Raw genomic sequence first — 109,471 nt, 5'->3', positions numbered from 1 at the left:
GTTACCTAGCAACAATAGAGCATACACCTCGCGCCAACATCTCCTCGTTAAAGCAATTTTAAAAGCCACGTGAATCATTTATGAGGGTTTAATCCGCCTTGTGACGTGACCAATCAGCGGTAGCCAATCACAGGACGGGACGAACGGGGCGTCATCGTCATCAAGTGCCTCGCTGTGTTGGTGTTCATCATGGCGCGACATTCTCTATCAATTCGGAGATTTTCTGGCTGCAACGGGTTTTGCCGTTGAGGCCAAGGTTTGATTTTTAGGATTGAGTATTTTCCCACCTTAGTTCATGTGTGTGTTTTATTGTGACTTAAATACATAGAGTGACATAATATATTACATTACAATTTATACCTCCGCCTCCCCCCGCCTCCCCCCGCCGGGCTGTCACGGTGGATTTCCTCCGGCCCGCCAAACAGCAGCTCGAGCCCTTCCTGCTGAAAAGGTAAAACCAACTCCCCGTCCTGAGGCAAACTTAACAGTTCATACCTTTATTAATAATAAAATGAAATACTCCGCAAACTTTACCAGAGATCAGCCGGATTCTCACAGATAGCCGCCGCCAAATTGAAGTAATTTAAAGGTAATGAGCACAAATATGGTTTTAGAATTCTAGTTATAACTATTCAATCAATCAATCAATCAACTCTTTATTACAGACTCACGGTCCAGATAGTACAAAATAAAATAAAAGAACAACAGTAAATACATAATAAAATACAAACAGGGTCACAGGCTGAGTACATAGACCTACAAAGGCTGCATGAACAAACAGCTGTAGCAATGTCTATTGTTCAGCTAGTGGTATCAATAAACATTATATTAAATTAAATTATATTATATATTTTTTAAATATGTATTTATAGTAATACATTAATAAATAAATAAATACTTATTTGGATCTATATAACCCTAAGCATTCATTTTAGATGATACGTGTGTTTACTGTAATATCAACGTTAAGTAAACAACTGCACACCGACGGCCTTGTGTTTACTTTCTGTTGTGATGTTGTTTGACAGAAGCGTTTTCTTTTCGCACGGTTTGACCTTTAACCCCAGCCATCAGACCGTCTGTGGGTGCGTGCGTGCGTGCGTGTGCGTGCGTGTTGTTGGTGTCATGGCGGCCTCTACCACACTCCTTTATGTCAATATGCCACAACAGGTTGGATCAGTGCGTTTGTTTTGTTGACCCCAGCAGACGAGGCGGGTGGAGAGGGCATCAAATATTGATTCCGGATGAAAACCACAGGAGCTCCCTTCCAAAGGAAAGTGTTACTTTCACGTCATATTTATTATTATTAGAATTATTTTTTTGGAAACAAGAGCCGGATTAAAATTTTTAAAACCTCCACAAAATTCCACTAGTGGCATATTTATTGATTCTGACCCTAAAGATTTATTATATAATCAAATGCAAACTCTTTAAAAAACTCTTTAAATTAAAAAACATCAGACGTGAGTTTTAAATGATCCGCTTCTATAACACAAAGTTTAGAACTTTTATGCGACAATGTTCTATAACACAAAGCCTCTGAGTTCTTGAGTTTTAAATGATCGGCTTCTATAATTCGCGGCCGGTTTTTCAGGCTTCCCACTGGCTTCCTTTTTTTCCCAGAAAGCTGTTGAAGCTCGAGATCGAACTGACCTAAAAGCTCTGACATCTCAAGGGGCGATCACACACTGAGCTGCCAAAACCACTGTGTGTGTGTGTGTGTGTGTGTGTGTGTGTGTGTGTGTGTGTGTGTGTGTGTGTGTGTGTGTGTGTGTGTGTGTGTGTGTGTGTGTGTGTGTGTGGCGCAGTCGTCCACAGAAGATGCACAACCTCAACCTAGATTCCAAAGGTAAACAGATGAACAACAAAGAAGCCATAGTAGAGGTAGAGATGACACAAAAGGAAGCAGGGAACAATGGGATGATGATGAAGAGGAGTCAGGAGCAACGAGGATGAAGCAGAAGAAGAAGCGAGAGAGGAGGTGAAGATGAGTGGAGTTGGTTTGGAGGTCACGGCCTCCCTCCTGTTGGTCTGATGGATCCACTTTGACAACCACAGACCACCAGGGACTGTCTGTGTGAGTGTGAGAGCGTGTGTGTGTGTGTGTGTCTGTGAGTGTGTGTGAGTGTTAAAGCTCAATCAAACACACACAGTCCCAGTATCCCTGGAGGTGTTTCCTCTATCGACCGTGGCTTTGTATGGACACTCTCACACACACACACACACACACACACACACACTCACACTCACACACGCTGTAAGTCACAGTAGTTGCTGAGGGAGTAGCTTTTGCTCTTGTGGCACTAACAGTTTTAGGACTGTACGTAGCAACCATAAGGTCGCTGGCACCTGAGGACCTGATTGAGGACCTGAGATCTGCTCCCACAGCCACGACCCCCCCGTGGCCCCCGGTGACCTCTCAGAGGCCCTTCCTGTCACCCAGTCAGAGCTGCCATGTTGCATGGGAAGAGGGGCGTGAACAAGGCGTCACGCTGTCGCGTTCATTTACACCCCGTTCATCACACACACACACACACACACACATACACACACACACACACACAGGTCCACTGCTCAGCTTCATGTCCACGCCGATTCAGTCAGGGGGTGTTTAGTAAATACATTTTAATTTTCAGTATTTGTCGGAGGTGTGAGGGATGATTGACAGCTGTAGGGCGGGACCTGTCATCACCTTCTAACAGGGAGTGAGTGTGAGTGTGTGTGTGTGTGTGTGTGTGTACAACTGTAACACTCATACAGATTATTAGGAGTTAATACATTCATTAATGAGCCTTTATTTAAATACATTTAGTCATTCTACAATCAAAATGTTTATTAAATGTTACATGACGTGAAGGCCCTGAGTATTGCTAAAGGTTACTAGTACTCCGCTAGTACCACATGTACAGCCTCTACTACTCCTATCTGCACTTCTAGTACTTTCTTCTGATGACGTGAACTTAAACAGAGCCGACACTAAGAGAACAATATCTACATTTTATAAACATACATAGGTCAAAAACTCTAAACTTAGTTATAAACCCTCTGTTTCAGACGAACCGGCGCCGCCCCCTGCTGGCCGGTTTGAGCGGTACACACCAGCGCAACTGATGACGTCACGCTGACCATCTGCTCACTGGTGAGACAAAAAATAGCATTCAACAAATTACTATTGATAAAATAAGGTATTAATAAAGTTGTAAAACCTAAAAACAATACAATTAAATAATATATATTCTATAAACCTTCTTAATCAAAAGAATATTGAAGGGAGAAAAGCTGATTAAATGTATAAATAAATCTGGAGATAAACAACCGCCCGCCTGCAATTAATCATCCAGACCTTCTAATTCCAGCTCTGTGGCTCCGTTTGTCTTCAATCTCTTGAAGCCCCCCCCCCACCCCCCGGTGAATCATTGACGAGTCGCCCCTCCTCCCTGCGCCTCTTTGTCGTGGCGCTCGTCAGCCTCGACAAAGAGGCCAGTTTCCACCTGGAGAGCAACGGGAGCAGCAGCTGGAGGTAAGAAAAGGACCTCCATCGTCCACAACTATCTGATCATGTGACTTTCTCCACAACGGAAGAATCCTAAAACCCCTTCACGTGGAGTTGTTGATGGTTTAAAAGATGCGATCAGGTGTTAAAGTGGCTCGTAAGCCTGATCTTTGGTGATGTTTTGTGGTTTCCAGAGAGCTTTATAAAGCCGTGATGGAGCTGCTCCTCCTCCTCCTCCCGCTGGCGCTGACGGAGGCGTCCTCCGGGCCTCACGGCAGCTGGTGCGAGCGTGGCTGCGACTGCCGAGGAGACCTGAAGTTCACCATCTGCTCTCGGGCGCTCCTCACCCGGCTGCCGGGCCGAGTCCCCCCCGACACCGAGCTCCTCGACCTCTCCGACAACCACATCTCCGTCGTCCCCCGGGGCTCCTTCTGCAGAACCCGCAAGCTCCGGTTCCTGCTGCTGCAGAACAACAACATCACGGCGGTGGAGGACGGCGGCTTCTCGCAGATGGAGTTCCTGCACAAGCTGGACCTGAGCTGGAACCGCATCTCGGCGCTGAGCGCGGGGTTCTCCGCCGGCCTGGACCTCCTGCGCGAGCTGCAGCTCGCCCACAACCGCCTGGCGGCCCTGGACAGCCGCAGCTTCCTGCACCTGGACGGCCTCCGGAGGTTGAACCTGAGCAGCAACGCCATCCGCACCATCGGGGCGAGGTCCTTCTCCGCCATGAGCGGCCTGCGGCAGCTCCACCTGCAGCGCAACCGTCTGAGGTCCCTGCGGAGCGGCATGTTCTCGGCGCTGCGCTCCCTGGAGGTCCTCGACCTCTCCGGCAACCAGATCGCCGTCACGGAGGCGGCCGTCTTCAAGCCGCTCGCCAGCCTGACGCTGCTCGACCTGGCCGGCAACCGGATGTCCGGCGTCCGCTTCAAGACGTTCCTCGGCATCCGCGCCCACAGCACCCACGTCCTGCTGGAGGGGAACCCGTGGACCTGCGACTGCGACCTGCACCGAGTCCTGCGGAAGCTGCGCGGCGTCCAGAGGCTCTTCCTGGACGACTACGGCAACCTGACCTGCCGGGAGCCGGCGCCGCTCGGGGACCACCGGCTGATGGACGTGGACGCGGAGCTGTGCCTCGCCGAGACGGTCACCGTGCTCGTCATCACCGTCACCGTGGTGATCACCCTGCTGGCCGCCATGCTGATGGGCGAGAGGAAGAGGAAGAAGAAGAAGAAGACGAAGCACTGGACGCAGCAGGGGGACGTGTCGGATGAGTCGGACTACTGAGTCATGTGACTTGTTACAGAAAGATTAAACGCCGCTTTGACTTCAACGCCTCGTTCCGTAAATCTAACCAAAACATCTGCTTAAAAGAGATTGTTTTCTGTCAGATTTCCCATCTGCTTCACACCAAGAAAGCTTCATTTTAAACGAGCTGTTGTGTAATGAAAACGTTATTAACAGATATATTTACACAAAGGCTTTATTTCCTCTTCTTTAAAGGAACGGATGTGTGTGTTTGGAAAACATTAAATGGTGTTTTGTGACATTTCATTGACTGAAACGTATTATTTAAGACAAATCTTTGCCCACATTTTCAACACGATACTTTAAAAAAAAGTGACCTGGAAGTCTGCAGCGCCCCTGCAGGTCAACAGGTACGTTGCTCTGATATCGACATGACGTGTGATTTATAGTTTAATAATATCTTTATATTTACATCCTGCACCTTGGTGAGTTCAGGCTTTTGTTGTTTGTATCCTACTGTTTTGATTTACATTGCACTGCCTCTTGTTCATTTTAAACTGAATGTTTTCTCTCTGTGATCGATGGAAGTTTTCCCTTCTCCCAAAATTATTAGGTGGAGTCGCTGTGCTTCCTCAAAGCTGCGGAATTCAGCACAGAAGGGACCAGATGTTGACTAAATAAAAGCAACACGTTTCTTGAAAGAAGTCTATTGACACGTGAAATCCAACAGAAAGTGCGCTTGGTCAACGTATTTATAAAATACCAATGAGTCACTGATACAGTACTGATGTTTGGGTTAAAACAACGTTAAACATTCTTCCATTAATTCCACATGACGTTGGGGTGAGTTTTACTTTGAAAGCGTCGGCCGGAAACCATGAATCCACCAGGGCGGACTTGACGTCCGGGCAGGTGGAGCTCCGGTGTGACGAGCTGTACACAATGCGAAGAGAGCCGAGCCGAGGAAACACTTTAATTTAAACAACACAAATTAAACTTCAGCGCAGTGCGGCGAATCAAACATCATCCGCCACGTCAAGGACGCGCTTTACGTCAAACAATGTCCGCCACAGAAGAGGCACCTTCAGCACAAAGTGCGCAATAGTTTAATGGGAGCGGTAACCTGAGCAGGTGAGAGCTTTGTGTCTCTGTCTTCTATTCAACGTTTATTGTCTTTATACATTTGTTTAGTTTTATTTAAGTGTCACGCGGCTAAACGACAGAACGCCGTCATTCGCAGTCGGTAACCGGTTTATTCCGTTCCTTCATAGTAGTGACGTAATGGCGGGTCATTTGCGTCACTTTATCCATTGAAATGCGGTAAACGTTGTTTGTTTTGCGGCTCATAAGAGCGAGCTTTGTGGAAGAGGAGAATCACTTCCGCAAAGGATCCTCAGTGACAGCCAGTGACGGGCGGACGGCTGTCAAACGGGGGCTCGCGGACCCGAAGCGGTCGCTAGTGGGTCCCTCACCTCCGCTTTGTGTAGAAGGTGAACAAAGGAGTTTTTTCTTCCTTTGGATAAAGGTTTCACGACTCTAAATGTGAGGTTTAACCAGTGGCTTTAACAATGCTACCTAATATGTTGTTATAATATATCATCTATACATATATGTCAACATGTGGACACATCCTTTACTCATTTGTACTTCTGCCCCAAACGGTCACCCTTCAATCTGCGGGGGTCAGTTTGTTGTCCCACTCGATGTCACCCGGCGGGCCGAGTGAATGCGCCCGCCGGACGCCGCTCTCACCCTCATTTCCATCTTATCTTCCAGATATGCCGGCCGACGACAAGGTGGCCATCCTGTCGGATGACGAGGATGAGCCGAAGAGGAAGTACGTGTTGTCGGAGCCGTCCGACGCGCAGCCGGCGGGCGCCGCCTCCTCCTCCGAGCCGCCGCCGGCGGCGGGGGGCGACCCCGTGGACTGCTGCGAGAGGATGTGCCTCCGCATCAACAGCCGCCTCCTCGTCTCCAAAGTCTTCTACTTCTTCTTCTACGCCGCCTACGGCTCGCTGCACCCCCTGCTCGCCGTGTACTACAAGCAGCTGGGCATGTCGGCCAGCCGCAGCGGGCTGCTGGTCGGCATCCGCTACTTCATCGAGTTCTGCAGCGCCCCCTTCTGGGGGGTGGTGGCCGACCGCTTCAAGAAGGGCAAGGCCGTCCTCCTCTTCTCCCTCCTGTGCTGGCTGTTCTTCAACTGCGGCATCTTCTTCGTGAAGCCGGCCCAGATGATGTGCGTGGAGAAAGGCGCCGACGGGGCGGCGGCCGTGACGACGTTGGGTCCGCCGCGCGATAACTTCACGCAGCTGAGCAACTCCACCGACCACGCCCGAAAACGCCGGGGCCTTCTGGACCTCCTCTGGCTCCCCGAGGTCCTGGACTCGCACGCAAGCGAGCACCACAGGCTCAAGCGCAGCGCAGACGCCAACGCCACCTCGCCGCCGGCTAACGGCACCCTCCCGGCACCGAGCACCGCCTCCCCCCCGCCAAACACCACCCTGGTCACCAGCACCACCTCCCCAGCCCCGACCGCGGCCAAGGAGTACCAGATCGTCTACAACAAGGACCAGGTGGAGAGCATCTTCCTGCTCATCCTGCTCGTCATCATCGTGGGCGAGTTCTTCAGCGCCCCCACCCTCACCATCGTGGACACCGTCACCCTGCAGAACCTCGGGAAGGCGCGCGACCGCTACGGCCTGCAGAGGATGTGGGGGTCGCTGGGCTGGGGCATGGCCATGCTGCTGGTGGGCATCTGGAGCGACCACACCTACTTCACGGTGGCGATCAGCGGCCTCGGCTGCCTGGTGCCCGACTTCCGCCTCCACAACTACCAGATCGCCTTCATCGCCTTCGGCGTGCTGATGGTGGTGGCGTTCGCCGTCGCCACGCAGTTTCACTTCGAAGACGGCGGCCGGCGCCGGCAGGAGCCCCCAGAGGCGGCGGCGGCGGAGGAGGACGCCGGCGCCGAGGGAGCGGCGCCCGAGTCCGCCCCCCCGGAGTTCCACTACGGCGACCTGCTGAAGCTGCTCTGCAGCGTGCGCTACAGCTCCGTGCTCTTCGTGGCCTGGTTCATGGGCTTCTGCTACGGCTTCGTCTTCACCTTCCTGTACTGGCACCTGGAGGACCTGCACGGCACCGCCACGCTGTTCGGCGTCTGCTCCGTCCTCAGCCACGCCTCCGAGCTCGCCACCTACTTCTCCAGCCACAAGTTCATCGAGCTGGTCGGACACGTCAGGTGAGGAGGTCACGCGGCGTTCGACAGAAATATCACACAGGAAGCTGTGGCTCGAGCTTTTAATCATCTGTAGAAAAAGAAAAGCTGATTCAACCTGTTTTCTAATTGTAGAATTACAAATAGTTAAATTAAAGTACGGTCTGTAAATCATCGCTGACTTCCTCCCCTTTTGTGACTTTATTAACTCGAAGCACTCGTTCAGTTCACCAGGACACCTTGTGCTTCGCAGCATTGAGACACAGCTGCCTTTGATGCCGGGGGGGGGGGCTGTTATATTTGTTCTGTACGTGTTGACAGAGTATTTCAGTACATTTCAATAGTAATAGAACCCACCCACCATCAGTCTTCATCCCTGAAAGCAACAGCAAATGAACTCCGTACTAAAGTGATTGAGCGGCGTGGTCTTATAGCACCTAGTTTACACTTTAAACATCTTCTCTTCATATCGTGTCGCTCGATGAGAGCTAGAAGACACAGAGAAGTGTAGTGGTTGGTCATGGAGGACGTGAAGGTGCTCCTCTCAAACACCAGACAGCTGGCGTCTGTTTGTCCTGCTGAAACTCGTTCTCTTGGAAAGTCTCGTTTAAAGCAAACAAAGGACAACGTCCTGATTCGGCTCTGATCTTATACATATTGACACGCCCCCCCCCCCCCCCCCCCCCCTCTCTCTCCCACCACAGGGTGCTGTACATCGGCCTGGCCTGCAACACGGCCCGCTACCTGTACATCTCCTACCTGAAGAACGCCTGGACCGTGCTGCCCTTGGAGGTCCTTCAAGGTAACGCCTGTGTTTGTCCAACGGAGCTCTTATCAGGACGCCTTGGTTATTAACAGACCTTCATCATAAGGTTCCTCTTAGCGCCGCTTCACCCCAAACGAGCTTCCAACCAGCCGCAACCTTTCTGTGAGGCTACACTTCCTCTAGAGGAGGTTACAGGGAACCATGGCGCCTCCGAAATGAAGTCTTACCTGGGAAGCATTTAGTCTATTTCAAGCAGTCTGTCTTATGAAGCAGTCTGTCTTATGAAGCAGTCTGTCTTATGAAGCAGTCTGTCTTATGAAGCAGTCTGTCCTGTGAAGCAGTCTGTCTTGTGAAGCAGTCTGTCCTGTGAAGCAGTCTGTCTTGTGAAGCAGTCTGTCTTATGAAGCAGTCTGTCTTATGAAGCAGTCTGTCTTATGAAGCAGTCTGTCTTATGAAGCAGTCTGTCTTATGAAGCAGTCTGTCCTGTGAAGCAGTCTGTCTTGTGAAGCAGTCTGTCTTATGAAGCAGTCTGTCTTATGAAGCAGTCTGTCCTGTGAAGCAGTCTGTCTTGTGAAGCAGTCTGTCTTATGAAGCAGTCTGTCTTATGAAGCAGTCTGTCCTGTGAAGCAGTCTGTCTTATGAAGCAGTCTGTCTTGTGAAGCAGTCTGTCTTATGAAGCAGTCTGTCTTATGAAGCAGTCTGTCCTGTGAAGCAGTCTGTCTTGTGAAGCAGTCTGTCTTATGAAGCAGTCTGTCTTATGAAGCAGTCTGTCTTATGAAGCAGTCTGTCTTGTGAAGCAGTCTGTCTTGTGAAGCAGTCTGTCTTGTGAAGCAGTCTGTCTTGTGAAGCAGTCTGTCTTATGAAGCAGTCTGTCTTGTGAAGCAGTCTGTCTTGTGAAGCAGTCTGTCTTGTGAAGCAGTCTGTCTTATGAAGCAGTCTGTCTTGTGAAGCAGTCTGTCCTGTGAAGCAGTCTGTCTTATGAAGCAGTCTGTCTTGTGAAGCAGTCTGTCTTGTGAAGCAGTCTGTCTTATGAAGCAGTCTGTCTTGTGAAGCAGTCTGTCTTATGAAGCAGTCTGTCTTATGAAGCAGTCTGTCTTATGAAGCAGTCTGTCTTGTGAAGCAGTCTGTCTTGTGAAGCAGTCTGTCTTATGAAGCAGTCTGTCCTGTGAAGCAGTCTGTCTTGTGAAGCAGTCTGTCCTGTGAAGCAGTCTTATGAAGCAGTCTTGTGAAGCTGAAGCTTGAAGGGAAGGTGAAAATGGAGATCATGTGTCTCTTGTGTGTTTTGGAGATTTCCTCCCTGAGAAAACACGGCGCCTCGCAGAGTAAACAAAGCACAGCAGCCCTTTAAGGAGGGGCGCTGGTCATGTGACTTTAGGCAGGAAGCTGGTAAAATAACAGCGACACCGCAGATCATCATTCATTATATTCTGAGCAGTAAATAAATAACTTTAGCTCAAATAATAACAGTCAAATGGAAGAAAGGGATTCACTTATTCATTATTGCTAATTAATGCTGAAGACGTGTTAATAATGTTAAACGATGCGGCATGTTGTCATCACAGCTTCACTGACCCTGACGAATAAAGTGTGATTTTCACCACTGACGTTTGAGCCAAAACCGACTCTCCGCTGTTCCCTCGGCGACGTGAAACCTGCAGTCGCTTCGCTTTAGTCTCCGACGCAGCTCTTCCCCCGGCTGTGTCCCCACGTCTGTCCCCTGTGTGTCCGTCCAGGTGTGACGCACGCCTCCGTGTGGGCCGCCTGCATCTCCTTCCTCAGCGCGGCGGTGCCTCCGGACCTCAGGACGTCGGCGCAGGGCATCCTGCAGGGCCTCCACCTGGGCCTGGGCCGGGGCTGTGGCGCCATGGTGGGGGGGGTGTTCGTCAACTACTTTGGTACGGACCCGCCAGCGGGGGGGGGGGGGGGGGGGGGTGCGCGTGTTGGAGGCTGTGCAGCAGAAATGCAGAACCTTTTGTCTCATTAGGCGCGGCGGCGGCGTTCAGAGGGATCGGCATGGCCTCCCTCGTCATCCTCCTGGTCTTCGCCCTCATCCAGTGCCTGACTGGAGAGGAAGAGGGGAAAGGTGGGTAGATGCTTCCACCTGGTACCTCCTCAGACGAAGCTGGTGTTTAAGGCTGGAGAATCGCTTGTGTTTTCCGTCAGAGGACCAGATGCTGGCGGAGAACATCCCGGTTGCCTCCAGCCCGGTTCCCATCGCCACCATCGACCTGGTGCAGAACCAGTCCGCCGCCGGTAGCCCCGCCCCCCTCCGCAGAGCCGCCGCGCTGCCCGTCAAGAAGACCAAGCACCAGCAGGAGCAGGAGGACCTGAACAAGCCGGCCTGGGTGCTCTCCGGCGCCCCCTGGGTCACCGTCGCCTTCGCCATCCTCCAGATCAGAGAGATGATGAACGACAAGAAGAAACAGGCCCCGGAGACGCGATCGCTGCAGGTGAGCCAGGTGGGATTCAGATTAGGAGAAGCACACGTAGGGGTCATGTGTTCCTCTGCTGATCGTCCTACTTTGAGCTGATTGATTTCATGTTTTAATCTTTTCATTGACTTGAACTTTCTGACCTCCCCCAACCCCCCCACACCCAACCCCTCCCCTCCCCGCCCCACACACATAAACACGCACTCTGAAGACAGGTGAGATGTTTTTGCGTACAAAGGTCAATGGAAAGCTACAGTGTGTGTGTGTGTGTGTGTGTGCGTGCGCACAGTGACTCATCAGCACGTGTGGACCTGTTAGCGAGCCTCTCCGCCCCCCCCCCCACCCCCTCCCTCACATCAATGACTCCCAGCCGGCCCCTCCCATCGCTGTTGTGTTTCTCTTGTTGCTAGGCGCCCAACGAGCAGCCGGAGGCCGCGGACGAGGTGGCGGACGGAAACCCGAGTGACGGCGCTGAAACGCCCACGGACTCCTAACGAGGACGTGAAACAAGCGCACCCAAACCGGCGTGGAGACTCATGACCAACAAAGAGAAGTGGAGGGGGGGGTGGGGGTCAGGGTGAGTGTGAGTGTGGGGGAGGAGGTGTGCGTTATGAGCCTTCGCCTCGCTTCCGAGGTGCGGGAATCAAACCCACACCTGTATCTGGTGTGTGAAGGAAAGTCCTTCAAAGTTATTTAATAACTTCATTTTCTTTAAGAAAGTGATGAAATGGAACCATATGGAGAGAAGTGCTTTATAAGGGAAATATTTAAAAAAAAAACTTGAATGCAGCTCCTTAAAACCTGCAGAAAGCTTTTGACTTTCTATAAACTGAATTATTTTATTTATTGTGCAGCTTTTTTTCCTCATTTCTCTTACAGAAAACCTTCTGTGGCCTTGTTGAAATGAATATTTTATGGGTCAATGTTTAATTTGCATCAGATTCATTCACTCTTAAATACTATAAATTATTATTAATGTGAGACGTCTTATTTCCTCGACACGCTGTAATTACTGTTTTTGTTTTCTACTTTCATGCCAAATATTAAACCGAATTGTGTGTTTATTGTTGGTCTCGAGGGAAAAGAGTCTGTTGTTTTCTTTCCTGCAGATTAAACAATTAAAGGGTGTTAATTCTCAGTGGAAAGCGTCATTTCTATGTGTGTGTTTTACTGTCCTTGTGAGGACACAAAGCGTGAGACCAAGTCAAGGAGCATTGCTCCCGTGTCCAGGGCCTGCTGGTGGAGGACCGGCCTCTGGGGGGCAGCAGAGGCTCGTGCGCGTTGGTCCACAACCAGCCTCAGAGTGTGTGTGGAGACCGTGGGGTCTCCACACACACTCTGAACATACATGAAAATTTCAGCCTTAAGCAACGGAGGTTTCACACCTCAAGAATCGAAGGACGGTGCAGAAGTCACAGTTTAAACGCTGAAACGAGGGGTAAATAGGAGCTTTAAGTGTGAGGTGGAACTGAGCCCCCCAGTGGACAGGTCAAGCAGGTCAAGGGTCAGCCCCCACCCCCACCCCCACCCTGAGGAGTTTGAGGTAATCCAAGGCTTCCAGTTGGGCCGTCTCCCGCGTGAAGAACCAGGTGATCCAGAAGTCTGAGCTTTAGCGTTATACAAAAACGTGGATTTATATTAAGAGATTTAAATAAATAGAAATAGAAGCAGCCATGGAATATAAACTGTAGTTTCCTGCGTTTTTTTAATTGTCGTTTATTCTTAGCGTCACACGTGACCTTCCTCTGACTGGAGTCCGTGACCTTCGGGGCCCCTCAGGGAACCGCCTCGGGGTCCCGGCTGCAGTTTGGATCTGAAGGAACCTCAAAGGTCTCCTTCGGGGTTCTTTCTCATTCCGCAGCGTGAAGGCATGCTAATGTGTTTTAAAACATCTTAAGCGTGTTACAAGCGTGTAACGCAGCATTCTGCTGGTGTAAATCACATTTGGAGACGACACGCATCATTGACACGGCAGGAAAATGAACATGTTTTCATCCACCGGTCACAATGGGAGGCGCCAAATTCTATTTGCCAGAATATTTCCAACCAGACAAACGTGATTTTAGAAAAACAATGGATGTAAGTTTGCTGGTGTTGTCATTGATCTGGTTTCATATCGGTAACCATCAACTGATTATTATTTATTCATTACCGGGAGTCTCTAATTACGCTGAAATCTCATCTTCCATCAACATCTGCTGCGGGGGGGGGCGGAGGATTGGTTCCTCATTCACCCGTTTGGGCTCATAACAACTAAACTACGTTTAGAGGTTCGTGCAAAGCTTTAGTGGTTTTAGGAGGAGGATACTGGTGCTGTGGAGTATTCTTGAATAGTGTAGTACTATTCTAGAGTAGTACCACAGTAATGTTGAGTTACCCCCCCCCTCCCCCCTGAGAGCTGGACTTTACATCCGTTTCTTCCTCTGTTTCCACACCTGCAGGGTTGACGGTTTAATTCCTTGTTTGCGTTTTGCTTTTTCTTCCCCCTGCAGAGCGAAAGCCGATATTTGATGTGGAACTCGGTGCTTTGAGGCCGTTTGGGTATTTCAGCGCGAGGAGGAGTCCTAAGTTGCAGAGGTTTTTTATTTTTCTTCTTCTAATTGAGTCAGGGACTTATGCTGGCAAGGTGGGCGTGTGAGTGTGGTGGGAAGGGTGGGGGGGGGGGGGGGGGGGGACTAATCCCAAGCTGCTGTTGTTTTTCATGCCTTCTGGCTCCAGATCAAAAACTTAACAGCAATAATCATGCAAAATGTGTGGCTTCACTTCAAAGCCTCAACTTTGCTCACACCCTTACAGCGCGCATTGTTTCATCATCTCCGGGGAGTTTTTTTTCAACACCCTACCCTCCCCCCCACCCTTACCCCCATTTGCAATGATGTCGGTGTCATCTGACCTTTGAAGGCGCTAAATGAACGCACTTGGCGTGCTGACGAGGCGTTGGGACGATGGAGGTCGAGGGCGTCGGAGGCCGGCTGCTTTCTCTCTGACTGCGTCTGAGGGGGCAGAGGAGTCACACGTCAGCAGCGTTTTCTGGGGTGGGGGGGGGGTTGCGTGGGCGGTGAGGGGTCGTGGCCAAAAAAAAAAAGAGAAGTAAAACGGGCGAATCCCCTCCAGGTTCCACCCACGGCCCGCCAGCAGGGAGCCGCCTTAAAGGGCCAGCAGCCCTGCGGTGACGACCTCTTCAGGCCGCCACAGTGTAACACTCTTTAATACCACTGTAGTAACACACTTTAATACCACTGTAGTAACACACTTTAATACCACTGTGGTACTCGTGTACTTTGTGTACTTGTACCCTGCTGTAGTACAACGTGGGGACGTGATGTGCAGCAGGGGCCCCCGACGCTGGGGAGTTTCACAGTGAACACTGCTCGTCTCTGTCTGCATGTCACATAACCTCCGCCCACACGCGCTACACCCACACACATCCTTGCCCAAAACGCCCACACCAGTGTAATCTGTGTGCAGAGACACACACACACACACACACACATCGCCCCTATACACACTGCCCGCCCACGCAGGCGCACACGTGTTCAGTCAGACATAAGCCGCTCATACCATCCCACACTTACTCAACAGACACCAAGTAAGACTCTGCAGAGGGAGCCCGAGCAAACACACACACACACACACACACACAATACCCACAAGATGGTAAACTCAGCAGAAGAGAAGCGAACCTCATAAACTCTGGGTGGTGGTGACAATGGGACTTCTTCTTGATGTTTTTGTTTTTGGCATGGCAGTGCCTGTAACCCCCCCCCGCCCCCCCCCCCATGAAAAGGGACACTCCATGACAAGCACCACCAGCGCCTGGAGACCGGAGCTGTTGTTCCCTTTCTTTCCTTCCCTCTGTCTCCAAAAGAGGAACTTGGATGAAAAGAGTGTTGAGGATGTGGGAAGGCGATGGGGGGGGGGGGGGGGGGGGGGGGCAGCGTGGGCGCTCTGACAGGGCGAGGGGCTGACAAGCCCAGGCGTGGGCGTGTCATTGAAATGTGTTTCTCCTCCGGGGGGGGGGGGGGGGGGGGGGGGAGAAGGAAGGAGAAGTTGCAGAGAGAGAAGAAAGCGAGAAGAAGAAATGGAAGGAGAGACGCAGAAATTAAAGGAACAGGCGTCTCCTGAAGAGTGAAATACGAAGAGGCTCTTTGCCAAATGAGATCCATCCACCGTGTGCAGGCTTCATGGAGGAAGGGGGGGGGGGGGGGGGAGACGCCTACTCTGTGGGAATGATTGACAGGACGACATGAAAGCGAGTGAGGGAGCTCGCACCTCTTCCTCTCGGCGCTTCTTCCTGTTGTCAGGATTAAATTGAAAGATGAAGTGGGCTTTTTTTTTCCTACATGTATTTTTGTTGTGATGAACTCAAAATCCCCCCCCCCCCCCAAATCTTCAAAGGCGGAAAACAATGTAGAAACTATTGGAAATATTGCATCCATCTTCTTTTAAAGTGTGGCTTCTCCTGGCTGTGTTAGCATGTGCTAATTAGCCCCTCATCAGCTGTGCAGGTAGCTTTGCATAGTGACTGGTCTCTAAAGAGGACCCGACCCAGTGGGGGAACTGGGAGAACTGGGAAACAGGCAGCCGGGGTGTCGACCTGCCTCGCAGTGTGGGTGGACATCCCATTTCCTGCCTTTAATTTCCTCTGGTTGGGTTCTAGTGAGATGTTGTGCGTGTGTGTGTGTGTGTGTGTGTGTGTGTGTGTGTGAAAGGTCATAAGAGAGAGAGAGCTGATATCCCCCCCCCCCCCCCCCGTGTCTTTCGGTGTTTGATTTGATCCCCGTCTGCTCGGAGGCGAACCCATGGGAACGCCTTCATATGTGCACAACACACACACACACACACACACACGCACGCACACAGGCAGACGTGGATTCAGAGGCTGCAGGTGGGCGGCTGGAATCTCACCTGCCTCCCTCCCTTCATTCTTGTGACATTGTCTCACGCCTTGTTCCCTTTCTTTTGGGTCCTACTGAATGCGATCAAAGATGTAAATGAAGTCGTTCTTCACGCATGAAAGTTCACCCTTTTCCCCCCCGAACGGAATGATACGTTAAATACGAGGCCACGGCCAGTTAGCTTAGCTTAGCACAAAGGCTGGAAACAGAGGGAAACGGCTAGCATGTCCAGCACGACTCTGTTTTCTTCAGAGGAAGAAGGAGTTGGGGTTTGGGGGGGCCATGCTCCAGTCTTTGTGCTAAGCTACGCGTTCTTTAGTCAATGAGTGTGTGTTTCCTAACATTTCAAATGCATAATGCTTTTATTTATGTTCTTCATTTGCTGCAATTATTTTTGTTTTGTTCATTTTCAATCTCACTGATGTGAATCCTCACATGTTAATACCACAAATACACACACACACACACACACACACACACACACACACACATACATACATATATATGTATGTATGTACACACACACATATATATATAGATATATATATATGTATATATGCACTAACTTCAATCTGCAGTTTTGCTTTGATATCCCCCCCCATACACGCAGTATAAATTCTAGTTTTCTCATCATTTGCAGCGCTGTGTGTAAATTGTTTTATTTTACTTTTGGGCTGCTGTGTTCGGGGGGGGGGGGGGGCTGAGGGTGTGTTAGAGGGTGGTGGGGGGGGGGTGTTATCGTCCCCAGGGTGTCACACTGGTGGCGTCTGGCCTAATTCCCCAAAATAGCTCGTTGATGGGGGATCCAGCAGATCCAGCCTCAAATTATGACAGAGTTTCAGTATTTTTACTCCTCCTGTTATGTTTTACACCTTTGCGTCATGGGCCCCGTGACCTCTGACCTTTCACCTCCTTCTTTGTGGATTTAATGATTCAGAAGGAATAGCTTAGGGTGAAATGTACTCTGATAAGCTGTGTCTTCAGTAACGGGCACTCAAAGAGGGATCGTGGTTCCTTTGAATGAGTAGTAGGAGTAGCAGTAATACTTATGTATAATAGTAGTATATGTGTCTTGCTACTTACAGACAGAGTACAGAGTTGTACCAGGGTTCACATCTGAAATGATCATTTGCATAAACCACTTGATTGACGCACTTTGCTCACACGGAATTCAATTAAAAACTACTCACATGTACTCTGGTAGAAAAGCTTTGAATACACCCACATTTTATTTTGAAACTGACACATATATATATGTGTGTGTTTGTAAAAATATAAGCTACACATCTGTGCATGTTTACATATGTATTATAGATTATATATGTTCATGAATAAACTTCATCGATGAAGGATTATCAGTGATATCCTCTCATATTCATTTAGTTCGAGAACACGAAGTGTGCAAACTGCTGCGTCTCTGTGGGTGTCGAACCTGCCTGTGTTTGGTATTCCGTGCAGAAAGCCTCCCACGCCCCGTGTGTCCGCCCACGCGCGGATTTGCGTCACGCAGGGAGCAGCGTGGGCGAGAGAGAGAGAGAGAGAGAGCGAGAGAGAGAGAGAGAGAGAGAGAGAGAGAGAGAGAGAGAGCGAGAGAGAGAGAGAGAGAGAGAGAGAGAGAGAGAGAGAGAGAGCGAGAGAGAGAGCGAGAGAGAGAGAGAGAGAGAGAGAGAGAGAGACTGTGGTAGCCGCGCGGAATATCCCACTTTATTATCTTTATTATTCACGAGAGTGAAGCTTGCTGTTGTTAAGACGTTGCAAAAACAGGAAGTTGTGACAAAATAAAAGCACGCCACGACATGTTATTTGATTTGAACATTTTGACAAAATTGATGTTCCGTAAAAAATGGCACAAATATTTAACTTAAGTATTATTATACTTACATACATATTGTACATACATTTTCCTCTGAAATGTGTATTAATTTGTGTTTTACTTTGGCTAAAATACACAAAAATTGTACTTACTCTTCTTATCTTTAGCAAGTTGTAAATCGGCTTATTTGATGAAACTGCATTTTCTTGTTTCTTGTGGGTTTTTGTCCTTATAGTTAAAATGCACTTATTGTAAGTCGCTCTGCGTCGGCTAAATGACATGTAATGCAATGTGATGTATTAAGAGTATAAAGAAACATTAACTATCAAACTAATTGTATAAAAAAACTGATAATGTTGTTACATATTGTGCTTTTACTCCACTGCATTCATCCAACACCTTAGTTTACGTTTCACATTCTCAGTTTGAGATGCATTTTGTATGGCATTTAATGTGTGGAACGACACATTGATCAAATGCTTCGATCTTTAATATTAGTTGTCTGTGGTTGAGTTTTTGCTACCTTTACTTAAAAAGAAAACCACAGTAAAAATAATGTTTTGCTTCTGTGGAATCGGCAGGAAACAAAATCTGAATATTATTGGCTTCATGTTTATCTAATATGTCATGTAAATACACTTTATCCAAGGACGTGCTCATCAGCGGTGCTTTTATTATTTTACAGCAGCCGGAAGTGTGTGTGCGTGTGTGTGTGTGTGTGTGTGTGTGTGTGTGACTGCGGCTTGACGGGGGTAAACAGTGCAAGGGAGTGGAGAGAGCCGCTGGGAGAGGACTCACACACACGCTCACACGCACTTGGAGGAGGAAGACGCACCAAAAGACGCACGAAGGTCAGCGGCGGGTTTTTTCTATTCTGCGCTTTTGTTTCTTGTCTTTTGGCTTTCGGCGGCAGGAGAAAGTTTCCAGAAGGAGAAAAAGAGGAGACGAGCGTCCCTCCGTTTGAGCACGCGCTCACAAGCACGCGCTCTCCGGCTGCTTTTTTTTTGGTCTTGGGAATCATTTTCTTGTTCCACTTTGTTCCCTTTTTTTTTTTTAGATCATCTGTGGTTTTACGCGCGGGCGCGCTGTCCTCGGGCATCGTCCTCTGCACACACTCCCAGGAGGCTCTGCGGGGACACCAGAAGAAGAACCGGACCGACCATCTCCAGGTGGGCACAATGACGCACGGCCGTGGTCCTTAATCCATCACTTGGTCGCTTATTACATTCATACCGTCTGAGGTGTCTGGTTCTTCAAATATTCAATTTGAGATCAAACACAGAACCAAACGAAGGTTTGAGTGACTAAAGATGGAAAGAGCTCGTTGCCAAATGGATTCTATAACCATTAGAGATGAGAAGATGATGAATGTATATTATAATATTAGGAGATGAAGTGTTGCCGCTGAGGATATTAAGGATTCATTTTAAAAGCTTTGTTGCTTTGGTCAGCTGCTCGGCTCCTTTACGTTGTATCTTTAACCCTCTGCCACCTCGGGGTAGAAATGGGATGTTAAGATGCATTTGAGGAGACGCACACTCAAACATACACACTCACACACACACACACACACCCATAAACACACCCGGGGAAAAGTCATGGTTAGAACATCATTTCTTGAGGAACTGTCTGGATCACAGTGAAATCCAATCATTCGTCACTTTCGATAAGCCGGTCGTCTGCAGGTCACCTGGAAAACTGCACACCACCCTGCGCGTGTGTAGGCGTGTGCGTGTGCGTGCCGTTGTGCCGGCACACGCCTCTCTGCTTCTCCAGGTGAAAAGCCAAACTCGCCTAACTGGCTTTGGTGAAGCAGGACTTCCACCAGGAGTCCACCATTCATGTCAGATCACACACAGACACACACACACACACACACACACGCACACAGTAAAGAGGCCCGGCTGTCAGATGTGTGTCCTTTGACGTTGAGGCGCCGCGCTGCTAAAGGAGCGTTTCATCACCTGCACACGTTCACACTGCAGCTAAATATAGTGATTCAATTCACACGCTCGCGCTTTATTGTGAAAAAACATCAGCAAACAACACCTCCCGGGACGAAAGACGACGCCTCTGATTCAAGACAGAAACTAACAAATGTATTCAGGTTGTGCGTTTTACGTTTGTGCTGATTAAATGAAAGGTGTCATTTCATGACAATAATCTCCATCTTTCACCTCAAAGCGCCGAGTGTCACCCAGAGAAACAGAACCCGGGTCACAGACAGAACGCTTCATCAGCTTTTGTTACTCTAGTTGTAATGTGTGAAACTAACCAGGAGTATTTAAGAAAACATTCCTCCTCAGTTACATGCTAATAAACAAGCTGTTGCACCAATAATACCAATAAAAAACAGTACTTTTACTTCAAGTACATTTTCCTTGCAGGGCTTTTACTTTCTATGAAGTATTTCTCGATACTTTTACAAAGTAAATCACTTATTCCACCTTTTTATTTAAGAATCTTAACCTTTGGTTCATTTTGCTCCCTTTGTTTCTTCTTCATCTCCCTCTTTGGGAGCTTTAATAAATGACCTTCTCGCCATATTCCAGGAGATAAGTCAAATCAGATTTTCCGTCGTTGAACTTCCTGCCGCTGGCGTGATGATGTTTCCCCTCATCTTTCCCTCGCTTGGTTGGTGCTGTAAGGATCCTCGGCAGGTGGTTCTGGTTCTGGTGTTCATCTGCAGAAAGATAAAGGGACATTGTGTGCGTTGTCGTGCCTCAGCCCCGTATTTTCCTTTTTTAGAGGCATTTTTCTGCGGCCCCTCGTTGACGGGGGTTAAAGGTCAGCCGCCCTGAGCTCTTCTCACAGTTGAGATGTGTGGAGTCAATGAAACCTCGCTGTGATTTGGTCTTACCTAGCGACTCCGGGCCTATTCTGGGCGAGGCGAGGCCCACCACCTACGCATCCTGCAGGGGCGGAGAGAGGCATGTGGTGCTCCCAGCGAGCCGAGGTCAGGTGACCGCCGCTCCTCTGTGGGTCGAGGAGAGGCTCAGATTTAATAAGAACTCTCTCACACGCAAGGGCAGGTTCTTCCTCTTCGTCTAATTGGACCTCTCGTCACGCGCCGCCATAACAACGCCAGTCCAAATATACGAAATGTGTTGATCTTCTCACCCTAACCCGCCCCCCTCTGCCCCTTCCCCTCCCACTCAGGCATGGCGGCGGTGTTGCCCAGGACGCTGGGTGAGCTGCAGCTCTACCGGATCCTGCAGCGGGCCAACCTGCTCTACTACTACGAGGCCTTCATCCAGCAGGGCGGCGACGACGTGCAGCAGCTGTGCGAGGCCGGCGAGGAGGAGTTCCTGGAGATCATGGCCCTCGTGGGCATGGCCAGCAAGCCGCTGCACGTGCGGCGCCTGCAGAAGGCGCTGCGGGACTGGGTCACCAACCCGGCCGTCTTCAACCAGCCGCTCACCTCGCTGCCCGTCTGCAGCATCCCCGTCTACAAGCTGCCCGAGGGCTCGCCCACGCTGCCCGGCGCGCAGGACCGGGCCAACAGCGCCGGCGCCAAGATGCCCAAGGCGGCCGGCGGCGCCGGCGCTTCCGACCCGGGGAAGCTGGAGGTGGCGCGGGACAAGGCGCCGGCCGGCTCGCCCCTGCAGGGCGGCAGCGAGGCTCGGTTCTGGTCGGGCCACAGCAACGACAGCGAGCACAGCCTGTCGCCGTCGGACCTGGGCTCGCCGTCCTCGCCGCGGGACACGCTGGAGGCCCTGGACGCCGCCGCCGTCCAGTCGGTCCTGGAGTGCGTGGACCGGATGGCGCCGGGGCTGCCCAGGGCGGAGCTGTCCGAGGTCCGGGAGCAGCTGAAGGGCAACAAGAAGCTGGCCAAGATGATCGGTCACATCTTCGAGATGGGCGAGGAGGAGCCGCGCAGGGAGGAGGAGATCCGCAAGTACAGCGCCATCTACGGCCGCTTCGACTCCAAGAGGAGGGACGGCAAACACCTGACGCTGCACGAGGTAGGAGCCCGCCTCCACCAGCGCACCATGTGGGCCGGGGGGGGGGGGGGGGGGGGGGGGGGTAGGGGTCACTGAGGTTCACGCTCGCGTCTGCCTGTCTGTGTGACGCGCAGCTGACGGTGAACGAGGCGGCGGCCCAGCTGTGCATGAGGGACACGGCGCTGCTCACGCGGCGGGACGAGCTCTTTGGACTCGCCCGGCAGATCTCCAGAGAGGTCACCTACAAATACACCTACCGCACCAGCAAGTGAGTCGCGCCCACACGATTCCACACCCATGACGTCATACCGGCAAGCTCCTACTCTGGAGGAACATTTGGGACGTTTTCTGTCTAAGAGGGGAAGACTTACTGTGTCTTTGTGAGCGCAGGTCCCGCTGTGGAGACAGAGACGAGGCCTCCCCCAAGAGGATCAAAACAGAGGTAAGGTCCTCGCTAGAATATTCTGTATCTTTTTATAGTTTCACAGCATCCGATGGAGGCTCTGAGCTGCTTGCTCTGACAAAGGTCTCCATGTTTAAAGAGCATATAAAGGAGGACAAAGCGCTCTCTCATCCCCTCTGAAAGCTCCTCTCAGTTCGCTCATGATGGGAAACATGTGGCGGCCGAGGAACTCCGGCGGGGACCCTATCGGAGACAAAAGAGCCGACACCTGCTCACAGAAACCACCGGAGCCTTTTCACACGAGAGTCTATAGTGTTTATTCATTCAGCTCTTACGCCAGACGCAAAAGGAGGAAGCAGATGTGGAAGAGACAAACTAACCGCCAGTGGGGGCTTCTCTCCCTCCAGGAGAACTTCTTTGACATCCAGGAGGCGCTGCAGGCCATCCACATGAGGCAGGAGATGCTGAGGGAGCAGCTGGCCTGCGCCAAGTCCAAAGGAGAAGAGTCGGTGGGGCGGAATCTGCAGGTAACCACATTGATTGGTGGATTGATTGTGTCCTGATGGGAGAAGGTAGCGTGGCCTCCACGTGAGGATGAAATGGGCTTCCAGAGCTTTATGATTCCGTGTGCCTCACGTCTGGTTCATCAGTCTGCAGCCACGCATTCCCCAGGAGAAGAAGAGATGTGGGAGAGCATCCCATAATAACCCGAGCAATACAATAAGACTATTTTGACTGCACATTTCTCGTCCTGTTGAAGCTCTGCTCGAGGTTCCCTTTATAGATGTGAGGATTAAATGGACGACTCCAGAGGTCTTTTATTTTGTAGTATTAGTCTAAACTACTAAAGAAACAAAGAACCTCTGAGCAACAGCTGGAGAGAAGAAACAAGCCAATGAAACTGGAGGCCTGGATTTAAACAGCAGCAGCTTCCTGTTTCACAATAAGAGCCCTTTCTTTCCGAGTTCTTCTCCAGACGCCACATTGCAAACCGCTCCTGTACATTCTGCTTCTTCTCCCGTGTCCATCAGATGCAGCTGGAGCGCCTGCTGGCCCGGCAGATGGAGATCCTGCAGGACGCCGCCGTGCAGGAGCGCCTGCAGGCTCTGGACTGGAGGATCCCTCCCGCCGCCCTCAAGTACCTCAACGAGGCCCAGAGCACCAACGGGGCCGCCGAGGCCGGCAGAGACCACCAGGGTAGGTCAATGATGTTTCCTTTATTACAGTTTTGAAGACATCATGCAAGATAAAAAAGATGTAATTTGAAAGTTAAGAGTCTTTAGAATGTATTCCGGATTGTGGAAGTGTCTCCAGTTTGAAGCAGACTAAACTGTGAAATGAGAATTAGTGAGAGATAATAATCCAATAAGGCTCTCCAAACATTTTCCACATCTGAATAAGAAGGTTACATCCTGCAGGATCTTCTCCTCCGGGCCTAATCTCCTCTTCATCCCTTTCCTCCCTCACACACTCCCGACAGCTCATTATACCGCTGCTCCCACAAATCCCACAATGCACCTGTAATTATCACGCCCACACCTGTTTACCTCCAGCCAGTTGCCTGCAGGGGGGTGTCTCCCTCCCCCTCTCTCTCTCTCTCTCTCTCTCTCTCTCTCTCTCGCCTCCCCCTCTTCTGCTCTGCTTTCTTCCTCTGGTCCATCCTCCCATTTGCTTCTGGTTATTTCTCATCTATTTCCCCATGGATGTGTCTTTCTTGAAGACGAGCGGCCGATCAACCTGCGCGTGGTGAGTCAGAGCATGCAGGAAGGAGACCTCCCATTGGGAAAGCAGCTAGCCAATGAGCTGAAGCGCCACCACCACCACCACAACAACAACAACAACAACAACAACAGCAGCAGCAGCGGCAGCAACACGGCAGACGACACCAAAACGGCAGCAACAGGTGGGAGATGCCCTCCTGTTGGCGGGGGGGGGGGGGGGGGTGAAGGTGTGAATGCCTTGCCCAAGGGTAGACAGTAAAATGCTCTTTGGTCTCTTTGTCTCCAGAAAACGGGACGTCGCAGCGAGCGGCCGGCAGCGCAGAGCGGAAGACCATCAAGTCAGAGCCGGAGGACTCCACATAGTGCCCCCCCCCCCCCCCCCCCCGCTCCTCCGCCCAGCGCCCCCGCCTGCCCCAGAACCGTTCTACTCACAGTGGACCGTATGCAGTTCCCAGCCCGTCTACAGATACTAAGCACAGACACAGTAGAGCCTTAACAACCAACGTTGCCTCATGAAGAGCATTTATTTTTCTTTTCTTTTGTCTTTTCGCCTCGAAGGCTCGTGCCAAAGCACCTGGGGGAGCAGCTTGTGGGCGGAGCCTCGGGTCCGCAGGTGACTCGTTCTGTCTTTACCTGCCCCGGCCAGGGTGCGCGCCGCCGCGCGTCCACGTAGCCAATCGGGGGGACTCCTGATGGGGGGGGGGGGGGGGGGTTTCTCACTTTTGTGTCTGGAGAGGAGGGACGGATCCTCCCTCCCGCGCGCTCCTTTTCTCGTGTGTGTTTATGGGAGGTAGTTCAAGGAGAGGATGCATGGGGGGGGGCTGATTGGGTCATTTCACATCTGCAAAGGGAGCATTTCAGGAACAGGTGCTTTCGGTTGGTAGAAATGAGCCAACCAGCTCTCTGCCGGGTCTGGGATCCTCTTCACGGGTGATTTTCTGACTGAATCCAGTGTAAATGACAGCCCTCCCAGTGTAAATAGTAGCGCTGGCCTAATCTCTCCTGCAGGGTTTCCCTTTGTCAAACGTAACTTTGCTGTAGATCGATGGTGTCGATAGTGTTTATGTGTCTTAGAGCAAAAACAAACAAAAACAAAAGAAAACTTAAATGTCATTGAAAGTGTCTGGTGTATAAAAACCTGCTTTACCTGATGATGAAGAAGATGATGATGATGATGATGTTGATTAGCCTTAGCTCTTACCAGTGTTTGATCCACCTGTGATGGTTCCACACGTGTTGTTGCTGTTTACAGGTGTTTGCATCAATGAAGTTGAAGTTCACTGTGTTTCTGTGTAAATACGTCTGTTTGGTCCAAGATGATGATCTGTAGACCACGGCAATATTTATGTAGGTAATAAGTCTATTTGCATATGGATCCATCACTCTGTCAGCTTGGGAAATGTTTGTGTGTCCGTATTTAAAAACATGGCGCTCACTCCACTTGTTTTGTTTTGTACGAGAACGACAAAAAGCAGCTGGTGCATTCTGGGAGATGAACCGTGGTACGAACAGCGCCGTCTCCTCACTGTTTGTTGTAACGTGATAGATTAGGCTTCACCTAGTTTTTAACCTGTTTTTTTAAACACTAATATATTTTATTTGTTATACAGCACATGAACATTAAACTTTTATTTTTTTTAACTCTATTGTGAGGTGCGTTCTGTTTTCAATGAGGCGACCTGCAGAAGCAGGCCTGTGTGTGTGTGTGTGTGTGTGTGTGTGTGTGCGTGTGTGTGTGTGTGTGTGTTGATGATGATGATTAGATTCCCCGCTTGGGTCCATTTGCATCCACGTCACTTCGACACATTGTGAAACCGGCTGATGAGTCACTCTGACGCAGGTCCTTTTCACATACTCCCCGTGATCCTCCCCACTCCCTCCATCCCTTCACACGCACGCACGCACACACACACACACACACACACACACACACACACACACACACATGCAGACAGATTTTCTCTGGAGAATGAGCCCCCCCATGCTGGTTGCCCCACACCCCCCTCCCAGCTCCTCCTCCGCCAGTGCAAGCCGCTGACGATGATGATGTTGCGTTGCCGCGGCAACGGCCGTGGGTGGGCGGCTCCACGGGCGGTGGGCGGAAGCCAGCCGCTAAGCAGCGTGGGAGGGCTCTCACCCCGTGAGGAGCAGGAAGCTGACTGCGGTCGAGGAGGCGTGGGGGGGGAGGCGATCGCCTCTCCTCCCTGCAGCCTCGTTAGGGATCGCCTCGTTTGTCTCCCTTCTCCTTCCTTACGGGGGGGGGGCTTTGAGATGCGATCACCGTCACCTTGCTGCACATCGCTGCATGTGTCTCTTTATGAAAAGTAAAAACCAACATCGCTACACCAACATATTTGACTTTATGGGATCAGGTTCTGCTGCAATAACGAGACATGCGAAACTGAATGAGTACCAGCGAAGGTAAGACACGTGACTCGTCTTGACACGCTTCTCCAGGCTCATAAGTGAAGCTCGTTCAATAACTGCAGAGAAAAAGAGCGTCCTGTAAAATAACCTACAAGACAAAGTTGGAGTTCCCCTTTACTGTTGAGGGTTAGGGTTTCTGCGTTTGGGTCTAACTTCAGGGCCGTGGAGGCCTTATTAGTCAGAAGGAATCTGTTGGTTTTATCTTTCTTTGAGCTCCAGGTGGGTGGAGTTTACTCAGATAAAGTAAGGAGCTAAAGAGAAGTAATATGAAGCAACTTTTTAGAGTGGTTTCCAGTGAGTAATATCTGTTGTAGGTCAGTGTTTTATATGTGGTGTCTCCACCCACAAATACCAAAACAAACACGAAGATGCCATGTGACTCAAGTCTTACACAGAAGAATACTTGCTCTACATTAAAGAACATTTCCCTGACAATGAAAGGGAAGATCGTGGATTTAACCTGACTATTGTTGGACCAGCAGATGGCGCTGTTACTTTATCATTAAGAATCAGACACCTGAGGACACAGTTCTTACAAACGGTCCGTCTCACAAACCCCGAACATCTGTGTCAGGCTCAGGGAGGATGTATGCTGACTTCACCTTATTTTGTGCTGACATTAAAACTCGCACACACACGATGTGTGACGGCAGCATCATCACGTGTTAACGACATGAAGCTGTGCGTGAGGTTTTCCATAAGAGGTTAATAATACAAGCTTATTCACCTTTCAGAGGACATTTAAAACACGTTCTTAAAAGTACTATTATTGCCTACAAATGTTATGTGCATCTGGCATCATTTCCATTTTTTTCCTTTTAATTGAATTAAAAAAAGATTACTTTGCTATTATGTTTCCCGTCTAATAGGGGATCACTTTGCTTTAAGGAGACATTCTAGAATCTAGAATGTCCCGTTTAAACTGTTACTAAGATTGAAAGTGTACTCAAAACATCATTAAAGTATGTTTACGTTCATATTTTCCATAGAAAATGGCCATCCTGATGGAGATGATGGGTCAACGTAGACGGATAATAATTGACAGCCCTTTCGGCCAATCAGGTGCGCGTGTGCGTTTTCGCGCTCCAATCAGACCTGCTGCTGCGCGAAAGGTGGGCTGAATTCCAGCGAGGAGCGTTTCCTGCCGTTAAGTCGCCGGGAGAAACCGTTAATCGGCCGCGGAAAGCCGACCGTCGTTGGAACGCTACGCCGCAAACTAGGTGTTATTTTTGCTTCCCTCGACTTCACCACATCCGGGAATCCCCCCCTCCGTTGAAATGTTAAGCCTTCGCTCAACGGTCGCGCTCAAGGAGCTATTTCACACCCAGCTGAGGCGGCCGCTGGCGGCGCGAGTCGGTATCCTAGCGACGCCAGCCACCGCCGCCTGCTCCTTCGCTGCCGGCGGCTCGGATGGGAGGTGGCCGGGCGGAGGGTTGGGGGCCCCGCGGAGCTTCGCCGGGGGGCTCGGCGCGAGGGGCTTCTGCTCCAAGGGGGACGGAACGACCGAAGCCGCCAAGGAGTCCTCCGCGGAGAAGTGAGTGACGTTGAGCCAGATGTTAGCCGCTAAGCTCCGCGGGTAGGCCGGACTTCGTGGAAAAATAACGCCAATTAACAGCCGCGTAATCTCCCTTAAACATCCCGTTAAGACACCGTTTTAATGGACCATGTCTATATTTACACACAGAAATCATGCCGCATTAAAAGATGTCTTCTAAAAACACCCGATAAGCAAATGTTGTGATTTGTCTCATGTGTCTTGCGTATTTAAAGCGAGGTCTATTTTGAATAGAAGATGCTTTCAATGGGGACTGCTCTTAGCTAGCTTCAATTACGCTCTGTTTCTACGAAGAGCTTAGCCACGGAGCTAACCCGAAGCTAGTTCCATCAACGGACACGCTGGCCCTTTAAGTGTGGATTATGATATTTTTAAAAAGCGACGTTTCGAACGTATGATCAATGTTTTCTGCACTAAAAGGGTCAGGCGAACAGCTGCGATGCAGCCAGCAGGGTTTGGGGACCTGCTTCCACCCAACGTTCCATCCCCTCATGTTTACTGTCGGTATGACAACAGCACACTAAATGTGTATCTCAGTTGAACTCAATGCACCGTGCAGACATATCAAATCTTAACTCAATGTCTAATGACGGTCAGGCCTCCCTGAGTCTATTATGGACGTGAGCTGGTCATCATTCGTTATTCGCTTCATAATGTCACACCTACGGCACCTGCTGTGATTCTCCTTTCATGATGCCATCAAGAAAACATATGATGTATTATATTTAATAAATGATATGAGATATAATAAGCTTGCATTGTGTGATCTGATGAGGCTGTAATCGAGTGTTTGTTCAACAGGAGTAATGACAGGAGTGCTCATAGTGAAGGTGAGGATGAGAGTCCTCGTGGTGATCGATGGGTCGCAGGTTCAAAGCTTTTAATGAAAACACCATAAAGTCACCAGCGCAGGCGGATGGAGCCTCCATGAATCATCCACTCAAACCCCACTGACATCAATTAAGACAACATTTAACAGCAGAGTGCTGCATCTACACCAAGCAATTATGCAATGCTTTTAATAATTTTGAATTAACACAATTGGGGAGGAATTGTGCAATAACAGCTGGTATTGTTTTGCTTGCTTTGCTTTTAAAATGAAGAAGCAAGAAGAACGAACCTATCAGTCAAAGCAGCTGATTTGGCCGCCACCACAGGGTAATAAAAGGCCTCGTTGCCCCTCTGCTTTGCATCCACGGATCATCAGCTTTATCTGTCGGCCATGTTTATGCCGTCACTTTGCCCAGCCGGTTCAGAACATCTTCTTTCTCAGCTTCAGTGACGTTCTGTTAGACTTGCACAGGACAGAAGCGTCAGATTCCACAAAGGTTGAAGAGTTATCTGATCAACAAATCTTAAGAGAAGTTAAACTACTAGAGCATTAAATAAATGTTAAACATTTGAAACTCTAAATAAACAACTGCTCCAGCATGCGTTATAACTATATGTATATTGAGACATCAAATAAGGAAATGTAACCCGAGAACAGCACTTCTCCCTCTACTGGGACGTTTGACTCATTTCCGACTGAAGAAGGGACCTGGGGTTAAAGTCTGTGCAGAACAGGAACAAGTGGGGTGCCGTGAGGCCCCGGGGCCCCCGGCTGCGTTCGCCGTGGTTAACAGCGTCCCGCGGCCGAGCTCCGGCTCACGTGGGGGGTTTGAAGGCGCCGTGATGCAGGCGGGCTTTATCTCTCCACGTAGCGGCCCGGATGCTGGCGTGCCGCCCGGCGCTGGTCGGGCCCCTCAGGAGCCGATGAGTCACACACACACACGCACACATTGATTTGTGCTGCGCCGCCTCCCCACGCCGGCCCCCCTGGTGCACGGGGTCACATGAACACACTGCAGGGAAATGATCTCTGTTTATTCATTAACTCTTGACTTCAATTCATTGCATTCATGCTGAATCCGTCCATTTTATTTTGTGCAAGTTTTAATACTGCTGTGTAATTTGTATAATTTAAGGCTGAAAAAAAAATCTGCCAAATATTTTCCTAATTAATTGTCTTTTAAACAGTGCAAAAATAGCGGCAAGAAAATCGACTTCTATAAGTCTCAGGTGACCTCTTCAAGTGTCCAGTTCTTTCCAACTCAATGTCCAAAAATCATTAAACTCTAAAAACGAAAGTACTGTTGTGTTTATGGATCACATGAGAAGCGTGTTGTTTCATTGAGTGCAGATCATTCTAGATTATTCATTGAGTGGAGACACATGCAGAAGGAGGATTAATGACACCATGCTGCCTGAGCCAGATGTTCCAGAGGTGGTGCTGCTGTCTCACAGCCTCCTTAAGGCAACACAAGTCCTAAAGCCTCTGACCTCCTGCTGTCTCTCTCTCCATAACCGAGTCTCTTCTTTCAAATTGGCTCAGAAACAGATTTCGTTGGACTGCTGAGGAGAAATAACTCAAAGCTCCCTGTTGGGAATGCATGATCCACGTGAGACTACGGGTGGTTTTTCAACGCATCTCTAATAATGTTTTAATAACATTGTGCTTCTCATTCATTAACTGCTGTTTTCTTGTTAATGTGCCAGTATTCATGTGATACTGTGAATATTTACGTTACATTCTATTTATTGTTACTACATCGATGCTTGTTGTAGTGGTCTGCTGTGATGTCATTTCCACTTTAACTAATTCAGTATTATTCCCTCTGCACACTCTCTCCCTCTTGTTGATCTGCTTGCTTTGCATTTGTAAGTATGTTTCTATTTTTTATTTTAGTTCTAGTGTTGTTTAAATGTCTTCCAGTAGAAGTAGAGGTTTCACCCTGACATAACTTCACTTCCTCCCAGCGGCTGCGCTTGAACCCCCCCCCCCCCCCCCAAACCCCTCTGCCTCACCTCACCTCAACCCCCCCCACACACACACTCTCTGATGTGCATTCCTTCCATCAGGCCCTTCAACCAGGTTCCTTTAGGTGGAGACAGCGGTGCTCTGTAATAATAATTCACGCTCGGGTTGGAAAGTCAGGAAGCCGATTGAATCACACATTCAGTAGAAGAGGAAAACAGGAAGTGACCTCCGCTCACTGAGGATTTCTGACTTTGAGTGGAACCCATTTAGATCTACGAGGTGGTTCCAGTGTTTCTCTGAATTATCCCGCAGCAGGAGGTCAGTTCACAACAACACGAATAAGGAAACCACCGTTTTAATAGCTCACCGCTATCGCACAAAGAGATCAAATTTATCTGAGGAATCCATCCATCAAGCTTTACCTTCAGACGCCCTCTCCTAGCACACAGGCCAGTGTCCCATGATGCATTGCAGTACAGAGCACCCAGAGCTTTGCACCAATCCACTTCTGTGTTGGTATGAATCCTAGCAGAGAGACTGCTGTGAGCCGCTACTAACTCCTCCCGACTCGCTGTGAGAATACCAGCCGGGAATAAGACTAGCTGCAAAGCTATTGTATGGTGCTAGCCATAGTATGGCTATGCTACTAGCTATAGTACTGGCTATTGTGCTAGCCATAGTATGGCTATGCTACTAGCTATGGTGCTAGCCATAGTACGGCTATGGTACTAGCTATAGTACTAGCTATGATGCTAGCCATAGTATGGCTATTGTACTGGCTATGGTGCTAGCCATAGTATGGCTATGGTGATAGCTATGGTACTGGCTATGGTGATAGCTATGGTACTGGCTATGGTGCTAGCCATAGTATGGCTATGGTATTACCTATGATGCTAGCTATGGTGCTAGCTATAGTACTAGCTATGATGCTAGCCATAGTATGGCTATTGTACTGGCTATGGTGCTAGCCATAGTATGGCTATGGTACTAGCTATAGTACTAGCTATGATGCTAGCCATAGTATGGCTATGGTGATAGCTATGGTACCGGCTATGGTGCCAGCCATAGTATGGCTATGGTATTAGCTATGATGCTAGCTATGGTGCTAGCCATAGTACTAGCTATGATGCTAGCCATAGTATGGCTATGGTACTGGCTATGGTGCTAGCCATAGTATGGCTATGGTACTAGCTATAGTACTAGCTATGATGCTAGCCATAGTATGGTTATGGTGCTAGTTATACTATATTTATGGCGCTAGCTGATGAAAGATCACCACATTGTGAAATGCGCCCGCTCAGATTTCTGAGGTTTGCTCCAACATGGCAGCACAGAGAGCTTTCTCCTCCCAGCTGTGAAGTCAGCACAATTCACACAATGTGCTTTGATAAGGCTGAGGTTTTCTGACACTGCCCCCCCCCCCCCCCCCTCCAGCCCCTCACACTGTAGACGGAGACTCACTCCGACACAACCTTCCCCAAATCAAACAACATGGAACAAGAAGCAGTGTTCTCCCTCCCGGCTGGTATTCTGACACCTACCCAATAATTAACAGTTTACTTTACAGTGGCCTTATGACAGCACATTAGTTTTGGAACAGTGTTTTCCACAGGTTATAATTCTGAACAAAAGTCAGTATTCCTCCTCCCTCTACGCCTCCGCCACAGGACACAGCTGTTCTCACTGTCCTGCCTGGTGTGTTTTTATTTCCCTCTCGTGCAGGAGAAGGAAGGCGGGCATCCTGCCCAGCCTGGAGGACCTGCTCTTCTACACCATCGCAGAGGGCCAGGAGAAGATCCCAGCACACAAATTCACCACGGTGAGTCCTCGCAGCGCAAAAGAGCTTCTGGAAGGTTGGAAGCCCCCTCAAGATAGTACTCAAAATGTCAAACCCGCCTCTTGTCTTTACTCGACAACGAGGGGCCTTTCCTTGAGGATTTATCTCCCTGAGCTTGTGTCCACGCTGCATAGATTCATTGATTTACTGTCGGACTGTGCAGGCTTTGAAGAGCACAGGGCTTCGCACAGGAGACCCCCGGCTGAAGGAATGCATGGAGATGCTGAAGATGACCGTGAAGACGACCTCTGACGGAGCGCTGGACCGACACCTCTTCAAAAAGTACATTGATGTCTTACTTTATTCTGAAATAGAGACACTTTACTTGCAGTGCGGATGTTGGGAAGCAGCTTTAACATGTGTGAAGGCCCATAAATCAAAGCTTATTTCATTGTGACTTGAGACATTTAGATAAGCTTTAGATTTGATCATTGCGGCTCTTAGCAAAGCGCTGCTTTGCGACATCCTGCTCCACCTTTATCACCACCATGAATGTTTCATCGTAAGAATATTTGATGGTGGCCTGAGCCCTCCGCTCGCCCCTCTCACAGAAAAGGGTCATTCATTATTGATCCCTCCTCGGGTTGCACGTCAGCGGCCTCGTGATGCTGGATTCATACAGCTATCAGGAGAAGAAAACTCCGGGAAACATTAGAATGTAGAACCAACACGAGCTGCAAACCCAACAAGGATGTGTGTGTGGATTAAAAAAGGTTCCGCTGCACCGCTGCCCTCCCCCCCCCCCCCCCCCCCCCCCCCCTACAAGAAACAGAACTGGCTGGCAGCTTGCGTGAGGGTTGGAGCATATGAGAGCTCACCACGGAGCTGAATCAGTCACCGGCTCCTGGCCGCCATCCATCACATGCGCTCCTCTCCGGGCTTATTTTTGGAAGAGGGAAGCACGTGAGCGGAGCGTGTGTTTTCTCTGCAGGGATCCCACGCTTCAGAGATTAGACGGGTCCGATGCAGCGAGCACAGCTCGTTATGTGTGTTTGCCGTCTGAGGCGCTGAGTCGCGCTCCGAAGGATCAGCACAATGCGGGGCGAGAAAGATGGGTGGCGTGAGGCTCCTGCTGTACACATATGTGAATCGATTCCCTCCCCATGTTGGTTATTAGAAGCTTTAAACTCGAAATAAAGGCGTCCCCCCCCCCCCTCCCAGGTTAACCCTTCCCCCCTCTCCGTCTCAGGTGTGTCCAGAGCAACATCGTTCTGCTCACGCAGGCCTTCAGGAAGAAGTTCGTCATCCCGGACTTCCAGTCCTTCTGCGGCCACATGGACGAGCTCTACGTCAACGCCAAAAGCATGTCGGGGGGGCAGGTGAGTGCGCGCTGCCGCCGCAAGCGGTTCGGGGCTGCTTGCGTCACCCTCACCGTGGACCCCGTGTGCCCCCCCCCCCCCCCCCCCCCGTGTGACCTAGGTGGCCGACTACATCCCCCAGCTGGCCCGCTTCAGCCCGGACCTGTGGGCCGTGTCGCTGTGCACCGTCGACGGGCAGAGGTAGGTGTCATCGGCCCCCCCCCCCCCCCAAGAGATGCCCCCATCATTAACCCTCCCTGCCCCCGCCTCCTCAGGCACACGGTGGGCGACACCAAGGTGCCCTTCTGTCTGCAGTCCTGCGTGAAGCCGCTGAAATACGCCATCGCCGTGCACGACCACGGCACCGAGTACGTGCACCGCTTCATCGGCAAAGAGCCCAGCGGGCTGCGCTTCAACAAGCTCTTCCTCAACGAGGAAGGTGAGGAGGCGTTAGAGACCCCATGTCTGTGTAACAAGAGACTCCAGAGAGAGGAAGCATGAACTGGACCTGGCCTCGTCGTTATCTAACAGGCCAGATTATAATCCAGCTGTTTATTTTTAGATGTTTTTGTTTTTTTAAGGTTGTGCCACTGCATAAGCAGATTAAAACCCAGAGGGGAGCATCGCTGCACTCGGTGTGCTTGTATTTCTTGTAATATTGAGAAGTGAACTATTTGATCATGTGGTTTTCTCTCCTATAGAAGCTGTTCCTGGATGTATTTTGTTTTAAAAGTGTTATTTCTGAGCGGATCTCTTGTCTCCTGCAGATAAACCACACAACCCCATGGTGAACGCTGGAGCCATCGTCTGCACCTCCCTCATCAAGGTCAGCCGACTTCACACAGTTTACCTCTTTCTGCAGTGACAAACGGTACCAATTATGTGGAGAAGTGTCTCTGGCGGATTAGCGGTGAGATTACTGCTCTAGTCACGCTGGGAGGGGATTTGATTGACAGCATTCAGATATTTTTCAACAATTTAACCAGAGGAACTGCTCTTGTGGTGGCTCATTCAAAAAAAAGACACAACGGTTCCCCCTGCTGGTTAAACATTAAAAGCAGTCTCATGTGGGAGTCTAAAGCATTTGCAATGTACCTTTTCCAGGCTCTTTGTGTGGCTTCATGTGTTGTTGTAGGTTTCATCTGTAGGATCTTTATGAGACAGGTCATTGACGTTGGTAATTTCACTTTTTTATGTCTTGTTCTCCCCTCTTCGGAGTGGATTTGCCTCGAAGCTTTTATCCCTCACGTGGCTGCTCATGAATGTTTGAATGTGGCTTTTATGCTTCTCAAACTGTTCATACGTCCGGATTACAAACCTCACACTACTACTTTTTGTAAAACCTGCAGCAATCTGACTATTATTTTATTACATGCGATTATAATAATAAAAGAATAGAGACGCGGACCACATCTGGCTCTTAATGTTTGCACTTCACCCACAGAAAGCTGTGCTTTGCCGTGTGAATCCACCTTGAGTGGACAAACACACCTGACCTCATCTCTTGGTCTTAATTCATCTGATATGACGTTTGATTACTACTCGGACATCATGTTAGTATTGTAAAATAACACTTTAACACTGTGATTCTGTTTCAGCAAGGGGCGAGCAACGCCGAGAAGTTTGATTATGTGAGTATTGATTTGTTTTTTTTTCTAGCTTGACTTCACCAGTAAACCAAATACAAACTATTCAGATTCGGGAGGACAGAGCTGGATGCTCAAATCCATGAAAACGTATTTATGATCTGCAGGTCATGAACTTCATGAACAAACTGGCGGGAAACGAGTACGTCGGCTTCAGCAACGCCACGTGAGTGCAGATGTTTTATTGATTATCAATGGATCCAAAGACCAGAGGGGTGCCTGAGGAGAGGAAACCGCTGAGTCAACACCGTGTCTCTTTGTCCCCCCCCCCATAGCTTCCAGTCGGAGCGAGAGTCTGGAGACAGAAACTTTGCCATCGGCTACTACCTGAAGGAGAAGAAGGTGAGGTCAAAGGTCACCCCTCTCACATTTTGATGTCATTTGGTTCTTTGTGGCGGTGATCTTTTCTCCAAACGTTGAGCGTGTTGCTTCTTCTTCAGTGCTTTCCAGAAGGGACGGACATGACCGCCATCCTGGACTTCTACTTCCAGGTACATGGAGCTAAATGAGTTTATCATCAAACAGTAATGATCAACTGACCACCACATCTTTCCCGGATCTCAATCCCGTGGTCTAGCTGTGCTCCATCGAGGTGACCTGCGAGAGCGCCAGCGTCATGGCGGCCACGCTGGCCAACGGCGGCTTCTGTCCAATCACAGGAGAGCGCGTGCTGAGCCCCGAGTCGGTGCGCGACACCCTGAGCCTCATGCACTCCTGCGGCATGTACGACTTCTCCGGGCAGTTTGCTTTCCACGTGAGTACCACAGCACCGCCCCCCCCCCCCCCCCGGGACAACAGGCGCCGTCGACTCACCTTCTTCTTCTTCTTCTTCTTCTTCTTGTTCAGGTCGGCCTGCCGGCTAAATCTGGGGTGGCCGGTGGGATCCTGCTGGTGGTCCCCAACGTGATGGGCATCATGTGCTGGTCTCCTCCGCTGGACAAGCTGGGCAACAGCGTCAGAGGCATCCAGTTCTGCACGGTGAGCTTCTCCTCATCTTCTAACATTAACTGATCCATTATCTCACTTCAAATGTATTGGAAGTCATGTCCATCATAACACTTTGTGTTCTGGTGTCTTGTTTCAGGACCTGGTTTCTCTCTGTAACTTCCACAACTACGACAACCTGAGACACTTTGCTAAGAAGCTGGATCCTCGTCGGGAGGGAGGGGACCAGCGGGTGAGTCCTCGGCATCTGTCTCTCCTCTTCTCTCATTGTTATCAGTCTGGAACATCTCTTTATGAAAGGTTCTTACCAAAGACAAAAGAATCCCTCTGACTCTCTGTGCTTCCTGTTCCCCTGCTGCTCTGCTGCGACGACCCACGGCTGCTTCCAGGTGAAGTCTGTGATCAATCTGCTGTTTGCTGCTTACACAGGAGACGTCTCGGCCCTGAGGAGGTAACACCCCCCCCCTTTGAGTGCTAAATGTTCCGCGTGACGTCGCTATCGTGCACGGTTCCCTGAGTCTGTGTTTCAACGCCGCTCTTCCAGGTTCGCCTTGTCCTCCATGGACATGGAGCAGAGGGACTACGACTCCAGGACGGCCCTGCACGTGGCAGCTGCTGAAGGTGAAGCGATGACATCATCGACGATGTGCGGGCTGATGTGATCAGTGTGTTTGTGCAGCTGACGTGTGTGTGTGTGTGTTTCAGGACATGGGGAGGTGGTTCGCTTCTTACTGGAGGCATGTAAAGTCAACCCAGTTCCCAAAGACCGGTATGAGATTGGAATCCTTTTCTGACATTTATACACTTGAATGAATTATTCCAAAGTTTCATGACATCACAAATAATCTGGTGGCCGAAGGCAGTCGACTCGTATGAGGCCGAGATCATAAACGGTTTGTTGATGTTTGTTGGATCGAAGAGACGAGAAAGTCTCAAAGAAAACGCTCAAATTTGCCAAACAACCCCCCCCCCCCCTCTGGCTGCAGGTGGGGCAACACGCCGATGGACGAGGCGGTGCACTTCGGCCACCACGACGTGGTGACCATCCTCCGCGACTACCACACTCAGTACAGCCCTCCGGAGAGCCCCGAGGACAAGCAGAGCGCAGAGAAGAACCTGGACGGGCTGCTGTGAGGAAGTTCTCCTCCACGACAGTCCACGTGCACCGGGAACACCCCCTCTAGAAATCCCCCCCCCCCCCCCCCCCCCTCCACCCTCCACGCGCATTAGAGCTCCTCTTCATATTACTAGATGGTGTATCGTGTATGTCCCTCCTGTTGTTTCCTTTCTCCTGTATTTGGCCACCAGTGGTGACCAGCCGCCACGCTGAATGCTGGGTAAATTCGGCCGTGGTTGGTAAGTTGATGCACTCCATTCTTTTCTATGTACGTTTTTCTTTTGTCGTTCTTATTCTGAAAAGCTGAAAACAGGAAGCAGCCTCTTGTTACTTCCTCGTCCCAACATGGTGGAATGTATCTTCCCCCGGACTTAATGTGTGACATTTATTTATCTGTTTAAGATAAACTGTACGTGTGTGTGTGTGTGTGTACATACGTGTGATATGTGTAAAGCTGTGGTTCTGTGAGAGACTGCGCTTTGTAGGTTTGACTGAAACTCTGGAAATATATATTTAAGCTGTTGAATATTGCGCCTGTGAAGCTCGACGTGAGCTGGGAGCTTTGGTTTCGCCATCTAAAAGCTGTCGTTGTTCATTTGATATTTATTTTTTGTCGCAAGGAGGGAAAGTCGCCCAAAGTCCAGGTTGTTGGTTGAATGAGTTTCTAATCATCACGTGTTGCACTGCCAGCGCTGACGGAAGCTTTAATTACTCTCAAGATTGTTTTTACATTTTATTGCTTCTACTCAACAAAAGAAAATATATTTAGCTTCCTAAATAAGTGGAGAAAAAAGTGCTGAAGAAAGTTTGTTTGATGCAGCCATAAAAAAACAGCATCTTGAGTCCTGTTGGGATTGAATATATGAATATATTAACACGTTATTACTGTAACTGTACTTTAAACTTTAGCTCTCTAAAAGACTCCTTCTCTCAGCAAAGCTCTCTGGGTAACAAGTTATACCTCATAAGTTTACGTGTAACTTTCCTTAAAACCCTTTCTTTGTTGGCTTCACGCTGCAAACCCCACTTGTGTTTGGAGTCATTTGTCCTCTGTTTTGATGGATCACATGAGTTCTGGTGGTTTGTATTAACACGTCGGGACCCGCTGGGAAGCTCTGAAACCCACACTGAGCCCGAGGAGCTTTAAAGCGCAGACGCATTGTCTTAAGAATCATGGGTCCCACTCGATTGTGCAGATGTTTGCCCTTTCCCAGAGGTTCTGAGTAGGGAGAAACAGAACCAGGATCAACGTGTCCCCGATATAAAGCTCCAAAATCTAAATGTAGTGCTTTCAAAAACCTCGGGTTGAGATCAGTTCATTCCGTTTGATTCAAGTTGTTGTTTAAAAATCTCAGTTTAAAAATGCATCTATTTCAAAGAAGCACAAAACAACCTAAAATTGCAATATCTTGTGAAATGAAGAGCAATACGGATGTATTGATTGTATAATAGAATGAGCTGATTCCGACCTGCAGGCCGGCGTTGACGTGAGTCCACTCAAGTATTCTGAATGTAACGTGTTGTTGTTCTGTTTCTTAATAAAAGTTAATAAAAATCAAAAAGGACTTCTGTACTCTTGACACAGAGCTGAGTGTTTCATACATGAAAAGCCTACAGTCGTTTGATAGGGTTTCTCCTGTGGAGGAGGGGCCTGCAAGATGAAGCCATTGGGAGGCTCTTCCATTGGTGGCTGCTCTGAAGTCGATCTGTTGCTATTGGAGGTGAGAGGTGAGCCTCGGGGGAGAAGAGAAGCTCCCTTTGAAAGAATGTGGTCAGGCACCAGAAGCACCTGATGGACGTGTGAGTGCAAACAGCAGCAATGCATGGGTTCATGTAATGGACGACCAGATAACAGCAGATCATCTAAGAATAGAAGAATCAAGGTGAACACTGGTGACATGAACATTCAAGTTTACATCAAATTCAACAGGAAAACGAGTAACAAAGTCCACCGTGTCCTTTCTCTGGGTCTGTGCACCGTTTGAAATCAACAATGAAACGCTACCCACAATGCAATGCAGCAACAACAGATTCGAATAAATAAAGAAACACCACTTCATCAATAGGATCCACTAATGCAGTGGTCCCCAAACTAAGGCCCGCAGGCCGAATAGGGCCCGCCTCCACATTTGGCCCGGCCCCCTGAACAATACCAGAGGGGCATTGTGCATTATTGGGCATTATTATTTATTTCATTTTTTTCTGTAAAGATCCCAGAGAAGATTATTTGGTTATTATTTATTTCATTAATTCAATTATTTATTTTCATGACTTTTTTTTTTCTGTGAAGCTCCTGGATTATTAATATTTGGATACATGTGGCTTTCTGGAAAACAATAAATGTTTACCTTTAGGCACCCACTGCAATCGTCAAGATTTCTGTGACCCCGGCCCCCTCCAGAGAAGGCAAAAGTCATGTGGCCCTCACAGGAACACGTTTGGGGAGCCCTGCACTAATGGAACTCCAAAACCAGAGCACATTTCTGAATTGGGTAGGTGTGAACAGCCTGGGGGGGGTGCGCTGGATGGACCGGATTTGGCCGCAAGTTTGACACATGTGAGTTAAACACTGGCACCCTTGAGTTTGACACATGTGGCGTCAGGTTTACACTTCCACGTGTTGGAGAACAGGCCGTCTCGTGGAGGATGCTGACGCTATAATGTTAAATGCAATGGAAAGCAAAGACGTTTTTTGAGTTACTTTTAAAACTGTATTTGCACTTTCTCTTTACTTTTAAATGCATATTTGCACTTACATTTTGTATTAGTATTCAATGGATTTATTATGATGATTATATTTGTATTTGTATTAACGTGTTACTCAAATAAGTCATTGGATGGAAATAAACGGCCACACGTTGCAGCCAAAAGGAAAACTTAAATAAATAGTCTGTGTAGGAGCCACGAAGGTGATTATTATATGTTCTGTCTAATATAAAATGATAGTGGATATGAGTTGAATGGTTTATATTTGGGACACTTGGGTTGTTATATTTTGTTGGGTTTGTTAATTGCATATCACCGTAATTGGGGGCGGTAACCTTTGGACTGATTATAATAGCAGGCACAGACGGAAGTAGCGAGGAGGGAAAGAGAGAGGGTGAGTGACGGGGACGCCGTATTTTTGTTGACCGCTATCTGCGCTTGTTGAGAGCCAGACCGCTTGCTGACCGCTTGTTGAACGCTATCGCTATCGCTATCGCTATCGCTATCGCTAACGCTTGTTGAACGCTATTGACATTGTTGCTTGCTGCTGCTGCGCCGCTGTTTGCTACGCTGCTACAGTTGTGATTTTTCTTTTACGTTGAGCACGTTATGCATATGTTGGACTAATACTTCAATAAACCTGTCAAAACGCATCATTGGATCGGAGCGGAATTTTTCTTTGGTACAGCGCGTCACAATCCGCTACACCCATCACTTAGCCTCTCAGCGACTGTTTATTTGAAGACAGGTCGCTACATTTTGTCAACAAAATCTACACGGCATTAGGAAGCAATTGCGGAGATAAAGGACGGCACTAACTTTCAATCCGGAGGAAGCACTCATGTGTGTTCATGTGCGTTAAGCTGTATATATTGGAAGGTATGCGGCGCATATGCTGTTGTTCGTCTATTGGGGACGTTATTGGATTGAACACCGTTTGAGTTGGTCGTACCGATTGCTGGCATTGATTGTGCGGATTCGGTGCTGTATATCTCCATACTGTCAGATGATGAATCTCCGCTTCATCTCTTTGGAAATTGCCGCTGCTATGCTAATGTGCGTGACGTTTCCGGATCTGTGGAAGTGTTTGGATGCACTGTAGCCGACCTCAATGCTACACTGAAACCCCGCTTTGGCTCTTTGAGATTGCTGTTGCTCTGCTATTGTACATGACGTGTTTGTACATGTTTGAATGTTGTAGTGGATGCACATTTATTGAGAAGTAACTGAAAAATAAAACGAGTCAAAAGGTTGGTTCTAGTTCTGAAATGGAGAAGGAGAAAAGGCAATCTAAGCCCACAGCAAAGGCTTTGGCAAACAAAATCGAAACGCTTCAAAATGAAAGGAGAAAGAGTGTGGATAAAATTAAAGGGTTCATACAACAAATGAAAACATTAATGAGAAATAAGGAAAATGTTTCACAAGTACAATCTCTGTTGGAAAGTTTAATTGATCGTTGTGGAAAGGCCACCAAGTCACATGACCTGCTGGTTCCTTTACTCCCTGAAGAGCAACAGAAGATTCAAAATGAATGGTTTTCGGACATCATGACCTATAACAACACATTTCAAAAACGTGTTGAGCAATGGTTGATTGAGCCAGATGAATTGCTTGAGTTACATGAGCAAATTGATTATGGTGAAATGAAGGAACAGGAGTTGCCTCCAAAACCTGATGAAACTCAGCAACTGGCTGCCTTGATTGTTGATGCAGACGAGCTGCAAGATTATGTAAAACCAAATGACAGTGTGTCAAATGTGGGAAGCAGAGTGTCCAAATCACAAAGTTCTGCCACAGGAAGAGAGTCTGTTGATTCCAGGATTTCTTCTGCACGTCTCAAAACAGAGGCTGATTTGGCAGCTTTAAGGACAAGACAAAAATTATTAAAAAATAAACATGAATTGGAAGAGGAGGAGGAGCGGCTACGTAAAAGGAAGGAACAACTTAAGTTGGATGAAGAAATTGCAGCAAACATGGCAAGACTGGATGTGCTAAAGTCTGGGAGCATCTTGAGTGAGAGAACCTCAATATCGAAGCGCTCTGATGGAATGAACTCCTATCTGGTAAGAGAACAAAAACTGATCCTCAATGCTAAAGCAACGCCATTTGTACCACAAAGGTCAGATGAAATCAACTATGCTTACCTGGATGCAAGAACAAGACCTAATGAGAGAAATCCATCTCAGGTAATTAATTCACATGGACCCAATCTACATGCAGTGAATCACAGTACTCTAGAAGGGATGCAAGATGGAAATGCTTTAAACACTGGTCCAAATGAAGATCAAAACAATATGTTGGACATTATGAGGAAACAAAATGAAATAACATCACTGTTGGTGCAACAGCAGTGCCTTTCATCTTTGCCTAAGAGGGAGATACCAATCTTTGATGGTGATCCATTAAAATATCATGCATTTGTGAAGGCTTTCGAGAACGGTGTTGAGAGGAACACTACAAATCACAGTGACAGACTGTATTTCTTGGAACAGCACACAAGGGGTCACCCCAGAGAACTGATCAGAAGTTGCCAGCATATGGAGCCGGAGAGAGGATATGCTAAAGCAAAAGCATTGTTAAAGAAGCAGTTTGGAAATGAGCAGAGAATTTCATACGCATACATGGAAAAGGCTCTTTCATGGCCGCCAATCAAGAATGAAGATGCAAAGGCTCTTTGCGATTATAGCCTTTTTCTCAGAGGTTGCTGTAACGTTATGGAAGAGGTGCAATATATGCATGAACTGGACATACCTGCTAACATGCTAACCATCATAAAAAAGTTGCCTTACAAATTTCGAGACAAATGGCGTTCTACAGCCTGTGAACTACAGGATAGACGCAGCCAGAGAGCCACATTCATTGACCTCACCATTTTCATAGAGAAACAAGTGCGGATTCTAACTGACCCAGTGTTTGGAAGCATACAGGACGCTCCATCACTGACAACTAATAGAGGAGTGAACAAGCTAAATTCACAAACTCGTTCTGGAATAAAGGGAACCAGCTTTGCCACCACTGTAGCTCCTGTGATAGCCAAGACTCAGCCAGAAACTAGCCGAAAGGAGTGTGTGGAGTTTGCGAGGAGCACATGCATCTGCTGTGGAAAAGGACATGCTTTGGATTTGTGTCCGCAGTTGGGGAAGAAGGCACACAAAGAGAAGATAGGCTTCTTAAGAGAGAAGGGTGTCTGTTTTGGCTGTTTGTGCGTTGGACACATGAGCAGAGTTTGCAGAAAGCGGATTTCCTGTGGAAGATGTGGTCTTAAACACCCAACTGTTCTTCACATTCCACAAAAAGACAAGGATCCGGACGAAGCTGAGAGAAAAGCAGAGGTGTCCGTCGACAGCGCCCTGATGTCAAGTGGGCTTACAGGGGCTGGTGATCACGATTGCAAACTTCCAATAGTTCCAGTGCAAGTTAAGTCCAAGAAGGGCAATACGATTGTCACCACCTATGCTTTCTTGGACCCAGGAAGTACGGCCGTGTTCTGCACAGAAGCACTAAGGGAAAAACTTAATGTTCCAGGAAAGAGGGTCCGTATTCTCTTACGGACGATGGGCCAAGAGAAAGTGGTGAGCAGTTACATTGTGCCAGGACTTGAAGTTGCCGGCTTGACTGGGGAGCATTTCTGTGAGCTGCCCAAGGCTTACACTCAAACACACCTGCCTGTTCACAAAAGAAACATACCAAAACAAAGTGACATCCAGAAATGGTCTTATTTGAAACCTGTTCACTTGCCTGAAATTAATGCTGGAATTGAGCTGTTGATTGGGACAAATGTCTCCAAAGCCTTGGAACCCTTGGAAGTGATTGGCAGTGTAGGAGATGGACCCTATGCAATCAGGACAATGCTGGGCTGGACAGTGAATGGGCCTCTGGATGAAGACTGTGGCAGTGAGCAGCCAGAGTTTACCGTGAACAGAGTGTCAGTTGTGACTTTAGATGAACAGCAGCAGTTTAAGACAGACTTCCCTGAGTGCAGCGTGGAGGAACAGCCTGCCATGTCGAGAGAGGCACAAAAGTTCATGGAGCTTATTACAAGTTCAGCAAAACCGGTCAAGGGCCATTATCAGATCAACCTGCCATTGAGGAATAAGGACGTTGGTATGCCAAAGAATAGAACGATCATTGAACAGCGTGCCTTATATCTGAAGAAGAGGCTTCAGAAGGATTCCTCATTTCATGCGGACTATAAAACCCGCATGGAAGATCTGCTCGTCAAAGGTTATGCAGAAAGCGTGCTTGAAGAGGATTTGGAACGTAATGGAAGGGTTTGGTACATCCCGCATCACAGGGTTTACCATCCTACGAAAAGGAAGATCAGGATTGGTTTTGACTATGATGCAGTGTCTTGCATGATCCACCACTCCAGCTCATGGATCCGTCTGAGAAAGTCTGTAGCCTGGATCTTGAGATTCAAAACTTTGCTCTTATCTTTCTGTCAGAAGAGGAAACCGTTGAATGTGGTTCTTGCAAACTCAGGATTGGAAGAAGAACAGCAACGACGCTCATCAGAGAGGGATATGGAAATATTCAAGAGGGTGATTCGCTCAGTGCGTAAAGTCCTCAACTCCACCTTGAATGTGCAAAATTTGGATGAAGAAGGACTTCACACAGTTCTCTCTGAGGCGGAAGCCATTATCAATGGTCGACCGATAACTAAAGCTTCCATGGATCCTAATGACCTGGAAGCGTTGACACCTAATCACCTGCTGCTTTTGAAGGCATTACCATCTTTACCACCAGGAGTCTTCCAGGAGGCAGACATGTATGCACGCAGGAGGTGGAAGCAGGTCCAGTACATGTCAGACTTGTTCTGGAAGAGATGGGTTAAGGAGTACTTACCTCAGTTGCAGGAGCGGCAGAGATGGTCAGGAGCGAAGCGAAACCTTGTTCCTGGGGATCTGGTGCTTGTAGTGGACAGTGCAGCACCTCGTAACTCCTGGGTTGTAGGACGAGTCCTACAAACCTTTCCGGACCGAAGGGGCTTTGTGCGTCAGGTGCGTGTCAAGACTAAGAGTAGCAGCCTGATCCGGCCTATAACCAAGGTATGCCTGCTGCAGGAGGCCGATCCTCGAGGTGAGGCAGATGACAAGGCCTAGACTTCTGAATAGACCTATGACTTTACTTTGACGTTTGACTAATAGTGACTGTGGTGAACACAGATCACAGGGCTATGTGCTGGCAACCTCTGGCCCTAAGGACTGACCTCTCACAAAATAAGGAAGACCGGAAGAAGAAAAAGAAGAATGAATGTAATGGAGCTATGTATTCTGTTTATTTTAATTATTTCATGACTCCTATTGTGTGTAATTATTAAATAGTAGTTTAATAATTAGGGGCTGGTGTGTAGGAGCCACGAAGGTGATTATTATATGTTCTGTCTAATATAAAATGATAGTGGATATGAGTTGAATGGTTTATATTTGGGACACTTGGGTTGTTATATTTTGTTGGGTTTGTTAATTGCATATCACCGTAATTGGGGGCGGTAACCTTTGGACTGATTATAATAGCAGGCACAGACGGAAGTAGCGAGGAGGGAAAGAGAGGGTGAGTGACGGGGACGCCGTATTTTTGTTGACCGCTATCTGCGCTTGTTGAGAGCCAGACCGCTTGCTGACCGCTTGTTGAACGCTATCGCTATCGCTATCGCTAACGCTTGTTGAACGCTATTGACATTGTTGCTTGCTGCTGCTGCGCCGCTGTTTGCTACGCTGCTACAGTTGTGATTTTTCTTTTACGTTGAGCACGTTATGCATATGTTGGACTAATACTTCAATAAACCTGTCAAAACGCATCATTGGATCGGAGCGGAATTTTTCTTTGGTACAGCGCGTCACAATCCGCTACACCCATCACTTAGCCTCTCAGCGACTGTTTATTTGAAGACAGGTCGCTACAGTCTGCTTGTCCCCCCCCCCCCCCCCTAGCTGTGACACTCTGCACACCGACACCGTCGACAGTTCCATCACCTGCAGCCGCTCAGCTGACCGGTAAGAAGTGACCCTTCTAACCAGCAGACCCCCCCCTTCAAACAGCATGGCGTCCTCTGCGTCGTACCTTTCTATGTGCCACCACCTCGTCATGTGACCAGGGAGGGTTTCATGAGCCTGTTCTCTGGTTCCTCCTCTCTGCATGGCTGGATCAGCTGTGAGCTCCTGAATCAGCCCCCCTTCGATGCTTGTCACCAACACATCGACACGGACGCCTACGTGGCCGCCTGCAACAACACTTTGTGCGTCTACCCGGCGGTGGACGGTCTCCACTGCCAGTTTCTGGAGGCCTACGCCGAGTCCTGCAGCCTGAAGGAGGTCCCACTGGGGGACTGGAGGACAACGGTCCAATGCCGTAAGATGCTCGTCCACCTTCTGCTACCTGCTGCTTGAAGGAGGTTTAGCTCATTTAGGATGCTCTGTTTTAGTGATGTGAAGCCTTTTGTGACTCGATAACCAGGTGTTGTTGTCTAATACACCTTTTATGGAACGTAGAAAGAATCGTCACTTGTTCATGTATCATCTCTGTCTGAGAAGTAACAGTCTTTCCAATAAATACTGTGGAATAAAAGTGGAGGTGAGGCGAGTACATGAAAGCAGATGAACAAAGGTACCTGAAAACTGTTCCAGGACCAGTGGAGTATTTGTGGAGACCACATCACAGGACTTGTTGACTTGAAGGATGTTTCTTCCTGTTTGGTCTGATCTGATCTCATGTGTCCATGTGTCTGTGTAGCTGCTGTCCCTCAGGTCTCCTGTCTGGACCAGTACTGCAGTGAGCACGAGTTCTGTGGAGATCGCCTCGGTGAAGCCAGCTGCTTCTGTCGGGCCTTGTTTGCCTCCAAGTTCAACCCGACCAACGCTTTAGGTACAGTCAGACTTCACACGCTGCAGCAAGTGCAGGGTTTCTCTTTTCTTCTTCTAGACTAGAACTGGACGTGTCTTTGACTCCGTGATAGATGAAACCAGCTCTTAATAGTCCAATGCCTCCAATGCTAACCCCTCCACACTGAGATGTTGGTACTTGATGCTTGTGCTGTTGGGCTTTCAGGCGAGCAGACAGTCTGCACGCAGAACTCTGCCACTGTGACTCTGGCTGAATGTCTGCTGCAGGACCGAGGCATCAACTCCTCCGTCCTCCACCTCAATGACCCCAACTGCAAAGGTCACTTGGACCCACAAACCCACATGGTGGAGTTCAGCTTCGACAGCAGTGACACCTGTGGGGGTGAGGTTTCGGTGGGTGCCCTCCTCTAGTTGCCTTCAACAGGTGTGTTGTTCCTATGAATGTGTGGCAGACTGTGTTCACACCACCAGCACACAAACAGGTGAACAAGTTACTCTCTCTGAAGTGAAGATGCCTCGTGTTCCCGTCTCAATCTAGATGAACAACAGCCAAATCCTCTACAAGAACACCATCATGACGAGGAACGGCTCTCAGAACGGCGTCATCACCCGGAAAGACCAAGTACAGATCGACTTCTCCTGCTTCTACACAAAGCCAGACGTCCAGAGCCTGTCCTTCAGGATCAAAGACAGGTGAGTGGAGAGCAGCTGAGCTCCACCTGCTTGTTGGCCTGCAGCCTGCTGTGGTTTGAGGAAGGTGTGTGTGTGTGTGTGTGTGTGTGTGTGTGCGCGCTCTGCAGCTCTGTGGTACTGCAGGTCGTATCCGGACCTTGGAACTACACCCTGACGATGGCCGCCTACACCGACGGAGGACTCCAGAACCTCGTGGAGTCGAGCAGCGAGCTCCAGCTGAACCAGAAGGTGTGGCTGCAGCTGAAGGCGGACGGGCTGGACGGCGACGCTGTTGCCATGGTGACCGACTCCTGCTGGGCCACCACCCAGCCGTCCACCGACAGCAGCCCGCGATACGACCTCGTCATCGCCGGGTGAGACAGAACTCTTTGTCTGCGGCTTCAAGGATCCGCAGCAGGTGAACTCACCTGATTTCCTGTTTCTGAGCAGATGCCCCAACAAAGCCGACCAGACGGTGACGGTGGAGGGAAACGGACTGGGAACCTCCAACGTCTTCTCTTTCAACGTGTTCCAGTTCTCTGGAGAAACATCTGCCATCTACCTGCACTGCAAAGTGGAGCTGTGCCCCAGAGAGGGAACAACCTGTGCTCCGGTAAGCAGGAGCAGAGAAGAGGCTGCTTTACCCATCAGTGATGATCCTGTGTGGTTCCTCTCCTGGTGAAGGAGCATCATCCCTCATGCATTAATATGTCAGCAGCTTTGTTACTGGAGCTGAGTTCTTTATCACGTTATAATGTAACCTGCTCAAAGTCTCTCCCTCCAGAACAAATGTCTACTTTAACAACATAAACAGCCAAAGGGGTTCTGTGGTGTGGACCTGCGTGGAGCCCACACGGGCTGCAGTCTAACCATGAACATGCTGCCTGTCTTACAGACCTGCCCTGCAAGCAGTAAAAGGAGGCGCAGGTCTTCCAGGTCCAACACTGCAGCCCTCATCACTATGGCCTGGAGTAATTAAAGACCGCTCCCTTCTGACCTTTGACCTGGTATGTTTGAAGTTCATTAGGATTGAATTAATGAATTACTGCATGAATGCCTCAGTAGTTTTAATACATATATAAAACGTGCAGGTGGCTACGGGTTCTTGTTGTACAGTGACTCTTATTTCAGACTCACAAACCACACAATCAAGGACTTTCTGATTTAAATGTTATTTCATCATCAACTAAAGTCCTCCACAGGCGAATAAATGATGTAAGTTACTGGTGGAGGAAGCTCCAGAGGAAAGGTCAGAGGGTTCATCCTCTCAGGAGCATGAATGTCATGTGACTCCATGATCTTTCATACTTGCCCTCCATCAGACACAAAGTAGAAGTCATGACTCATCAGTGATGTCTGCTTGTCTTCTCAGCTGATTCCTGACAGAAGCTCCATCAACCAGCCTCAAACCTCACGGCTCTTCAACAGATGTTTGAAGATGTTGCTGCTGTGAAACAACGCTGGCAGGTCTTCATTTGGTCACCTGGGACGATGCTTTCATTCATTCTTTATACATCCAATGATTCTTGCTAATTATTACGAGATTTAGAAAATTTAGAAAAGATGTAACATAATCTCTGGTGAAATAAATGATAGAAAAATAGAATGAAAAACCAATCAAAGAGGGTTTTAAGGGTCTGGTATTTTAATATATATTGAATCACTTCTTTAAACCTGAATGGTACCTGGTGGAAGCAGAAACAGAATCTTCTTCCGACTGAAGCTTTGTAGAACAAGTGCAAGCAAAACATGTCTGTGAATACTGAATATTAATTAGTAGATGGAATTCACACTGAATGAAGTTCAAACTGTTGTACTATTACTATGAGCAAAAGAAAACTAATATAAAAATATATAATAAAGGGAGTGGGAAAACCAACATGAGTGTCATTGATTTTTCAATATTTTGAAGCATCTAAATGCAGAGTCATCAATATAATTATTTCAATCGTAGCATTCTGTAACATCCAGATCATTAGAACTGTATAGATTAAACCACTCTGCCATTTTGTGAAGTTTACAAAAACCTTAAGTTTTACTTAGTTGATTTTAGACTGTTTAGACTGTTCTAAATAAAGGTTGTTTTGTTTTGTGTTTGTTAATTTATACATTAATATGAACGATATTTACAGCTTGGAGGACTTGAATATATAAGAAATCCAGTCCATAGAAGAAGTAGATGCTTTAGTCAACAATCTTTTATACAACTTTTATACAACAATCTTTAGCTGTAGACTGTAGAGTCTACAGCTAAAGATTGTTGTATAAAACCTTTAGAGAAGATGTCTCAGGATTATTGTCAGTTTGCAATTGTTTACTACTATTAAACCGAAAAACTCGGAAACGCTGCTCCTAAACATGTTCTATTAGATTACAACATGACGCTGCTCCTAAACATGTTCTATTAGATTACAACATGTATGATGAAGAAAGACGGGAATTCAAATCACGACTACGAGCCGCAAACACCAGCGAAGAAGAAGAAGGTCAGCGAACTAACCGGAACCCGGAAATGCTGCAAGTGGATTCAAAAAACATGAATAACTGCCTCAATGGACGTGTGGAGAACGGGTATAAATGAGGGAAACTCTACTGGAGGGAAACTACGGAACCGACTGGAGCTTGTTGTGAGTGTTGGGGTCAGTCAAAGGACGAATGGACACACAAACACAACCGAGCGCGCTCGCTGCTTCCGCCGCCGGTTAGCCTACAGCTAAGCTAACGACTGGGCACATTTCCGGTTATTGGTCAAACTATCCCGCAGTTTAATTAACCACAATTTATCATTTTAAACCGTCCACAGTTCTATCAGTAGTGTATGTCGTGTTTACATCGATAATGTCACAGTTATCTTCTGCTATTACCGGAGAAAGTCAACGCGACCCATTTATCCGGAAGTGAATAATAATCACAAACGCCTTAACTTCACCACGTGGTCTCTGCTGAGCTAAATTACGTCATTTCAGCTGTAAAAAGTATTGAGAGTAATATAATTTTTTACTGTATAATGAACTCGGTCCGGTCAGGTGTCGGGGGATTGTTAAACTGTTTCTACATACTATTCAATGACTTTATGATATTTATATGACATTGACTTTGTTGGTAGTTTTACCAACCTCTATACTATGCCATTTCTACTCCTTTTTTGGCTTACTATGACAATGGTATTTTTCACAACCCACTATACCATGACTCTTTTGTAAAATACATGTGTGTATATAAATGTAGAATATCTTGGAGTCACAACACAGTGTGTTAAAAAAAAAAAAAAAAAAAAAAAAAAAGTTTATTAATTCATGGAAAAGTATAGTGTATAAAAGAGAATGTGGAAAAAAAGACATTGTTTGGATTGATAATATCACTGAATATTTAATACACTTTTTCCTGTTCACAATGTCTTTTTGTTACTAAATGGACTACAACCTTGTACAATGACTAACACAGCAACACAAGCGTAACACAGAAACATCTGTGGAATTTTAATACTAACAAATCAGCCTCGGCTGCACAGATTGACCAATTGCGCTGATAAAGTACTTTAATGGCATCAGTTTCCATACAGTTGGTTAAACAATTAACACGCTCAGGTTGACCGAACATATTAAATCCATGTGCTTTTTAAAATAAGATTGAGAAAAACTCAATTTGGCTTTCAACAGAAAACGATAGTGAGCAGAACCACATCCCAAGGATCACATTTAATAACATTTATATATGTTATGTATATATGTACACAAATAAAGTAACCGGTCTGTCTAATCCCCCACTCGCACTGGATGTGCCTACGAGGGGACGGCTGCTTTTAACATTTGCTGAAAATGATTAACAGGGAGTAGCTGGATTACTTTCATTATGAAAACTTGAGAGATCTGTTGAAGTTTATTCTCAATTGACAGGCCGTATCTGATCCATCTGGTCTATTGTTGCTGTGCTGACCTGCATCCACGGATCGAAAGAAGAAAGCTGCACCAACCGTCTGAACCGGAGACACTCGCTCAGCTTTGGTCCTAAAAGTCTGCGCTCATCTGGGGGGGGGGGGGGAAGTAGACACACGACTCAACAGGGGAGCGGCTCCAACGTAGCTACGCGGCGAGCGTCAGATCGGCCATCCCATAATAACACGGGAACCACTCACCATCACCACGGCGTCGATGTCCCCGGGGCTGACGTCCCGACACAGGGCCTTGTAGTCGTCGGGGGACATCGGCATCATGTTGTCCTGCAGTTTGGACGGATGTCTGCACAGACGGGACGTGGGTATCGATCACTCAATCTTGTTTTCAACAACAGAAAGTCGCATTCCAGCTATTCGCCACGAGCGGCGCCTTACACTTCGGAGACGGATATGAGCACCGTCTTCATGTAGCTGCTCTTCTCCGGGCCGTTCTCCACGTCCATGGGCTCTGCAGCTGGGGGGGAGGGGAGGGGAGGGGGGGAGGGGGCAAACGCAGATTAAAACCTCAATGGTTGGCCTCATAGTATCAATGAGAGAATATACAGGTACATCATTGTCACAGTATTCTAAATAGGAAACGTGTTACTGAGAGTACTCACCCTCCGAGGGCTCGGGGCAGTACTTCCCGAAGGCCTTGTCCTTGGGCACGTCGGGGTAGAGGAAGCGCAGCGGGTTCTCCGGGATGTTCTCGGCGGCCATCACCTTGTAGGTGCGGATGATGTTGGGCAGCGAGACGGCCCCCAGCTCCTTCTTGGTGTACGGCTCCACTGAGTGGAAGAGCGGCTTGTCTGGGGGGGGGTTTCAACATGGGCTTTTGGATTGTTGGTTCAATAAAGAAAACTTGTTGAACTTTACAAACTTGTTTAAAGCCTCCAGACTCCTTTTGAGATCAGCAGTGATTGTAACATTCCGTTCCTCCTCTGTCTTCTAAACTTCACTATTCAATAAAGGTATTGTAATCTTTCAGATATTATTGTATAAAATCTATTAAAATGTGTTTTACCCTCTCAGACAATAATCAAGACATTTTGTCATATCATTAATTTTAGAGGGGGAAGCTGAAAGTGAAGCGACGGTTAAGAACATTGACCTCCGACCCCTCACCGTGCACGTCGTGCTCCACCCAGGTGAAGGTGATGGCCCCCTCCCGGCTGCTCTCGCTGAAGCGCAGCAGGAAGGTCCCGGGACACTTGCTGCTCAGCAGGGCCTTCTCCTGCCCCTTACTGAGGAAGCCCATGATGGAGCTGGGGAGAGGGGGAGGGGGGGCTTCACTACATCACCTCGATGGGAAGAAAGCGTTTGTCTTCATGAGAGGGGACCTGAAGTCACTCACCCGTCGTTCCAGAGGGAGAGCAGGTGTCTTTTGATCAGATCCAGGATCCCTTCGATCCACAACCAGAAGGGAAAAGTCTTCTCATTGGCGGTCTGCTGCTGGACCCAACAGGACATTGTGAGTATGTCCTTCACGTTGTTACCACAGGAGAGAGCGGCTGGACACCCCCCCTCCTACCCACTCCCCCCATTCTACCCACTCCCCCCATCTAGTGTGAATAATCCTTCATAATTCATCTCATCTCCAAAAGATGAGTCACCTTGCAGAACTTGTTCCAGGGGATCTGTCCGTCCGGGTTCCTCTGGGCTTTGGCTCCTGCAGAGACACACGTTAGAGCTTCATCTCACCCTCACTGTGTAATAGCCCCCCCCAGGTGGCTCCTACCTAGCAGCTTGTCGGCCAGCATGTGGAGCTGCTCCTGGTTGAGGCCTCGCTGGGTGACGGCGGAGAACTGCCAGCTGAGGACCTCGGACAGCTGGGACCACTTGGCCGTGGGGGGGTTGAGGAAGAACTTCAGGTTCTGAGGGAGGAGGGAACTTGTTCAGCAGCTATATGCCAAATGGAATGTAGCTCCCCCCCCCCCTCCCTGTGTGTGTGTGTGCTCGCCTTGGGCTCAGTGGTCAGCATGTTGTACCACAGGATGGAGGCCCAGCCGCTGGGCAGCTGACACACGTTGGAGATGACCACCACGGGCAGAGAGATGGCCTACGAGCACGCACAAACAAAGTGGGAGGTGAACCTCTACAAATCGACACAACAGACCCGGTGGGGGGGGGGGTCTCACCTCCAGCTTGATGTTGAGGCCCGACTGGTTGAGCTGCAGCTCGGACTCGAAGCTGAGCGAGTGGAGCTCCTCTGTGACAATCAGGGGGCCCTGAAGAGAGACACACAGTCATCTCCAGTTTGAAGTCATTCCTCCCCCCCCCCCCTTTTTTTACTCCTTTTTCATTTCTGATTTTGAGTCACAGAAAGTCCCACCTCGTTGGTTCTGTTGCCGGCGACTTTCTGCTCCTTCAGTTGCTGCGTGAAGGAGAACAAGGAGACGTCAGAGGGAAGCTGTACCCACACGTGTCTCGCTGTTTAAAGCGAGTCTCACCAGGTGTCTGAACTCGGCGGCCAGGCTCCCGTTGGACTCCTCCATGTTCATAACTTTGGTGTTTGTCCCCAAAATATTAAACTTCCTAAACCTGACGATAGAAACAACAGCAACAAATGAAATTCAAGTAGAAGATAGTTCACTGAAATACTGATGAGAGCACAAAGCATGTTTAAGCTCATCTTATTTACAAGGAGTCTGCAGCCAACATATAAACTGATAATTACCCTTTCTTCTCCGTCACGTCTCTGAGGATCAGAAGAAGATTCATTAATTAAACATGTTGAACATCTTTTAGATCAGGTGACATGAACTTCTGAACACAGCTTACTTGTCCAACAAGGCCTTGACTTTGAGCTGGTAGTTAAACTCCTGCATCTTCACCAGGAAGCTGAAAGGAAGGAGGTAGAGGAGGAGGAGGAGGAGGAGGAGGAGGAGGAGGAGAACAGACTTCAAAACAAGTTCTGAACATTTTATAAATATTCATTTTGATGCTCAGACCCACAGATCTGTTTCGTCCTTTCGATAAAATATTTGATTTCGAGGAGGAGAGGAAGAGGGAGGTGAAAGAGGAGGATGACGGAGAAGAAGAGGAGGGAGAAGAAGAATTTTCGGTTTGGATGATCTTCTTACCGGAGCTTCACAGTGAACTGGACGCCTGTCTTCAGCACCAGGGGCCTCTGGGGGTGGGTGGGCATGCAAGGCTGTCTCTCCACCACCAGAGAGCTGCACACGTTCAAGTCATTGATAATAAACTATTAGACACCGTTTATTGGTTGGTCCTCATTGATAATCAATTACTGGGGTGTGGGAGGCTCCTCACTTGCTGAGGAGGTTCTTGAGGAGTTCCAAGGCTCGGGCCTCCAGGTAAGCTTTCTTCTGTGGGATGGGGTCACTGTCATACGTGAACTTCTGCTCCAACTCCTGCAGCTTCTTCAGGTGCTGACGGACCTGCTGGAGACTCTCTGCTACTGACGTGAACCTGCAGGAGGAGGATAAGAAGAAGATAAGAGAGAAGGAAAGAAAGGAGTGAAATGAGTTACTGTTGTTTGTTATTGGAGGCTGAGGGACCACAGGAGGTTCTCACCAGTTCTGCAGCTGGTCCACACATGCGTTGGGAGGACCTCCGATGCAGGCGATCTGCTGCCGCTGCCTCCACTCCGGCAGCTCCTCTGAGATCAGGTCCGTCAGCAGCGCCTGGGCCACGTTGAGGAGGTCCGTGAGCTGCATCACCACGTCCTGAGAAGAGAGACCTCCTGCTACTTTAATGCGCCTCCTCCAGGCACTACAACTCATGGTCTATACAGAGACCCGGGTTCCTCCTCCAGGTACTATAACTCATGGTCTATACAGAGACCTAGTCCTCCAGGTACTATAACTCATGGTCTATACAGAGACCTAGTCCTCCAGGTACTATAACTCATGGTCTATACAGAGACCTAGTCCTCCAGGTACTATAACTCATGGTCTATACAGAGACCTAGTCCTCCAGGTACTATAACTCATGGTCTATACAGAGACCTAGTCCTCCAGGTACTATAACTCATGGTCTATACAGAGACCTAGTCCTCCAGGCACTATAACTCATGGTCTATACAGAGACCTAGTCCTCCAGGTACTATAACTCATGGTCTATACAGAGACCTAGTCCTCCAGGCACTATAACTCATGGTCTATACAGAGACCTAGTCCTCCAGGCACTATAACTCATGGTCTATACAGAGACCTAGTCCTCCAGGTACTATAACTCATGGTCTATACAGAGACCTAGTCCTCCAGGCACTATAACTCATGGTCTATACAGAGACCTAGTCCTCCAGGTACTATAACTCATGGTCTATACAGAGACCTAGTCCTCCAGGTACTATAACTCATGGTCTATACAGAGACCTAGTCCTCCAGGCACTATAACTCATGGTCTATACAGAGACCTAGTCCTCCAGGTACTGTAACTCATGGTCTATACAGAGACCTAGTCCTCCAGGTACTATAACTCATGGTCTATACAGAGACCTAGTCCTCCAGGTACTATAACTCATGGTCTATACAGAGACCTAGTCCTCCAGGTACTATAACTCATGGTCTATACAGAGACCTAGTCCTCCAGGTACTGTAACTCATGGTCTGCTCACCTGTCGCTTGGCCTTCAGCTCGAGGCACATCCTTCCGACCATGATCTTCTCCTCCTCCAGTTCCTTGGGCGTCATGCCGTTCACTTCGTTCTCTACGGGAACATCCACAAAACCTTTCTAAGTGGGAACTGTATTTTAGACAATCTTCTAAATAAGAAAAACAAACCAACTGATGGAGCAGGAAGAAGAATCCTATTTAAAAGGAGCTAGAAATAAAGTAAAGAGATGAAAATACTTAAACAGGATTATTGTAGGCGTCTGTGCTAATTAACGAAACATGAAGAAGCATCTTTTTTGACTCGTAAACAGGACAATATGAATGAATACAACAACACATCCAAGTTCCTCTTTGCTCTCACCTCTGCTCTTCAGGGTGTTGACTTTAAAGTCGTACTCATCTTGAAGTTCTTCCAGGTTCTTGATGTTCTGATCCGCCACCTGAAGAAGAAGAAGAAGAAACCTTTGAGCTGGAGCCTTGACGTGAACGTGTTTTGGCGTCATATCGCATATTGCTCCACGTCGTTTCTACCTGAGCTCGATCTTTCATCTCCTTTACTTTGTTATCCAGCTTCTGCTTCTCCACCACCATGGCCGACACCGTGCCTTGGGCCTCCTGCTGCAGGCCAGAAGAAGGTCAATCTGCATTTTACTTTGTGCTCAAACATAGAATTGACATCTCTAAATATTATACATGAATTTAAACATTCCCATAAGTCTAAGAAGATTTACCTCTGTGATCTTCACCTTCTCCAGGATCTTCTTCTCCTCCTTCAGGTTTCTGGAGATGATCATGGCCATGTGGACCGGATCCTCCTGGAACCGATCCTGCACAGACGTTTAGCTTTAAAGATCACAGCTAGCACACTTCCTAGGGCATGCGGGAGGGGGGGGGGGGGGGGTCTCACACCTGCAGGTTCCTCCTGATCTTGCGGATGTTGTGCTGCAGCAGGAAGTTGTTCTCCAGGGCGAAGCGGCTGTGTTGGTCGTCCAGCTGAACCAAGAGGTCGTGGAACCGGACGGTGGCCAGGGAGTCCTGAAAGGCCACCGTGTCCCTGAGGGGGGGGGGGGGGGGTTCAGGGTTGTTGTTATATTTTGTATCAATTAAGCTGCCACTAAGCTTACTTTCATTATTGATGAATGGGCCTGATGAATTGATGCGTTGTGTCAAAGCTGCATTGAAGCGGTGCTCGTCTTCTCACCAGTCGATGCTCTCGATCCACCTGCTCAGGTACTGCCGGATGTCCATCGGGAACGAGTCGTCGTACAGCTGGTCCACCTGCTCCAGGTACTTGGAGTCCAACTTCTGGAGCTGGAGCCACTGCGCCATCTTCCAATGGGAACACGCGCTCAAGTTTGTTCAGGTAACGACTATTCAATAACGCACCAATAGGCGGCAATCGTTCGGCCCCATTTGTCTCTGCAGACCCCCACGGTTACCATAGCAACATCATCCACTGCCTTGAGTTCTTCTAAACATTTTAGAGGGATGCAGTAGTCTGGTAAAATAACCCGTTTCACGCCCTCCCCCTCTCAGCGTGTCCCCGAGTCAAAGGTCAAGGAGAACAAAGTTAAAAGGTTTGAAGGTTTGAATCCAGCTGCACCAAACTAGTTGTTTCCTTGCAGAAGAAGTGAGAAGTGCTCACTACAGCTATTACTGTGTCATTACACCTTTTAGTTTTAAGATGCATTCGCTGTCTAGGAAAGTACGACAGCTACGATTTAATTGCGGGGAAATCAAATATCGTTGGATCAAACGTCCTTAACAATGTTTGTCGTTACTCGACGTTATTAGTATTACTTCCATCACCTGCTGGCAAAGGTGGGAGAAGAAGTCCATAGGTTTCGTATTCCCCGCTAGTTTCGACTTACTTACAGCATCAGTTCTGAAGAATCCCACCTTATCGATCGTCCCTGAACACATCAAACCGGACTCCGTCCAGAAAGTTTACGTTTTCACGGTTGCTTCTAAATTGCGGTGCATACCACACGTCATAGCACAACACGCCTTACGCAATCAAAGTGGTTATTTATCACCGGGGAACACGGCGCAACGTGTGATTCCCGCCCGGTGTCACGTTTTTCAGGTGAATACGTGACACCGCTTCGTGCGCGGTGACGAAGCCCCTGAGCCGATTTAAGTTGTTAAAACTCACCTTTTCTTCAGAGGAAACGTGGACTCTTATTTGACCAAAATCGAGCCACGAATGTGCGAAGCTGTTACTCTTTACGGAAACAGCGTCTGTCAATCATGGCGAACGCTTGGCGAAATGTTCCCGCCCCCTTGCAGATGTCAACCAATGAGAACGAGGAGAAACGGCTGTTCCGTCGGTTGGCAACCCCCCCTCCCCCCTTAACAACGTTGGTAAATAGTGTTATTAGCGTAGATTAAGTGCTGAAAGCACCTGATCAGGTAAAAACGATTGTTTATTTCTTTTACATAACGAGAGTGTGTAACCACAGAAAAAATAGTATTTGTATATTTAAAAGCCAAATAGTTCAGTTACCGCGGGAGAAACGCCAGTGGCCAGAAGAGCCTGCAGTGATCACATGATTTCAGAGAAAGGGAAAGTAACTTAGAAACTGAAACCTAAGTCATGACAACGTATTGCAAATAATATATTTTTTTAAATTCCCTATATGCACAAAAGTCAAGTTACAAAATAATAATGCAATTGGACAATCAACAATTATAAAAAATCTGTTTTTCGGGGGGAAATTGTGTTACCTTTCTACGACATTAAGACAATGAAAAGGTTTGAGTTCTTTTAAAATTGTGGGAAAAATATGAATATTTTTTTCAGAGGCACAAGAAAAATTAAACTAAATATTATTCAAAAATCTGAACAACAAATAAATCCAAGCCTTTTAGTTTGCTCACCAACACGTGATAAGATGTGTGTTATTCATGCAAATATATATTAGCAGTTATACTTCAATTGACAAGTTCTATGCAGATGTGGGCTTTCAAATAGTATTTGTAGTACATTAATGGTTACTTATATACACACAAAGCACTACGCGCGAGGGGAACTTGTCTCATTAGATGCATGTATAAAGCACACAGTTGTCATTAAGTTCTCACCAACTCAATCTGGAAACAATACACATTCAGGTCACGTGGTGGCAGAAATAAATACAATTTATGTATACTTATCTATGTGATGGTTATCTTTGAACGGGTTACGGCTGACGTAGAAGCTGATTTCACCATCATTTCATGATCCCAGTGAGATAAAACATCATCTTTGTGTTTAATGCGGTGTGTTCTTAACAACCGTTGATCATTTCCAATGCAGTCTATCCACATGAGCAGTATCATTAAGTGCAATATTCTGCTTGTTTCATTTTCTCAGGTGGATAGATTTGCATCTAAAGAAAATCACTTTCATAGAGAGAAGCCTGATGAAACTAAGAACTAATTTGTGTAGGAAAACCAACTAATGATCATGCAATTAGTTTGACATTCTGTTTGCTGCAGAACCACAAACGTGAAACTGTGTCCCTCGTGGACTTTCTGTTCCAACAGCAAAACAAAGACTGTTGGGTCAGAAAGCCCCGGGATGCACAACAACACCGAGGACATCTGCACAACCTCCCCCTGAGGACGCAGCTCCTGCACTCACAATGCAACCAGCAGATGGATCCAAAGCTTTGTAGAGTGTCTCAGGCTGTCTGAGGAGTGAGGGGCGATTCTAAGAAACAACCTCTGCATGAAAGCTCCTGCTGCACGGATGGAGAGTTGGGGTCATAGTTTGAGTTTGGAGCCACGCTAAGCTTCATTGTTGCTCCCCAAAGGCAACACAAAGACACAAGATTTTTGTATTAACCGGTACAGAGGGTTGAAAAATGGAAATGTCGACGCGACCTTTCGACCTCGAGGAGAGGATGCAACGAGCTGTGTTCGATTACATGAAGCACTCCCAGGCGTATTGATAAGACGCGCCTTGATTGACAGGTCTCTCGACCTTCTCTCGTGGGGTTCATCAACTCACTAAATCATCCAAAGAACAGTTCGCAGTGAGGAGTTTACTTTGGGACAGAGAAGGCCGAGTCAGGCGGTTCATGTTTTTCATAATAAAGGCGGAGGGGGAAGACGTCCTGCTGGGTTTGCTCTGGTCAAAGCTCACATCAGGACACGCTGTCACAGGAGACCGGAGGATCTCTGGGATCTCTTGGTGTTTGGTGTGATGCAATCCAAACGTTTGCTGTTGGATGAAAGCACAGATTTAAGGATCACTTGCCCGTGAGAATACTTTGGACCTCTCTTTCATAGATGGGACGTAACCGTGACGAAGCTTGGCCTTTTCGATAAAACCGATGGGGTCGAAGCGAGGCCCGCGGGGGCTCAGGAGCAGCCACAGTGGTCGACCACCATGGATGGGATCTTCCCGTAGATGATCTGCTCCTTGCGGTTGAAGTAGAGCATGTTGATGGGCGACATCTTGGTGGGCGTGCAGCAGGGCCCCACCGTGCCTCGCGGGCTGGCCTTGTTCACCAGGTGCGCGTGCGGGTACTGCTCCAGGTGCATGAACTCGCACTCCCCGGAGCAGTAGTTGGCCCGGTAGCGCTTGGGGGCGATGATCCAGTCCCAGCCGAACTCCTCGAAGTCCACGGTGAGCGGGTAGCGGCAGCAGCGGGTCTCCGCGGACTCCTCGTCGCAGTTGAGGCCGGCGTCCCGGCGGGACCTTTTGGGGGTGTCGAGGATCTTCACCTCGATGAAGGGTTGCTAGAAGGAAACAGAGAAGGTACCCAGAGGAGGCCACAGACCAAACAGCAGCCACTTCCTCCGCGGTCCCGCCCACTCACCAGCCCGTCCTCGCCGGGCCCGGCCGAGGTCACCGCCAGGTCGGTGCCGTCGGAGGCGTAGGCGCTGATCGCGATCCCGTACTCGGCCTCCGGTTGACGCAGCCAAACCTGCAGCAGGGACTTGATGTCCACGCTCTGCCAGGAGCCGGCGCCGACCTCCCGGGAGCGGACCCGGACCCGCGTGGCGTTCCCCTCCTCCCCCGCCTGGAGGCGGGAGATCTGCAGGAAGACGCCGGCGACCACGTCGGCCGCCCGCAGGTGAACCCACAGCTGAGCGCGCAGGATGTTTCGGGGCTGGATCCTGGGGCTGAGGCTGAAGAGGCAGCAGGAGGTCCGCTCGGCCTCGGGATTCGCTGGAAGAAATCATCACGATGTCACACGACCTTTTCTCCCTCCAACATCAAAACACAAAATCCACACACGCACAAGGAAGACCTAAACTTTGACTGAGGATAAATATTGATGCTCTTAGCATTAAACATCCACGTAGCGCCGCTTAACCCAAAGGGAACCTTTGGATCATAAACTCGTTGATTTCCTTTGCAGAAAGCCTCCCAAACTTTAACATTCAAAATCAAATGCCCTCCGTATTTCTGCATAAAAGCGTATTACATTTTTCTGTATTTAAACAGTTTTAAGCCTGAGCTCTGACGTCACGACAATGAAAAGAGGCGCAGAGCGAAGAAGGAGAAAGTTAAAAGCTTTCGGGGTGGCGCTCAGTTACGCTCGGTGGCCATGGTGATGATGGTCTCCGTCGTGGCGTGGTCCTCCTCCTCCTCCTCCTTTCCCCCCCCCCGTGGGTCGTACTGCTCCAGCAGCCGGGTGACAGGAGGCGCTTTGGGGAGCAGCTGGCGGATCACGTCCCGGCTGATGTTGGGCGCCTGCTCCAGCCGCAGGATGCTGAGGATCTGGGACTTGATGCCGTGGAGCCTCATCTGCTTGCTGTGCTCCCGGAGGTCGCAGGCCGAGCACTGCTCCCCGCTCTCCGCCGGCGCCTCGGGGGTCCGGCGCGTCTCCGCGGAGAGGTCCGCTGAGGAGAAGACCACCAGGCAGAGGAAGAGGAGCAGCATCCCGAAGAAGACGAGGTCGGTGCGGTGTCGCTGACTGATATGAGTGCGTCATCGGGCCTCGGGACGCTGTGATTGGCTGCTAAGAGGATCAGAAGGGAGATTTAAAGAGGTAGCAAGACGTCTATTTGAAACACTGATTAGGTTTAATTCATCTTCATCAGTTATTCTTTACATTCAAAGGTGCCACTTTTGTAACAGTAAAATATGTTATAACATTTTTAACAGTCTTATGCCAAAAGAGACATCATTGTCTGTATTGAAAAGCAGGATTCAATATTTTGTCTCTTATATACAAACATTGAAACAAATCATTCTCTTCTCCTGACTAGTTTTATTGAAATATTCACTTTTCAGATATTACTGGCACATATTCAACGTCTAATTTTTATCTTTTAAAAAAAGATTTAATCTTTTTACCCTTTACCTTTACCCGTGCTTCAGCTACTTCCTCCTGGAGGACGTGGTCTTTTATTGTGGAGGGCCCTACTTTCCTGCAGTGACGGAGGAGACCCAGCTGAGATGGGATGCACCGAGTCATGCTTCCGGCCTCTGGGCCGCTGGGACCGACAGGACGTGTCGTGATCCTCTCGGAGTTCATTCGTTCATTGTTTGTGTCGATGCTTGATGGTCCGATCTTCTCTCAGCGCTAACTTGAGTCCTTGTCTTGAGGCCTTTGGCATGTGTGATGTCATAGAAGGTCAAAGGTCAACACCCCCCTACAGGAGGAAGTGAATGTTGTATTCTAAGAAGTAGTGCGACCTTGTTCTCGTGTTAGGAAGACCCCCCCAAGGTCAACTGGCCTTCAGTGTGAGAAATGGGGTCCTCTCATTGGAAGAGATGCTTAACCAAAATATCACCTTTCATATTTACAATTATGACAGTTTTGTTTTCACTAAAACATCAGAATACATGTATTATACCTTTTATCACCTTAATTCCCTGTACCTCCCTCACCCACCTTTTGCACCTATCATACCTGTCGCACCCCCCCCCCCCTCCCTCCCGACCGGGTGAGGTCCTCTGCCTGTCATTCATCCCTTTCACACTTTGAAAACAGCGACCCGATTACGACTGTGAGAATATTTTATTTCAGAAGCGAGGGCCGGTTCCAGATGAAAGCTGTTCCACCTGCCGTAGGGTCTCCCAGGTGAGGCGCTGGCCGTAGGGTCTCCCAGGTGAGGCGCTGGCCGTAGGGTCTCCCAGGTGAGGCGCTGGCCGTAGGGTCTCCCAGGTGAGGCGATGCGTGTCTCCTTAGAAACACAACAAGGGAATCAGCTTCTACGTTTCATTCTCAGCTTGAAACCAACATCAGTTTCCTTCAGATACAATCAGACAGCTGTTTTTGTCTTGTGTTTATCTCACCTGTGTCTAACAGTGGCCGCCACGGCCACGCCCCTGACCATGACCGTGACCACGCCCCTGGCCGTGACCATGACCATGACCGTGCTCCTTCTTGTGACCACGATGTTTCCTGCGTCGCCCGCCGTGCCCGTCGTCGCTGCCGCTTCCACTTTCGCTGCTGCTGTCACGACGACGGGGGCTTTGTTTGCGGTTTCCATGGCAATCGGGGCTGCTGCGCCTCTGCCGGTCCCGACGGCTCTCCTCGCCACCATCTCTGTGGCGACCCCCTCCTTTGCAGTCTTTACCATCGTCGTCACGGCGACCCCCTCCGCGGCATTCTTTACCGTCATCTTCATGGCGGTCGTCGTCACGGCGACCCCCTCCGCGGCATTCTTTACCGTCATCTCCATGGCGGTCGTCGTCACGGCGACCCCCTTCGCGGCATTCTTTACCGTCATCTCCATGGCGGTCGTCGTCACGGCGACCCCCTTCACGGCATTCTTTACCGTCATCTCCATGGCGGTCGTCGTCACGGCGACCCCCACCGTGGCCGCTGTCGGACTTGCCTCCGGGGCCCCCGTGACACGCCTGGTCCTGCGGTTTGGGGCCCAGGTCGTAGCCAGAGGGGTGTGTGGCTGTGGGAGCACCAATAAGAATCAGGGAGTGAAGACACGTTTCCAGATGAACTTCTGGAGGAACATCAGCGTCTTACGTTTGTTGGGGTCGATGTTGCTGAACATGTTCCGTCGATGGCGTCGCGTCTCTTTGTTCTGAACAACGCAGATAAGCAGGAAACAGGGAGGCGCCCATTACATTGGAGTCAAACCAGTTTGACGGGAGCGTCCCAACCGACATCATGACAAACACGCACTTTATATTCTACAAACGTTCCATCTGCATCACATAATGTTTGGAAACTTTAACAAAACACTTGTTTGACCCTTTTTCCTCAGCGTGTCAGACTTCCCTCACGCGGGAAACAATCAATGAACCAATCTTAACAGTAATCAATGAATGCAAACATGTTAATGAATGAATGCAAACATGTTAATCAATGGAAACATGTTAATCAATGAATGGAAACATGTTAATCAATCGACTCTTGTTTGATTCTAAAGTTGGAGGTCTGGAGAGGAGCTGCGTACTCACATGAGAAGCTTCCCGGGCGAAGTGTCATGTGACCTGATGCTCGACGCTTAAAAAGCGGCTCGCCTCACACCTGCATTCCTGCGCCATGACGTCGCCGCTGGAGGCAGGCGAGAGGCCGCCGCCGTTTGATCGCCGGCCAAAACCAACCACAGCGATGAATGCAGGTGCTGCCTTAATCTGAGAGGATTAATTGATCCTCAGGATCGACTAGTTCTACATGAATCATGTTCAATGTGAATCTCAAGCATTTGCCCCGCAAAGCACTTTCTATTTTCTTCAGTATTTAAACTTTCTGCTACTTTGTATTGTATATACTTTTTAATTTATTTATTTCCTCCTCCTCTCTGCTCTTCCTGCTCCTCCTCCTCCTCCTGCTGCTGCTCCTCCTCCTCTTCGCCGTCACTAAATGACGGTGAACAAACCCTCCCAGATGCTCACTCCCGCCCCCTAGTGGACCGGTGGGATATTGCGACTCGGGCAACTTGAGACCTTTCCCGTTGTGCTCGTCCGTGCGTGTGTCCGTGCGTGCACTCCCCGTGCACGTGGTGCGCGTTTCCCCGGCGCTGAAGCCTCGTCGGGCTGCGGTCTGAAGGGACACGAGCTGCTTTTGAAGGCTTCGGAGGAGGAGAGACGTTCTCTGTTGTTCTGCTGAGGAGGAGGAGGAGGAGGAGATTGAGCACGCGCCCTCACCTGTGCCCACCAGGTGTGTTGTTTCAGAGCGCGAGACATCTTGAAAATCAATTAAAAACCGATCATATGTTCAGTTTTCCTCTTGGCGTCAGGTTGTTGGTGCTGCCTCGTGTTCATTCGCGATCAGCTTCATCGATCAGCCAAACGTCACGTGACTTTTGGTGTGACTTGCACCACTGGATCGTTTAGTTTGTTAGCACATTAATCCTTAAAAGCACAAAAATGCAAAAGCAAAATCCATTGTTGTTTTTTAATTCACAGTTGAACCAATCAATGTCTTGATCAATCAATAATGTTTGATATCACATATTTAAAATGCTGTGGTTGTACATTCTGACTATCACCGCACTGACTCGTCTCCATCTTCTCACCTCCATCTCCTCTGCGATGTGGCTACAGCCGCCTGGACGCCACCCCGTCACTTCCGCCGGAGGCATGAAGTGGTGGAGGAAGGTGGAGGCGTGGAGAAGCACGGAGCTGAAGAGGAGGAGGAGGAAGGAGGAGGAGGAGGAGGAAGAGGTGGTGGAGGAGATGCTGCTCCGAGGCAACGCCCCCTGGGGCTTCACCCTGAGGGGGGGCACGGAGCACAGGGAGCCTCTGGTCATCACCAAGGTGAGAAATATAAGAATCCATCCTTTCTGTCAATCAGCTGACCCACGGACCAGAGGGTTCTATGTCATTTCTCAATGGAACCTTCCACCGCACCGCCACCCGTCTCCGGTTGCAGGAGGAACACGATTGAATATTTAATAAGAGCTCTCGGGTAGCCGTCCTCCACGTGAGCGGCACGCTGCCCCCCCCCCCCCCCCCCCCCCCGGTGTGAGACGTCCAGCTCCAGAACGCCAGAAGACAACATCAACGAAACCAAAAGAATAGAGAAGGAAATCCATAGTTAACAAAAAGGTGGTGCTTTGCTGACGTGGTGGTGGTGGTGTCTTCAGGTGGAGCAGGGCAGCGTGGCGGCGGCCGTGCGCCTCCGGGCCGGCGACGAGGTGCTGAGCGTGAACGCCGTGGCGCTCAGCGGCTCCCGCCAGGAGGCCGTGGGCCTGGTGAGGAGCTCCCACAGGACGCTGAGCCTGGTGGTCCGAAGGTAAGGAACCACGGTGCAGTTCACCAGCCACAGGAGGGTCTCCTGGGGCCGTTTGGCGCCCCCTTGTGTCGGCGTGTGTGTCCTGTAGGGTGTGTGTTTTCTTTCTTCCTGGCGTCCCGTCACAATTATTCACTCCCTTAAAGCCGGAATCCAATTACGAGCTGCAAAGCCTCAACGTGGGCTCAGCGCTGCAGAGTGGGTCGGGTCACTGGGAGGGAGGGAGGGAGGGGGGGCTGGTGTGTTCCTACCCCCTCCCCCTCCGCTGAGGGAGCTCTGGGTGGGAGTGTGTGTGTGTGTGTGGGGGGGGGGGGGTCACGGAGTCCGCAGCAGGCCGGCCCTAAAGGGACGCCTCCAAAACCAGGGGGAGGGGGGGGGGCGGTCACTCCAAAGCCGCACAGCCCCCCCCCCCCCCCCTCCCCCTGCCGGCAGGAGCAGTGGTACGGCCCACGTTGCCTAGGTGAGGCGACTCTGCTTAGCGGCGGGAGGCCACATCAGCGCAGCCCGTCGAGTGGACGCTTCTTCTGCGTGCTCTTTAGAAGACGAAGGAGGAGGACCCCCCCCCCGCGCCCCCCCGCCGCCAGGTAACTCCTGCCGTCATCTGCCCCCACCCCATCATCAACAGGGTCCCACTGGTCTGGACGGCTGCGTCTCTCAGAGGAACCGGCCGATCTCTTCAGCACTTTGGGAGGAATGTTCTGGTTTAGTCTTTTTAGTATTTGCGTTCTTGTCAATCCATCATTTTAAATAAGGACACACGAGGGGACCCACATGTTCCACCTGTTGCAGCTCGTCCAGTCTTTGGGTGAAAGTGTTGTTTGTGTTGCCGTTAAGCCGCGCCGCCATGACGCTCGCACTTTCTATTGTGCGCCGGCGTTGGGAGCTCAGCGGGGGGGGGGGGGGGGGGCTGGTCCTCGCAGGCCGCTGCTTGCTTGTCATCCACAATATCTCACCGGGTAACCGCTTCTGTGCAGTACTTTTGTCATCTGAACTGTGTCAGACGGTGGGGGGGGGTCATGTGTCTCCATCTATCACAGATAAGTCAAAGTCACCTGGAGACAGACGCGTTGAATGTTTCGTGTCTGTAACACGAGCCGCGCTTTAAACAAAGGGCGTGTGGAGGAGTTCCTTCACGGTGGAGTCGTCTCCTGGTATCTGCCCCCCCCCCCCCCCCCCCCCTCCCCAGACGTTGGTATCTCTGTAAACACACACACACATTCCTGCCTGTGCGTCCTGACGAGGGAACACAAGCGGGTCAAGTTGTGTGTCGGGACACCCAATCGGTAGCAGAAGGTCTCAGAGAGACGCTGGAGACCAAAGGGACGTCTGCCGAGATGTCCTCACGTCTCCGATGGAAGGAGGCGACGTCGCGTTGTGACCCCCCCCCCTTCAGACCGTTGAGGGGTCTGATGTGAGGTCTCTGAGGTGAACTCCAGATAACAGCCGGCACGGTGACTCCTCCCCCTCGCCTCAAATCCCCCTTTATAATCCCAGAGGAGCTCTCCTCCTCCTCCTCACAAGGTGCAGTGTGTTCATACCGCAGGGAGGGAGGGGAGGGGGGGGGGCTGCTGAGATTCCTCAGACAGTCTGGTTTTAGACTGACTGGTGTCAGACTGGTGTCAGACCAGTTGACTCCTCCCTGAAGAGCTGTGTTAAGGAGCTGGAATGTTCCTGCAGGACAAACTTGTTTCAGGGTTTAAACGTCTGTTCACAAATCACTTAATCTGTAAGTTGATCCGAATGTTTGTGGATTTATTTTTCGTGTTGATCAACTACTTCCTGAGTACTTCCTGTACTGGTGAAGATACAGAATACATATATCTGGAGTCTCTCAGCTCACTGCTGGTGAGGACCGAGCTGATATGTACGTCCTGAAGAAGGAACCATTCTGTGTCTCCTTCTCCCGCTGCGAAAGCCCTTTCAAAATAAGAGGTCCCACCCAACCTGCCCAGAGAGAGGAGACCCTCAGCCTCCCTGCTCATTGCATGTCTTTAGACGCAGACTTCACCTCCTGCTCCCTCTCCTCTTTCTCCTCCCCTCACTCGCTGCCCCTCAGGGCCGACATGGTCGATGTCGCCTCAATGCCGTCGGAGACGGAGGTTCGTGTGGCGAGGAGCTTCCTCACCAAGATTTTGCGAAGCTCAATGAGGTACCGTGAGCCGTTGTGTCTGCTGGTAGCTTTCCGTGAGCCCGTCATCCTTCCTTCTGTGTTCTGTGGATTCATCATTTCTAATGAGTGTGTGTGCTTTTTTATTTAGTGATAATCGGCCTCCTCGTAGCTACTTGAAGTTACCAAGCTGCTCCGTTGTGTTGACCGTGTGTAAATGTCTCTCCTCTTTCGACACGCCGCTCAGGAAGAACCGCTTCAAAGAGTACGTTAGTGGTTCAGGATGATGGGGGGCGGGGGGGGGCTAAAAAGACCTCTGCAGCCAAAATGTCAGATACTTGGTCTTAGGCGCTCTGTTGCCTGTGTGCCTCGCAGGAAGAATGACCCCAACTCGCGCCCCCGCTCCTGGCACCACGCCTCCAAGCTGACGGAGGAGGAGTCCGAGGCCGCCGCGCGGGCCTGGCCCCCCAAGCATGAAGCCAGGTGCGACTCGGGGGGGGATTACGGTTGAGTTTCTCGACCTTTCGGCGTTTGAAGGATGTTGATCGTCACTTTTCTTTTTCGACCACACCAGGCCCAACGAGTCGTCCAGCCAAGGGGACCAGAGCTCCCAGTGTCCGCTGAGCTCAGGGACCAGCATGGAGAAGCTGGAGCGCCCCCCCCATCCCGCCCCCCTGCTGTGTGGACCAGGAGGCAAAAGAGACTCCGCCTTCAGCTGCTTCTCCATCGCCTCCAGCCCCCCGGGTCATGACCACCGAGCCTCTGATGGGAAGGGGACCAGCGCTGAAAACACCTCCTTCGAGGGCCCTCACGGGGAGGGGCCTCAGCGCCGGTGCCCCTGGGAGGCGGCGAGGGGCGAGGAGCAGTGCGCCCCTCAGCGCTCTTTGGCGGGGAGGCCCGGCGTGGGCCTGCAGTGGCAGGGACCAGAGAAGATGGAGTCCCAGTCTCCTCCCCCACAGCCCCCCCTGCGCACTGACAGCTTCGCCGGCACCAAGGTGTTCCCGTGCCCCGAGGGGCCGGGAAGCGGCCTCGAGTCTCGGGAGGGGAAGACCTCGGCGGCGAGGCGTAGCCTCAGCCGGCTGCCCACCAGGGACTTCCTCCACCCCAACGCCGCGGGCCGCAGACAGCTCCCCCCCGGCAGACCCTTCTCGCTGTCCAGCAACGACGTCCGACAGCCGCACCGCGGCCAGCCGGCCGCCCACCAGAGGCAGCGCAGTGACGAGGGCCCCCTCGGGAGGCCGACCGGGCCGCCGCTCGCCGCCGCCGCCAAGGTCCAGAGCGTTGGGAGCTACTATCGCAGCCTCCAGGACCTGCCCGGCAGCATCTTCAGCCGCAAACACGTCCGGCACGCCGCCGCGAGCTCCGCAGCCGACCCGGAGCAGGAGAACGGGAGGCGGGGCCGGTACCGCGGCCCGGCCAGCGAGCCTTCGGCCGGGCTGCAGGTCGGGCGCGGCGAGGAGACGAAACACGCCCCGCCTCGGCTCAAGGAGCGCGGCGATGAGGCGAGGGGCCGCGGCGCAGCGCGTCAAAGCACGGGACCCGCGGCCGGCCTTTCGGAGCACCCAGACCCGTGGGTGCCGCAGGAAGACCAGCGGATCTCCCTCCTGAAAACCCCGCTCCTCCACTCGCTGGCCCGGGAGAGCAGGGGCCCGGGCGGGGGGGGGGCGGCGAAGGCGGGCGCCGGAGACGGCGAGACCGCCGGCAGTTTCAAGTGCAACCGCCGCAGCGAGCGCTACGCCACCACCCTGCGCAACGAGATCCAGCGGAAGCGGGCTCAGCTGCAGAAGAGCCGCAGCGCCGCGACCCTGACCTGCGCCGAGGAGGAGGCGGAGGAGGAGGAGGAGGTGGAGGAGGCAGAGGAGTGGACCTCCACTTGGACGGCCATGTCTTCTGGCGTCTCCTCCTCCAACGCTTACAAGGACCACCTGAAGGAGGCGCAGGCCAGGGTCCTCCAGGCCACCTCCTTCCAGAGACGGGACCTCGGGCCCCTCGGGCCAGAGGCGGTTAAAAGCACCAACAGACGCTTCCGAGGACGTAAGCGCTTCCCGCTCGCCAAGAAGGTGCACTCCTTCTCGGAGCCGGACAAGATGGACAACGTGGGGGTGGAGGGAGAACCGCACGCCGGGACTTTCGGAGAGCGGAAGAAGTTCTTTGAGGCCAAACCGGGGTTTTCCAGGCCGGCGCTGAGGTCCGGTCAGGGACCAACCCCAAGGGCGGACCTCGGGGAGGTGGGCAGAGGTCCCGCGGCACGGCGCCGCAGCCCTGGACGCGAGCGGGCGTCGGAGCCGCCGAGGCTCGGGTCCTTCGCCGAGTACCAGGCAACGTGGAGCCGACAGAAGAAACCGGCAGAGGCCAAGGCGCAAGGGAGGTACCACTCAGCGGAGAACATCCTGGATGCAGAGGGTGAGGAGAAGGCCCCGTGCATCCACGAGAGGTCCCGGTCTTCTCCCTCCGCAGACTTCTACACACAGGTGAGTCTCATCGGTGGACCTGCTCACTCTGAGGCTTAGAGCATGAATGGCACTAGATCAAAAGCTGACTTGTGGAGCTTCTGAATGTTAAACAAATAAGTCCTTCACCTTCTTCTTGCAGAATAATGCTTCCTCTTGCAAAGACCCTCAGCAGAGCAGTCACAGGTGAGCTTACAAACAAAAAAAATGCAAGAAGGGATGTTAAAAAAGAGCTTTTATTGTCTACTGTAGATGTGTAGAACCTGCATCCGTCACACTGGATCTCTTCACCTTAACTTCCTGTAAACCACCCACGTTTAGTGATCTATGGAGGGTGGAGGCCGCTTTTTATCCGTCATGTTCATTATTATCATATTTATATTATTCTACAGCCTGAGGAACATGAGAATCCACCAGAACCTGCGTGTAAAGTTCTCCAGGTGTTCATAGGAGACACAAACAATCAGAAAAGGTCAACTTCCACTCTGATGCAGTTTGTCTTCACTTTGACCTCTAGAGGAAAAACGGAGAGCACGCCGCAGTCGGTCCCGGGCCTCCCAGACCACAGGCCCAAACCAGACGCTGCCCGCCCCCCCCACACCACAGCACAGGATCCACCCCCGCCTCCACAAACCCTCCTGCCTCCGCCCAGGCCCCATTTAAGCCCAGAAACCACATCCTCCGCCCAGGAATTCCTCGCTGGCGCCCGGGCCGAGCGGCACCACGCCGCCGGCCCGGCCCCCAGCGCGTCCCGGGGAGGTGGGGTGAATGAGGCAGAGGAGGAGGAGGAGGAGGAGGAGGAAGAGGAGGAGAAGCCGCTCTGCTCCTGCGCGGCCGCTCGGTCGCTCCCTGCGACGGACCGGGCGCCGTCTCCCTGCCCCCAGCTCGCCCCCCCGAGGCGGGACGACTCACCTGTCAGGTAAGCCGGGTCCTGAGAGCTGACCCGTGGAAGTAGAAGAAGAAGTTGGAGTGTGGAGGCTGCAGTTGAAGCTGCTGCTGTGACCTTTAATTAGAAGGGCTGATGTTTCCACACTGATCCTCGGTGTTTTTAGACATGGGTTCATTTTTGCTCTTGATTTTATTTGTGTATCACTTTGGGCTTTAAATTTGAAAATCTGTTTCCTGTCCAGGTCAGAAAACGATGTGAAGCTCCCCGCCGAGATGGAACCCGTCGGCGCGGTGGGGAAAGCCCCCCCCCCACAGGACCCGGCTCAGGCCTCAGCCACAGTCCAGGGGGCTCGTCGATCAGAGGAGGACGCCAAAAGAGAGGAGCTGGCCAGGGACATCATTAGAAAGGACAAGTCCCTGGTGGACATCCTGGACCAGAGTGGCAGGATGACCACCATGGACCTGATGGAAGGACTCTTTCCCACGGAGGAGCAGGTCCTGGAGGGGGCACACCTGCGGAGGAGGGCCTCCTCGGGCTCCAGACTGCCCACCTCACCCCCCAGGAGCAGGGACAGGTGGGACATTTAACAAATGCATTCTGGGAAGGATTCTTAAAGCTTTGACTGCTTCTCTGCAGGTTGGGAAACGTTTGGCATCAGAGGATTTTTAGTGGCTGATGTTTCTTTGAGTGAGAGATCTCCTGTTTAGTTACTATTTTAAATCAAAACCATCACAAATAAAAAGAAAATACGATTTGCATACATTGATACAGAGGAAAAAGGAATAAAAGTAATTTAGATAATGCACTATTAAATGTTTTCCACTCCTGCCTGTTTAACCTTCAGCGCTCTGCCCTCTGGTGGACAAATGTCTCATTACAGTTCTCTCCATAACGTAATAATATTTTCAATATAAGGAATAACAAAATTAATTGACAGTCAGATTGTAAAAATGTGTGTGTGTGTGTCAGCAGAGAAGAGGAGGACTTGTCTGCATCGGCCTCCCTGGTCCCCAGCTCCTCCTACTACAACACATCTGCTCCCAAAGCCGAGCTCCTCATCAAGATGAAGGACATGCAGGAGCAGCTGGAGGAGCAGGACTCCGAGGACGAGCCGGACGTCGACCTCGCCCGTAAAAAGGTGGAGGGTCAGCGCGACGGGAATCTCCTCCTGGGGGTCATTTGGACATAGCTTTAATGCTCTCGTGTCTCTTTTCGTCTCCAGCAGGAGCTGATCTCCAGCCTGGCCCGGAAGCTGGAGGTGCTGCGGGAGGCCCGGCGCAGCCTGCAGGAGGACGTGGAGGACAACGAGGCTCTGGGCCGGGAGGTGGAGGCCACCGTGCGGCGCCTCTGTCAGGCCAACCAGCTCGACAAGTTCTGCATGTTCGTGGGCGACCTGGACAAGGTGGTGAGCCTGCTGCTGTCGCTGTCGGGGCGGCTGGCCCGGGTGGAGAACGCTCTCAACGGCCTGGAGGACGAGGCGCCGCCGGAGGAGAAGGTAGCGGCCCGGTGGAGGCGTAGGAGTGAGCCCGAGCCGTCCAGACGTGTGGCGATTCATTTTCTGTCCCATCGTCCCCCCAGAGAACCCTGACGGAGAAGCGGAAGTTGCTGATGCAGCAGCACGAGGACGCCAAGGAACTGAAGGAGAACCTGGACCGCCGGGAGCGCCTGGTCTCCGGCGCCATGGAGGCCCGCCTGGAGGCGGCGAGCCTGGACGACTACCGGCACTTTGTGAAGATGAAGTCGGCCCTCATCATCGAGCAGCGCAAGCTGGAGGACAAGATCAAGCTGGGCGAGGAGCAGCTGAAGGGGCTGATGGAGAGCCTGCCGCCGGACACCAGGCCGCGGATCTGAGGCCTTCTCGTGAAACCCGTCGGTACTGAAAGCTGGAGAAGAGGCCTCATGGGCTTTTATTGACTGCGGAGGATGAAGAAGGATTCGGTATTTACTCTTTCATTCCGTCTCCAGGAGCTGAATATTAACCCTGCTTTTCGCTTCATCTGGTTTGCTCCATGTTTTACTGCGTCTACGCCCACATCTCCACAGGGAGGAGGAGTCAAGGTCAAACATCCTTCTGACCCTTCGTGTGAGACGCATCGCTGCTTCTGCATCGCATCAAAGAAACGAGTTGATTAACTTAGATCTTTAACTTAGACGGAGGACCTCATTGTGGAGCGACCTCTTTATTGCATGTTGCATAATAACTGGGTCACCTGGTGAGGACGGCATGTTTTCTGGATGGTCTTTGTCGCCTTGGTTTGACTCTTACTTATCTGTAGACGTGGCGTCTGATGGACTGACGTGGGCGTGTACCCCCCCCCCCCCCCCCCCATACACACACACACACACACACAGGTATGCAGTGCACACTTTCACCCACATAGCAATAAAGTGATTGAGCTGAGAGATCTTTGTGTTTTTCATTAAGTGCCCCAGGGTCCTTGTTCTCACACAGATTTGTTCTAGCTGTAAATGGTTGAGACCGAGCCACACGATCCCTTACTTATTTTAGGAAAGTCCGACTTTAATGAGTAGAAGAAGCTGAATATACAGAGAACAAAAAACGAATAGGACTTTTGCACATTTCTTCTTTCTTTTGCTCAACAGCCTGAGACTTAGTGAGCTGGTCCTTCTACGCCCTTGAGGACTTTAACTGCTCCTGTTTGGTGAAGGAGCACATGCCCCCCCCCCCCCCCCCACACACACACACACAGTTAAATCCCCTAACGAGACATAGTTATAGTCAATGATGTTCTGTGACTCAGTTTTATTTAATTTTTCAAATATATAGATATTTTTCTGTTTTTCCTGCCATTTCCAAATAAGTAGCTGTAAACCAAAGGCTATTTTAAACTGTCCAATGACGAGCCTGTGTACAATCACTAGTTGATTTGTAATCAGTGCCATAAAAAGAGGTGAAACAATCGTTCTGTCAATGATTGCACGGCGCCAGGAGGCTGCAGGTGGGTTCTTGGTTTCATTCTGCTTCTGGTCCGGCTGGGGGAAGACGCTCGAGAGGACATCAGCATCAGGTGCGTGACCTCGGGATCCGCTTCACTACGGTTTAATGTTCTCACAACATCTGTTAGACACAGAAAACGGGGTGAAACGGGAACTCATTTTGAAAAGTTGTAGCCGATGAAAAATCGGAGCGAGCGAACCGAGAGAAAATCAAACAGCAGACTGTGAAGAACAAACTGTTTAAACAGACCATAATAAGCCACTTTGTGTCCTTTCAGAAGGAGCGGCAGGTGACCCCGGTGACCCAGAGAGAGGCCGCTATGACCCGTGGGGAACGCGCCACCCGGCTTTGACGTCTGCTTGAGGAGGAGGAGGAGGAGGAAGAGTTCCCTGCTCACCTGCGGGTCTGCGGGGGCTATGACCCCCCTGGCTCACACCGCCGGCGCCCAGCTGGGCGCCCTGGCGATGAGCTGCGTGGGCTGGACGCTCGGCGCCGTGGCGATGGGCCTCGTCCAGTGGCGGGTCTGGCTGGTTTCTGGCAGCGAGGCCGTCCGGTCCGGGCGGGCCTGGGTGGGCCTGTGGCGCGCCTGCTTCGACAGCCACACCCAGGCGACCCCCGGCTCCGGGGTCATGCACTGCGCCTACATGGGCCTGACGGAGGCCTTCACGCCGCCCGAGGTGGCGGCGGGTCAGGTGCTCATGCTCCTGTCCCTGGTGACGGGGCTGGCGGGGAACGCCGGCGCCGTGTTCTCCGTGAGGAACCTTCACTTCGGGACGGAGAAGAGCGCCAGCGTGCGCGCGGCCTTCGCCGCCACCGGCGCCCTGTGCTTGTCGGCTGCAGCCATGGCGCTCGCGCCGCTCCTGTGGAACCTGAGCTCAGTGGTGACCAATCAGACCATCCGGTTCCCCCCAGAGTTCAAAATGCCCCCAGCTCCGGACTCTCAGCACGCGGGGAACGCCATCTGGGTCGGGATGGTGGCGGCGGTTCTCATGGGGGTCTCTGGGGTCACCTTCTGCGCGTACAGGACCCCGGTGGACAGGCGGGGGGGCGGGGCCAGAGACAACCTGGCGTTGGAGTCCCACCAACACCTGTGATGCTCATGGATCAGAGTAAATAAAGGTTGTTTGTGATCCAACGTGCTCTTTGATTCTTCTCGGAGGATCCACGTAGGACCAAATACCACCTCTGCGTTTAGGAATGAAAGGTCTGTAAATGTAAAAATATCCTTAAACTACTGAGAACCTCTACAAGAGGTTTGGTTTAATGAACTGAAACCGTTTCAATAAAAACAAGAGGGGAGAAAGAAAATAGCACCGGAATTTTCTTAAATATTTTATTCAAAAAAAAAAAAAAAAGCAACAAGCTCATCTCCAGAATTTCAAACCATCTGAATCAACGTTACTTTAATGATGCCGAGGCTCAAATAGCAGCCCCCCCCACAAAGGAAAAGACCTCTGAGAGATGAGATCTGAACCCGTCCTGAGCTACGTTCCCTTTAAGAAGTTTCCTGCCGAGAGACAAAGATTCTCCCCAAACCCAAAGCAAAAGCTTAAAAACAAGCAGTTCAACATGTCACTGTTTGTAGATAAAGGAAAAGGTGAGTTTATATGTAGGTATCGTTACAGAGTGAACCCCTTAAGATGTAAAGGACCACCCTGCACATCCATAGAGCATCATTCAAACACAGTGCTGAACACAACATGAACTTTAAAGCACAACTATCAATTAAAATCTCTAATTTTACCGCATCGGCCAATTATTTTCATCTTTCTTCAATTCCTCCTCTTTAAATTCTTTGCGTGGGGGGAGGAAGAGGAGTTCATTGATTATCCACGTCCTGGGTGACGGAAAAAGAGGCTTCCGAAAATCAAACATTGAAAGGAACAGAGCATCCAAACAGCTGTTGGCTCAGCAGACTCCGGCTTTCCTTCAGCGTCCTCAAACGTCCGTCTCCAGGCGCCGCGACCGATTTAAAGAGGACGGCTCGACTCTAGAAGACAAACGAGGACGTCTTGAAGCTTTTTGGTCCCCGGTGACACGTTGGGCTTCAGAGCAGTGAAATCATTCATCTCTTTCTGTCGTTGCATAATATCGCTGTGATATTGTAATCGTGATGAGATGACGTCATTTTCCTTTCTGGCCAAACTGTTCCTTTGATGCAGCTTGTTCCTCGGTGGCATTATTTGCGTTGAAGTGTAAAGGCCTGGGTGTAGCACGCACACGCACGCACACACACACGCGCTGAATGCTAACGAGAGTCGACAACATGAGCATCTTGCTGTCGTCCTCCTCGTAGTCACCTCAGCCCCGGAAGCCCTGATACGAGTCGCTTTTGATCCAGATGGTTTGAAACTGAACAAAAAACACGTACATACATACATACAAAAAAAAAAAAAAAAACAATGTAGAAATTCAGGAGGCTTAATCGTTCCAAAGTCCACCCGTCTGTTCTTGATAGACCTCGATGACGTCCTCGTCCTCCATCCCCAGCTAACGCAGCAGAGGAGACACACAAAGTCGGGAACACAACAACTGAATATCCAGTTCATCAACGTTTGTTTGTATTTCAACGCCTTTATATAACAATGGATTTGCTCACCTCTTTCGGAGTTTGGTTGTCTGCGATTCTCTGTCCCTCGAACAGAAACCGTAGCGTGCTGGCTGCAACGCCCTTTAAGAAAGGAAACAACAGCCATCTGAAGGTAAGCCTGCAAAATCCCTGACTCAGAATCCACTTCAAAGTCACTTGAAAAGACCAAAGACCTGTCGCTGGCTGTAAGACTCTTTCAGCTTCTTCAGATGCGTCGTCATTTTAACCTTAAAGTGGATTTCGCTGCTGTCCTGTGGGCAGAGAGAGAGATGATGGGAATCGGGGGGGGGGTGGAGCTCGTCTCACCCACTTACTGGGAATTATACAGCTCTCCTATAGTTTTAGACACTTTTAAAATAAGAACTAGTGCGGACATCCTACAGCTTTGTTTGAGGTGAACTGGGTACAATAAAAACCAGCAAAACCAGGCTAAAATAATCCAGAAAATAAAAACAAAGGTATTCTGTAGATGAGGCGGTAAACTGTCACAACACAATTTCAGTTGGAATTCAGAAAGTCCCAATTGAATTTGCTTTACTTAAAAGGAATTACATCACATAGAAACCATGAAATTGAAATGTTTCTCTGAATTTACTCTGGAAACCCAACTTTGATCTACAATGTATACGTGACGTTTAAAGTGACCTCTGTGTATATTAATATCCATTTTAAAGAATGATAGAAACATGAACCACTTCTGGTCAGTGATACATATTCCATATACATAAGTTATGATCAGTGAGCTCCATCCATACACACCTGACCAATCACTTTTAATTTGATGTACTCTCCATCCTTCTTGTCCCCCCCGTCTTGGCTGGACGGTTTTGTCTCCTGAAAAACAACCACAGATAAAGCTGAGCAGCAGAGAACCTGTGACCGCCACACAATACACAATAACCCCGTTATTCACACACGGGAACGTGCTGCCCTGAGAACGCTGGCACGTCGCAGCTCCCCTTTGGAAATAAGCTGCAAAGCTGAACAGTCGTTTAACTAGAGAACTCCGGGCCCGAAGCTACACGAGCTAACAGCTAGCATGGGATTTCAGAGGATACGAGGTAGCAGCCGCGCGGACACACAAACGTGTCTCTTTTTTCCAAATGTTGTGACGACTGTGAACAACAAAGACTCCCTCGAGTTGATTCTTACCGTATCCGACATGTTTCCCCTCACTTTGTGCTGTTAAAATGATTTACAGTGGGTGCAGCTGGCGCTAGCTTACAATCGCAGCGATAGCTCGATGTTGTTAAAAATTCTCAACATCCGCTGGATGTGACGTAGAGAATAATTTCCTTCAAAATAAGACACGGGAGTATGTTTTAACGTCACTTAAACTCAAATACAGCTTAAACCTGAACCCATGCATTTAACACCCAAGATAGATGTATGCGTAATAGAAATTGAAATGTTACAAAAAAAGAATTATAAAATAGATACACAGCTAATGTTTGTATTACGTGGCGTGCTAATATCTATGTGACCATAAGGATAATTATCGCCAATTGTTGACTCATGGCTCATAAAAAGCGCATTCAGGGTTAAATATCAGCAATCAGAAACATGTACTGGCAATGTATTGACCATTGGACAGTAAGACAATGAACAAGACAAATAACCTAATGCAGGAAAAATGACATGTTCAAAAAAGATGAAATTCTACATTAGCCGTGAGTTTATTAAAACACATAATCAAATAATTCATATCTGTATCATTCTATTTACAATTTCAGATATTGTTTTTATTCTCCTGTAACTCATTCTGAATTTTAATGTCAATTTAAAATGTTGACATATATCTCAACACCCAAAGAACATTCAAGTCAATTGTTTGAATTGAGCTGTGATGAGTAGTTGCTGCTGTATTTTAAAGCTTACGGATCTGATTGGCAAAAAATATAAAACCTTTTAAAATATATTTCTTTAACAGGTTTGGTTCCGGAAAACAGGTCTCTGACATCACAAGTTGTGTTTTTCTTGGGTTCTCTCAACGAGGTTGAGGTTTTTTTGAGGCTTTCAAGTGCACATACAAGTGCACATACACAACGCTTCCGGTTAGATCTTGTCAACATAAAAGACAAAATTTAAAACTTTAGGTATTCCCTTCATGAGATTTATGTGGTTTTATTTTGTAAGCAAAATATGTGTTTTTCCGGTAGCCGCTTGTTCACTACCTGTTAGCTTAACGGGACCGAAGGACAACCGCTAGCGAAGCTACCGTCAACCAGCGAGTAAAGTGCAAAACGAATGGAGGCTGCCGGCTAACGGTGTGTTCTTGTCAACACACTGACACGGGTCGTAAGCCGTCATCTTGTCGTTATTTGTGCCCGGAAGCAGCCAGCGGGCCGAATTGACAGCCGCTGGGCCTCTTCGCCGTGGCCCAGCAGGACTCGAGTGAAGTTGGGAGCGGACTGCCAAACTTCTGCTTCTCTAGCGGCTCTCCGCGGGGCCCGGGGCTCCTGTCACCGGCCCTGTGGATGAGGAAGTGAAGACGCGTCTTATTGACCACCAGGTAAGGGGAGGAATATGACGCTGTAGACGCCAGAACAGTCATTAGGTCGCTTAATTGCTGCTTTTTTCTTCTTCAGGAAAAGCCTTTAAATGCTGTGCGGCTAGTTAACTTTAGCATTAGCTTAGCTTGACAACTTCCCTGGCCCTGACAGCTAACGTTAGCTCTGCGAGTGTCTCTCGGCTAGCATTAGCCCCATTCGCTTCCATTAGCTAAATATGTTGTTGCTTATAGTGTGTGGACATATTTCAAGGACGCTTCCTCGTTCGGTAGGAACACTTTGGCGTACGGCCGGCTCTTTGGGCCGAATCGGCTCGCAACAGTTGTTACTCAAATGTAGCATGCTGGGCTAGTCGGGCAGCGCTAGCAAGTTGATTTAAAGCTAACGTTAATTATCTACCATAGAAGCCCATAACCGTCTTGTTGGTATTAACTTTGCTGGGACCGGGGATGTTAAGCTCTGTTCCACTGTGGTTTACAAACGACGGCATTCGTCAGGAAACGTTACGCGCATGGAGCTGTCACCAATCGGATGGAGTTTTCCCGACTTGCAAAGAAGCAAATCCAAATAACAAATAATCTGTCATCGGCAGGGGCCACCTTAACGGGGCGGGCCCCCTGGGGACTGATGCATCCTTTGCCTCAGTGGTAGCATCACCCCTTCACACTGATACCCCTGGGATACATCGGGACAAATAGTGAGGATTGAGCAGAGCAAATCTGTGCAATGTATGAATCGATAACCACCTTATAGAAATGACAATGTTGCCAGCTGTTTACTATATGTATATAACGGCAGATAAAGTGGTTCAAATGAACTCAACCAGTTCGTACATTATGCTTTAGTTGTACAATGATACCTCAATGGGGGCTATTCTGCATGAGTACTTTTGATCTAATGAACTGCTGTATAATGATCCATCGCTGATGTATATAAACCCATCTTTCAAACGAATATGTGCCTTTTAGGCACAGTATTGAACACCCATTGCACAGTTTCAGTCCCAATGAGCTCTTCCTACGTAAACAGCACTGAAACAATGTTTGACGATTGCGTTTGCATTTGGCCCAGCGCTGTGCCGGACATTCACAGTTTGCAGATCAGCTGATCGCTCAGTAGCTCCGGGCTCTCTTGTGGTGCAATCTGCTTCAAGATGCATGGTGTCGCTTTGCTGTTTCAGGAGAAAGGAATCCCTTTGATGGGAGAATCCTCTTTCCTGGCCTCCCGGGTCAATCGCCGTGCCATGATGATGGGTACGTATGTGTCTGTGTGTGTCTCAGAGAGTGTTCCTAGTTGGCTTGTCAGGCAACTTTGTATTTCATCAAACCTTCAACCTCGAGGAATGTGCTTCTCCTTTTACATCTTTGCATGTGACTTGTTTTAACCGCGGTTCTTGAAAGACAACTTGCAGTCTTTCAATGTTAAGAAATTGCAAGACTACTACAGAAATATGTTTTTTTTAAGGTGAGTTTACACTCCTGTTGCTCTACAGCAAGTCAAATCCACCCACAAATGGAAATATATAATATAAGTGCTTCTGTGTGTAGGGCTTTTTCTTGTTTTACTGAAGTGATTTTTTCCTCCTCTTTGTCTTCATACATGTTTGAGAGTATGATCTTTAAACTGAAATCTGGGCAACCGTGGCGCACGGAGTAGAGAGGGTTCGCCTGGTTGGTGGTTCGAACCCTGGCTGCTCCGTGTCCCACGTCAAAGTGTCCCTGAGCAAGACACCCAACCCCTAACTGCTCCCTGGGTGCCCTTACACTGCTCCCACTGTGTGGGATGGGTTAACATGCAATGAACGCCGTCAGCTAAATGACATGCAATGTCCACGTCCCTCAGATGAGCAGGAGGCGCTGAACTCGATCATGCAGGACTTGGCCGAACTGCACCGCTCTAGCCGTCCTTCCACGTTCCTGTCGGACCTCGGCAAACCCAAAGCCTCCTCGCCCAAGAACCAGGTAAAGTCTTAGTCAGGTGCTGGGCAAGAAGACCGCCGAAGAACATAAAGCGCCAGTAACCGCCTCTCTCAATACGAAACTGGCTACAAGTGGGAGAAAACGGGGCCAGTTAAGAAAACAGGGAGGCAATAAAATGTCTTTGCATGCGTCTGTGTCGTTTAATCCAATATGTCTTCCGACAGAACGATGTGAGGGTGAAGTTTGAGTTCAAAGGAGAGAAGAGGTGAGGCTGGGTCCACTTTCATCACTGTGATGCTGCAGATGCTGACCTGTGGCTCTGACCTCTGATCCTCCTTCTTCTTCTTCACTGTAGGATCTTGCAGTTCCCTCGACCCGTCAAGCTGGACGACCTGAAGGGGAAAGCTAAAGTGGCTTTCGGTCAGACGATGGACCTTCACTACACCAACAATGAGGTGTGAAGCCTTCTCGGGCATCCCGTAGACCTTTGACACACGTTTGAGCTGAAACGGGTTGGTGAGGCAGACGTTTTCTATCGAATGGTATTTAAAGGTAATTATGTCTCTTAGTTGGTGATTCCACTGACCACCCAGGACGACCTAGACAAGGCCGTGGAGCTGCTGGATCGCAGTGTTCACATGAAGAGCCTGAAGATCCTCCTGGTGCTTCAGATCTCCTCTCAGGTGAGCAGCTCCCACATGCGTCTCTCTCAAAGTACCCATGAATCAGTGTTTAGGTTTAGTCTCCTGACCCCCCTGTTTCTCCAGAACGTATGCTCCAACATGGACCTCCTGCCGTCCCACGAGGAGCTGGACAACACAGGATTCAGAGTTGCCGACAAGAAGACTATGCTGGCCTTGATAGGTGATTCATGCTCCCACTTAAGCTAAATGCTTTGAATCAGAAATCGCCTGCCATGAAATAACGCCATACATACCGACCCTGTGATGGACCTGCTGACTATCGCACACCAGTGCATCCATTAGGCATTAACCCTGTTTTCACCTCAGGCTCCCATTCAACGGACCGCAGCTCGCCTCCTCCGGGTTACATCCCCGACGCCCTGCAGCAGGTGGCGAGGAACGGCTCCTTCACCAGCATCAACAGCGAGGGGGAGTTCATCCCCGAGAGCATGGACCAGGTACCGTGACGCGTCCGCCTCATGTTCACGTTGTTGTTATTGTGCCACCTTCTTTACCCTGAGTTCCTTTCTCCTTCTTTCTTCAGATGCTGGACCCGCTGTCTATGAGCAGTCCAGAGAACTCTGCGTCTGGAAGTTGTCCCTCTCTAGACAGCCCACTGGACAGGTCAGACATCTTGCTATTCCCTGACCCGTGTTTTGTACACACATGGAGAGAAGACGTGTAAAAGTCAACTCGACTTGCATCCTTTTTGTGTTTTGTTCTCATTCTCTGCAGCGACTATCCCAAGTCCAGGATGCCCCGGGCTCAGAGCTACCCGGACAACCACCAGGAGTTTCCAGGTAAGTGATGGCGTACATTTGACTCCTAGATGACTCGTAGTCCTCCGGGCCGCTCATGAACCTCCCCTCCCCTCCCCCCCCCCCCCCTAGAGTACGACGTCCCGGTGTTTGAGAAGTCGGGGAAAGGCGGGACGTACCCTCGGCGGTACGGCGTTCCCTTCGGCCTCCAGGACTACAGCGACGGTGGGTTGTTTACGCTGCTGTTAAGAATGCGAAATGGTTGGTGTTCCTGTGCTCACCGTCCTCTGCTGGCAGGAAGGAAGACCTTCCCCCGCGCCCGGCGGACGCAGGTCCACGGCTTCCGCTCGCCGGTCAGCTTCAGCCCGACGGAGCAGTCGCCCAGCACCAGCAGCGGCAGCAGCGTCTTCACCCCCGACCTGGAGGAGGCCTCGGGGCCCGGCAGGAGGCCGCGCAGGGGCAGCGACATCGAGCCCAACCCCACGCTGTCCGTCATGGACATCAGCCCCCCCAGCCGCTGTGAGTATCAGTCGGAGGCCACGGGGACGCCTCGGCCCGTTCGTGGTCACCTGACGGTGTCCCCTGCGTTTTCAGCTCCTCGCGCCCCGACAAACTGGCGGCTGGGGAAGCTCCTGGGACAAGGCGCCTTTGGGCGCGTCTTCCTCTGCTACGACGCCGACACCGGGCGGGAGCTGGCGGTGAAACAGGTCCAGTTTGACCCCGAGAGTCCGGAGACCAGCAAGGTGAGAGACACAGGAGTGCTCGGGCTCCCACACGGAGAGCGCGCAACCTCAAAGGAAAGACTGAGGTGGGCTTCTTCCTCCGCTCCTTTTGTAGGAGGTGAGCGCCTTGGAGTGCGAGATCCAGCTCCTGAGGAACCTGTGCCACGAGCGGATCGTCCAGTACTACGGCTGCCTGCGGGACACCATGGAGCGCACGCTCTCCATCTTCATGGAATACATGCCCGGCGTGAGTCCACCCCCCCCCCCACCCCCCCCCCGCCACGGAGTCGCCCTGGAGTCCCCCCCCCCCACTCGCTGACGTGTGTCCGTCTGTGTCTCCAGGGCTCCATCAAGGACCAGCTGAAGTCGTACGGAGCGCTGACGGAAAACGTGACGCGGCGCTACACCCGGCAGATCCTGGAGGGCGTGTCCTACCTGCACAGCAACATGATTGTCCACAGAGACATCAAAGGTGAGGCCGGGGCCTTTGTTTGCCCATCCCACACAAAGGAAGGAGGAAGGAAGGGGGGGGCGGCGTCCGGGTGACTCTCTCTTTCCTCTGGGTTCAGGGGCCAACATCCTCCGGGACTCGGTGGGCAACGTGAAGCTGGGCGACTTCGGGGCCAGCCGCCGCCTGCAGACAATCTGCCTGTCGGGGACGGGCATCATGTCGGTGACCGGCACGCCCTACTGGATGAGTCCGGAGGTGATCAGTGGGGAGGGCTACGGCAGGAAGGCCGACATCTGGTGAGTCCCCCCCCACCCCCTTCCCCCCATAGGTCCTGGTGGTGGTGAGGAGCCTGGTTCCCGTCGTCCTCATGAGGCTGATCGGTGTCTCCTTCCCTCCTCATTCTCCCCTTCAGGAGCGTCGGCTGCACCGTCGTGGAGATGCTGACGCAGCGACCCCCGTGGGCGGAGTTTGAGGCCATGGCGGCCATCTTTAAGATCGCCACCCAGCCCACCAACCCCACGCTGCCGGTCCACGTGTCGGACCACAGCCGGGACTTCCTCAAGAGGATCTTTGTAGAGACCAAGCAGCGGCCTTCTGCCGACGAGCTACTGAGGCACATCTTCGTACATTAGCCCCTGGACCTTTGACCCCCCCCCACCCCAGACCATGTTGAAGCGGGGGGGGGGGGGGGGGGGACAACAAGCTCCTCATGTCTCTGTTTGTATGAGACTGCCATGGAGGACATTTATATTTTATTTTTCTCTGCAAGCTGCACCTTAATTTCTGAACCAAGGAGGGGGGGCCTCCTCCTCCTCCTCCTGAAGCAAAGCGACTCTTTTTTTATGTCTGTACGGTTTCTCCCTCGGTACGTTTAAAGTAGGACAGCATCAGTGTTGTGGACCTGCAGAGGGAGACGCCTGACCCGACCCCAGAATGTAGCCTCCTGCCAAAACCATCGGGGGGGGGGGACGGGACCTGGGCCCGCTGCTATCGATGAAACACTCCCTGAAAACAGATCCCACTCGCCTGCCCTCGTCCCACCTCCTCTTGCTCCGTGTCTCTCTGCTCTACTCCCCCCCCCCCCCCCCCTCTCCCAGATGAACTGCCTTTGCACCGTTCTCAGTTCATCCGTTTCTGCCTTTCCTCCACCCGTCTGCTGTGGCCTGCAACCAAAGGTCCCCCCACCCTTCTGCTAACAGAGAATGCACCAGCTGACGGCTCCTCAGACAGGGATTGGTGCTGCTCACTATCCCCGGAATCCCATTGGTCGAACCCTTGTCCTCAAAGGGCAAAGGGCACATGATGAGTGGAATATTTCATCTCAGATCACTTTTAAATCCAGTCATGACTGGACTGTTAAATTCATCAGTCAGTAATTCTGCAAAGAAAAGCATGAGAGAAGCACCACGTCGCCACAGGTGAAGACATTGGACGAGGAATCCGCATCAAATGAAGTATTTCGATATTTTAGGACTCACGGAGGCGGGTTGAATCTCACAGCTGATGGTCCGTCTGCATGACGCTGTGCTTCGTTTTGCTTCGGGGGCGTTCACAGCAAAGGCCGCCCCCCTTAGAGCCTCCTTTGTCTCTGTCTGTCTGTCTGTCTGTGTGTCTGTCTGTGTGTCTGTCTGTCTGATGAATACATGGGTTGATGTCCTTCTGACTGTGAAGCCGAACCCCTTCGCACACATTAGTGACGGTTGGATCCGGTTCATTTTGTGCTCGTCAACATGATTGATTACGCCGTTGTTGTGTCCCCCCCCCCCCCCCCCCCCCCCCCCCCGCTGCCCCCCGCTGCCCTCCACTCTTAATCGATCAGGCTGCAGAAACCCGAAACATTTAATTTAAGAATCAAACGGAGGTAACGTGTGTGTTGATCTGCACGTTTCAATGAGTTATTAAAGGTGCAATCAGTTGCTCATCGTCATGTTCTCTGCACAATGCTCATCACAGCGCTCAGCTGTCAGCCGTTTGATGGTACGAGGTATTGTGTCTGGGTTTGGTTGTTGTTGTTGCTAGGTAACCCTCCTGTAATAATTTAAAATGCATTTCCTGGAAAGAAGTGTTTTTGTACGTTATAATTCAAGGGAGGAAAATAGTCAGCCGACCCACAGATATGGAGAATAAAGTCTCCAATATTGAAATATTTTGTGTAACCTTTCAAAAAAGTTCCTAATTAAAACCAGGATACTATATCTATAAAACGATTAGGGAGTATATTTGTCTTTAATCTGCTGATGAAGTGAATTATTGTTTGTTGCCTTGCGGCGTCACTTGATGCCAGTAAAGATTGTGTTTTTCTGATTGCACCTTTTTGTAAAAGTTGGAGTGAACTATTGTTCGGCTCATTGAAGGACTGCTCAAAAAGATTTTGGTCAGCTCGTCTGTGATTGGTTGTCCACCAGAAGCCAGAGAAGAGGGTGCCTCTTCATCGCGCACTGGTAACCCACGGCAACCACTCTGCGCTACCTTTGAGTCACTGATGCTTCTTCTCGCTCAGCCACCTTTTCTTTGCACATTTTAAAGACTTAAAAAAAAAAATTCTTACACAAGTGTTAGTGTACGTGTGTGTGTGTCTGTGTGTCTGTGAGAAAGAACAAGAATGTTTTCTTTTTTTACCATGCGATGGCCTCGTTCACTGAGGATTAAAGCCTCTGTGTCAGTATTTGTCACCTGCAAATGCCAAGATTCACATGTAGTCCTCTCTTTAGTGTCTAAAGCCACTGCTGCCACTCGTGTGTGTGTGTGTGTGTGTGTGTATATAAACGTGCATTTTCTGCAATTTGTGCTATTTGGACACAGCGCCCAAAACGCCTTGTGCATTCTGACTGTAGGAGGGGAGAACATGCAAATGATAATAAAAAAAATAATAATGTACAAATGTATAAAATTCAAATGTACCCTTTTTTTTAAATGAGCAAAGTCCACTTATATCCCATATGTTTGGTCTCTGTGTATTGTTAAAGAAGCCATGTTTATAATTCTAATTGGTTTGTGACCAATACGCCTGTTTATATCAGATCTGTATATCAGTGGTACGCATAATTTTTTAATATATTTTTTATTTTACCTTTTTTTTTAAATGGGAGATTTTATGCATGGTTGGGTCCTGAGAGACGCAGCGGTGCTGTTAAAGGGTTGTTATTAGTTGCAAAAATTCTGGAATGTTGCAACAGCTGGGTTCAGAATTTGATCAATTACGATGACCAAAAACAATAAAGATATTTATTTCACTTTTATGTGAGTTTTTATTGTTTAAAGCAAACGTCGTGTAAAGAAGCAAATATGTGTGTCCCCAATCAATATGTTAAGGGTAAATCGTTAATGTTATGGAACCTTTTATTGAACCGGAAGTACAAATGTGATGATGACGTCGCTCTGCTGCCCTCTGGCGGTTCACAACGTGTAACTACACGTGTGTTACGTATGTTGTAGCATAAATAGAATTAAAAGTAACAATTTCCATTGTTGGGAATAAAATTCGTGGGAAACGATGTAAATGTATGAGAATTTTTATTCACTGTAGGACTTTTAACATATTTAGGAAGAAGGGAGCATGAAAGGAAACAAGAGAAGGAAAGGAGGGAAGAAGTTGAAGATATTTGCAGTTCATTATTTTATATGATTTATTAACAATTTGGTTTCCCGGGGTCCGTTTCAAGAAGCGTGTTCAGTGTAAACGCCGAGTTTGTCGACCCTGAGATGAGGATCAGTCACTATGGGAACTTTCCTCATTCCTTCATACTCTGAATCAGGCGGATTTGAACCATATGAAACAAATAAGAACCGGTCACGTTAAGGACTAAAGTCTCTTCTGGAACATGGATGTCCTTTTCTGGACGAAACTATTGATGAAGAAGCGGTTTCGCTTCGCAGGGTGTTAAGATTTAAATAAGTAGATCTATTTTTCGTTTTTCGTTATATTGTGCAAATAGTTAAGTGTTTACGGTCATTTAAATCCTTCATGTGTGTCCAATCAGAAGGGCCCGTCCCCTGCTGGATGGGCCCAACCCTTCGCGTGAGAAGTTAATGCGGTCGTTACAACCACAGACCCGACCACATTCCTCACTCACTCACTCACGGGATCCGCGTCATGGCTTCCTCGGCGGCCGCAGCGAGGTCTCTCCGGCTCTGCGTGCGCGGCGCCCGGGCCCCCGCGGGGCCGCCGACCGCTCCGGAGCCGCCGCGCCGGGCCCACAGCGGCGCGGCGGGGGGGCTGAAGAGCATCGACGAGCTGCCCGGTCCCAGTCTGCCCACCACGCTGTACTGGTTGTTCCTCAGAGGATACGCGGACAAGAGCCACCTGCTGCAGGTACCTGCCGCACGACCACGAGAAGGTGTTGTTTCATTCCATTTTAATAATGTGTTATTACACAATGAAGACATTCGACTCAAACCACCTGACACGTTATTCTACTTGTATTCTTTATTTCTATTTGATCAGAGTACAGTTGTAGAATAAGTGCTTTAGAATATTTATACACATCAAAGTAGGAACATAGTGATAATATTGTGATATTGAAACAAATGGGTCTGAAATCTCTCAGTGTTTTTATCACTTGAGGAAGTATTTAGTGTTTTCTGTGCTGTTGTCTGGTTAAATGTCGATGACTCTCTCGGTGATCTGAGCTGGAGTCAGGTCACGGGGCAGAAGAAGGCGCGCAGGTCCTTCACGCTGACGTGTCCCCCCTCAGGGGGTGCAGAGGAGCCTCTACGGGCCCATGTGGCGCTCCCGCTTCGGCCCCCTCGACATCGTCAACGTGGCGTCCCCCGAGCTCATCGCCCAGGTGATCCAGCAGGAGGGCTGCTACCCGACCAGGGTGGAGCTCCCCCACTGGAAGGAGTACCGGGAGCTGCGGGGTCAGGCCTACGGGCTGCACGTGGAGTGAGTGCCCTCCCCCCCACCTCACCTCTGACCCCCCCCCCCCCCCCCCACACACACACACACACACCAACACAGGGAAGTCTCAAGAAGCTCTTTTGCTTTGCAGCACGGGACCGGAGTGGTACCGCATCCGCAGCACCCTCAACCCCAAGATGCTGAAGCTGCGGGAGGTGTCGGCCTACGCCCCCCTCATCCAGCAGGTGGTCGGAGACCTGCTTGAGCGGGTGGAGTTCCTCCGCTGGGGCAGCCGGGACGGGGCCACCGTCTCCGACGTGGCCGCCGAGCTCCACAAGTTCGGCTTCGAAGGTTCGTTTTGGGGGGGAGGGGGGGGGTTTGTTGAGGTTCCCGAGGTGGTGATGGTGGGGGTCGGTCGTGATCCTTCTGACCGCCTTGCAGGCATCTCCTCCATCCTGTTTGAGACGCGGCTGGGCTGCCTGCGGGAGGAGATCCCCGCCGGCACGCAGCGCTTCATCAGCGCCGTCAACACCATGATGACGCTGTCGGAGACCGTGCTCCTCCTCCCCCGCTGGTGCCGCCGCCTGCTCCCCTTCTGGGGGCGCTTCGTCCGGGCCTGGGACGACCTGTACGACGTGGGTATGCATTCAGCGGAGCGGGGGGTGGGGGGGGGGGTCGCTCCACGGGGGGGTCAGTCGGTTTACTCCGTGTCTCCTCCAGCCCGGGTCCTCATCGACCGGCGGATCAGTGACGTCGAGGCTCAGGAGGGGCGGGGCCGGCCCGCGGAGGGCATGTTCCTCACCTCCCTGCTGTCGTCTCGCAGGCTGAGCAGAGCCGAGGTCTACATCACCGTCACCGAGATGCTGCTGGGGGCGGTCGACACGGTGAGGGTTCTAGAAGGTCCCCGTGAGGTGCCCGATGAGGGTGGGGAGCCGCGCCCCGCAGCCCGCCTGCTCCTCGCCGCCCGTCCGGCTCCTCACAGCCCGTCCGGCTGCATTCCAAACCAGGAAGCCTTGTCGAGACTAGAATCGCATTCCGTAGCAACGTGACACTCGTCAGGTGTCTTAACCCGTGCTTCCCCTCAGACCTCCAACACCCTGTCGTGGGCCTTGTACCGCCTGGCGAGGCACCGGGGGGTCCAGGACCGGCTGCACGGGGAGGTGAGCTCCGTGTGCCCCCACCGGCGGGAGCCCAGCGCCGAGGACCTGAGCAGGATGCCGTACCTGAAGGCCGTGATCAAGGAGACGCTACGGTGAGGCGCATCCTGAGTGCATGAAACCTAGCATGGGGGGGGGCGGCGTCTGTTTCTCACCTGCTTGTGCCCCCCCCAGCCTCTACCCTGTGGTGCCCGGGAACGGACGCTTCGTGGCGGAGGCCGAGGTGGTTGTGGGGAACTACCGGTTCCCAAAGAAGGTAGGAGAGCCGATCCAGGAAGTGATGCTCCTGTGACCTCACAGGCCCCGCCCCCTGACCAGGAGTATCCTTCTCCTCCCCGCAGACTCAGTTCCACCTGTGTCACTACGCCACCTGTCACGACGAGGAGCAGTTTGAAGGGGCGGACCTCTTCGCCCCGGAGCGCTGGCTCCGCCCTGAGGCGTCGGGCGCCGCCTGCAGGGCCGCGCCCCCCCCACGCCACCACCCCTACAGCTTCATCCCCTTCGGGGTGGGGGTGCGGGCCTGTGTGGGGAAGAGGGTGGCGGAGATGGAGATGTTCTTGGCTCTGTCCAGGGTGAGCGACGGAGAGACGTCCCCCAGGACACTTTATGTCCACGACCCCCCCTTTGAATACAGACTTGTGTCTCCTCGCAGCTCATCCAGCACTACGACGTGCGGCCGGAACCCGGGGACCCGCCGGTGGGGGCCAAGACCCGAACCCTGCTCATCCCGGCGAAGCCCATCAACCTGCGCTTCCTGCCCCGAGCCTGAAGGGGGGGGGGGGGTGGGGGGGGGGCGCCGCTCAGGACCAGTGGAAATAGTCCGCTGAGGAGAGGATGTAGAAGGAAAAAATGTTCCCCGAACGTGTGGGACGTGTCTACCACCTGGAGTTCATCTCCAATGAAGCACCTGTTTTGTCCTAAACATTAAGCGCGATGTCACACGGAACATTTAGTCCTCACGGACTTTAACTTTTCATTTGTGTTTTTTATAAACAACGTCACACATCTGGGTTCACATCATTCAGGTCAGTGTTTTATTCACTGTAGGACTTAACTTTTAACATCAGTTACCAATGTGTTTGGGTATAAACGCCGCTACAGGAGCATGCTGTGCCCCCCCCCCCCCCCTCCCCCCCGTGTCAGACAACCAGACGAGCGTGTCAGACGAGCTCCTAGAAATAAGGAGTTGGCCATTGGTGACACTTCCGGTTTGGGCCCCAGACCCAGGGCCCCAGGGAGGCCCTTATTGCACAAAATTGTATTCACTTGCCTGCTTTTGATTCATATGGTTTGTGTGAGGGCCCCGTCCCAGAGTCTGCCCCCCACCTCTGCCCACTGAGGCCTAGCCAGTGAGAAACGTTCCGCGGTGCAAAAAATAAGTGTAAAAATGCGTAAAAAATGTTTAATGTGTTATTTTTTGTGTAATTAATTAATCTTAATTAACGCGCTAAAGTCCCGGCCCTAGTTTTATTACATTCCCGGAAGCTGATGGGAATTGTTTACATTACATTTGTAGACCCTTTCAAATAAATGTTGTAGGGCAGAGGAATGCTTTGCCGTGGTCTGTATGTTTATGTCATCTGTGGCTCCGTGGTCGTCTACTAATTATTCCTACGGGACGATAACCACCCACATTCAGGAGGGAAGGAGGACGAAAGGCAGCAAGAGAAGGAAAGGAGGGAGGAAGCTGAAGCAATTATAACATATTAGAGTTTACATACTAGTGTCTTCATGAGAGGAGATAAAGGCTTTCAACTGGTTAGACCATAATCCAGCGCTCCATGGTAACCAATAAACACATGTGATCCCTCCTAGCCGCCCTGAATCTATGACGTCATTGACTCAACTTGGGCTCTTAAAGTTTCAGTGTGTTTGTGGTAATTCAGTATTTCATGTACTCTGATGTATCTGAGTGTCTAACCCTTAATACATATAGCGGTACTTCAAGGAGCCTCGTGGAGACACACAACCTGCACCATTATTTTGAAAGTCAAGCTTCCCTTTCCGGTGACCGCACGCACTAGATTTGATGAATTCCGGTGGCTTTTATTTTGAGTCTTCTCGGGTACTGAAATAAGAAGAAAGACAAATGATGATCAAATATGAAATATTCCTTTATAATCTAGTGTATGCATATATTTACACACATCTATATATGCATGTATATTTATATATACATATATATATATATATATATATATATATGTATGTACATGTACATGTATGTGTGTATATATTGGCTGCATTTGGGAGCTCCGCCTCTAGGGGCCGCTGCAGAATCTCCACTCTTTTATTTTGCACCATCAGTTGGACGGGGACATTTTTTGCAGCGGAGGCCACCTTCTGCACCCGACGCACCGCGTCAGCGAGAGGCTCCTCCACCCACCCACCCATCCACCCACCCGATCCCCGGATGCTCCATCGCGTCTTCTCACTTTGGCACGCGCGGTTCTGTGAGTCGTGCAGAATGTAAACCCGGGTTACGCTCCTCTCCTCCGCCCGGTTCGTGCGCGTTTGTCCCCGCACGGAGGACTCGTCCCGTCGTGGATCCACCGGGGACAGACGCTCCTCCACGCCGACGGGGATGCGCCGGAGTCCGGGAGGAAACCGCTGAAACGGATCGCTGCTCGATGAGCTTCTTTTGGCGTCACGCGCACGCGGGCGAGGCGCGTCAACCCGCCGGGCACGATGGTGAGTGGATGCCTACACGCGCACCGTGCGTCTCTTTTGTCTGACACACGCACGCACCTGCTGTCGAACCGGGGAGTCTCGGTGTGATCCGGGTCAGGCGGCCCCCGGAGGTGGGGGTTTGGGTTCGATGCCCGTCAGAGGCGTTACATCAGAGGGATGGAGGCGTGAGCGCGCGATGTGTTCACTGGGTCTCTGACTGAGGATTAGTTTGAAACATCATCGGTGAGACGTCATTAAAGGCTCCTCAAGGTAATTATTAAACCAATGTTTTAATTCTTTATCACATTCACGCTTCTCAACGCGGAGCTGCTGAGATGGATCAGAAGACAACAAGTGTCAAACGTTCTTTGTTCCTGCTCCTCTGCCGGAAGGATTTAACTCAAGGCTGTGACGTCATGTGTTGGTAGTATTAGTCCTAGTAGTAGTAGTGGTGTTAGAGGATTTAAAGTGAGGAGGACCAGGAGAGGGATGGAGCAATGTGCTGGTAATATAGGTATAGTAGTATTGGTATATGCAGCCTACATATCCCATGATGCAGTTCAGTTGTGTCTGTTTATTGCAGCTTTTTTACAGGCTTGAATGAGTCCTTAATCATATTGTGTTTAACCTAGCAACGTTTGGGTGTTGCTGTGGATGTGAACACACACACACACACACACACACACACACACTGTCCTCTGAACATCTGCACGAGGCGTTCAGGGTCCGGCTCGTTGGGGAGCTGCAGAAGGCCAGATGTTCAGGAGTCTGCTGAAAGCTGTTGCTGCTTCCTGTGATGTCGTGGCGGCGTCATGGCGATGTTGTGGCGCTCTCACCTGAGAAAAACAGAATCTGCAGGGAGAAATCCAAGCAGCAGCTGAGGAGGTTCTGTTCATGCTGTAGTCTGACCTCTCTGAGAAGGTCCTCGGTGCGTTGTGTCTGCTCGCGTGGAGAGAAGACCAGAGACGAACACGCAGCGCCTCTCATCTGAGGTCCGTTTGTCCTCCACAGGAACAAACATCATTGATATTCCTGAGTGGCTCCCTCGGGGTGACGGAGGGAAATCAGAGAGCATGCTGGGGGATGTCCAGTCATACTGAGCAGCAGGATTCACTCTGAGCCGATGTTGTAGGAGACGGAATGGAGACACGCTGCTGAGAGGGGCCGCTCTGTCCTCGTGTTTAGATGAGTCTAGGTGAGAGATGTTCCACTATTGGCTCAGGAGGTCTCTGCTGCGGTTCCATTCCTTTTGGTTCTGCTTTAGAAGATCCACTAAATGCAGCTTGAACATCGAGGAGTTCAGTTTGTAATTCCACCGCAGTGTGTTTTACACCTCATCTCCCTCTACAGAGATGTGATGAGCCCTTTCTGTGCTGTCCTTCATGGATTGTTCTACAGATTTGGACCACAGAGACGTCATAGTTCTGAATCCACCTCTGCTTTACAAATCAATCGGTATTTATTACACCGCTTCCTGCATCAGTCGCTTCAACTAAATGTTTGAAATGTTCACCTAAAAAACGCTACACTCGCAGAGTCGAACAGAGACAAAGAGATGTGTGTCCTCCTCGTCCTCTTCCACCTCCTCCTCCTCCTCCTCCTCCTCCTCCTCTCAGCGCTCCCCATCAGCAGATTCTCCACATTGTGTCCAATCATAACAGCAGCCACACGTTTCTGTTGGAACTGGAGCAGCGGCCTTATGTAACCTGCTCTGAGGAGGTGTGAGAACGCCTCGGCCTCCTGGGCCTAAACACAGCCACGTGGGTCCTCCTGGTGCCTCCTGGTAGCTTTGCTGGTCCTCCTGGTGCCCCCCTGGTCTCTGAGAGTCACGACCCAGGTGTTTCCGCTCAGGTAGAAACCAGTAATGTGAGTCACTTTCCTCCGGAGGAGCTCCTCCTCCTCACAGAAGGTCGCTTCTGGTTTGACGGAGACGAGATGATTCAGCAGAGCGTTTGTTCATCTCTGTCCTCGGCTTTTGTTCCTCACGCTGTAGACACACTTCAGTTGAAATAAATGGACATGTGGGTGTTGTTCTTCTGGCAGCCTCGGAGGCCAGGAGAACATTTTGTATGTTTCTATGAGTGTGAACAGCTTTTTCCTCCTCGGGGGGGTTGCATTCGTCCTCGTTGTGACGTCTGCGGGCGGCTGCCATCTCGCAGAGATCATCGGAGCAGAGTGAGTAATGCTTCAGGAGGGTTTATGTAACGGCACGAGGTGGGAAGTCTCTTCTCTCTCCCGTCTCCCCCCCGTGCTGCTCCATGTCACGCGGGGGGGGGGGCCTGCGTCGTGCCGCTTTAGGGGCAAGAATATCGCGTTAAATACGTCCTCGACATCTCTGTCTGATCGGGTTTCCACTGGATGTCTAAAGCTCTGGATGCTCTCGAGTGCCTTCTTGGTCTCGTCGAGAGGAGGAAGGAGGAGAGTCTGGATCCTCCCGCACGCCGCTGGTCAGCCGCCCTGGCGGCTGAGGTCACGGGAGTTTCTTCCTTCTCATTGGCTGACGAGGACCACGGTGCACAGTCGGAGAGCCCCGAGGAGTAACGCACACTCAAAACGGGTCGGCTCCACTGACTCAGCCGAAAAAGCAGATTGAGTTGTGACAGAAGAGCCGTGAACGCATCACTGTTTCACACCCCACTTTAAGAGCTCAGAATTCCCGGCATCACCTGAACGCATCAACCTAGAATTTGTCTCTCAGAGACAAATCGTGTCTCTGCATGTTCCTGATGTGTTCCAGCTGCTGTGTGAACATCTGGCCTGATGCTCTTTTAAGGCGCATTGTCTTTATTCATGGACCTCGTGTCTGATTGGTCCACAAAGAGAGAGATGTTCAAGTTTCCTTCTACGTTCATCAGCTGTTTTATAACATAAGTTGAGCTATTTCTTTCCTCTTGGAGCAATAGCATTGATACCTGTTTATAAATGTAAACCTGGAACATCCACCTAAAATATTCCTAAAGCGTTGTTAAACTAAATGAAACATGCTGATGTGATGTAGCAGATTCCTCCACATTTATGATTCAAAGGAGCGGATTTCAATAGGAGCCTTTATCTTACACACACACTCACACACACGTACACACCGATTGGCTCTCACGCTGTTGCTACGGAGTTTAAGCTGCTCCTCCATTGGTCAGGCTCCGGGGCGAGCCGCCCGGTCTGTCAGCATCCCCTCGTTGTCGTGGCAACAGACAGGAAGCAGGGCGGGAGGAGGAGAACCACAGTGCTGGTGGGGTTGTTGCTGCTGATTCGGACAGCAGAAGAAGAAACTCTGGAGACGAGGATCCATCTGCAGACATCAAGACCGATCTGTGTTACAAACCGGCTTAGTGCGCGCACACACACACACACACACACATTCACCCTGATAATCCTCCACAAAACATGGTTATTAATATGTCATGTCTGGATGATGTGTGTATTATGGTTCCATTCAAATTCTTCCTCATGTGGTATTCAAAAGGATAATAACATAAACTTATTTCTTTTATACCTACATAGTTCATTCCTGGTTGTATACTCTGAATGCTTTGTTCGGGGGGGGCGGGGTGGGGGGGGGGTAGACTGGAGGAAGCGACACACGAGGGAAACTAAAGAAGAGAGAAGATTGCTCATGAATGCAGACGAGGTTCCCCAGACAGGCGTTACATAAGCTCCTCTGACCCAGAAGCCTCCTGTCAGCCTGAACCCACCCGGGGGAGGGGGGCACTTTGCATGCACTGGCTGACCCGCCGATGGTTTATTTACATACAGCGATGGTGCATGCGTCCCTTCGGCTCTGATCCACTTGGGTTTGAGAGGTTCTGAGCTTCACAGCTTGTTGAATTCTAAACGTTTGCATTCACTGGTGAAATGCTGTTTGAATCGATTCATGCGATGCTGGAGGGTTTTTTAAAAGAGTATTTTAAAGTCGTCTATTATCATATGCAAAGTTAGGAAGGACGAAGGGAAGCAAACGGATGAATGAAGGCAGCAGGAAGACAAGGTGAGACCCACAGAGGAACCTACTGCATGACCTCACGTCCTACTTCATATCAGATGGATGGATCTGGCTCTCTTCAAACACGTTGAACTTGCTTCAGTCCAGCGGATTAACGATGCTCATCTCTTTTCGCAGGCTGTGATTGGTCTGCTAACTACATGTGATCCCTTCTTTGTCTCAGGTGAAACCACGTGGCTGCGTGGTGCTGCCTAGCCCCCCACCTGATCGCCTCTCCTCCGCTCCCCTTCCCCCTCCCTCCTCCCGCTCGCCATGACGACCACCGTGGAGGTGATGGCGGCCCAGCCCGACCAGGAGCAGGGTCCGGCGCTCCTGGCCGGCTGCCAGGACGGCGGCGGCGGCGTGGGCGGCTACCAGGTGGTCCCGTCCGTGGTCTGCTCCGTGTGCTGCTTCTTCGGCGTCATCTACTGCTTCTTCGGTGAGTGGGGGGGGGGGGGGGGGGGGGGCGCGGGAACCCGCGTTGCCCCGCCTGCGGCCCTCGCTGACCCCGCCGTCTCCTCCTTTCTCGCCCTCAGGCTACCGCTGCTTCAAGGCGGTGATGTTCCTCACGGGCCTGATGTTCGGCTCCGTGGTCATCTTCATGCTGTGCTACAAGGAGCGCGTGCTCGACACCCAGCTGAGCGCCGAGGCCTCGGTGGGCATCGGCCTGGGCATCGGCGCGCTGTGCGGCCTGGTCACCATGCTGGTCCGCAGCGTGGGGCTCTTCATGGTGGGGCTGCTGCTGGGCCTGCTGGTGGCCGTGGCCACCCTGGTGGGCATGGAGGAGCTCTCCGACAGCCCGCCGCGCTCCGTCTGGGTGCCGCTGGGCGTGCTGCTGGGCCTGGGCATGCTGTTCGCCGTGCTCGCCCTGCAGTGGCAGCGCCTCTTCACCACGCTGTCCACCGCCATGTTCGGCGCCGCCGTCATCACCGTGGCGGTGGACTACTTCGTGGAGCTCTTCGCCCTCGCGCTGTACGTGTTCGAGCGGCTGAAGGCGGCACCCGGCAAGCCCGTGTGCTGGGTGACGTGGGTGGTGCTCGGGGTGTGGCCCGCCCTCACCCTGCTGGGGGTCATGGTCCAGTGGAAGGTCACCGCTGAGGGATACTCCCATACCAAGGGTGGGTGTTGTTTTTTTTTTTTTTTCTTTCTCCACCACCCCCACCTCCACCCTCAGCCCTGCTCCAACTGTCTCCACCCTCCTGTGACCCTCCACAGTCATCATCAGCCGGCAGCAGAGGAGGATGCAGGTGATGCGGATCCGCCAGCGGGACGACCGCTACCGCAGCAAGAAGAAGAAGAAGCAGCAGCCGCCGCAGCACGGCTCCGCCTCCCACCACCAGGCCAAGCAGCTTCCGGAGCCCGCCTACCGCCGCAAGCCCAACCCCATCCGCCGCTACGACACCGACGTCCTCTCGCCGGTGGGTGGGGGTCTCGTCATCCGTCCTCCATGTCTGTTTTTTTTTTTTCTCTCCTTCTCTCGCTTCCGTTCTCACGCTCTGCTGCCCGTGTTCCCCTCTGCTCCCTCCCAGAGCTACATCCAGAGCTTCCGGGAGCGCCAGGTGCAGGCGGCGCCCCCCCCGAGCCGGCTGGCTGGCCGGCCGCACACCGTGGTGGACGTGGGCTACGACCGCGGCTCCACCACCCCCCTGACCGGAGCTGCACGAGCTTCTCTGCGAGTCTGACCCCCGAAAACACACCCGGACTCGGTGACCCGCTGGGTCTGAAGGTCACCCGCTGGGTCTGAAGGTCACCCGCTGGGTCTGAAGGTCACCCGGGTTAAGCCACGCCCCCCTAGAAGTAGATCGAAGGCTGGATTCACCCAAAGTGAAAAACAGGTCTAACCCGTAAAAATAAAATGTCACATGACAAATCGGTCCGTGTGGTGCAGAGGCTCCGCCTCCTTTTCACTGTCTTTCAGAAGGTTCAAATGCACCAACGCATGCATGCACCCACACAAGGGGGGGGGGGGGGGCGGCAAACCGGGCCCTTTCATTTGGTCTTTGTGCCAAACACGGCCTTTGGATTGGGGAGGGCCGTCTCTAAAAATGGGGACACCCTTTGTCCCCCTTGGTGCTGGACAAGACACTTCTTCAAGAGCCAGGCTGCTCACTTAGGGCTGAGGGGAGGGGGGAGGAGGGGGGTGGTGTCTGTTAAAACGCGTGCCACCCAGCAACACGAGGGGGGCTACTGGCTGATCTTTCAGGGTAACATGATTTTTTTGGGGGGGTTGGGGGGCTTGTTGTCACAGATGGATGCATGAGGAGGATCTGTTATCGGATGACACATTGACACTGCCCCCCCCCCCCCATTCTTCCTCCTCGATGCTGCAAAGCAATAAAGAAGTTAACAATGACAATAATAATTAGGAATATTAAAGATGTGATTCCAAGAAAGCGGGGGCAGTGTAGATCACGCTGGGGGGGGGGGGGGGGGGGGCACACCGACGTGTACTTAGACCAACGATCCTTCCTCGTCTTTACATTTATTATGGGAAATGCAAACTAATGTGAGGACGGGGGGGGGGGGGTACGTTTTTATTAATCCGTGGCAAATGGAAATGCATGACCCCCCCCCCCCCACACGCACACACACACACATGTAAAACCTGTACATGAAACACAGCACTTACTAACTTGTTACTTTGTTATTTGAATCCTTTCACTTCATCTACGTAAAATGTTCTTTTTTGAGTGGGATGTGTTTATTTTATTATTTATTCCTGTAAGTGAGTGTGATGTCATCACTGTAGGCCAGTGACCTCATGCTTTTTCTTAACCACTTAAATCATGACCATAATTATTAAAGCATGTGTTCCTATTGGCCAGTATTTAATCAATGTGTGTGTGAGTCGTGTTTTAACTTCAGGCATCAATCAGCTGTAAAACACATCCACTTATTTTATATTATGAGCAAATATTTCACACAAAGGACCCCCCCCCCCCCATCTTTCCTCAGCTTCATCTCCTGATTATTGGTCCTTTCTGGATTAGCTCAGACACACTGGGATACATCCTGATTGGACCCAATCTCGAACATTTGACTTAAACAGACGATCAGGAAGTTCATGCAGTAGTAGAGTATTTTATTTTTTAGGCCATTGTAAAATACTTTCATTTCTCTGCAGCCTCTCGGATGCCATTATGTTGATTCTATTGTGATTTGAATATTCAACAAAAGATCTCAATCAAGATACAATCTTTCTCCAAAAATAAATCAAGTTTGCCTCAGTTATTCTAAGAAATATAATGTATGATATATTTTTTTTTAAAAACACCATAGATGAATAAATCCCAATAATCATAATGATAGCTTGCAGCCGCTTTAACCCTGAAGAGCCTCCATGCTCTTGTCCCTGGTCGTTTCTTCTTCTCCCTGCACCTCCTCACATGTTAAGGATCTGCAGGAGGAAACCAGCGGGTAGACGAGACGTCAAGAGAAGACCAAGACAGTTTGAAGAACTTCTTCCGAGTCAAAGTAAAAGAGTGGATCAGATGTTGCAGGTACACAGACTCACTCGTGTCCTTCACAGTATACAACGTTGTCACTAATGTACAGCTTTGCTCCCTCTCACCTGCACTTTAGGACTCTTCCTTCTCACTTTGCTTATTCCCTACCAGTTGCTCAAGTGTTCTTTATCTATATAGATCAGTTTTAAGATATCCTTTTTTCTTCATCCTATCTCAGCGAGCTGCCTTACTTCTTCTTAATAATGTTGAGAGGTTCATTTTAAGAGGGTAAGAAAAAAGGGCTTTTTAATGCACATGAAGTAAGAGATACGAGAAAACAGGAGGAGAACTTGAGAAGTGTGTTTCCCCAGAAGCTGTAGGGTGGAGACACGCTGCACCTGGGCGTCACCTAGCGGTGGAAGTTCAAATGCATTTCAGAAGGGGAGGGTGTAACCAGAATAATTGGATCTGGATCTTAACTATTGGGTTTTATTTATAATGATGTTACTTTCCCCTTAAATGAAGCTAGCAAGTTGTCACATTTTCTTTCTGTACACAGAAGAGTGATAGGAGACTCAATTCATTCCTTATTACGCAATCTGTGTCACCCAGGGATCGATGGAAGTGATCATCCATCTCTTAATAGACGATCTTTGTTTTTTCTCTGCGCTTTTTGTTTTGTGCTTCAGTATGGTAGGAGCAGAAAAAGATTATGATAAATAAAAGTTAACAACTGCAAATTACATTTTGACTGTTTCGCAAAGGGATACAAAATACTTTGAACCTTCGACATCCTGGTGAAATTAATTAAGGTTCAATGCTTTTACCGTGTCATGCTAGGTTCATTAGCAGGAATGCTCAACAATATCTAGTAATTGGTTGTGTATTCTAGTGAAACCAGTCAAGAAGAATCTGAAAGCGATACAAAAAAAAACATTCAAAGATATGTAATGAATGTATTTGAATGCTTTGAGTTTTGCTTGTTCGTTAACTCTGGGACCCGCAGACAATCAGGTGTAAAACGACTCTACTTTTGAATGAGCAAATGTTTCAAAGTCCACAAGTCCACATTCCTTTTGACAGTCAGCAGCTCTGCACGTGAAGAAATACGAGAAAACATCGGGCGGATAAGAAACTCGAGAAGTGTGTTTCCCCAGAAGCTGTGGGTGGAGACAGGATGTGTGGAGGCCTCTCTTTGGCTTGACTAGTGTCACATGTCTTCAGGTGTCTTTTTTAGGCGTACCGCGAGGCAAAACCTGGAGGCCAAAGGTCGCAGGGGCTTATTGAGATTGCCGAATCACGAGATATCGCTTATTAAGAACGGGCGGCTTTGGCTTTTCCGAATGAACTAGTAGGTTCATCACTGACACAGTCCAATACAGATCAATATTAATATTGATCCACGTCGAACCTTAAATCCTTCAGTGGCCTTTACCATTGCGGCTGTAGATGGTCTTGATCAGAATGGTTTTCTTTGAACGCATCTCTGAGGAGCGCTGCTGCTGCTCCGGTAGGTCTCTGTCTCAGGTTCAAGAGTCAAAATCACCCAAGAACATGAGGACCATCTGCACGTTGGAGGACTTTTAACTTTTAAATCCTTTTTGTGTAAGCAGAACCTAAACCCATGTGTAGCATAGAACAAGTTAGTCTTGTTAAAATCAATAACACAAGGACTTTCTTTTGCGTAGTTTATCGTGTTATGACGATACATCGCACATCAGTGGTAAAAGCTCCATCTGCACGTGGCCTACATTGAGGAGATCCTGTGTGTTCTCTGGTGGTGTGTTCAGGGTATAGCAGGTATGTCCGTATATCTGAAGCTCAGTGTGGAGAAGCGCTGCACAGCCACGGTGATCCTGCAAAGACACAGTCTTTGTGCGTGTGTGTGTTTCTGGTGGACACGTCTTCCTATTGACGAGATATGTTACAAACAGTAGACTACAAAACATTAATGTACAAACAAACAAGAACTGGTGATGTAAATGTGTTTTAGGACAATGTAAAAGATACTTCAAGAAATGTGTGTGTGTGTGTGTCTTCTCATTCCTCTGAGCTTCCTCAACAGCAGGAGAAATGCTGTGAGTTGACAGCTGGTATGAACCTCTCCGCATCGTCTTCACTCGCCCCTTCTTCCTCCCACGTTGCTCAGGACTATACTAGGGAGATTATTGTGGTCAACTAATACGAGAGGACAGAGAGAGATTCTTCTTTTTTGCACTTCTGGTTGGACGGTAGACTGCATTGTTTGCTGCCTTCGTGATATAAATAGAAGTATCTATCTAACGCAGAGCCATTATGATATAATATGCCTGGAAGGTAACGGTGTAAACAAAGACAGGTGACCTCGCCGCTGTAGTTACACCACCCGGCCGCACGATGTCGCTGTGGCGCTCTGAAGAACAGCGGAACAGCGCCTGCTTCTCTGTCCCGCAGTCAGCAGTTTTGAGCATAGACATGTATACATAGACATGTATAGAAAGGCCAGGTGGCTCAAGGCGGAGTCAGCTGTGTCGTCACTTGGCGGCCATCTTAGGTCAGGAGACCGCGCTGCTGCTCCCTGCTGCTGTGGACGGAAGGTGAGTGACATACGCCAACTAAAATGCTCGTAACTTGCTGAATTCTTGACGGATTTACAAACGGTTTGGTTTATTACAAACCTTATTAACGTGGCTATGATTTGTGCTGATGCCGATGTTTAAATTGTAGCTTCACGTTTTGAGAAACGCTTAACATTGCAGCGTAGCTGTGTGTTTCATGGCTGCCCTCTACTCTAAAGTGATACCACACAGTCGACATTTTCAATTATTAACAGGTTTCCAACAACGTTTCTTGACAACCTAATCTTTTGTCTAAATGTCATTTTGTGGATGTGGTTGTATTTATTTGCTGGCTAGCAATGAAGAGGTCGTAAGTGAGTCACCAAGCAATTGTAAATTGGTGGGAGAGGCAGGGTTAGTCTTTCGTTTCAACATAGCTTTGAGTTACACATGATTTCCAAGTGGTTTGGTTTCTTAAAAACATCTTTACATTTGGATTACTTTGTTGGTTTTTTGTTTACAGAACTTCTGATTACGCTTGTGGAAAATGCCTGATTTTTGTGCCGCCTACGGCTGCACCAACGCACGGAGCCGCCAAACCAGAACGCGTGGGATCACCTTTCACAAGTAAGAAAAGAAAATATTATGACTATTGTTCTGCCTTCAATGTTTTAAGAATTGTTAAGACAGCTTTAAGGTTTGTTTTAGTGTTTTAATAAATTTGTGTAGCCATTTTATTTTGAAATAAACGGTAAAACAGGAAGTGATGCAACAGGAAGTAGGAAGTTGCAGAGCAGAGAATAACAAACGGCTTAAACGGAGCCGTGTAAAAAAGAAACACACAATCTAACTCCATCCAGCGTCTGAATCCCTCAGAAAAGCAATGGCTTTTTCACTCTGATTCAACGTTGCCATGTTTGTACAAAATAAATGGAGCAGGTACGCTCACATTCCTGGCTCTTGAAAAGGAGTTTGGCTTGCTGTTAATTCATGTTAACACTTTCGGGAAGTACAACACATGAAGAGAACAGTACAACTATTATTAGGATACTTAGTAATACAAGTTCTGCTAGGAATAGTGTAACTGAGACACCATTACAAGATTGGCTACATACATTTGCATACATGCAGTACATAGAATCAAAATGATAATATATTTTATACTGTATTTAAGTCCATACCCTCAATGTTGAAGGAAATAAAGATGCAAGGTTAACAATCATTTATATCTGACTACTATTTCTCCCATTTGTAAGGTTTCCCAAATGTAGCGAGCGCCGGAGACAGTGGGAGCGTGCCCTGAGAAGGGAGGGTTTCGTGGCTAATGACAGAACACTGCTCTGCAGTGAACACTTCAGAAATGAAGATTTCGACAGGACAGGGCAGACTATCAGATTCAAAGCTGGAGCTTTTCCATCTGTCTTCAACTTCCCTGCTCATCTTCAGAGGGTACGTGTATAATTGGCCAACTAGATTACAAGGTGTTAAAGATGGATGCATCGATATTTTAAATGGGATTTAATGTCACACTTTCTGCAAGTTTAGCAATACATAAAGTGTATTACAGATCAATAGTATTTGTACACATGAGGAATGTCACTAACAAATACACTAACCCTAACCCTAATTAACTTCATTATATATTTATTTATTATTTATTGGTTGTTGTTTTTTCAAAGCCACAGCCATCCACTAGAGAGAGGCAAAGGAGTCGGAAGAGGAAGGCCCCTGACCACCAATACGCAATGCCTCCCTCTCCAAAGGCTCTTAAGGCCAAACTTGATGCAGCCATGGCCACAGTGCGTAAACTATATTATACATAAATTTACACATGTATTTAATAATGTTAATATTAGTAATAAACTAAATTGCACTATTTCATGTACCGTATAAATATTGACATCATTACTGTGTGTGTGTATGGGTATACCTAGTACTTTACCTGTCTAGTCTACTTAATATACTATTTTCTTAATAAACTCCGTGGCTATAATTTTTCACATGTATGCAGTTAAATAGCCGCATCCCTGACGTTTATGACACACCAAGCCGTTTGAAAATCGGTTTAAAATTGAGCAAAATATAGTTATTTCAGCACTACATGCACAATAGACTTTAATGTTATAACTGGACGAGCGGTCCTGTCCTAAGATGGCCGCCGTGTGACGTCGTCGGGTCCCATTGGCTCTCAGCGCCGCTAAGCCATCTAGCCTCTGACATCACGCTGCCACCCCCCCACCCCCTTCCACGCAGTTCACAGTCGGACGGTGCACTCGATGCAGGTAGGTGTCATGAAAGTGAGTGTGTTGCTGTGGAGGCGTTTCTCCCTCAGAGAGCCGCCGTGACTTGTGCGGCGGAAGGAGAGCGTAGAAGAAGGTTAGCTAGCTGGGTGATAGCAGTGCGTCCTTTATCGGACAGCCAAAGGCTCTACTGTAATTATGTTTACGTATAAACAATGTTAAGCTGGAAACAGCCTCTCATTTTACTTAATTCAATACGTTAGTCGCCGTCTTGTTGTATAAATGTCTGACCTTATACAAAGGAAATAAGGGGCGGTTTGACCAGTTGGGAGCAGTAGCTGTTTAGCTGCTAGCTTAGCTCCTGTTGAACTTGTGTCTCACTTCCTTCTTTCCTTCTTCCTTCAGTCTTTGATGATGAAGAGCTCCAAAGAGGCCGTGCAGTCAGCAGCCAAAGAGTTTCTGCAGTTTGTCAACAGAGGGGTGTCTCCATATCACGGTATCAAGTATAGATATTTTATACATATATTTATGTATGTGCCTATTTGTTTTGCGGTAGATTTTTTGAGCAGATTTTGTAACCAGAAAGAGCCGTGCAAGTTTTTCCAATAAGACTTTGAGCTTGAGATAAGATAACGATCCTGCAGATGAAGCTGATCATTTATAATAATCTCCTACCTTTGCCCTGTGACCTCTAGTTCCCTACAGAGAGTGTTTCTTAAAAGAGCAGCTGATCACCAAAGCAGTTGAAAAGGCCATTCAGGAGTGCTTGAATACATTCTTACTATGGAGCAAAATAAAAGACATCAAAATCAATAAGAAGCACCTTTCTAGCCAGGACTTTGGTGAGAAGTGTCTCGCGCTTTTAGAAAGCCAGTAAGCGTCTCTCCTGCCCGTCCCTGCAGTGGTTGAAGAATGCCGGCGGCGTCTGCTGCAGGCGGGCTTCATCGAGCTGAAGGAGGCGGAGCAATGGGACATCAATCCCTCCAGCAAGGTGCGTCCGGGCTGCATCGCCCCGTAGCCAGGAGGGGGCCCACCTGTGGGTTTTTGTCTTTTGAATAATTGTGTTTAGATCGTGTCCTCTCCCCTCTTCAGTACTTTGTGACCAGGAACTTCTCCAGCCTCATCGCCTTCGCCGTGGGCGGACGCTTCCTGCCGGGGAACGGCTTCTCCATGATCGGCGCTCACACGGACAGCCCCTGCCTCAAGGTGAGAGCCCGCCCACTTCCACTTGTCAATCACAATCTGGCACTTGCATGCATAGCTCATCTGACTCCTAATAACTTACTGGGATCAGTAAGTCATCCGTGTGTTATTAGATCGATAGATTTGATCGTCTGTGTGTCAGGTGAAGCCGAGGTCCAAGAGGACCAAGCAGGGCTGTCTGCAGGTGGGGGTGGAGTGCTACGGCGGAGGCATCTGGAGCACCTGGTTCGACCGCGACCTCACCCTCGCCGGCCGCGTGATGGTCAAGGTACCAGGATCAGAGCCTTTAGTACGAACCAGTGCAGCTGGCAGAACTGGTGTGTAAACCCCGCCCCTCTATTGTGTGTGTGTGTGTGCGGCTTGCAGAGTGACGGACGGCTGGTTCACCGGCTCTTCCACGTGTCCCGCCCCCTGCTGAGGATCCCTCACCTGGCCATCCACCTGCAGAGGGACGTCAACGACTCCTTCGGGCCCAACAAGGAGAACCACCTGTCAGTAGCTCAACACAGCAGCTTTGGGTTCATATATATGTGTGTGTGCATATATATATATATGTGTGTGTTTGTCAGCGTGCCAATCATCGCCACCGTAGTGCAGGAGGAGCTGGAGACGGGCTGCGCGTCCTCCGGAGACGCCAGCTGTGCCGCAAACACGGTACGACCTGCACACGTGTATAACTGCACATCAGGACTCCAGGATGTGGCCCCGCCTCTCATTCCTTATGTCTGCGTTCGGTGTAACTGTCAGTTTATTGCCGCATCCTCTCCCTCTGCAGGCGGAGAAACACCACCCGGCGCTGGTGAAGGTGCTGTGCTCGGAGCTGGGGGTGGAGCCCGAGGCCCTGCTGGACTTTGAGCTCTGTCTGGCCGACACTCAGCCTGCGGTGAGTCAGCGAGGGCCCCCCCCCCCCTCCCTGATCCAGTCCAACCCCCTAAAGCGATTGGTATTCTTATTTAATTGATTGGTGTTGTATTGATCCGCTCGTCCCGTCCTTCTTCTTCTGCAGGCGCTGGGAGGAGTGTACGAGGAGTTCATTTACTCCCCTCGGCTGGACAACCTCCACAGCTGCTACTGCGCCCTGCAGGTCACACCCTCCTCTCCCTCGGTCCTTCTTCAGTCTGTTAGACTCCGTTTTAGAGAAGGTCATAAAGTGTTTGTGTCGTCTCTCGTGTTCACATGTCCTCTCTCGTCCTGTCAGGCGCTGATTGAGTCGTGCTCCGGAGACTCTCTGTCCCACGACCCCAACGTCCGCATGGTCACTCTGTACGACAACGAAGAGGTGGGCCTTTGAGCCCGCACAACCACAAGGGTCATCAAGCGGACGTGACAGACATCAGCTGAGTGTGTGTGTGTGTGTGTCTTGCAGGTGGGGTCAGAGAGCGCTCAGGGCGCCCGGTCCAACCTGACGGAGCTCATCCTCAGCCGCCTCTCGGCCTCGGCCTCCAACCTCAGCGCCTTCCAGCAGGCGGCGCCGCTCTCCTTCATGATCAGTGCCGACATGGCGCACGCCGTGCACCCCAACTACCAGTCAGTGCAACCACACACACACACACACATTTACCTGCTGGGAACACACCGAGAATCTTGAGAAAGTTTTCATTTTTGTAAAATTGTCTTCTCAGGGAGAAGCACGAGGAGAACCATCGTCCTGCTTTCCACAAGGTGAAGACATCTTCATTCATTCATTCAAGAGGACAACATGCACTCCCTCTTCTTTATTTCACATTGATTCAAGGCAGCCATATTATTTTGTTTAATTTAAGTAAAGATACCAAAAATGTTTTGGTTGTAGCTTCACAAATATCACTGAGATCCAAACCCCTCATTGGAGACCAACCGGCCTCCCGACTCTATGAATATCATAATGCATATTAATGTTCTCTGTCCCCCCCCCCCTCAGGGCCCAGTGATCAAGTTCAACAGCAACCAGCGCTACGCTACGACGGCTGTCACCGCCTCCGTGGTCAGGGAGGTGGCCGGGAGGGTGGGGGTGCCGCTGCAGGTGTGTTTGTGTGACCGAAGACGATGAAATCCAGAAATGAATCCCAGGTTGGTACTTTAGACATGACCTATCTCTCTCCCCCCCCCCCCCCCCCCCCCCCCCCCCCCCCCCGCAGGATGTGATGGTCCGTAACGACAGCCCCTGTGGAAGCACCATCGGACCCATCCTGGCCGCCCGCCTCGGGGTCCCCGTGGTCGACATCGGAGCTCCGCAGCTCTCAATGCACTCCATCCGAGAGATGTGCTGCACCTCCAGCGTCCTGCAGAGCACCACCCTCTTCAAGGTAACCTCCCCCCTCCCCCCCCTCAACATTATTGTCCACATGCATACACGTCTGCTTTTCCTTCTTCGCCGTCAGATGTTTCTTTTTTTCTCTCTCAACCACTCCCTGTGTGCTTCCCCCTGCAGGGCTACTTTGAGCTGTTCCCCGCCGTGCGAAGCTCGCTGGTGGTCGACTAGAGACGCGAAGGAGACTCCTGATGGACGCAAAGTCCTCTCACCATGTGGTGGCATGTGAAGAGCATCGACACCATGAACCGTGTCAATCTTTCACGTTGAAAAGGACTTTGTTAGAAACACCCATAGACGAGGTTGCACTCGTAACTGCCTCCAGACGTGGAGAGTGGTGGTCACGTTTCAGGACTCTTTCATATGAACCAAAATAAAGACTTGAAAGGTTGTGGGTTATCTCCTCTTTCTGTCCCACCTCTCCTCGTAGAAGGTTCCATCCTGCTGGGGTTTCATTCTCCTGCTCACTTTTAATCAAACGGGGAGGAACACCTGCCAAGTGTCTGATGGATCTTTGGCAGGCGGAGAAGGACTCGTGAGCCAAACGAGGCAGACGTGATGCAGGAGAGGCAACACTGCAAGAAATGAACTCTGCCACATGACCCAGGCTGAAATACCTTTAGGAAGCACATATTAGG

At 50.1% G+C, this 109,471-nt stretch overlaps 14 protein-coding genes and 1 pseudogene across 36 annotated transcripts; 11 read left to right on the top strand and 4 right to left on the bottom strand.

Annotated features, from left to right (window-relative positions):
• Positions 1-3,324: 3,324 nt before the first annotated feature.
• LOC119220741 (insulin-like growth factor-binding protein complex acid labile subunit) lies at positions 3,325-5,483 on the top strand (annotated as a pseudogene).
• A 148-nt stretch (positions 5,484-5,631) lies between these two features.
• On the top strand, positions 5,632-12,288 carry LOC119220087 (major facilitator superfamily domain-containing protein 6-A-like). 2 transcript variants are annotated; one of them, XM_037475747.2, is made up of 7 exons: positions 5,632-5,869; positions 6,515-7,976; positions 8,657-8,754; positions 10,452-10,613; positions 10,703-10,801; positions 10,882-11,177; positions 11,561-12,288. In XM_037475747.2, exons 2-7 carry the CDS (start codon positions 6,517-6,519, stop codon positions 11,642-11,644), a joined length of 2,199 nt encoding a protein of 732 aa, XP_037331644.2. In that variant the 5' UTR covers positions 5,632-5,869; positions 6,515-6,516; the 3' UTR covers positions 11,645-12,288. The 2 variants fall into 2 exon arrangements, with proteins under 2 accessions (XP_037331644.2, XP_037331651.2); XM_037475754.2 differs by having other exon boundaries at positions 5,633-5,869; positions 10,882-11,168.
• Positions 12,289-18,603: 6,315 nt separating this feature from the next.
• On the top strand, positions 18,604-24,631 carry LOC119220454 (NGFI-A-binding protein 1-like). Its single transcript, XM_037476501.2, has 9 exons — positions 18,604-18,712; positions 18,919-19,030; positions 21,021-21,826; positions 21,940-22,073; positions 22,196-22,247; positions 22,616-22,735; positions 23,240-23,405; positions 23,929-24,111; positions 24,216-24,631. The coding sequence occupies exons 3-9, from the start codon at positions 21,023-21,025 to the stop codon at positions 24,290-24,292; spliced, it is 1,536 nt and encodes a 511-aa protein (XP_037332398.2). The 5' UTR covers positions 18,604-18,712; positions 18,919-19,030; positions 21,021-21,022; the 3' UTR covers positions 24,293-24,631.
• Positions 24,632-26,206: 1,575 nt separating this feature from the next.
• Positions 26,207-39,104, top strand: LOC119220179 (glutaminase kidney isoform, mitochondrial-like). Of its 4 annotated transcripts, none has more exons than XM_037475973.2 (18): positions 26,207-26,350; positions 32,434-32,530; positions 32,712-32,830; positions 33,738-33,867; positions 33,968-34,047; positions 34,122-34,285; positions 34,614-34,672; positions 35,445-35,477; positions 35,600-35,658; positions 35,768-35,834; positions 35,933-35,983; positions 36,070-36,246; positions 36,339-36,470; positions 36,577-36,669; positions 36,827-36,888; positions 36,982-37,058; positions 37,143-37,206; positions 37,424-39,104. In XM_037475973.2, exons 1-18 carry the CDS (start codon positions 26,235-26,237, stop codon positions 37,569-37,571), a joined length of 1,728 nt encoding a protein of 575 aa, XP_037331870.1. In that variant the 5' UTR covers positions 26,207-26,234; the 3' UTR covers positions 37,572-39,104. The 4 variants fall into 4 exon arrangements, with proteins under 4 accessions (XP_037331870.1, XP_037331879.1, XP_037331861.2 ...); XM_037475982.2 differs by having other exon boundaries at positions 26,208-26,350; positions 32,440-32,530; XM_037475964.2 differs by lacking the exon at positions 26,207-26,350 and adding an exon at positions 27,463-27,890 and having other exon boundaries at positions 32,440-32,530.
• A 5,922-nt stretch (positions 39,105-45,026) lies between these two features.
• On the top strand, positions 45,027-49,936 carry LOC134126963 (alpha-tectorin-like). Its single transcript, XM_062560909.1, has 10 exons — positions 45,027-45,130; positions 46,194-46,256; positions 46,412-46,611; positions 46,993-47,124; positions 47,308-47,495; positions 47,641-47,795; positions 47,903-48,148; positions 48,225-48,387; positions 48,670-48,781; positions 49,147-49,936. Exons 1-9 carry the CDS (start codon positions 45,027-45,029, stop codon positions 48,751-48,753), a joined length of 1,335 nt encoding a protein of 444 aa, XP_062416893.1. The 3' UTR covers positions 48,754-48,781; positions 49,147-49,936.
• Positions 49,937-51,070: 1,134 nt separating this feature from the next.
• On the bottom strand, positions 51,071-58,586 carry stat1a (signal transducer and activator of transcription 1a). Of its 5 annotated transcripts, none has more exons than XM_037475664.2 (24): positions 58,444-58,586; positions 57,490-57,617; positions 57,198-57,342; positions 57,020-57,115; positions 56,820-56,906; positions 56,650-56,728; positions 56,291-56,382; positions 55,246-55,397; positions 54,982-55,140; positions 54,792-54,884; positions 54,490-54,549; positions 54,386-54,406; positions 54,159-54,249; positions 54,041-54,082; positions 53,847-53,936; positions 53,669-53,767; positions 53,447-53,582; positions 53,322-53,377; positions 53,063-53,160; positions 52,834-52,973; positions 52,329-52,517; positions 52,105-52,183; positions 51,916-52,012; positions 51,071-51,799 (listed from the first exon to the last, which is right to left on the bottom strand). In XM_037475664.2, the coding sequence occupies exons 2-24, from the start codon at positions 57,615-57,617 to the stop codon at positions 51,782-51,784; spliced, it is 2,247 nt and encodes a 748-aa protein (XP_037331561.2). In that variant the 5' UTR covers positions 58,444-58,586; the 3' UTR covers positions 51,071-51,781. The 5 variants fall into 5 exon arrangements, with proteins under 5 accessions (XP_037331561.2, XP_037331570.2, XP_037331553.2 ...); XM_037475673.2 differs by having other exon boundaries at positions 51,072-51,799; positions 53,063-53,157; XM_037475656.2 differs by having other exon boundaries at positions 51,072-51,799; positions 51,910-52,012; positions 56,820-56,903.
• A 110-nt stretch (positions 58,587-58,696) lies between these two features.
• On the bottom strand, positions 58,697-62,244 carry LOC119220766 (growth/differentiation factor 8-like). Its single transcript, XM_037477003.2, has 3 exons — positions 61,821-62,244; positions 61,097-61,449; positions 58,697-61,016 (listed from the first exon to the last, which is right to left on the bottom strand). The coding sequence occupies exons 1-3, from the start codon at positions 62,164-62,166 to the stop codon at positions 60,636-60,638; spliced, it is 1,080 nt and encodes a 359-aa protein (XP_037332900.2). The 5' UTR covers positions 62,167-62,244; the 3' UTR covers positions 58,697-60,635.
• Positions 62,245-63,237: 993 nt separating this feature from the next.
• On the bottom strand, positions 63,238-65,024 carry LOC119221140 (uncharacterized). Its single transcript, XM_062561589.1, has 4 exons — positions 64,657-65,024; positions 64,220-64,277; positions 63,529-64,142; positions 63,238-63,416 (listed from the first exon to the last, which is right to left on the bottom strand). Exons 3-4 carry the CDS (start codon positions 64,023-64,025, stop codon positions 63,251-63,253), a joined length of 663 nt encoding a protein of 220 aa, XP_062417573.1. The 5' UTR covers positions 64,026-64,142; positions 64,220-64,277; positions 64,657-65,024; the 3' UTR covers positions 63,238-63,250.
• Positions 65,025-65,086: 62 nt separating this feature from the next.
• LOC119219606 (protein Shroom2-like) lies at positions 65,087-74,191 on the top strand. Of its 5 annotated transcripts, XM_062561502.1 has the most exons (11): positions 65,087-65,359; positions 65,746-65,958; positions 66,288-66,436; positions 68,916-69,023; positions 69,115-71,011; positions 71,133-71,176; positions 71,508-71,909; positions 72,121-72,453; positions 72,849-73,017; positions 73,102-73,374; positions 73,458-74,191. In XM_062561502.1, the coding sequence occupies exons 2-11, from the start codon at positions 65,782-65,784 to the stop codon at positions 73,728-73,730; spliced, it is 3,825 nt and encodes a 1,274-aa protein (XP_062417486.1). In that variant the 5' UTR covers positions 65,087-65,359; positions 65,746-65,781; the 3' UTR covers positions 73,731-74,191. The 5 variants fall into 5 exon arrangements, with proteins under 5 accessions (XP_062417486.1, XP_062417484.1, XP_062417485.1 ...); XM_062561500.1 differs by having other exon boundaries at positions 65,087-65,958; positions 72,852-73,017; XM_062561501.1 differs by having other exon boundaries at positions 65,087-65,958; positions 73,105-73,374.
• A 451-nt stretch (positions 74,192-74,642) lies between these two features.
• LOC119220975 (claudin-34-like) lies at positions 74,643-76,163 on the top strand. The gene is made up of 2 exons (XM_062561588.1): positions 74,643-74,908; positions 75,119-76,163. Exon 2 carries the CDS (start codon positions 75,255-75,257, stop codon positions 75,930-75,932), a length of 678 nt encoding a protein of 225 aa, XP_062417572.1. The 5' UTR covers positions 74,643-74,908; positions 75,119-75,254; the 3' UTR covers positions 75,933-76,163.
• Positions 76,164-76,300: 137 nt separating this feature from the next.
• On the bottom strand, positions 76,301-78,724 carry sumo1 (small ubiquitin like modifier 1). Its single transcript, XM_037477575.2, has 5 exons — positions 78,581-78,724; positions 78,188-78,262; positions 77,602-77,679; positions 77,438-77,509; positions 76,301-77,328 (listed from the first exon to the last, which is right to left on the bottom strand). Exons 1-5 carry the CDS (start codon positions 78,590-78,592, stop codon positions 77,260-77,262), a joined length of 306 nt encoding a protein of 101 aa, XP_037333472.1. The 5' UTR covers positions 78,593-78,724; the 3' UTR covers positions 76,301-77,259.
• An 861-nt stretch (positions 78,725-79,585) lies between these two features.
• On the top strand, positions 79,586-86,251 carry map3k2 (mitogen-activated protein kinase kinase kinase 2). Its single transcript, XM_037475908.2, has 17 exons — positions 79,586-79,940; positions 81,119-81,191; positions 81,781-81,899; positions 82,082-82,122; positions 82,213-82,312; positions 82,427-82,540; positions 82,625-82,721; positions 82,868-82,998; positions 83,085-83,164; positions 83,276-83,340; positions 83,431-83,523; positions 83,596-83,817; positions 83,893-84,041; positions 84,136-84,267; positions 84,363-84,492; positions 84,590-84,767; positions 84,884-86,251. The coding sequence occupies exons 2-17, from the start codon at positions 81,137-81,139 to the stop codon at positions 85,101-85,103; spliced, it is 1,926 nt and encodes a 641-aa protein (XP_037331805.1). The 5' UTR covers positions 79,586-79,940; positions 81,119-81,136; the 3' UTR covers positions 85,104-86,251.
• Positions 86,252-88,564: 2,313 nt separating this feature from the next.
• LOC119220421 (sterol 26-hydroxylase, mitochondrial) lies at positions 88,565-92,243 on the top strand. Its single transcript, XM_037476446.2, has 9 exons — positions 88,565-88,783; positions 89,166-89,356; positions 89,463-89,662; positions 89,753-89,950; positions 90,032-90,195; positions 90,397-90,563; positions 90,643-90,724; positions 90,810-91,040; positions 91,121-92,243. The coding sequence occupies exons 1-9, from the start codon at positions 88,565-88,567 to the stop codon at positions 91,235-91,237; spliced, it is 1,569 nt and encodes a 522-aa protein (XP_037332343.2). The 3' UTR covers positions 91,238-92,243.
• A 622-nt stretch (positions 92,244-92,865) lies between these two features.
• Positions 92,866-99,540, top strand: LOC119220725 (transmembrane protein 198-B-like). 3 transcript variants are annotated; one of them, XM_037476931.2, is made up of 5 exons: positions 92,866-93,159; positions 97,302-97,556; positions 97,654-98,235; positions 98,333-98,535; positions 98,647-99,540. In XM_037476931.2, the coding sequence occupies exons 2-5, from the start codon at positions 97,391-97,393 to the stop codon at positions 98,797-98,799; spliced, it is 1,104 nt and encodes a 367-aa protein (XP_037332828.2). In that variant the 5' UTR covers positions 92,866-93,159; positions 97,302-97,390; the 3' UTR covers positions 98,800-99,540. The 3 variants fall into 3 exon arrangements, with proteins under 3 accessions (XP_037332828.2, XP_037332837.2, XP_037332845.2); XM_037476940.2 differs by lacking the exon at positions 92,866-93,159 and adding an exon at positions 93,277-93,408; XM_037476948.2 differs by lacking the exon at positions 92,866-93,159 and adding an exon at positions 94,416-95,313.
• Positions 99,541-102,990: 3,450 nt separating this feature from the next.
• dnpep (aspartyl aminopeptidase) lies at positions 102,991-109,216 on the top strand. 9 transcript variants are annotated; one of them, XM_062561547.1, is made up of 18 exons: positions 102,991-103,139; positions 103,624-103,727; positions 104,357-104,549; positions 104,780-104,899; positions 105,746-105,836; positions 106,243-106,331; positions 106,433-106,546; positions 106,686-106,811; positions 106,910-107,034; positions 107,113-107,197; positions 107,319-107,426; positions 107,550-107,627; positions 107,742-107,822; positions 107,910-108,070; positions 108,166-108,205; positions 108,444-108,545; positions 108,661-108,828; positions 108,954-109,215. In XM_062561547.1, exons 2-18 carry the CDS (start codon positions 103,648-103,650, stop codon positions 109,002-109,004), a joined length of 1,812 nt encoding a protein of 603 aa, XP_062417531.1. In that variant the 5' UTR covers positions 102,991-103,139; positions 103,624-103,647; the 3' UTR covers positions 109,005-109,215. The 9 variants fall into 9 exon arrangements, with proteins under 9 accessions (XP_062417531.1, XP_062417534.1, XP_062417532.1 ...); XM_062561550.1 differs by having other exon boundaries at positions 103,028-103,202; positions 104,786-104,899; positions 108,954-109,216; XM_062561548.1 differs by having other exon boundaries at positions 103,029-103,164.
• Positions 109,217-109,471: the final 255 nt, after the last annotated feature.

The sequence above is a fragment of the Pungitius pungitius genome, chromosome 3, assembly GCF_949316345.1.
Source record: "Pungitius pungitius chromosome 3, fPunPun2.1, whole genome shotgun sequence".
Taxonomy (NCBI): domain Eukaryota; kingdom Metazoa; phylum Chordata; class Actinopteri; order Perciformes; family Gasterosteidae; genus Pungitius; species Pungitius pungitius.
Note: the sequence above shows the minus strand (reverse complement) of the source record. Positions and strands in the feature narration are given on the sequence as shown.

Bases quoted from the DNA above. Each gene is read 5' to 3' on its own strand.
- LOC119220087 (XM_037475747.2), top strand. From the start codon at position 6,517: ATGCCGGCCGACGACAAGGTGGCCATCCTGTCGGATGACGAGGATGAG. The intron at 10,614-10,702 runs GTACGGACCCGC...TTGTCTCATTAG, and splicing joins GGTGTTCGTCAACTACTTTG to GCGCGGCGGCGGCGTTCAGA. The intron at 10,802-10,881 runs GTGGGTAGATGC...GTTTTCCGTCAG, and splicing joins TGGAGAGGAAGAGGGGAAAG to AGGACCAGATGCTGGCGGAG.
- LOC119220454 (XM_037476501.2), top strand. From the start codon at position 21,023: ATGGCGGCGGTGTTGCCCAGGACGCTGGGTGAGCTGCAGCTCTACCGG. The intron at 21,827-21,939 runs GTAGGAGCCCGC...TGTGACGCGCAG, and splicing joins AACACCTGACGCTGCACGAG to CTGACGGTGAACGAGGCGGC. The intron at 23,406-23,928 runs GTAGGTCAATGA...TCTTTCTTGAAG, and splicing joins GGCCGGCAGAGACCACCAGG to ACGAGCGGCCGATCAACCTG.
- LOC119220179 (XM_037475955.2), top strand. From the start codon at position 27,634: ATGTTAAGCCTTCGCTCAACGGTCGCGCTCAAGGAGCTATTTCACACC. The intron at 35,984-36,069 runs GTACATGGAGCT...CCCGTGGTCTAG, and splicing joins TCCTGGACTTCTACTTCCAG to CTGTGCTCCATCGAGGTGAC. The intron at 37,059-37,142 runs GTGAAGCGATGA...TGTGTGTTTCAG, and splicing joins GCACGTGGCAGCTGCTGAAG to GACATGGGGAGGTGGTTCGC.
- LOC134126963 (XM_062560909.1), top strand. From the start codon at position 45,027: ATGTATGCACGCAGGAGGTGGAAGCAGGTCCAGTACATGTCAGACTTG. The intron at 46,257-46,411 runs GTAAGAAGTGAC...TGGCTGGATCAG, and splicing joins TGCAGCCGCTCAGCTGACCG to CTGTGAGCTCCTGAATCAGC. The intron at 47,796-47,902 runs GTGAGTGGAGAG...CGCGCTCTGCAG, and splicing joins TCCTTCAGGATCAAAGACAG to CTCTGTGGTACTGCAGGTCG.
- stat1a (XM_037475638.2), bottom strand. From the start codon at position 57,617: ATGGCGCAGTGGCTCCAGCTCCAGAAGTTGGACTCCAAGTACCTGGAG. The intron at 54,407-54,489 runs GTAAGCTGTGTT...TCTGATCCTCAG, and splicing joins GTCAAGGCCTTGTTGGACAA to AGACGTGACGGAGAAGAAAG. The intron at 52,518-52,833 runs GTGAGGGGTCGG...ACCCCCCCCCAG, and splicing joins GGTGGAGCACGACGTGCACG to ACAAGCCGCTCTTCCACTCA.
- LOC119220766 (XM_037477003.2), bottom strand. From the start codon at position 62,166: ATGCTGCTCCTCTTCCTCTGCCTGGTGGTCTTCTCCTCAGCGGACCTC. The intron at 61,450-61,820 runs GTAACTGAGCGC...GATTTCTTCCAG, and splicing joins CATCACCATGGCCACCGAGC to CGAATCCCGAGGCCGAGCGG. The intron at 61,017-61,096 runs GTGAGTGGGCGG...GTTTCCTTCTAG, and splicing joins GGCCCGGCGAGGACGGGCTG to CAACCCTTCATCGAGGTGAA.
- LOC119221140 (XM_062561589.1), bottom strand. From the start codon at position 64,025: ATGGAGATGACGGTAAAGAATGCCGTGAAGGGGGTCGCCGTGACGACG. The intron at 63,417-63,528 runs GTGAGATAAACA...TGTGTTTCTAAG, and splicing joins GCGGCCACTGTTAGACACAG to GAGACACGCATCGCCTCACC.
- LOC119219606 (XM_062561499.1), top strand. From the start codon at position 65,662: ATGCTGTGGTTGTACATTCTGACTATCACCGCACTGACTCGTCTCCAT. The intron at 71,012-71,132 runs GTGAGTCTCATC...TTCTTCTTGCAG, and splicing joins CCGCAGACTTCTACACACAG to AATAATGCTTCCTCTTGCAA. The intron at 72,454-72,848 runs GTGGGACATTTA...TGTGTGTGTCAG, and splicing joins CCCCCCAGGAGCAGGGACAG to CAGAGAAGAGGAGGACTTGT.
- LOC119220975 (XM_062561588.1), top strand. From the start codon at position 75,255: ATGACCCCCCTGGCTCACACCGCCGGCGCCCAGCTGGGCGCCCTGGCG.
- sumo1 (XM_037477575.2), bottom strand. The intron at 77,680-78,187 runs GTGTGTATGGAT...CTCTGCCCACAG, and splicing joins AATTAAAAGTGATTGGTCAG to GACAGCAGCGAAATCCACTT. The intron at 77,329-77,437 runs GTGAGCAAATCC...CTGCTGCGTTAG, and splicing joins ACAACCAAACTCCGAAAGAG to CTGGGGATGGAGGACGAGGA.
- map3k2 (XM_037475908.2), top strand. From the start codon at position 81,137: ATGGGAGAATCCTCTTTCCTGGCCTCCCGGGTCAATCGCCGTGCCATG. The intron at 81,192-81,780 runs GTACGTATGTGT...CACGTCCCTCAG, and splicing joins TCGCCGTGCCATGATGATGG to ATGAGCAGGAGGCGCTGAAC. The intron at 82,999-83,084 runs GTACCGTGACGC...TTCTTTCTTCAG, and splicing joins TCCCCGAGAGCATGGACCAG to ATGCTGGACCCGCTGTCTAT.
- LOC119220421 (XM_037476446.2), top strand. From the start codon at position 88,565: ATGGCTTCCTCGGCGGCCGCAGCGAGGTCTCTCCGGCTCTGCGTGCGC. The intron at 90,196-90,396 runs GTGAGGGTTCTA...GCTTCCCCTCAG, and splicing joins TGCTGGGGGCGGTCGACACG to ACCTCCAACACCCTGTCGTG. The intron at 90,564-90,642 runs GTGAGGCGCATC...TGCCCCCCCCAG, and splicing joins GTGATCAAGGAGACGCTACG to CCTCTACCCTGTGGTGCCCG.
- LOC119220725 (XM_037476931.2), top strand. From the start codon at position 97,391: ATGACGACCACCGTGGAGGTGATGGCGGCCCAGCCCGACCAGGAGCAG. The intron at 97,557-97,653 runs GTGAGTGGGGGG...TCTCGCCCTCAG, and splicing joins CGTCATCTACTGCTTCTTCG to GCTACCGCTGCTTCAAGGCG. The intron at 98,236-98,332 runs GTGGGTGTTGTT...GACCCTCCACAG, and splicing joins GGGATACTCCCATACCAAGG to TCATCATCAGCCGGCAGCAG.
- dnpep (XM_062561547.1), top strand. From the start codon at position 103,648: ATGCCTGATTTTTGTGCCGCCTACGGCTGCACCAACGCACGGAGCCGC. The intron at 103,728-104,356 runs GTAAGAAAAGAA...CCCATTTGTAAG, and splicing joins CGTGGGATCACCTTTCACAA to GTTTCCCAAATGTAGCGAGC. The intron at 106,812-106,909 runs GTACCAGGATCA...TGCGGCTTGCAG, and splicing joins CCGGCCGCGTGATGGTCAAG to AGTGACGGACGGCTGGTTCA.